The sequence below is a fragment of the Haliotis cracherodii genome, unplaced genomic scaffold (assembly GCF_022045235.1).
Source record: "Haliotis cracherodii isolate W230 unplaced genomic scaffold, xgHalCrac1.p SCAF_6, whole genome shotgun sequence".
In the NCBI taxonomy this organism is placed as follows: Eukaryota; Metazoa; Mollusca; class Gastropoda; order Lepetellida; family Haliotidae; genus Haliotis; species Haliotis cracherodii.
Window position 1 is genome coordinate 10,618,904 of NW_027266319.1, and position 141,674 is coordinate 10,760,577.

General features: G+C 40.8%; 4 protein-coding genes across 4 annotated transcripts; 3 read left to right on the forward strand and 1 right to left on the reverse strand.

The window, feature by feature from the left end:
- The first annotated feature begins 29,279 nt into the window (after positions 1–29,279).
- LOC139446230 (homeobox protein vent1-like) lies at positions 29,280–31,698 on the forward strand. The gene is made up of 3 exons (XM_071227582.1): positions 29,280–29,682; positions 30,717–31,048; positions 31,423–31,698. Exons 1-3 carry the CDS (start codon positions 29,280–29,282, stop codon positions 31,696–31,698), a joined length of 1,011 nt encoding a protein of 336 aa, XP_071083683.1.
- A 14,311-nt stretch (positions 31,699–46,009) lies between these two features.
- LOC139445114 (uncharacterized) lies at positions 46,010–107,094 on the forward strand. Its single transcript, XM_071226209.1, has 24 exons — positions 46,010–46,091; positions 49,092–49,566; positions 51,540–51,593; positions 55,727–55,970; positions 64,231–64,376; positions 66,639–66,656; positions 72,857–73,009; positions 76,107–76,293; positions 77,045–77,247; positions 78,188–78,328; positions 79,197–79,386; positions 81,966–82,078; positions 83,486–83,647; positions 84,593–84,805; positions 85,607–85,737; positions 87,580–87,740; positions 89,481–89,623; positions 90,228–90,409; positions 92,270–92,387; positions 94,356–94,531; positions 96,294–96,452; positions 99,009–99,224; positions 99,826–100,427; positions 101,135–107,094. Exons 2-24 carry the CDS (start codon positions 49,146–49,148, stop codon positions 101,391–101,393), a joined length of 4,392 nt encoding a protein of 1,463 aa, XP_071082310.1. The 5' UTR covers positions 46,010–46,091; positions 49,092–49,145; the 3' UTR covers positions 101,394–107,094.
- Positions 107,095–122,942: 15,848 nt separating this feature from the next.
- On the reverse strand, positions 122,943–130,006 carry LOC139445640 (chymotrypsinogen A-like). Its single transcript, XM_071226822.1, has 6 exons — positions 129,539–130,006; positions 127,432–127,618; positions 126,066–126,162; positions 124,960–125,149; positions 123,831–123,964; positions 122,943–123,540 (listed from the first exon to the last, which is right to left on the reverse strand). The coding sequence occupies exons 1-6, from the start codon at positions 129,891–129,893 to the stop codon at positions 123,373–123,375; spliced, it is 1,131 nt and encodes a 376-aa protein (XP_071082923.1). The 5' UTR covers positions 129,894–130,006; the 3' UTR covers positions 122,943–123,372.
- Positions 130,007–133,025: 3,019 nt separating this feature from the next.
- On the forward strand, positions 133,026–133,916 carry LOC139445555 (uncharacterized). The gene has a single exon (XM_071226701.1). It carries the CDS (start codon positions 133,026–133,028, stop codon positions 133,914–133,916), a length of 891 nt encoding a protein of 296 aa, XP_071082802.1.
- Positions 133,917–141,674: the final 7,758 nt, after the last annotated feature.

Here is a 141,674-nt window from a genome sequence, read left to right on the forward strand (position 1 = left end):
AATTGCGTAGACCGATGCTCATGAGGTCAACCACTGGATTGTCTGGTTCAAACTCGATTATTCACATACCGCTTATTTCTGAATGCAGCGTTGAGCAAATAAAAACAGATCTTGATAGAATCTCTTGTTGTATTGATTCTTGAGCTGCGATGTATGCGCCAATAGGAATAACATCCAGATTGAGGCGTGTAACAATCTGCAGTCAGTATATATTGCTGGAAAACCAAGGTGTGTGTGTCTTGATCTGTTACTGGTTGTCAGTGCTTGTCACAGAGAGAGACAGAGCCTGACATTGAGTTACACTTGTGATACACAACGTGGGGACATCATGCATCTCTTAAAGTTCCTTCTCGAGCTGCTTCTATTCCATCTTAATCTTCTGAAGTAAGTATTTAAGTTTTCAATTATTGTTGTATATATTGATATTTTTCGTTAGTATTTTCATTCAGATATGATTTTTACACTTTGTTTAGGCCTAAAACCAGTGCTGTGGATATATTTTTGTTGTCTGGATAGCAGTTGTATATCTGTGGTTAGTTGAAGACGTTATTCATTGTGAAACAGTTTAAAGTTGACAAATTACTTGATTGGCTTTGTTTGTACTGAGATGTTTTCATACACTGGACAACTTTAAGATACAAAATCAATAATTTCCAAAACACTCAGAACAACGTTAAAACCTAAAGGAGTATTGTTTATACACTTAGTTGTTTTGACAGTGATGATCCGGGTTAGAATAGGTCTTCAGCAACTCATGCTTGCCATAACTATGCTTGCTGTAACAGGCGACTATGCTTGTCGTAAGAGGCGACTATGCTTGTCGTAAGAGGCGAATAACGGGATTGGGTGGTCAGGCTCGCTGACTTGGTTGATCATCGTATGTCAATTGCGTGGTTCGATGCTCATGATGTCGATCACTGGATTGTCTGGTCCAGACTCGATTATCTACAGATCGCCGCTTTATAGCTGGAATATTGCTGAACGCGGCGTTAAACAAACAAGCAACATAGTTCTTTTACGGGTTGTTTCATATGTCGAACGAACATAATTCATAATGGTTAACACAAAAATATTTTTCAATATACATTTCCTTTAAACATTATATTCCTTCCATACAAAAAGAATATGATACTCGTCCTTAATATGAGACTTGCGTAAGGGACATAGTCGTAAATGTTTAGGAATGGATTTATGTCAGCCAGAATAAATAGCAATATCAGTTAAGCCAAGAAAGCAGAAAGACATTTTATTGTTGCTCGTTGACATTTCAAATATTTTTTGCATCATACTATGAACTATCAAAGAATATAGAGCTCCAATTTTGATAAAACATATTTACGAGTTTTTGGCGAAAAATATTAATGAATAATTTTATTTTCATTCCATACTCCTTGATTTAACCACGCATTATACAGGGGATAGCGACACAAAAATCAAAACTAATGACTCTAACATGTAGGAGGTGGAAGAGGTTCTACTCCTCCAGTTGGCGATTATTATACTTCCACGAAACATTTCGGAACTCTCTGAACATAATAAGTCTCAATTTCAACAACCTCAAATATGTTGGAGTGTCCAGTTGCGGTTTCAACAGTTGCATTTAGCACGGTTGTCATAACTGCTTATATCAAAACTGTTTTGGCCAATCATCGCTATTGTCAGGATATTACGGTCCGATCACCTCTGTCCCTGAGATATCGGTATAGCATGTAAAGGTATTAGAAAACCAATTTGCATTCTCGCAATTGCGTGGATCGATGCTCATTATAGTATTCACGGGATTGTCTGGTCCAGACTCTATTATTTACAGACCGCCGTCATATAGCTGGAATATTGCTGAGTGTGGCTTTAAACAACAAACCAGCCAACCAATCATTCACCTTCGAAATCGTCAAAGCTGGTAAGAAGCATATCCCGGCTTTGTGACAACTCTATCTATCATGTAATATTGATGTTGATATTTTAAGGGTACATAGTTTGATTTAACGCCTGGTTCACTTTGCTAAAAGATACAAAGCAAATCTATTTCTCTTTTAGACATTATGAGGCTGTTGAGCTGCTGGGATTTAGGCGCCTAGAGAGGTATGACGACGTCGTCATTCTCCCCAACGTCCCCCTTTTGGAGACGCCGACGGCACACAAAAGTGTATCAGCGTGCGGCAAGGCGTGCGCTTCTTACCCCGACTGTTCACTGTTCTCCTACAACAGAATCACTTCCGAGTGCAAATTATTCCCTTTGGCAGTCTATCCTGCCGATACATTCAGGTTAACGGCTACAACGCCGGGGCTGCGATATTACGCCTATCATCAAGGCATGTTTAAAAATACTTAACTCTTTCTCTGGCTTGTTCCGCAGGTGTTGTCTTTAAACCTGCTTGGTGTATAAAAACATCATCTTAATTAACAATTGACAAATAAAATTACATTATGTCTTTATTTAAGTCGCATTAATAGTACTTGCCGGGGTTGATTTGATATGAAGACATGCAAGTATTCATATCACGAGGAGTTACTTTGGTGGCCCTGATAGTGTAGCCGCCATAAAATTTACGAGTCCCGTGATGGGATTCGAACCACGGACCTTCTGATCAGAGGTCGGTCGCCTTTTCCACATGACCAAAGAGGTTAACCCCGTCAGCAAGCTGACAAGGTGAGGAAGTCATCTGTGGGATGACTCCACGTCCTGCTACAATAGGACATCGCTTTATCGACTTCAATTACAGCAGCGGTAGAAACTAACATTTTTAGTCCACTAGTCCTCATAATTTCTAATGCTGTACAGCCGCGAGAAAGCGCAAACGCGAGACGAGAAATCTATGGCAGAAGACGAGAAAGGATAACACGAGACGAGAAAGCCATAGTACGAAACCAAAAAGCGTTAACTGGAAACGAAAAAGCGGTATGCTTCAAAATGATGAGGCTGTATGGATAATTTGTTTTATTACTACATGTAATTCATGTACTGTAATTTCTCTCATGCGTTTCGGCTCACCACAATTCCATGCTGTAAGAGGCGACTGAAGGGATCGGGTGGTCATGGTCGCTGACTTTGTTGATGTATGTCAACGTATCCCAATTGTATAGATCAATGCTTATGATTTCAATTACTGAATTGTCTGGACCAGACTAAATTATTCACAGACCGCCGTTATATCGATTGGATATTGCTGGGTGCTGCGTTAAACAACAACAACATCAACAACAAAAACAACAACAACAACACTGTTTGGCTTTACCACAGCTTCGAGTTATGACTACGATTCAACTTTCAGATTGGTGCCCAGTGACGAATGGCTTCATATTGGACAGGGAGACAGACCTATGTTTCTACGCTTCAGAAGTGAAGACGAGCTGGGCCGATTCTATTACTGCATGCCCAAACATGGGGGTGGGAGCACGACTTAAGATCATTAAAGATGTCGATAAACAAGAAAAGCTCACAAGCAGCCTTGCAAGCGATGGCAGTAAGTTGACACGGCTATAAGTTATGATGACATCCGTATACCGTGGAATGAATGGTAGTCATGACTACAGCGTCGCTCTGGCGTCTCATCCGAAGACCTCGTTTTGATTCTTTACATGAAATACGATGTTTTAAGCTCTTTCTTTGTGCACGTCAATACGAGATGACATGAATATTGCTACAAGCGGCTTATATCCATATTCAACCACACGAATATCTCGCTTTGGTGTTTTGCATGAAGAACCTGATGAGTAAGCTTTTGTAAGCTACCACTGGCTATCCCCAAACTTCATAACTTAACATACTACAGCTACTCTAACATCTTATTGCGGTGATATTTAAGAAAATGACATTGTTCATAATTGTCGAACAGAAAAATATATTTCATTAAACCGTAGTCACATTTAGTTAAATGCATCCGTTAGACGCGCCAGGATCCGATGGTCAATGGGTCGAATCCCAGGTTTCGCAAGCATCATAAACGTTCTGGCACCACCATACTCGTGCTCGTGTTTTTCGCCTAAAAAGAAAATATCGACAACTTGGGTTTCCTTCAGCTACATGGAGCTTAGTAAGGATAAGATTTATGGATGAACAACTTACACTTACAATAAGGAGCGACGTTTCGGTGTAGGTTTAACAACGTTTTCAAGCAAGTGATCGGGTTTTAACCTACACCAAAACGTCGCTCCTAATTGTAATTAAGAAGTTGTTCATCCATGTATCTTTTCCTTCCTTAGTACTCCAATATCTGTGTAATGTGAACAACATCGAAATCTTGCTAAGGAAACACGGAATTTTCTTACATGTATCATGACCCTGGCCCCATTCTTATCTTGTATGTCCCCTGCCGGAAGGGCGGGTGTTGGATCTGGCCAGTCGTCCTGATCCAGTTGTAGATGTCGTTGATGTTCATCGCCAGTGTCAACGTTCCTGTGTGGGTCACGAGGGTTTCGATTGTGCTCTCTCTGTCTATTCTCCTCCTCAGCCACCTCAACAAGTTTATTTCCTTTATAATAATACCTGGTATTTGGATTCCCGGCTCTCAGTCTAAACAATTCCTGTCTCCGTGTGTTGGTCACATCGTTGGCTATACCAACTCGTTTCTCTCTGAGGACCTCCCTCATTTTCCCAGACTGCCATTTGTCCTCCCAGTTACACATTTTAGCAATAACTGGCCTGGGCCCCGTTCCACAAAGCGATCGTGGCGCTAAGACTGCCTTATGTCTGTTTTAAAGTATGGGGGTTACAACCGTCTTAGCGCTACAATCGCTTTGTGGAACGGGGCACTGGTCTTATTATGACTCTTAGTAGAGATACAGTGTGTTCTTTCAATGTCTCTTGCAACTAGTGGTGGTAGACTTTTATAACCCAACCGACGCTAATCAGTAGACGCCATGACAGGTGCACCTAATCACCAATCAAGACGCCTGTTAAATTCTTTAATCATGTCAACTCCTTATTGATCACATGTTTTGATAACATGGCAATCAATTAACACGATTACAAAATATCAATGGATAGCGTGCTTATGTCTGCTGTCTGATTATGCACTCAAGAAATATTATGAACGGTTGTAACGACAGCTATGTACACATTGTGTCATATCCTATCAAATACCTATTATACGAGCTTGTCGAGGGATCTTTGCCAACTAGTAGGTGGTTGATAATAGGAAATAGGAAATGAACTATTCTCGAGAACAATCTTCAAGGTGACATTATTCATTCGACTCTGACATTAAGCCACGATGAGTCTCGACCCTATAAAACATGGGATGGGAAGGTTTCATGATCACATTCAGTTTCACACCTGTTTTCGATTCCACAGCCTTTATTACACATACACGGAAGTTTAACATACGTCATGCCTGGGTTTGTGTTGAACTGTTTCAAGATGATTCTGAAGATAATTATAAAAATCATCTTCTACTTTCTCCGATCAGCATTCAAGAAAGATGGTGAAGCTACGAAAATGTCATGGCCAGGAACCCCAGTTCGACAAAGAACATCGTCCCCAGTGGAAGAGCATCACAGAAAGGATGAAGGTTTCATAGATGACATCTCGTCCGTTCACTCCGAGATCTCGAACGTCACAGACGTCCAAGATGGCGTCAGTGGCACATTTGCCGAATACGACATTCCCGGGCAAGAACGAGATTTGGATCAAAAGCAGATCCTGGAAAATCTGTGGGAGGAAAATCGTCGTTTACACCTGCAAGTGATGAAGAAAAGCAAAATTGATTTTGACGTAATGGCATCTAGTGTATTTAGGTCCACGGATGTGCTGCTGAATACAAGAACGAGTGATGATGATGAACTCACTGCTGCAGACACAGATGCCGTTTCACAAGAACCATTAGTTGAAAATGTCAGTGGTGGGGCCACATTATTGCAATCAGCGGATGAATTGCTCCTTACACAGTCGAGGATGGGGTTCAAGAGAATAGCTGATGTCTGCACTGCAAGTGACAGAAATAGCGATGATGTCGTTTCACAAGAACCATCGGTTGAACATGTCAATGCCGGGTCAACATTATTGCAGTCATCAGATGCATTGCTCCTTACACAGACGAGAAGTCGAAGTTTGCCCAGTAGTGTTGATGATGTCTCTACAGCTAAAGACACAGATGTCAGAGTTGATGAAGACGTCGTGTACAACTTAGCAAAATGGCGACCAGTGAGAGTCTTACAGCATATGCTCACCACGAGGACAAGGAACATATTTGTCAGTGTGCCTGGCGTCTCCGCTGCCACAGACACGGATCAGAGAGAGGATGAAAACGTCAAACAGATATCTGTTACCGAGGCTAGATCTCTTCCAGCGGATAGAAGAAAGGACGAGGACATCCAACAGATCACTGAAACCCAAACTAGAGATCACATGAGAGTTGGCAGCAAGACACAAACAGAGAGCAAGAACATCAGAGACCTGATGCGAACAATAAGACATCAACAGAATGAAAATGCTCACCTGAAAATGTACATCAACACCTTTATGAGTAAAGCACTACATCAAAGGGTTTCCTTGCTTAGTAGATGATTTACTCTTGTACTTTATACGTTTGTAAATAAAGCTAGTGTCTATATGAAATGCTGTCTACTTATAATTTGTTGTGCACATGAACCTTTTTATTATCATTATTATATAGGTAATTGTAATTTAAGAAATGTGTTTACCTTACGCATGTGCAAATCAAACACCTTCAATAGATTTGGGGGCACGGGTGGCCCAGTCGTCGAAGGCGCCGCGATTCGCTGTGCAGAGTTGCGTCCCTTGGGCAAGCCAGAAATCTATGATTGTGGATTCGAATCCCGGTTCGCCCCGATTATGTTTTTAGCACATAATCAGCACCAATTTGTCAGCACCACACCCGGGCTCGTGGGTTTCACCGAAGTGGTAAACGTTTGAGACCTGCATCACTTCGGGCTCTCCTCCCACATTAAGCTGACACGCCCTGATATAACTAGAATACTGTTAAAATCGGCGTTAAACCCAACTCACTCAATAGATTGAAATACTCTGGACAAGTATTTAGTACATTTCGGATCTATTTTTTTTTTCAGTTGTACCCTTTCGCCTCAGGCTTGATTGCAGTGAGTCAATGTAACCCTCACATGTAGTTTCCTTCAACATAAACGTCTTTGCTCAGCAGTAAATCAGTATCCCTTTTCTTTATCTTGTTCATTTCGCTTAACATCAGATACATAGGGAATCTCCCCCGAGACTTGTCGAAGTGGTTTAATCTTTGATCGACAAATGCTTTTATACCAAAATACACAGGGTTGAGATTCTATTTAGCATACAACACTATTCTTCCTACCCTTTTAGTTTGAATACATTGATAACTGGTCTATCATAACTCCTATACTTTAACATAGACTTAAGTACGGTCGCTTTCTGAAACGAGCCCGAGTGTCTTGCGTGTAAAAGGTACAGCTAAACTAGCTGAGGGATGAGTCATTTGATTGTGACGTCATGATCTAAATAAGCATTGTGATGCAATATCCTTGTAGAGATATCTCCTGGGATAGTTCACCCAATACAAGTAATATCTCCTTTGGGGGCCTGAATATGGCTTAGATATTGCCGATGTGACGTAAAGCATAAACTCACTCACTCACTTCTTTGGAGGCCAGTTTTGGATGATAAAAGTATATCATGGTTACAATGTAGGGCATACACTTCCCATAATTGTTTAAACTAATAAAATTGAATGGGTTTTCTTGTATTATCAAGGGCCCTCTCTATGTATATGAACTAGTTTAAATATAGAAAACAAACATAGTTTATATGAAAAGCCGGTTTGACGCAACATGTGAAATCAATAGAAGCGTTCTTAAAATATCCTGTACAACCACGCTGTTCGACAAGTAGTTTGTATGATATTTACTTATGCTGTAAACATATTTTAAACAGACTTCTTGCATGAAAGAAATAATATTGTGTTTGAACATTTCCTATTAAACCAAGCATTCTTAAAAGAAGAAGCAATAAATCAGTTATTTCTAGAAAACAGATGGGGCACATCCGATTACCCGGTGTATTTATCTCAAACACACAGGAAACCAACCAACCAAACACCCTGATGAAGATATTAGCTCTCAATCGCCACCTCCCCTTTTCAGAAGGATGCTATTTGTTTGGTATTTGATATGTAAATCAAAACTTACGAAGTGCAGAAATTGTGAAAACTAGATCCTACCAGTTCTTTAGTTTCTCTTATTACCGAGTGTCTCTGCAGAGATGAAAATATTTTAACAAAGGCAAATTATTTTACGAAAGACAAAGCTGCTGATAGTCGTGATACGAAATGTTGCCGTGGACGCACAGGAGAAAGATGATCCCAATACGACTTGTCAATTACGCCATGAGTTTACGAGGCAGCCTGAAATTGACAGACGTTCGTGCAGCACGTGCAATGACGACAAACACGCCAGTTGTTGTTTGTGTTATCATGGAGACCAGTGACCAGCAGTCTCTCCTGCGAAGTCTGAAGTAAAGACACACAGATGGTTTTTTATTCACGTTTCACCACAGGATATACATAACAAAAGTCACAAGCAATATACTGTAAACAGATGTACAGTTATACTATGACAAGATTAGGATACCATTTATCACACACATTCTAAATACCTTCTCAGCTCTTGGCCTAAGACCTCCGTGGTCTAGTGGTAGAGCGTCCGCCCGAAGAGCGGAAGGTCCGGGGTTCGATCCCCGGCTGCGTCATACCAAAAGACGTTAACAGACGGTATTTGTTGTTAACCTGTCTGGCACTCGGCATTAAGGGACAAAACACAAGGACTGGTCGGCTCGAAGTCAGTAAACTGTGTCTGAGTGGGGGATTCATGTTAAACAGCGGCATGGTATCTCGGTGAACTAGCACTATAAATCGACATCACTCCGGACTAGTTCAAGCAGCCACACACACGTGCATGCACGTCGCTTTATGAGTGCAATAATCTTGGACGCGACTTTAAACCACATTTCACCTTACCTCACCTTTGTCGTTCAGCGAACATACTATATTGGCGTAATTAGGTGCTGGGATTTATTTGGTTACACGTTTATATCAGTGCACAATTTTACATCAAGGTGACACGCCTTGATATAACTGGAGTGCTGTTCAAGTGCGGCGTTAAACTCAATTCACTCACTCAGCTGATGTATGTTGGACCACTTTAAGTTTATACAGTTGAAGTTGTAATACAAATCACCCAAAGGCTGTAATGTACAGAAATGTTCATGCCCCTTATTATCTAACATATCTTTAAAACGGTCCTTCTCAACCGGAGAGTAATGATGTGGAGGCCTAACTTTTAATATTGAATGTACAATTGTTTTCGTATGGCTTGGACACGTGAAGATCCGGGGTAGAATAGGCCTTCAGCAACCCATGCTTGCGTAAAAGGTGACTATGCTTGTCGTTAGGGGCAACTGACGGGGTAGAGTGGTCAGGCTCGCTTACTTGGTTGATGCGGCATCATATTCCAATTGCGTGGATCGATGCTCATGATATCAATCACTGGATTGTCGGGCCTAGACTCGATCATTTACAGATCGCCGTCATAAAGCTGGACTATTGCTGAGTGCGGCGTTACACAACAAACAAACAAATCGTATGGCTGGATTTCTGGTCCAGGGCCGGCCTGGGATTTTGAATTGAGATTAGATATTTTACAGTAATAGCTACAAAGCCAGATATTTTTATCGAGATAGTTTACTTGTAAATTGCATATAAAACTGAGGATCTAAAAACATTATACCTCTCAGCTTATTTTATAATATGACTGATTGTCAATGGACAATATCATACACAGTGACTTTTATTGTTTCACGTTAAATGTACAAATATGTACACATTTACACGTCTTCTAAGTACTTTTAGTATAAACAAGGGATATGATTAATTGATTTTCCAAATTTGACGCAATAGTGATATAAATTATGTCTGATGCAATTCCCTATTTGGACTTGTATCATACATGTATGTTCCCGTGTTGTTTTTATCAGGTGATCAATTGACTTGCCTTTGTATGTGTTTGTGACGGGTGTCACCGGTGGGGCAGGATGTGCTCACGTTCTCACGAACACCTGGTCTCATCACTATTTGATAGTAATTCATCAATAAATACTCATTGTATATTACAATGAGACTCGTACAATCCACTCTGCTTTTGATAGAGATTTCTTATGAATATGGAAAGAGTTTTGTTGCTTTTATTCTAAACATTTCATTGACATAAAACGTTCTACCCATCAATACATATGCAGACAGCGGACAAATGTGTACCCTTTTAAACATTTGAATAAGTAACTCGTATATAAAGGAAATAGAACAGTTAATATTTAACACAATTACGTGAACTATTGCTGTAATGAAATAGCGTATACCAGTCATCTATAAGAGGTTGTAAATGATAACACGTAATATGTAAAACTTATTCTCAACTGTGAGAAGGCCTCGCATCTGAAGATGTAGTGCTATTCATCGCCGTATTCATAAGTCCTTTCTTCTCTTCATATATTATTCTTACGTGTCTCAACCGAATAGTTATGAATTATAATCCTAAACTTTCATATTGGATGCCAGATCATTGAATATGTAAACCATATATTCTGTGTGGTTTTCAGCCAACCCAACCGACGCCAATCAGTAGACGCCATGACAGGTGCACCTAATCACCAATCAAGACGCCTGTTAAATTCTTTAATCATGTCAACTCCTTATTGAACACATGTTTTGATAAAATGGCAATCAATTAACACGATTACAAAATATCAATGGCTAGCGTGCTTATGTCTGCTGTCTGATTATGCACTCAAGAAATATTATGAACTGTTGTAATGACAGCTATGTACACATTGTGTCATATCCTATCAAATACCCATTACACGAGCTTGTCGAGGGATGTTTGCCAACTAGTAGGTGGTTGATAATAGGAAATAGGAAAGGAACTATTCTCGAGAACAATCTTCAAGGTGACATCAATCATTCGACTCTGACATTAAGCCACGATGAGTATCGACCCTATAAAACATGGGATGGGAAGGTTTCATGATCACATTCAGTTTCACACCTGTATACGATTCCACAGCCTTTTTACACATACACGGAAGTTTAACATACGTCATGCCTGGGTTTGTGTTGAACTGTTTCAAGATGATTCTGAAGATAATTATAAAAATCATCTTCTACTTTCTCCGATCAGCATTCAAGAAAGATGGTGAAGCTACGAAAATGTCATGGCCAGGAACCCCAGTTCGACAAAGAACATCGTCCCCAGTGGAAGAGCATCACAGAAAGGATGAAGGTTTCATTGATGACATCTCGTCCGTTCACTCCGAGATCTCGAACGTCACAGACGTCCAAGATGGCGACAGTGGCACATTTGCCGAATACGACATTCCCGAACAAGAACGAGATTTGGATCAAAAGCAGATCCTGGAAAATCTGTGGGAGGAAAATCGTCGTTTACACATGCAAGTGATGAAGAAAAGCAAAATTGATTTTGACATAATGGCATCTAGTGTATTTAGGTCCACGGATGTGCTTTTGAAAACAAGAACGAGTGATGATGATGAAGTCACTGCTGCATACACAGATGCCGTTTCACAAGGGCCATTAGTTGAAAATGTCAGTGCTGGGGCCACATTATTGCAATCAGGGGATGTATTGCACCTTACACAGACGAGAAGGGGGTTCAAGAGAATAGCTGATGTCTACACTGCAAGAGACAGAAATAGCGATGATGTCGTTTCACAAGGACCATCGGTTGAACATGTCAATGCTGGGTCCACATTATTGCAATCAGCGGATGCATTGCTCCTTACACAGACGAGAAGCCGAGGTTTGCCCAGTAGTATTGATGATGTCTCTACAGCTAAAGACACAGATCTCAGAGTTTATGAAGACGTCGTGTCCAAGACAGCAAAATGGCGACCAGTGAGTGTCTTACAACATATGCTCACCACGAGGACAAGGAACATATTTGTCAGTGTGCCTGGCGTCTCCGCTGCCACATTCACGGTTCAGAGAGAGGATGAAAACGTCAAACAGATATCTGTGACTGAGGCTAGATCTCTTCCAGCGGATGGAAGAAAGGACGAAGACATCCAACAGATCACTGAAACCCAGACTAGAGATCACATGAGAGTTGGCAGCAAGACACAAGCAGAGAGCAAGAACATCACAGACCTGATGCGAACAATAAGACATCAACAGAATGAAAATGCTCACCTGAAAATGTACATCAACACCTTTATGAGTAAAGCACTACATCAAAGGGTTTCCTTGCTTAGTAGATGATTTACTCTTGTACTTTATACGTTTGTAAATAAAGCCAGTGTCTACATGAAATGCTGTCTACTTATAATATGTTATGTAGATGAAGCTTTTTTTTATTATCATTATTATATAGGTAAGTGTAATTTAAGAAATGCGTTTACCTTACGCATGTGCAAATCAAACACCCTCAATAGATTTGGGGGCACGGGTGGCTCAGTCGTCTAAGGTGCCGCGATTCGCTGTGCAGAGTTGCGTCCCTTGGGCAAGCCAGAAATCTATGATTGTGGGTTCGAATCCCGGTTCGCCCCGATTATGTTTCTAGCACATAATCAGCACCAATTTGTCAGCACCACACCCGTGCTCGTGGGTTTCACCGAAGTGGTAAACGTCTGAGACCTGCATCAGTTTGGGCTTTCCTCCCACATTAAGCTGATTCGCCGTGATATAACTGGAGTACTGTTAAAATCGGCCTTAAACCAAACTCACTCACTCAATAGATTTAAATATTAAATGAAGAGTCTGGACAAGTATTTAGTACATTTCGGATCTAGATTTTTTTCAATTGAATCCTTTCGCCTCAGGCTTGATTGCAGTGACATAATCAAGGAGGAAATGCAACATGGAGTCATTTGACTTTCAGTGCGGTTAATTATGTCGTCCTCAACAAAATCGAATCTGGTGCCTGTACGAGCATTAAAATCTCCGCCACACAAAATATTTGGGTTATTCTTTACAAACAGTGCTATGCGGAAAGTCGTTTTTGATCAAGGAAGAGCAAATCCTTATATTAGATTCTATTAAAAACTTCATGACTTGTTAAAAACTAGCAGATTCACGGTTACATGAATTATTTAATATAATCTGCAAATAGATTTATTATATATACACATCTAGCTTGGCATGAACAATTCATTTGTTACATCTAACCTTCATTGATGTATTTATTGTTATATGCCCTATGTGTAATGGAGCCGTATTAACATAAGCGGTTCGCTTGTTTACCAATCCATTTTCACACGTTTGTGAAAATAAATATGTTAAAACCAAAATATAAAAATATTTGGGAGATTAGATAGTATGTCTATAAGTCTATCTTGAAATATTGTTATTCCATTTTTGCAAAACAAGCCAAGTTTGTTATACCAGATTGACCCTTCTGGATGGACATACAAACACGAATATAATAAGTCACAATCAAGACGAAATAGAGTTTTGTCAAATAAAATAAAAACAGAGTTTTCTGTTATTTTGTACCATTTTTATATATTTGGAGAACTGACTTTTTATCAATACTAATATCCCACCAAAATGTCTTCCACTGTTTGATATTTAATCCGCATCCTTAGTAATAACTTTATAATCTGTGAAAACATATTGTAAGTCAAAACTGTTAGTCCATGTTTCAGTTATTCCAACCATGTCGAAATACTTTATGTAGTTCAAGAAGCCAGTTTCTGTTAACTTTTTTAAAATACCGGAAATGTTCCAAAATATAAAAAATCACAAACAAGTCATCAGATTTATCAGAAGTGTCTGTTTCTATGGCACCACAAAGAGTCATATAATCTCGGGTGCTGTCTCTATCATGGCCCTGGCCCCATTCTTATCTTGTATGTCCCCTGCCGAACGGGCGGGAGTTGGATCTGGCCAGTCGTCCTGATCCAGTTGTAGATGTCGTTGATGTTCATCGCCAGTGTCAACGTTCCTGTGTGGGTTACGAGAGTTTCGGTTGTGCCCTCTCTGTCTATTCTCCTCCTTAGCCACCTCAACAAGTGTTTTTCCTTTATAATAATACCTGGTATTTGGATTCCCGGCTCTCAGTCTAAACAATTCATGTCTCCTTACAAGTGTGTTGGTCACATCGTTGGCTATACCAACTCCTTTCTCTCTGAGGACCTCCCTCATTTTCCCAGATTGCCATTTGTCCTCCCAGTTACACATATTCGCAATAACTGGCCTGGGCCCCGTTCCACAAAGCGATCGTAGCGGTAAGACTGCCATAGGTCTGTTTTAAAGTATGGGGGTTACGATCGTCTTAGCGCTACGCTCGTCTTATCGCTACGATCGCTTTGTGGAACGGGGCACTGGTCTTATTAGGACTCTTAGTAGAGATACGGTGTGTTCTTTCAATGTCTCTTGCAACTATTGGTTGTAGAATTTTATGTCGTCTGGCACTGTTCAGGACTTCGAGTACCTTATCCTTGCTTTCAGTGTAATTTTCGTTTGGTTTCTCCGGAAAACCTTATAATGCAATGTTGCTTCGCCTACTTCTCCTTCATATATAATATATATAAACCATATATTCTGTGTGGTTTTCAGCCAACCCAACCGACGCCAATCAGTAGACGCCATGACAGGTGCACCTAATCACCAATCAAGACGCCTGTTAAATTCTTTAATCATGTCAACTCCTTATTGAACACATGTTTTGATAACATGGCAATCAATTGACACGATTACAAAATATCAATGGCTGGTGGGCTTATGTCTGCTGTCTGATTATGCACTCAAGAAATATTATGAACTGTTGTAACGACAGTTATGTACACATTGTGTCATATCCTATCAAATACCCATTACACGAGCTTGTCGAGGGATGTTTGCCAACTAGTAGGTGGTTGATAATAGGAAATAGGAAATGAACTATTCTCGAGAACAATGTTCAATGTGACATTATTCATTCGACTCTGACATTAAGCCACGATGAGTATCGACCCTATAAAACACGGGATGGGAAGGTTTCATGATCACATTCAGTTTCACACCTGTTTTCGATTCCAAAGCCGTTATTACACATACACGGAAGTTTAACATACGTCATGCCTGGGTTTGTGTTGAACTGTTTCAAGATGATTCTGAAGATAATTGTAAAAATCATCTTCCACTTTCTCCGATCAGCATTCAAGAAAGATGGTGAAGCTACGAAAATGTCATGGCCAGGAACCCCAGTTCGACAAAGAACATCGTCCCCAGTGGAAGAGCATCACAGAAAGGATGAAGGTTTCATAGATGACATCTCGTCCGTTCACTCCGAGATCTCGAACGTCACAGACGTCCAAGATGGCGACAGTGGCACATTTGCCGAATACGACATTCCCGAACAAGAACGAGATTTGGATCAAAAGCAGATCCTGGAAAATCTGTGGGAGGAAAATCGTCGTTTACACCTGCAAGTGATGAAGAAAAGCAAAATTGATTTTGACATAATGGCATCTAGTGTATTTAGGTCCACGGATGTGCTGCTGGAAACAAGAACGAGTGTTGATGATGAACTCACTGCTGCAGACCCAGATGCCGTTTCACAAGGACCATTAGTTGAAAATGTCAATGCTGGGGCCACATCATTGCAATCAGCGGATGCATTGCTCCTTACACAGTCGAGGATGGGGTTCAAGAGAATAGCTGATGTGTGCACTGCAAGTGGCAGAAATAGCGATGATATCGTTTCACAAGGACCATTAGTTGAAAATGTCAGTGCTGGGTCCACGTTATTGCAATCAGCGGATGAATTGCTCCTTACACAGTCGAGAAGGGGGTTCAAGAGAATAGCTGATGTCTGTACTGCAATAGACACAAATAGCGATGATATCGTTTCACAAGGACCATCGGTTAAACATGTCAATGCCGGGTCCACATTATTGCAATCAGCGGATGTATTGTTCCTCACACAGACGAGAAGTCAAGGTTTGCTCAGTAGTGTTGATGATGTCTCTACAGCTAAAGACACAGATGTCAGAGTTGATGAAGACGTCGTGTACAACTTAGCAAAATGGCGACCAGTGAGTGTCTTACAGCAAATGCTCTCCACGAGGACAAGGAACATGTTCGTCAGTGTGCCTGGCGTCTCCGCTGCCACAGACACGGATCAGAGAGAGGGTGAAAACGTCAAACAGATATCTGTAACCGAGGCTAGATCTCTTCCAGCGGATGGAAGAAAGGACGAGGACATCCAACAGATCACTGAAACCCAGACTAGAGATCACATGAGAGTTGGCAGCAAGACACAAGCAGAGAGCAAGAACATCAGAGGCCTGATGCGAACAATAAGACATCAACAGAATGAAAATGCTCACCTGAAAATGTACATCAACACCTTTATGAGTAAAGCACTACATCAAAGGGTTTCCTTGCTTAGTAGATGATTTACTCTTCTACTTTAAGCGTTTGTAAATAAAACTAGTGTCTATATGTGAAATGCTGTCTACTTTTATATTTCTTGTGCACATGAAGCTTTTTAATTATCATTATTATATAGGTAATTGTTATTTAAGAAATGTGTTTACGTCACGCATGTGCAAATCAAGCACCTTCAATAGATTTGGTGGCACGGGTGGCCCAGTCGTCGAAGGCGCCGCGATTCGCTGTGCAGAGTTGCGTCCCTTGGGCAAGCCAGAAATCTATGATTGTGGATTCGAATCCCGGTTCGCCCCGATTATGTTTCTAGCACATAATCAGCACCAATTTGTCAACACCATACCCGGGCTCGTGGGTTTCACCGAAGTGGTAAACGTCTGAGACCTGCATCATTTCGGGCTTTCCTCCCACATTAAGCTGACACGCCGTGATATAACTGGAATACTGTTAAAATCGGCGTTAAACCCAACTCACTCACTCAATAATTTAGATACTCAATAAGGAGTCTGGACAAGTATTTAATACATTTCGGATCTATTTTTTTTACAATTGTACCCTTTCGCCTCAGGCTTGACTGCAGTGAGTCAATGTAACCCTCACATGTAGTCCATTCAACATAAACGTCTTTGCTCAGCAGTAAATCAGTATCCCTGTTCTTTATCTTGCTCATTTCGCTTAACATCGGATACATAGGGAATCTCCCCCGAGACTTGCCGAAGTGGTTTAATCTTTTATCGACAAATGCTTTTTATACCAAAATACACAGGGTTGAGATTCTATTTCTCATACAACACTTTTCTTCCTACCCTTTTAGTTTGCATACATTGATAACTGGTCTAACATAACTCCTATACTTTAACATAGACTTAAGTGCGGTCGCTTTCTGAAACGAGCCCGAGTGTCTTGCGTGTAAAAGGTACAGCTAAACTAGCAGAGGGATGAGTGACGTCATTTGATTGTGACGTCATGATCTAAAAAGCATTGTGATGCAATTACATTGTAGAGATATTTCCTGGGATAGTTCACCAAATACATAGAGGATATTTCATGTGTTGAGTGAAATATCATGTTTCTCTCACTGCCACTCGTGAAAATATCTCCTTCCCCCCGTCACGAGATGAGAGAAACATGATATTTCACTCGACACATGAAATATCCTATTCATTATATACTTTTGGTGTAGTTGTCTGCAGAAAGATAAAATTATTTCATTACAAATGTAAAACCTTCAAGCGTAAATTCTCCCTACATAACACACATGGACGGTTTTCCACCCCCTGTAAGTACGACTAAAAATGTAGTTCCGTCTTCGCTAAATCTTAAAAAATATAAACAAAAGTAACCAAAAATATTTGATGTCACTAAAATTCTTTAGTATACATTTGGATATGATTATATACAAAATCAACTTCATCAAAATATAAATTTCAAATCAATGAGACGGTTGTTCGAAGCGAAAGAATACACGCAATTCAAGTAACAAAATGAAGAAAAATTCACAGTTTAATACAAATCATTTTCAACAAAATAACAAACGGTAAGAATCGGTATTAACTACATAAATGACCATCTGTCATTATATGACTTGTCAACGTTAAACTGCCGTAAATCAACAGTTTGTGTACGAGCTGTCTCGTGTAGGCCAACATAGTTCCATCAACGTGTTATGTTCACTGCGATGAAAATATCAGGTGTTATGTTCACTACACTGAAAATATCACTTTTCTCAACTCCAGAAAACTCAGTCTTTCACACTGAAGTTTATAATAAAAACGATATCTGCTTTGAGGGCCTCGTCACGATATGGCTTAAATATTAACGATGTGACGTAAAGCATAAACTCACTCACGCCTTTGAAGGCCAGTTTTAGATGATAAATGTATATCATCAATACAATGTGGGGCATACACATCCCATAATTGTTTAAAATAATGAAATTAAATGTTTCTTGTATCACCAAGAACCATCTCTATGTATATGAACTTGTTTTAATATAGAAAACAAACATAGTTTATATGAAAAGCCGGTTTGACGCGGCATGTGAAATCAATAGAAGCGTTCGTAAAATATCCCGTACAACCACGCTGTTCGACAAGTAATTTGTATGATATTTACTTATGCTGTAAACATATTTTAAACCGACTTCTTGCATGAAAGAAATCATATTGTGTTTGAACATTTCCTATTAAACCAAGCATTCTAAAAAAAGAAGAAATAAATCAGATATTTCTAGAAAACAGATGGGGCACATCCGATTACCCGGTGTATTTATCTCAAACAAACCTGATGAAGATAGTAAACACTGAAGCCACACAAAAAATGTTTAGCTCTCAGTCGCCACCTCCCATTTTCTGAAGGATGCTATTTTGTTTGCCATTTGTTATGTAAATCAAAACTTACGAAGTGCAGAAAATGTGAAAACTAGATCCTACCAGTTCTTTAAGTTCTCTTATTACCGACTCTTATTATTTCGTCTCTGCAGAGATAAAAATATTTTAACAAATTATTTTACGAAAGACACTTTACGAAAAGCTACTAATAGTCGTGATAAGATATGCTGCCGTGGATTCACAGGAGAAAGATGATCACAATACGTCAATTTCGCCATGAGTTTACGAGACAACCTGATATTGACAGGGGTCGACGTTCGTGCTGCACGTGCAATGGAGAGAAACACGTTACCATGGTGACCAGTGATCAGCAGTCTCTCTTGCGAAGTCTGAAGTAAGACACGCAGATGTTTTTTATTCACGTTTCACCCCAGGATATATATTACCAAAGCCACAAGCAATATACTATAAACAGATGTACAGAGCCCCTCACGGAGAGTTATATTGAGACAAGATTAGGATATCATTTAACACTCACATTCTAAATCCCTTCTTACTTCTTGGACTTAGGCCGTCTCCGTGGTAGAGTGTCCGCCCGAAGACCGGACGCGTCATACCAAAAGATGTAAAAAGACGGTACTTGCTGTTACCCTGTCTGAGAGACTGGTCGGCTCGAAGTCAGTATTCGTGTTAAACTGCGGCATCGTATCTCAGTAGGCTAGTACTATAACTTGGCATCAGTCCGGACTGGTGCAAGCGCGCGCACACACACACACACACACACACACACACACACACACACACACACGCAGGACTGGTGCAATCGCGCGTGCACACACACACACACGCACGCACGCACGCATGCAGGCAGGCAGGTAGGCACGCACGCGCGCACGCGCATACACACACACACACACACACACACACACGTGCATGCACATCACTATATAAGTACAATAATCCACCTTACCTCACCTTTGTCTTTCGGCGAACACAATATATTGGCGTAATTTGGTTACACGTTAACATCAGTGCATAATTTTACATCAAGCTGACACGAATTGATATAACTGGGGTGTTGTTCAAATGCGGCGTTCAACTCAATTCACCCAGCTGATGTATGTTGGACCACTTTAAGCGTATACAGTTGAAGTTGTAATACAAATCACCCAAAGGCTGTAATGTACAGAAATGTACACTTAAATGCCCCTTATTATCTAACATAGCGTTAAAACGGTACTTATCAACCGGAGAGTAATGATGTGTAGTCCTAACAATTAATATTGAATGTACAACAGTTACTGTTTTCGTATGGCTTGGACCCGTGAAGATCAGGGGTAGAATAGGTCTTCAGCAACCCATGCTTGCCGTAAAAGGTGACTATGCTTGTCGTAAGAGGCAACTAACGGGATCGGGTGGTCAGGCTCGCTGTCTTCATTGATGCATGCCATCGTATCCCATTTGCTTGGATCGATGATCATGATTTCAATCACTGGATTGTCTGGTCCAGACTCGATTATTTTACAGACCGCCGTCATATAGCTGGAATATTGCTGAGTGCGGCGTTAAACAACAAACAAACAAAACAAACAAACTTTACACAGGATGGCGACCTTTGTGCCTCCCGTGTGTGATCATAGAATTTTCCAGGTCGTCGTTTGAGGCGTATGCGTAATCTACAAATGAAATATTTTTGAGGGAACTATGAAATCAGAGCCGTTTAACAACCTGTCAAGGTTAAGGCCTTAGGTGAAGTAAAATGAAACGTTTCTAATGACCTTACATGTCGGTCACCTCATAAAGTAAACAGTTTAGCGTCTTTAATGCGCATATTATTTTTAGAAATGACATAACCCCTGCAGTTTAATGAAAAATTCTAATAACCCGATTGTTATGACGGATCGAATAGTATTAGCGACTTGTTAATAATCACGTGTAACTTGCCCTATGTAAATGACACGTCAACACGAGCTTTATTAATACACATGAGTTCAGATCAGTATGCGTTGATACACAGGGGTCACATTGCCTGCATATTCCCGGGGGGGAATGTAAACTATATCTGTATATGGTGGCTAGTTCTTTGATATATGAGGTTCATTTGGGTTATTGCTGTTTTTAAGTTTGATATTTTGTAAGACAGATTCACGTTCATAATTATCTCCGAAAGCAAAAGACAGAATAGGTATTTAGCTTTTTTTTCTGAATCGGGGACTATCGTGTACAATGAGGTGACTACTACATTGACATATTGTTGATTTCAACTAGGGTTAGAAATGGACATGTGTTTACATATTTTTTTATTCTAATTTCTGTAAATTTCGTACAATAGATGTTGCACTGGTTTTGCTGCAATTGGTAATAAAAACATTGTATTCATCAAGAGTTTGGGATACTAATAATATCCTATGGCAAACTAAAGTAAATAATTTAGTAGGTTTGTTTGTTTATTTGTTGTTTAACGCCGCACTGAGCAATATTCCAGCTTATATGACGGTGGTCTGTAAATAATCGAGTCTTGACCAGACAATCCACTGATTGAGCATCGATCCATGCAATTGGGATACGATGGCATGCATCAACCAAGTCAGCGAGCCTGACCACCCGATCCCGTTAGTCGCATCTTACGACAAGCATAGTCGCCTGTTACGGCAAGCATAGGTGTTGAAGACCTATTCTACCCCGGATCTCCACGGCTTTGGTATATATAGAAACCTTGACACATTAGACTGAAGGAAACAGAATAAAAAAAATATAATATGTTTTTGAAAGTAAAGTGAAATGGTGCAGTGAAATAAATTCGAATAACTCATGTTAGTTCACCTATCAGTTTTTTTGTAGTTGTTCATATAATGTAATCATACTTATCTAATAAATTGTTATAACGATTGAATGCTAGTTGAAGCCAGGGATTTACCGGAGGCCCTATGTATACTTGCACGCATGTGTTGAGAGTGTGCCGATACGAACTTTAAATAGTGGGTGTCACGAAGAAGAAGAAGAAGAAGAAGAAGAAGAAGAAGAAGGAGAAGACTTTTTTTTTATTAACTTGTCACTAGATGCATAAAATCGGTAACATTGCAAATATGGCACGAATTAAAAGTACATCCACCGGCCAGCATTGTTCCTACGAGACACGAATATACGTATTACAGATGAGATAAGATAAGATTACATCAATAGTTAAATAGTTAAAATGTCACGCATGCAGGTGACGATCGTAATGTTTTACAGGTAGTTTACCTTTGCACGCGGGTTACTTGCGCAATATACACACCTTCCAGTCACGTGGTATAGCTGTAAGAGTCACCGTCAAACGAGAACCGCTACTGTTTATTGGTGCCGCTACGTACATTCCTTTATGAAGTAGGAATATTGATAAAGTTATGAAGTAAACTATTTCCAACGGGGCTACTAGTAGACCTAGATATAGGAACAATTTCAACACTCGGGAAAAGAGGTCAAACTATTCATTCACACACGATTGGGAGATCGCATAAATATCATCCAGTTATCCAGTTATCCAGAAAATTATTCTTATAAGTCAAAGGCTGCAGTGTCTAAAGCCAGTGTAGCTACTGGTATCTACAAAATTACATTGTTCACAATAAAGAAGGAGGGCGGTGATTTCGTTGAAGGGCAGAGGCTTGGTTTTTTAACCCCACTAAAGTACGTCAGGAATCGACCCGTCAAGATCCGGGGTGGAATAGGTCTTCAGAGAGACGACGAACGGGATCGGGTGGTCAGGCTCGTTGACTTGGTTGATACATGTCATCGTATCCCACTTGCGTGGATCGATGCTCATGATGTCAATCACTGGATTGTCTGGTCCAGACTCGATTAGGTACAGACCGCCGTCATATAGATGGAATATTGCTGGTTGCGGCGTTAAACATTTTTTACGAAACTTTCACATGTACAAATTGCAGACATATCCGACACAGGTATGAAGTAAAGAACACACTACCTGCACTTAACAGGGTATATCTAATGTTAAAATATGACCTTGATTATCAGTGTATAATAAACAAACATTGAGGCAGTGTATGAAAAATTAAAAGAAATTCTGCATTTAGACCATTTAGGAGATAATCCTACTGTGTCTTTAAAATTGATGTAGGCCAAATGTAGATAGGATCCTATTGTACTTTGGTACCGAGCCCTTAAGGTCAAGGTTTCAAATGTATGAATAGGAGGCTTCTCCATTCTACCATGGCGACATGAGAGCTTTGAAAACGATGCCCTCTTGAAACGGCTACGTACACAATTACAAGCAAATCGGGTAGGTTCTTCCTCATCGATTATTGATTATTCTCGTCCTTTATAATGACTTAAGTAAAGATCTGTTAGATGTTGAATTTTCATGGATCCCCGCTCATGTTGGATTACTTGGAAATGAGAAAGCTGATAAATTGGCAAAAGCTGCACTAGAATTTGATGAATCTGAACAGGATGAAACAATTTTACCTTCTCCTGCAGAGTTAGGCACCATCAGTATGATCCATGCTAAAACAAAATGGCAGCAGAGATGGGCATCATCTCTTTGGCATCGATCCTTTTATCACTAAATTACACATATCTGGACATAATCGGAGAGAAGAGGTTCTCTTAACCAGACTTAGTCTTGGGCATTGTGGTCTTGGTGCTTATCTAAATGTTATTAATAAAGACATTTCTGCACATTGTACAGTGTGTAATCAGCTTGATAATGTAGCTCATTTTTTATTGCATTGCCAAAAGTATGTTAATCAGCGTAAGGCAATGGTGGAGGCACTAACAGTTCTCAATATTGACTTCTCATTGTCTGAGTATTTCATGTTCTAGGAATATTGTTCACCATGATGTTCAGAATGTCATTCTCGCTTATATTAAAGCGTGTGGCAGTTTTGATACTTTATAAAATATCAAGGTACTTAGCAAACCTTTATTATGGGCAAGGTGTAAATGGGCCTAGTTGCCCGAACACCTATAAAACATTTTACTAATCATATAGGGCAAATAGGGCAAATCTTAGAACGTGACCAAAAGGGGTCACGGGCAGTGACAAACATAAAAATATATTACGAAAGTTTTAGATTAATGACATATTCTTTAAAATAATGGTTACAAAATACGCCCTTTTTTCAAAATGAATTGATGAAATAACCCTTCATAGATGTATATTTAATGTCATCGCAACCTGTTGCTTATTTACACTGATTGGACTTGACCAAGTAATGTCATGAAAATCAACATGACATCATCCATTGTTGGTGACTTGTTATAGGAATAGTGATAAAACACTGAACTAATGTATTTTTTTGAGATTACTAAACATTTTGAAGTTGTACTTATGGACCAGTTGGTTTAAAGTATTTTCCGAGTAACGGTATTTGTTTGTTTTGTTGTTTAACGCCGCACTCAGCGGTAATGCATTTGTTAAAGTCATTTGTTCCTGATACTGAAAATGAATAGTTTTTCCTCAGGTTTTATATAACAAATAAAACTGCCCGCTTGATATGCTGGGTGTTCCAGGAAATAATCTGTTACAAAGTCAAAACAACTGTTCGGCTCCAGCCTTCAGAGAAGAATTGTGTGTGTTTTGAAGCACTGACCGAACTATGCAAACGACCAGACGAGTTGATGACGTTGCAATGGAAATGAAAAATTGGATCCAGACTATGAAGAATGGTCATTTTCTGAAGAATATGAAGATAATGTGAGGCATTTATCATTTCAATTGCAGTGCCATCAACTGTTCTTGACATCTGCAGCGGTCATCAACTCATTCGTCAACTGCATAGTTCGGTCAATGCTAGTCTGTCTTACAGACCCTGATACATTTATATCAACTACAGCTCATGCAAGTCTATAATGTTTGGCAAGTCTAGATTACTGCAGTATCAGGAATGAAGAGAATCACTGGGCTCCCTTTTTATTAGATTTTTATTAAGATAACTGAACAACTGTTTTTTTCTGTACGATATGTTCATTTCAGAGACTATATGTTAGTCTAGGTCAATGCTTCAAAACGATTTAGAGATTTTGTCTGATATGATACTGCGATGTTGTTGTCCTGGATGTAAATAATAACGTAGCTGTAGTTACGAAAGATAATCCAGTTAAAAAACACTTACAGAACAATACAATGTACTTATCTTTAATGTCAATTATATAATTATGCTATTTCTTAAGTCACTTTCAATAGATTGTAATTTGTATGTGTGTCATGTTTGGGAGAGGCATTCAGATAAGCAAAATTTGCTTGTTTGCGAATCCCGCCACTTTATGGAAATACAGAAAACTACGGTTATAACGAACTCGAAGGGGCCACAAATTTTAGTTTGTAATAACCGTAGTTCATTAAGCATATACACAACATTTATACAACAAATGGTCTGGACTAAACCATAAGTTCGTTATAAGCGTGTTAGTTATAAACGAAGTTTACTGTTAGTATGTTTATATCATATGTATACATGTATATATTTATGAAAGGAAAGGCATATTTTCATGCAAACGTAATGTTGTTTTCTCCAGCGAACGTTTTTTTAATTTGTTTAATAAAACCAACCTAAAATATTTTGAGCATTTTCGGGAACGGGTTGATTTCACATTAATCAATTAATACAATTAATACATTGTGAATTGGGATTGGGATGAAGCGATCAATAAATTGAATAGGTACATCGACGGTTGTTCCTATATACCTGTTATTGTAGTTGCGCAATGTTCCTTTTGATAGTTATTGTACAAACACAAACATTCTGAAATTTCATTTTAATAATATTCGTTAATTAAATTGTGTCGAGCATATCTGTGAAACGGGACTTCTGATATCCGTTTTTCAACAGGGTGTCAGTCGCTTTGCCAGGTGTTAGTGGTTAAAAATACTGGTTATCGTTTGAGGAAAAGCACGTAAATAAATTATTTGATAGAAATGGCTCTCAATCAATATTGCACGTGTGTTTGTGTGTTGGGGGTGCAATCTTCATTATGCTAACAGGCGACACCCACAATCAAAACATCTGATCAGATTAGAAATATACTGCCCTATTTTGTAAAGGAACCAGTGCATGGGCGTCAAAGGATTAACTGGTGATAACATTTAACTGCCATGTCATCTACTGACACTGGTGATTGGTAGCAATGGCTGGGACAACACCGATGGATGAGGTAGCTGGTAGCAGAAAAAGCAGTTTAAACTTTGCATTGCTGCGTCAGGGTGAATAATAAACTAAAATTCATTATGAAAGAGATCAGGGAACATATAAATTTCAATAAGTATACATATATATCTCTATAATTTATCTGAACCAAGTTCAAGCTAACACATACTTTTTTAACAGCAGCTTTCTGAAGGTAATAATTTTACAAACCAAAATATGATATTTCTTTTTATGCTTCTTTTCAGCATTATCAATAAAGAATTATCTGATGATATAGTCTCATCATTTTTTTTAAAGTTCCTTTTCGTGAACACCTGTCGTCATCACATTCTGATATTAACTGATGTAGAAATATTTATGCAACGACACGTGGGCATGTTGGCGTCATCACTGATTTTCAGTGATCCATTCATATTCTTTCACCGCTATTTTGCCTTTTACGCTCAATGGAATCTGTTTCGTCGGATAATCGAGACTCTGGCATTTAGCATCTGCAGCAGAAACTGCAAAGTGTGGATTCTGTTCTTCTGAGAGCCTCCCAATACAATATGTTGTGAAGATCTGTGTAAAACAGAGTGAACAATAGCCTACAACTCACGATCATTCAGGAGGTAAATCTGAGTTTACTGTGTATTTATGTAACGTTACTTTTTCATCCGATGATCCTTTGAAGAATCTTACTAGCCATGGCCTTGCAGACCAGCATTATGATTAATTTCAACAGAGTGGTAAACGTCTAAGGCCTGCATCGCTTCGGGTTTTCCTCCCACATTAAGCTGACACGCTGTGATATAACTGAAATACTGTTTAAAGCGGCGTTTAACCCAAACTCACTCATTCACCATGCGTTCTACTACGTTCTATCTGCGTCCCGATGAAAGCCGTAATTTAATATGTGTAAAATAAATTACGAATGCAAAAGAATAACCTGACTAGATAAAAGATAAAAAGAATGGCGTGAAGATAAAAATTGCTGTGAAAAATATATACATGGATCTCTGAAAATCGTTGATGACACCAGGTGCTCGCGAAAAATGTAAGCAAATGTACATACACATCTGTGATTTTTTATGACATTACTGAACAAACACGAGTTAAGATATATACACTTTTATTTACAAAATAATCACGGTAATCACTTCTCAAGCAAAGAAGGTTCTCGAGACATAATTGTGTCCATAAAATCGCTAATGTACATCTTCAGACGAGCATTTTCATACTGTTGGCGTTTTATAATTTGTATCATGTCTCTGATGTTCCTGCTCTCCGCTTGCTTCATGCTGCCAACACCTCTGTGACCTCCAGTCTGGGTTTCAGAGGTCTGCTGAAAGTCCTCATCCGCTCTCTCGTCTTTTGGGTCACCTCTAGCCTCGATCTGAGAGATCTGTTGGACGTTCTCATTTTCTGCTTGACCCTGGTCTTTGGCAGCGGAGAGATCAGACACACTCATAAACATACTTCTTGTCGTCGTGGTGAACATGTGCGGTAAGGCATCTACTGATCGCCATTTTGATAAATTAGAAACGTCTTCATTAACTCTGACATCTGTGTCACTAACTGTTGAAACATCGTCAACACTCAGGAACATACGACTTCTCCTCGTCATCTTACGAGGCAGTATGTCCCTCGACGGCCAGTTTGGAGCACCAAACGCAACGTCCGATGTCATTCGTTCAAAAGCGGTTTGGTTATTCTTCATCACCTCCATTTGTAGACGCTGGTTCTCACCCGTCAGTCTTTCAATAATGATTCTCTGTTCCTCTAAGTCCAAATCTCGCTCTTCGACGGGAACGTCGTATTCAGCGAATGTTCCCCATGCGCCGTCTTGGACGTCTGTGCCGTTCGTGATATCAGAGTGAACGGACGAGACTTCATCACTAAAATTGATGCCTCTTCCTGGATGATCTTCAACTGGGGACGATGTTCTTTGTCGATCCGGAGATCCTAATCGTTTTTTTGATGCCTTTTTATCAACTTTCCTGCATTCTGGTCTAATAAAGTATAAAATAATTTTTAAAATTATAATGAAAACCATTTTTACACTGTTAGACACAACTCCGGCCATACTGTTTTAAAGTTCGTATATCAGACTTGGAAATAAAAGTTTTGAAAAGCTGATATTTCGATATGTGAGGCAACTGCAGACCAACTTCATGTTTTATATCCGTTAATGAATGAATTTTCTAAAGAGATGACACGATGAAGTTAACCGTGTCATATAAATTCGCTATCTACCAAAACTCACTGTACATCATTAAATAACCAGCTGATCGGCTTAAACCTTTTGGCTTGTCTTCTGATACCCCAAAGTAAAGAATAGAAAAGGACGCGTATATTGTCATCACAACCGTTAGCAGTATTTATTTTAATGGCATGTTTGGTTTATCAAGGATTTCTCTTAACGATCTCGCTTATCCTGTACAGTCAACAAAAACAGAACAGAAATCACCAGCGTCCAATTTGATGGATACGGCTTAATCTCAATCAGCTCTGGTGCGGAGATAATCTAATCGGGATTCGCGTGTTACACCTGTAATAAAAACATCTACATGTGTGTAATCAGCTGAAATAAACGTTCGGGAAAGGGTTAAGGGATTAACAAGCATCTAAATCTGTTGATTACATGAAACTGTCATGGCGTCTGCTGATTGAGTGTGTTCACAAGGGTGATTGGTGGCAATAGTTGAGTCTACTCTGGACGGTGTCATCTGCTAACCGCTGATTGGTTGAGCGTTGTCGTCTGCCATATATACTCCTACGTCTGACTGAAAAGTCAGTATTCAACTTGTATTTCGACATTTACATCAACTATCAACCTTCGCTCGAGGAACCCGAGACTTAGAGACTGAGTGTAAGTGGATCTGTTTCTTGGTAAATTAATTAGGAATGATACGTTAAAAAATTGCCCCTGAAGATATGCTTTAAGAATAACACATACTTCTCAGTAACGAATTAATTGAAGTTGTATGGAAGAGTGGGGAACTGCCTATAACATTCAGTGTATTAAAATCGAAGTTGGTTGAAGTAAGTTATATATCAATGACGACAATTCTGAATATTTGAAAATTGTCTTAGTTATAAAAATAAATCTGAATAATGGCGTGTAAATTCATTCAGTAATGAAGACAGTATTAGGTTGTGGATTTCAACTTTTTAATTTATTTGTGTAGAACATTTTGGCATATTTCAAAAGTCGCTAAGTGTGTTCTGTATTCAGTTGATACCACAGCTAAATTCTGTTTTCATATTACTGTTTGCATATGTAATTTCACGTTTCCTTCACTCTGACACGTCTTGAACAACCCAGCATCGTGTAAATCACCTGTTCATTGTCTGCAGAAAAAGGCGCAATTCGACCATATCATGACTTAACTCAAGTTAAATTTCATTTGTAGGTTGCTCCACCGTCAGAAATGTATGGGGACAGTCTGATAACCGAAATCACACCAAAACGGACTTCTGCTGTTGTCCAGCCCATGCCACGGCGCCTTGTCCCCATGAACCCACGACCTCCCACAGCAGACGACAGCGGGGGCTCAGACTCCACCCTCCCCTCCCCCGAGTCGTCCCCCGAGCAATGTCCCAAAGCAGGTCACCTGCAAACGTCACCTACCCGCATTGACCTACCACCCCGACGGAACACGGCCTTCAGTGTTAATGATCTCCTGGGCAGAACCGGGCCAACGAAACCGGAAGTCTACCCCTCCACTCCAGTGTTCCCTGGACCCGCCTGTATGCCCCGGATGCACCCCTACCCGACATACCCGGCTGCTCACGTGTTTCCAAATAGGATTTCCCATGCGAGAAAAAATCAAGGTAAGAATTTATTCGATTGAATTGGACCTACATATATTCATTCCACTCGCTCGACAGTCCCAAGTAAGTCAGCGAGTATGGTACTGCCGCAATATCCCAGTAATATCATAGCGTGGGTAACCAGAAATGGGCTTCACATATTGTACTTATGTGGGGAATCGAACCCGGTCCTTCGGCGTGACGAATGAACATTTTAATCTTTAGGTTACCCCACCACCCTTTGTCCCAAGTAAATAAGGATAATTTCTATGTTTTAAAAATAATTTTAAAGCATTTGTTGACGCACGAAGTAAAAATCCAACGCTTTGTTAGATGAAGGAAAATAATATATATTCATGAAAAGGTTACATATTGTATACACTAAGTACACATTGCCAATCTTCTAAGAGCATCCAATTCTTACGATGGAAGAGAAAATCCTGGAGATGGTTCTGATGTCGATTCAATAATTATATGTATTTGTACATATACCTATTTATATTTACACAATTTAAATCTTAATGTCAAAATGTTTTCTGTTTTGTAAGGTAAGGTGAAATTTGGTTTAACGTCACGTTCTAGAATAATGCACTTACATATAGCGACGTGCACGCACATGTGTGTCGCAGTTTAACATGAATACCCCACTCAGCCCCTGCCGTGCGCCAGACAGGGTATCAACAAGTACCTTTTAACGTCTTTTGGTATTACGCGGCCGGGGATCGAATCCTTGATGTTTTCTTTGTTTTAAAAATAATCACAAGGCATTTGTTGACGCACGATGTAAATATCCAAAGCTTTGTTGGATGCATGAAAATAATATATATTCATGAAAAGGTTGCATATTGTGCACATTGTCACTCTACTAAGAACATCCAGTTCCAAAGTATTTCCCCTGAAACAATTCTACTCGTCACTGTGTAGATAGCTGATGCGTTGTATCTGCTAACCAATGATGGAAAGAGTGTAGTAATATAGCAGTTAGCGGCTGTATTTATTTTTAATCATTTCAGTGCTTATGAATCATAGATAATACATGGTGATTTCACTTCCAGACACATCCACGTTGTGTGAGAAGGAAGCAGCGTTCCCCCGGGACGACCCACCAAAGAGGATCCCGTCTCCAACACGACCAAGACGTAGCCTCACGTCCTCCCCGGAGTCTCCCATTTCCGACAGTTCCATCTCAGACCCGAACAGTTCCACGGATCGCGACTGCAGTCCCCACCCATACAAGACCATCACGGACAAGAAGAGCAACCGCACCAATTACACACCCATGCAGGTCCGGCAGCTGGAGAAGATCTTCCTGGAGACTCCGTATCCGGAACATGAGGTCTATGAACAGTTATCAAAGGATCTATCCATCCCGGAACCTAGACTCAAGGTAAGAATCTTCCCAGGCCTTCTATTGGGAGCATCCATATGTTTATACAGAATAGTCCTTTTGTATTGGATTAGAATCGTGCCGTAGCTTTTACATTACAGTTTTGTTACATTTCACCCTTGCATACGAATTTTGGCACACATACTGTATAGATGTTTAAATTTAAAATATATACATGTTCGAAAAACAATTGTATCTACACTGCCTATATTAAACGCTGTTCGTAGTATAATGAAGTGTTCGAGATCTTGTCACCTACCTTCCAGCATGGACATTGTCTTGTCTAGTATTTTGTATATATGTAAAACTTTCATATACAATGAATTAATGTTTATTTCAGACAAGGTATCAATTCAATTGTGTATTTCTTCCAGGTCTGGTTCCAAAACAAACGCGCTCGATGCAAGCGTCGGGCAGAGGACAAGATACCCTACCCTACACCCTACCCCTTCCCCGTGATGCCGATGGCTTTCCCGTACGGAATGATGACGGGGGCATTGGGATCCCCGCCTGAATCTACCCCTCAGTCCATACCCAAGTCGATGTTTCCCTACGCCGCGTCCCCCTCCCCGCTGATGATGTACCCCGGGGCCGGGTACCCAAGTCACCTCTACCCATACCTCCACCCTCAGATGTACGTTCAGCAGTGAACGGGGTCAAATGTCATCTTAAAGTGCTTACATCATTGACACTGAAAAATAGTCTTGTGAATAGTGATGTTGTCAATATACTAGAGAATTATGTTCACATGAATGTGCCAAGACACACTTGTAGTGTCAGCCAATACGGTCTGAACCGCCATTGGAAGAGGGAATCTTACGATGGAAGAGGAAATCCTGGAGATGACTCTGATGTCGAGTCAATAATTGTATGTATTTGTACATATACCTATTTATGTTTACACAATTAAAATCTCAATGTCAAAATGTTTTCTGTTTTGTACAGTCAGGTGATATTGGGTTTGACGTCGCGTCAAAGATTATTCCACTTATACAGAGTCGTGCATGCATGTGTGTGTGTGGCTGCTTGCCCTAGTCCGGACTGATGCCGATTTATAGTGCTAGCACACTGAGATATACCATGTCGCAGTTTAACATGGATACCCTACTCAGACACAGTATAGCCGACCAGCCCGTGTTTGTGTCCCTTAATGCCAAGTGACAGACAGGACAGCGACGTGCACGCACATGTGTGTCGCAGTTTAACATGAATACCCCACTCAGCCCTAAATGCTGAGCGCCAGGTAGGGTAACAACAAGTACCATCTTTTAACGTCTTGGGGTATGACGCGGCCGGGGATCGAACCCCGGACCTTCCGTTGTACAGGTGGACGCTCTACCACTATGAAGGCGATCTGAATGTACTGGCCGTGTGTATCCTTCAGATCTATTATTAATGCATATGGCTAAATAATTCTTAAATTATATTTGGACGGAATATGTCGCCATATTATCGCCTTTTCTGACGGGTTAACTGCAGCGGCAGAAGGTAAAGTTTTCTGTCCGTTTAAGGGCTAGGAACTGGACAGACATCAGAAGGAGCGTCACACGACTCTATTTCACACCAATATTTGGTGCTGACAAACCTAGAAACATAATTGGGGCGAACCGGGATTCGAACCCATAATCATAGGTTACTGGCGTGTCCAAAGGGACGCAACTCTGCACTGCGAATCGCGGCGCCTAGACGAGTGGGCCACCCGTGTCCCCTTAATAGGTCGCCTGTCTTAGCTGTTCGTCTTTGGGAGTCATGTGTGTGAGAAGGGTATACATATCTATTGCGAGTTTGGTATATTGATTGATATAATTTCAATTTTATCTTTAGCTGCTCTGTTTATATACGTTCGAGAAGCTGTACATCTCTTAGAAGTAGTTAGTTTGGTCTTCGCTATTGCGTCTCTTGGCTTTAACACCGGAGTCGTGAATTGTTTATGTACCTACATGCACTGCGTCTCATTCCTTGAGTGAATATTACTTTAAGGAGGACTTAATGTGCCCGTGTTTGTTCATCTACACTGACATGTCCTGTCAGACACCTAGACAATGTCTCTGTGTAATTAGATAAACCATTAACTGGTTGATGTAAGAAATAAACGACGGGTGGGAGTTGTTTATCGTGCAATAAAACACGCAGGAAGAATAAAGCATGAGAGGTGCAACCCCGAGTGGTTTATTCTCCTTGCAGTGTTTTATAGTACGGAAAACAACGACCACGAGTCGTTTATTTCTATATAGTTTTTAATTTGAAGTTTACACGATATACGGCTTTTCCATTGGACGAAAGGTCGGTCACATGACCGCGAAATTGACGTTCATTTAAGAAGCTCGGGGGTTCACACAGTTTAACCAGCGCTTTTAAATCGTTCACACTTCAATGACGTGACATAAGTTTGTAAAGAGGTGAATTTCGAGTCGAACGGGAGCATGAGGATGAAATATATTACTTACTGCTGTTGAAAATGACGTTTATGGAGCAGTTACGGAAAACACCCCGACGCGTGAACCCTCTCATGGCACTATTCCATACAAGGGGACACGGGTGACCCAGTCGTCGAAGGCACCGCGATTCGCTGTGCAGAGTTGCGTCCCTTGGGCACGCCAGAAACCTATGATTGTGGGTTTGAATCCCGGTTCGCCCCAATTATGTTTCTAGGTTTGTCAGCACCATACCCGTGCTCGTGGTTTTAGCGAAGTGGTAAACGTCTGAGACTTGCATCACTTCTGGCTTTCCTCCCACATTAAGCTGACACGCCGTGATATAACTGGAATACTGTTTAAAGCGGCGTCAAACCCAACTTACTCACTCACACGTTCCATACAAGAAGCAGAATCTCTGCACTTGTACACAGGATGCGTTATTCAAAATTAGCATATCATTTATTGTTTCAACAAAATCGCGATGTTGTGTGACGGAATTTCTGGTCCGTCACTTAAACGTCTGGTTTCGCATGTCATGAGTACTACTAAACAGAGCTAGTTAAAAACATAAATCGACAAAACCCTTTCCATGACCAATAGAAATCTCTGCATAAAGCAGAATCGATTGTACGATTCCGACTACATCACGAGCATGTGTTTATGAACCACTATCAGATAGTAATGAAACCGGGTGTTCGCGAAAAGGTGAGCGTATCCTGCCCCACCGGCGGTACCCGCCACAAACACATGCAAAGGCATGTCAATTGTCTTCCCTGAAAAAAACCACGGAAACATATGGTACAAATCAAAATAAGGACTTCCATCGGACATCATTTTTGTCACTGATGCGTCAGATTTGGAAATATCCTTCACATCTCTCAACTTATGAGCAAGAGTTGTATGAATCTTTGAAATCTCGGTAGAAAGAGCATCTCGATTGTATCTCAAAAGTTGCGAAATGTAAACAGTAAAGGCTGGAGCTGCTGGAATATTGTTCGACATGAAGGGAATGTTGACTATCGGAAAGTTGAAGATTTGGTGCCCATGGGGATGCCTACTTCTTGCCAAAAAGTCTTACCCCAAAATTTTACGTAGGTGTTATCAATGAGGAAGTCCAGCGTTTCACATACTGTTTTCTCAGTTAACTTCAGTTGACATTTGCCTTCATTTTTCACAATTGATCCCGAACCTCTGACTATGGATACGTAACTTTCTTACACACCTGTGGGTGAGAAACCCATTTGAGATAATTGGTATCAAACATATGTGTGAGATCAAATTCCAGGCTAGTGATTGGCTACTCCATGGTGATGACCTGAGGTCAGATTATGACGGACTACTTTCCAGATTATAGTCATTGATAAGTTGCTTGTGCTTCAGTCGAATGTCTACTTACATCTGTGTTGAACGTAATAGCTTTAGAGTGTAAATAGATGTATCCCGGGTTTTCGGACGCTAATCACAAGAACCGTAAAACATCTCATTCAAAGACAACTCGTTGTAAGATAAATGGTATCTGACAGGCACTCGTGTAGTAATCTCTATGTATCTGTGTTCATCACGATTTGCGACAAAAGCCACAGTTTGCCATGTGGGATAGTGGTGTATAAAGGTGAAAAATGAAACGTTTTCACAGAATGGAACATGGCTCATTTCTGAGATTGCAAAAAGTCAAGCAATTCCTTTGACGTTTTGAGAATCCACATTGTATTAATTCCGCTTGTCTCAAATACTTTCTGTGAACATAAAGAAAGTCCTTCCTTGATTGTATTAAGGATTATGGTTAGTCTTTGAGACGGGGATTTGGTGGTACATTTGCTGGACCCAGCAATATACCTCTCTTTGTCCTTTGGAATCCAGTACAAAAGAGGAATGGACATATCTTCGGGTTTTAGAGTCAAGTCAAAAGTTGACAGAACTGATTTATGGTTTTGGCAGACATCTTCCACAGTTGACCTACTGGCCTTATATGTTGCGTTATTTAATATGTCATTTATAACAATAACACTTACTTTTTATGCAATTTGTGTGTGTGTGTGTGTGTGTGGGGGGGGGGGGGGGGGGGGGGGGGGGGGGTGTGCTATCAGATCGTGAACAGCTGTTGTCATCAGCAATTCCCCAGTTAGTGATTCAGATAGTTTTTGCCCCTACTATGCCCATCGAGCGCAATGGAATTTGTTTCGTCGGATAATTGAGACTGGTTACTGGCTGTCCTGTACGTTTTATATTATCATGTCAATCGTATGCAGAACGCTACTCCCACAATGCCCTTTACTTGTCTGCGTTTCATATATACTTGAGTTTACAATTTATTTCCACGATCAATTCCTCGCCACTGACACATTTGATCATATACAACCGACTGCATTACCAGTGAAAACGAGAAAAAATGTATCTAAAAGTGATAGAATACACTCCGGTCAAACTGTCAAACAATGATGTTTAACTGTCATACATGATTGTATTTCAAAAAGATCGGATGACACAAGCTGGTATCAAGATGAGTGATTTGTGTTCTACCCCAAGGAAACTTCTCAAATTAATTTTTCCATCAATAAATTTGCATTCTACATCATATGAAATCGGATACAAATTTTTCCCAAACAAAATTTCTTTTAACCATTCTCTAATGTATAATGTCTTTTTACGAAATTGTGTATGAGCCTGATTTAATATGTGCTGCACAGAGCTGTGCAAGTAAGAGAAAATGCTATGTTTTACCAGTATACTGGTGACTCGTGAACAAGCCGAACGGCATTTACAGAAAGGGGCGACTGACGAATGCCTCGTGGGAAAATAGCAGATGACTACTTTGTTTGTTTGTTTGTTTGTTTGTTTTTAAGCCGCACTCAGTGATATTCCAGCTATACTCAGCAATATTCCAGCTGTATGGCGGCGGTCTGTTAATAATCGAGTCTAGACAAGACAATCCAGTATCACGATCACTTACGCAATTGGGGTACGATGACATGCATCAACCAAGTCAGTGAGCCTGACCACCCGATCCCGTTAGCCGCCTCTTAGACAAGCATCAGTCGCCTTTTGCGACCAGCATGATTTGCTGAAAACCTATTCTAACCCGGATCTTCATTGGTGAGGATCTCCACGGATCAGCTAAATACTGATTTGCTTAGTACATGCATCATCTAATCCAGTGATTGCTCTTCTCAGCAACGTCCAACGCCCCGCACAATAACCGTAGGTTGTTCTGAACCGGAATACCCTCGGGATTAAACGTCGTTTAACAATACGATTTCCGAAAGTAGAAAGTAGAAGTCTTGAAAGAAAGCTTGCGGACGTTTACCATGTTGGTGTAACCCATCAGTACGAGTTTGGGGTTGACCAGCTAAGAATCAGAATTAGGGAGCACCCAGGGTTTAAGTCCACAACAGCGCGGCTTAGCGCGACTAAGGGAGATAACTCTTAAAAGATCATGCATCAGTGTCCCTACCAGTGCAACCATTTTGTATAAAATTGAGCATTTTGTGATAAAAGCATGAAACTTGGCACAGTTGCAGGTAATGACATTCCAAATATTTTAAGATATGGGGCAACCCCAAAATGTCAGTTATGGCCGCCATGGATGAGATAAACATGCTGTGTTTTCAATGAAGAGGTGAGGTGAGGTGAAATTGGGTTTAACGTCGCGTCCAAGATTATTATCTGTGTGTGTGTGGCTGCTTGTACTAGTCCGGACTGATGCCGATTTATAGTGCTAGCTCACTGAGATACCATGCCGCAGTTTAACATGAATACCCCACTCAGACACAGTATACTGACTCCGAGCCGACCAGTCCTTGTTCTAGCCCCTTAATGCCGAGCGCCAGACAGGGTAACAACAAGTACCATCTTTTAACGTCTTTTGGTATGACGCGGCCGGGGATCGAACCCCGGACCTTCCGCTCTCAGGGCGGACGCTCTACCACTAGACCACGGAGGCGGTCTTCAATGAAGAGTTAGGTGACCTGTAAATTTAACCGCGCTAAATTTAACTTTTGAAACCGAACGCGCATTTACCCAACACTACATCTGTAAAGTAAATAACTGTATTTTAGTTGACTATTTGTTTTGATTTAGGTGGTAATAAGTGTGAAAGATGCATTTCTTTCTTCTTATGCATACCTTTAAGACATACATCATTAAAGCCATTTGACTATACCAATATTATTTACTCATATGGTAAATAATATAAAAACAAACAACTGCATTTATTTAAATATGCTTGTACATGGATAATGGTTTGGTTGTCTAGGAACAATTAAATGTGATCCAATTCGCGAAGTTGAATGTGACACAACACAGTCACACCATGCTCTGCACCTCCTCTCCGACTTATACCTACGCCTCAGAAGCTCTTGGCTTAACTTATAAGCTTGTGCTAGTGTAGACAACTAAGGATTATAGCCATTTGCTACTGATATTACCCATCCTCTCTCAGTTGGTGTGGAAAGGTCTGTTACGGCCTCCAGACTTTGTCTCCAACAGTGTCCAGACTGAAATGAAGGTCGTTTGAGCTGGTACAAAACAGCTGACGTAGGAGAAATGGAATCAATTCCTCTACCCTTCTTAGTGAATAATTATTTGCGTGCCTCCTAGCCTCTTGTGCGGATTCTGGCCACGGTTGCACATTAACACCACTCAACGCTGAATGACTGGCATCATGTTTTTTCACATCGTTTTCTGTTGGTTGAGGCGATTGTGATCACATTTAATTGTCCCTAGCCAACCAAACCATTAGCCATTTACAGCATATTTCAATAAATACACATTTTGTTCTTTAAATATTCTGTTGCAGTCATTGTTTTCACCATATGAGTATACAATATTGGTATACTTAATTGGCCTTAATGAAGTATGTCTAAAAGATGTGTCTTAGAAGAATGAAATGCAGATTTCTTTTCATTTTTTCACATTTTAGACTACATAAATCATGATAAGAAAAATAGTCTATTATGATAATTTTATTAACTTTACAGATGTAGTGTTGGGTGAGAACATTCCAAAATGTTCATTTTTCATAATATATACTGAACAACAAAAGTTCCTGTGACACTGAATAAGATTTAATGCAAAGCTATGTTTTTTACCGAATCTGAAACAATTTCGGTTTGCAACAGAAACAAGACTCCTGTAAGTGTTCAAATGGTTTAATCTGCCATACTGACTTCAGAAAATGCGTGATTTCATAAAAAAACAAAACATGAACATGCCAAAATGTCAATTTACAAATCAATAGCGTGTGTCCACCTCTGGTTACGATACAAGCAACAAAACTTGAATGGACCAGGCGTCGCACAAAGTCCTGTGGGATATCTGTCGATATCTGCTGGAGCATGTTTCGAAGTTCCTGGAGTGTCTGTGGAAAACGTGGTTGACGTCGAAGGCGTCGATCCATCTCATCCCACATGTGCTCGATTGGTGAGAAATCAGGGGAGCGAGCCGGCCAGGGGATGACATTTACGATGTTTTGTTGAAGAGAATCCTGAACAAGTCGAGCAATATGAAGCCGGGCGTTGTCATGTTGAAAGGTAATGCCTGGACCGTGACACAAAAACGGTAGAACAACAGGGCCGATGATCTCGTCGCGGTAGCGCTGTCCATTGAGATTTCCCTCTACCACTATCAAACGGGTCCTCTGTCTTGCTGTAATCACACCCCATACCATAACGCTGCCGCCCCCGAACCGTCTTCTTTCATGACACAATGATTGACGTAACGTTCACCTCAACGCCAGCATACTCGAATCCGTCCGGATCCATCGCTGTGGCTGAGGTGAAAACGAGACTCGTTAGTGAATAGAACTTGTCCCCACTGCATGGCCGTCCAGCGTAGACGCTGTCTGCATCACTGTGGACGTGCTTGACGGTGGTTTCCTGTCAAAATGGGATGTCAGGCGGGTCTTCTGGCGACAATCCCTGCACATCTGAAGCGACGACGTACGGTTTGTGAAGATATTCGTCGAAGGCCAGGGATGCTTCTTGCAGTCACTGTTGCTGGCTGGAATCGATTTCGTAGGTGTGTTGTTCGAATCCAGTTGTCTTGTCGATTATTGGTTACGCGTGGCCTGCCACTCCGAGGATGGTCCCTGACTGCATTCGTCTGTTGCCAACGTTGCCATAAACACCATATGGTGATTCTGTGGACGTTAAATTGTCTTGCAACATCACGTGGACTCGATCCTGCTTCAAGCATACCAATAGCTGACGCTCATTTTCGGACTGGCGTGGCATTTCGTAATGTTGAATACTTGCTTAATTTTGTTGTTTTTCTGAGTGGTTGTTGCATATGGAATCCCGTTAACGCACGCGTTTTTATACCCATTCTTGGGTAGTGAAATGCATGGGGCTTGCATAAAAGTCAACTTTTGCATGGAATGCATGCTTTTCTGTAGCAGTTACGTTTTTGTGACTTGATTCCATACATGTACTACAATATTGAAAACCAAACTTTACTTGTTTGAAAAATACACTAAAATATTGGTGTCACGGGAACTTTTGCTGTGGAGTATATTTGACCCTATATATGTCACAAAAGGGATGGTAGGGTGCTTGTATATATGAGAACACAAATACCATAAGGTAAACCATGAGATGTTTAACACAATCATACCCCTATAATGGTATGGCGCGTTGTCCGTTGTCCGTCCGTTAACTTTCGATTTCTTATCAATCCGATGTCGCTGAAAGGATGTACCTGCGAAACTTTCTTTCGGAGGATTTGTTCATAGTATTCAAATTCGATACATTTAATTTAATATCACAGATACACATATGAAATTTTGAAGCTCGATAGTCACATGTTGTTGTGGTACAAAGGCATTGAAAACGCTTCATTGTCATGCATGTCACATAAGGCCACAAGGTGGCGCTGAACTTAGTATATCGTGTGACCGCCCCGGGCAGCAATCACGGCTCTGCATCTCCTTGGCACTGACTGGATAAGCGTACGAATTCTGTCCTGCGGAATTCTGCGCCGTTCTGCTTGTAACGCGTTGGCCAGTTGTGGGAGTGTGTGCGGCGTGTTCTGACGTTGACGTACACGTCGATCGAGTTAATCATAGAAGTGTTCGATTGGGTTGAGATCTGGAGAACTCGACGGCCAGGGCAATCGTTGATGTTGGCATTATGAAGGTAGTCTACCGTGACACGAGCTGTGGAGCGTTGTCCTGTTGAAACAGCTCCCTATGGCGGTCAATGATTGGAAGAAGGTGAGGTTGAAGAATTTGATTCATGTAGCGATTTGCTGTCAAACTTCCCTGAACCACAACCAAGTCAGATCACGTGGTGTAGTATATGGCCCCTCACACCATGACACTACCGCCACCGAAATTGTCGAATTCACATACACAATGTGGGGCAAAACGCACATTTCGACGACAATTTACACGTTGTCTTCCATCTCGGCGGTGAAGAAGAAATCGTGATTCATCGCTAAGCTAAACCACACTCGTCTCCAGGTATTTTTTAGTGTAATCGGGTTCAATAAACCTGACCACTATACCTGTGTGTTTCTTTTTTTGAAGAGTGTCAGGTAACAGCTTCTAAATGCCACTTAAAGGTAGTTTCAACTCGAACGCAACAGTATAATCACGTGAAAAATAATTAGAAACCCCTCAAATTGCGTCTAGTGAATAGGATGACCAAACAATTTTTAATTACGAAAGTGTCTTTTGGGCAAAGAATAGTTTTCGTTATATTCTCATTTCTAAAAATGCCAATGCATTTATATGATGTTCCCCGCGAGGGTCGAGTCATGTTCATCACAGGACTAATTGTACACAGATCCTTTAGGCACAAAAATACTCATTATTATAATACATTCCTTGGGTGTGGAACAGAAAAGGTATGACAGAAGTCATCAAGTTATAGCCGTGGGCTAGTGGTAGAGAGGAAGGTCCGGGGTTCGATTGATTTCCAGCCGCGTCATGCAAAAAGAAGTTAAAAGATGGTACTTGTTGTTACCCTGTCTGGTGCTCGGCGTTAAGGAACTAAAACAAGGAGAGGTGCAATAATCTTGGACGCGACGTTCAACCCAATTTCACCTTACCTCATCTCTCGTTGCCGCGCTTAAAATAATAACCAAGAAAGGGACAACAAATAAACAAAGCGCGACATCGCAGCAATGCGGCAATGTCCCCTCTACGATTCAATATTAATTCGCTATGCAGAGTTGCGTCCCTTGGGCACGCCAGAACCCACCTATGATTGAAGGTTCAAATCCTGGTTCGTCTCGATCATGTTTCTAGGTTTGTCAGCAACATACCCGTGCTCTTCATTTTCTCAAAGTAGTAAATGTCTGAGACCTGCATCACTTCGGGCGTTAAGGTCAACTGTGTCACTCACGAAATATCCGATACCATATGGGCGTGTCATCACACACTCAGTTGCGAGAGAAGGCAGGGAAAGAAGAAGGCATCCAACAAGTAAGAAATTAGTCAAATTACCAACACAACCAGAGAAGAACGTACACGAAAAGCGGATTTAGTTATACTCGTTTACATTAGGGTAAAACGTGCACGGGACATGCATGAGAGGCCATCACGAGCGAGATTCTACACGTGGAACAGAAGCCATTAGGGAAAGTTTGTTTGTATGTTGTTTAATGCCGCACTCAGCAATAGTCCAGCTATATGACGACGGTCTGTCAAAAAATAGAGTCTGGTTCAGACAATCCAGTGATTGGCATCATGAGCATCGACTACATCAAGGATGATCTCCTAAATGGACTAAATGCAGACATTTCTTTTCAGTTTTCATTGCCTCAATGTTTGTTTACTATACTCTGATAATCAAAGTCATATTTTAACATTAGATATACCCTGTTAAGGGCAGGTAAAGTGTTCTTTACTTCATACCTGGGTCGGGTATGTCTGCGATTTGTACATGTGAAAGTTTCGTAAAATAATATTTTGGTGAGTCTTGACGTTTGTTGGTTTGATTGTTTGTTTGTTGTTTAACGCCGCACTCAGTTATATTCCAGCTATATGATGGCGGTCTGTAAATAATCGAGTCTGGACTAGACAATCAAGTGATTGATATCAGGAACATCGATCCACGCAATAGGGATACGATGACATGCATCAAGCAAGTCAGCGAGCCTAACCAGCCGATCCCGATAGTCGCCTCTTATACGACAAGCATCGTCGCCTTTAACGGCAAGCATGGGTTGCTGAAGAGGAAGAGGAAGAATATACACGAGACTATATGTTAAAATTTAACGAAGAGCCTACACACGGAACAGAATATTAGGAAGAAGAGGCTGTACTCAACAGGAGATGACATCGATTGAGAGGAAGAGCCCTACAGAATAAGACAAAACCACGAGTGTGTATGTGCGTATATGCATGCGCGTGCGTGCGTGCGTGCGTTCGTGTCTCCTGTTGTTGCGTGTGCATTATCAGGTACTGTATAACATGTAGTTGGGAGGACATGTGAATCGCACATAAAATATACCATATTGTACATAGAATTTGCTACAACATTTATTTACTTAATTATTTGTTGTTTAACGCCGCACTCAATATTCAAGCTACATGACAGTGATCCAGTGATTGACATCATGAGCATCGATCTACTAAATTGGGATATGATGACATGCATGAACCAAGTCAGCGAGCCTGACCACCCGATCCCGTTATAGCCCTTCACAACAAGCATAGTCGCCTTTTACCACAAGCATGGGTTGCTGAAGACCTCTTCTACTCGGGATCTTCATGGGTACCGGTGTTCCTACAAGAGGCCCGGCTCATGCACAAGGAATCGGGAATTAACCGAAGCTGATGTGAGCAAATTTACAGGAAATAACCATTCAGGTGTTAACTTGTTACTGATTATTATCATGATTGTTATATTACTGCTTCCCATCAATGTGTGACCGATGCCAGTGGCGTGCATGAAAGACTTCACGGCGCATAACGCTACTGACCATGCAATGAATTGATTAATTAAGAGACAGTGTGTGCAAGCGGCCTTATCCCTATTTACAAACCACTTCATTGTTTATTGATAGCTAGTGATTAGCAAACACACTATCCGTATCGGTAGAGACAATCGCTTATGTGAGAGCGTACACTCCTTCAATAATTCATACCCACATCACGCAAGGAAGATCGGATGTCTTCACCTTGCATGCATAGTGTTACAACATCTGATAGTCTTCGCGTAAGTCTTGAATTTAAACACAAAGAGAATAAATAATATTAAAATATCAATTTTATTTAAAACAAGCGTATAGTTGACAAAGTCATCTATATCCCCCGCCCATTTTAACACGTTATGGTCCCAAACCAGGTAACAGACCCAACATTTCTCTTAGTCCATGTCAAAATAGCTGCAATATATTCTAAAATAAACATTTGTAAAACTCCTTAATATTAAAGGGCACTAGTTCAGTATGCGCATTATATATAGACATGCCATGTTTGGCAAGGAAATATTTAACAGTTTATTTGTTATACTCCTTAAGTAAACCAATCCTATATTAATACTTAAATCCAACTTGTTGTAATGGAAACGTAAAAAATAAAAAATTATAAAACTCCTAAATAGCAAAAGGCACCAGTTCAGTATGTGTCTGGTAAACATGCAAAGTTTTGTAAGAAATTATTTAACGGTTTTTGAGTTACGCTCCGGAAACGAACAGCACCCTTATAGAACCTTCGTCCAACTTGTTGCAATGGAAACGCAAAAATTAAAAATTTATAAATCTCCTAAATAGCAAAAGGCACCAGTTCAGTATGTGTCTGGTAAACATGCAAAGTTTTGTAAGAAATTATTTAATGGTTTTTGAGTTACGCTCCAGAAACGAACAGCACCCTTATAGAACCTTCGTCAAACTTGTTGCCATGGAAACGTAAAAAATGAAAATTTATAAAACTCCTAAATAGCAAAAGGCACACGTTCAGTATGTGTCTGATAGACATGCAAAGTTTCGTAGAGAAATATGTAACGGTTTCTGAGTTATGCTCCGGAAACGATTTCGGGACGCACACACGCACACACAGAGACGCACGCACACACGCACACACACACGGACGGAACCCATTTCTATATCCCCCGCAAATTTCGTTGGGGCTGGGGATAATAACTATTTCATTATATATATACGCCTCATCCCCTGGAATTAATAACGAATGCTGCATGGACATAAGCTTTATTTTAAACTGGGGGGAGAGAGATACCATATTTTGCTCTTGTTTTAAATATTAATCTTATTGTTATTTTCTCATTGTAATTAAACATGGCTAAAGCTAATTCGACTAGTAAGTCCATCCGGATAGCGCTATTTTAAAACTGTTCTGAACAGAAAAGTTACTTGCGTATCCTTTATGTAGGGTCTATCTGCAGAGTAAGCTTGGACAAATTTGATTTGACAAATAAATGCGTTTTCACTGCCGCCTGGAGTATATTAAAACAAATAGTTTATTTCTTGCTACTGTCTATTATCATTTTTTTATTATCATCATCATCAGACCGCCGTCGTGGTCTGGTGGTTGAGAGGATGGTCAGGGGTTCGATCCTCGGCCGCGTCATACCAAAAGACGTAAAATGATGGTTCTTGTTGTTACCCTGTCTGGCGCTGGGCATTAATTAGGGGCTAAAAAGGGCCCTGAGCTGATGATGAGCCTACCCAGCCTGACTGTGTCAGGATCACCCAAACCCCCTTTGCTGTATTTTTTTATTTTAACCTGTAAACAACAACAATGATAATAACTACTGTTTTAAACTTTGTCCTCAATATCCATCAATAATAGCTTGGCCTTATTCCGTGTTTAGCCAATATATGGACCAGCGTCGACTAGAAGTGTTCGATCGGCGCTGATCGTTTATTTGAGTAGATCTAGACACTCTGATTCTAACTTACTTACTTACTTACTAACTTATATTGGAGATTTAACGTGCGCTTTCCGACTGCAAGCGTATGTCGCACACGGTGGTTCTTCTTAGCCTAGATATTTCTTAATATATATAAATTCTTCTTCATTAATTTATTAGTTTAACACATAGTTACGTTAAGCAAACATCCTGTACGCATGACCTTCACCAACAAATCGAAATTAGCGTCAGTATAATCATTGTTTGGAGCCCGTTGTCTTACAGTAGATCCATACTTTATCAAACAATTTACAGCAACACGGGAATCCATATCTAAGCATACACCACGCAATTATACATCAGCAATAGCTCCACCAATAGCTTGCAAATGTTATTCTTCCACAACAATAACATTGTCGCGAGACCCTTTATCTTAGATGTTAATGATTTGTGACTAGAATGTCAAACAACAACATTAGCAGCATGCTAGATCTCGCACTACTTGCACCTGTTGTAGCAACGGGACCAATCACTTCCGCGGTATCGCTCCGCTGCTTGACTCTGGCTAACGGTATCTTAATTTCATTTTATTGTCGCCGAAGAAGGTATCTACAACATTCCACATACCACATATGACTTTAAATAACACTTTATGTCTTGTTACAGGGTACAAAAAATATTGGCTAAAGAAATAGTTGAGAACTTAATTACGTGGCCCTAGGTTTCGGCTTATGATTTGTGAACGCAAGGTGTCATGGAAGTTTAGTGTCCCAAGAGAGAAACCAGGGAGGACGATCGAGACGTCATTATATTGTAAGTGTTTAATGTATGATTACAGCGTATTATAACAATGTAAAACTTAATGTCACTGATTATTCTGCAACCTCGAAACGATTTGAAACTGAAACTAGTGCTGTAACTTTTCTTCAAGTGTAGCAAAAAGGCCTAGCTGGTATGGTCTGTTTGTTAGTCTATTCACGGACCTATATAGATATACAAGTCCGTGGTCTATTGAATTTAAATAGATTTTTAGACACATCCGTATTATAAATATATGTGTGTGTGTGTGTGTTATCTGCAGACAACTTGCTTAATTTCTGTTATGACAATACATGCTTGTTGTTTCTCTTACTAGTATATATTTGTGAAGGCAGTAGCCTATTGAGAAAAGGTTCTGCTTGATAATAATTCATCCTAATCAATTGCTAAATGTTTTGAATTCAGTTCTCCTGGATGTTAGCCGGATCATTCATTATCAAACATACAAACTCCACAAAGAATCGGTACTTAAATCATTTTAAGTATATGTATCTAATACATTAATTTTCTTTGCATCAGTCCAGGGGCATTTTCCCAGTTTCTTCTTGAAGTATTTTATTATTTATGCATCAGGGATGCCATGTTGTGTTGAAGGAAGACATTCATGAAATACAAACAAACACTGTTATGTCTACTTATGGTTGTCTTGAAGTTAAAGCTTGGTTCTGTGTATTCCTTCTTTAATGATTATTTTCGGTTGTTACGAACATCGGATAACTCAAAATATTTTCATTTATTATTCAATGCTTGAAAGTACTTCCTGAAATGCAAAATGACAGTCGGCAAGGGAATTTCATTTGCTATTCATATTTAACATGTGATATGCCAGATATAGAAATATATCATTTTTTCAAGTGTGTCACAGGGCTCTCAAAAAAATTCAGGTATGCCCTTTGGAATTTAATTGTACAAATTAAAAGAATGCATTTGATCCCTCATTGAACCATGGTGGAATATTGAATGTCACTTCACATGAGTAGAATATATGCAGTTGTAATTTGGACAATTTACCCCATTCATTGCAATTGATAATCCCATTTTTCATTTCCAAACAACCAGGGGGCACGGGTGGCCCAGTCGTCTAAGGCGCCGTGATTCGCTGTGCAGAGTTGTGTCCCTTGGGCACGCCAGAAACCTATGATTGTGGGTTCAAATCCCGTTGCGCCCCGATTATGTTTCTAGGTTTGTCAGCACCATACCTGTGCTCGAGGGTTTCACCGAAGTGGTAAACGTCTGAGACCTGCATCACTTCGGGCTTTCCTCCCACATTAAGCTGACACGCCGCGATATAACTGGAATACTGTTAAAAGCGGCGCTAAACCCAACTCATTCACTCACTCCAAACAACCAAGTTTATTTTGTGAATCACACCATACGTTAAGCAAGTTCAAATGTTTTCCATGTGTTTAGCACACTTATTAAAATGGTTTTATATAATATACATTGTCAGGGGGTATTGTTAAAAAAATATGATTTCTAAGGGTGCCCTTGAGGCACCTGGAGCCTAATTTAACCTTGACATTACCATTACAATTGATTACAATTTTAACCGTGCCATCGAACTGAAGTACAAAGACTTTCGAACCTGGTACCCCAATGTGTCTAATCATGCATACAGACCTGTGTTTAGAGAGCTGGTGCAGGCTAGCCTGATGCATGCATTTCCAGTGCCTGCTTATCACTGAAGGAGCAGAGCATGGATTTCAAGTTTATATATATATTAATTCTTTGCATATCCTGATAAGGACATAAACAATAAAATCTCTTCGAATTTGCAACCAACATTTACAGCTTGATTGTAGATAGAATATCAGCATGAAATATAATTTTTACAAACGTATTGAACACTCTGAACAATTTCGGTTAGCCATAATAGCTAAAAAATCATCTATGGGAAAGAATTAAGATATAAGCCATTGACTTGGTTAAATGTTTTAAAAGCTTTCCTGACACCGGATTACAAATTTTGACAAGAGGAAGCATCTTTTTATCAAGAGGATTTGGTGGCTTAGAATCAGTTGAAGAACCATTGTTTTTTGGACTGTCACTCCTAGTGTACAGTTACCATGGTTACAGAAGGCCACTGTCATGCTCATAATCACAGTGGAATATAAGGTGTCACAAAATACACTGTCACGGTACATCAGTACCTCATTAGATTTTTTCATGGACTTTTTATTACTGTGTTCATCATGTTTAGATCCCTAATAACTTCCCCGTGTTGCCATGTCCACATAACTTATGCTTACTATTTGATGTCTAAAGGTCTGGGGCCACGTTTAGCCCAGTCGTCTAAGGCGCCGTGATTCACTGTGAAGAGTTGCGTCCCTTGGGCATGCCAGAAACCTATGATTGTGGGTTCGAATCCCGATTCGCCCCAATTATGTTTCTAGGTTTGTCAGCACCAAGGGTTTCACCAAAGTGGTAAACGTCCGAGACCTGCATCACTTGGGGCTTTCCTCTCACATTAAGCTGACATGCCATGATATAACTGGAATACTGTTAAAAGCGGCGTTTAACCCAAATCACTCACTCTAAAGGTCTAATGGTGTATGCACCACTTTCACTAGTAGATGAAGGTGTAATTACTTTTTTATTTACAGAATCTTTTCCAAGCATCCCCATTTAAATATAAATGTCTAACAATTGACAACATCGGGTTTGCGCCATTTTCACTATGTAGGCATCCAATCAGAAAGCCTGTTTCATGTGACAGTCAATGATTGAATACTTACTTTTGTATTGTAACAAACATTTTGTTAAAGTTGTGATAATGTTTTATATACTGTGAAGTTTTTCTTCTGGTGCAGTTGTACACACGATGTAAAGCTTATCTGGACTTAACAATTTAACAATTTGAAAAGATCAAGCAAAAAGATTTTGGGGCCTAATCAGTTATGAATAATTGTTACATTTGATAATTTCAATTTTTTTGGTAACATATTGATCATGTCAGTTTTAAATCATCATTTATCATGTATTCCCTTTGATTAGGCAACCCTGGCATGAAGTAACTGCTGATTGTTTGACGGTCAGTTCCAACTAACCATGGAGACAGGGGAGAAGACCAGTCCAGACGCAAACAGCAGGGAGGATGAAGACAAACAGCCTGACCAGTCAGCTGGACGACCACTGACCACTCCACCACGCAAGGAGAGTACAGAGTCAGACAGTGACACCAAAGAAAAAGATGAACTTGTTAAAAACGAAACTGTTGGCATGGAGCCAAAGGTTACTTATAGTAACATGACTTCTAACAGTCTTTTGGACCCCGAGTCTTTTGATGATTTCATATATCAGCCAGTGCCAGGAACTGGCCGCACTAAAACTCCCGACTCTAGTCGGCCTAAAAGCAGCAGTAGTGGAGAGATTGTGTTTGAGGCAAAGAGAAGACGGAGGAAAGTTGCATCGGGACCGAACGCTCATACAGTGACATTTACTGTTAATGTTGCCATGGCGATACCAACAGGTCAGTGCCTCGTAAAGAAACTTGTCATTCACAATTTTGAATATGTTACATTTCAGGGTATGGGTACTTGTGATAATTGTATATATATTTCAACCCAGGAAAAAGATTAGTGTTCCTCAACACTTGTCAGAATAATGATAGCATATACAATATGGGCACATTTTTTATAATAGGACATTTTTTAGCCTCCTGAAGGATGCCGAGGGCAGGTTGCCTTGGTCAATCAGCGAACCTTAGTTCCTTCTACAAAAACATAAATCATGTCACTTTCGAAACAGAAAACGAACTGTGCTGTTTTATTTTTACTTCAAATGTTGTATTTTTGTAGATATTTAATTAGATCCGGGCTAGAATAGGTCTTCAGCAACCCATGCTTGCCGTAAATGGCACTTTGCTTGTCGTAAGAGTCGACTAACAGGATCGGGTGGTCAAGCACGCTGACTTGGTTGATGCGAATCATCGTATCTCAATTGCGTGGATCGATGTCGTGATATCAATCACTGGATTGTCTGGTCTAGACTTGATTATTTACAGATCGCGTCATATAGCTGGAATATTTCTGAGTGACGTGTTAAATAACAAACAAAACAAACAAAGATATTTCATTAGTAGCCTGTACAGTGATTAAGGTTAGAAGTTAGCTCAGTGTAGCAGGGTTATGACATTCGGATATTGTGGTAGTATTGTAGCACTGCTGCAAACAGTATTCAGATACTGTTACAGTAGTTTTGTGGTACTATTTCTGTGATAGAGGTAATACCTCATCCCTCCCTTTTCTGTCATCTTCAAAATATTTTGTTTTTCCTATTTACTGGTTGTCCAACTTGATTCAGTGTCAAACATGAGAGTGTTTGCCATTTTGCCTCACTCCCAGTTAGACATGTAATGTCTGTGTATTCAATGTGTTTATTTCTAATGTCACAGACTAAAATTGTTACTGATGAATTGACCATATATTCATATCATCCAATCACACAATTTGAAGTGAAGTAGTAATTATGGTAATGGCTTTGTGTCAGTCATTTATTAATAAGGGCCGGTTGGGTAGCCTACTGGTTAAAGCATTCGCCCGTCACGCTGAAGACCTTGGTTTGATTCCCGACATGGGTACAATGTGTGAAGCCCATTTCTGGTGTCCCTCGCCGTGATATTGCTGGAATATTGCTAAAAGCGGCATAAAACCATACTCACTCATTTATTAATAAAAAGGGGTTTTGCATACCGTATGCATGTATGACAGGGTTTTGCCCCATTGTATTTGAAAATGTGGGCCTTTTTTTCAAACTTAAAGGCTAAAAGCACAAGGCACCATCCTAGAATTATCCCTGTGTATGATATATAAAGATCTACACAAAACTGTCTTATGTAATTTGCTCCTTGAAAGCTGCTTTCATTTAATCTAAATTTAAATGTATTCTAAACAATAGAATATAATAGTAAATTAATAATAAAATGCTACAAGCTTTCGTTGGATGGGGTACAGGGATTTGTTTTTTTATCTCCTCCGAGGCTGATATTCAACCAAAATGTCCATTAAAAAACCCAAACTGGAAGTATACATTTACCAATAATTCGTTGTTATAGAATTAATTTGTATTTCACTGATAACAGGAACAATAAAGTAGAAGAGGTTTTAATACTTAGCTTTTCATTATCATGATTATTGCAATGAATGCAGTATTAAAGTTCAATGTTAAAATACCTTTGAATTTAAGAAAATACATTTTGAAGAAACATATAAATTCCAGTAGCCTGCCAGTTAGTTTGGAATCCTGGCTTACTATGCAACATGTTTACAATGAAGTCATAACCTTTATCTTGTTCATGTTCGAGTAAATAAACTTTCAAAGAAACCAAATCATGATCTGTCAGTGAAAAACAACAGATCACAAAGTGTCATCGTTGTTCAACGTGGGGGATTTCATTGTCAGGGAGGGACTGTTTCTTTAATTGCTATCTCCTGTAATATGCAGTAAAAGACAAGTCTGGACGATCTCATCGACAGGGGACGCCTGTCCAACCTCGGGGTAACCAGACAATATTTAAGTATTTAAGTCGCTGCACCCCACTCTCTGCAGTTTGCCATTCTATCTCATTTATACCACTTCTTCTTTCAATTACACTGCAAACATCCTCACGCAAAGCTTGCATGTTGATATCTGTCAATTCCGCCTAAAGGGACTTCGCTTTTCAGAGCCGTTTTCCTTCCGTTAAGCTGGGGGAATTCCTTGCATGACTGCCGGCCGTTGCCAGCTATTTCCATTCAGCTTGTCCGTGGGTGATTTCTCGGTGGTTGATGTTAACGCTTGAATTACAGTCCCCTGAAATTATCGTTTACACTTGATACTGATAAAATCAAGGGCTTAATTTTGATTGATGGCAATCACACTTGCTTGTATTGTGTGTTAGGAGATCTATATGTGATAAAGTTGCAGACTTGAGTCAAATCATGAGGGTCTATTGTGAAGTGGGTTTTGGAATATTGATTAAAAGTTGTTGTAATATGAGTATTTTTTTATGTGTCAGTCATGCAAGCATCAAAGATATGTTATATGATATATTTGCTGTTATGAATAGGCATTTAAAGGGTTTTATGTCAATTCTGACAGACAGAACACACTGGGTATTGTTGATTCTAATGACCGGTGAAGTAATGAATATTTTCCCCTCGAAAAAAAAAAGCTTTTTTTTTCTGTTTAGGTAACTGTGGTAATGGGGTAATAGGTTAAAACATAAGAAATCATTATTTAGAATGATCATATTAATATGGTTAAGAAAATATTGTTCCGAAAATATATATTCCATATCAAGTTTTAACAATGTTGAACATATTAAACAAAAACAAAATAATTCTTCTGATTTCAATCTGGCTTTAGTTTAATCATTTAGCCACTTTGCACTAGTTTGGGGTTGTTCTGCGATGCACAAATATAGAGCAGAAACTGTAATTCCAAGTTTTCTGTGATATAGTTTAGATATACATTTTGTATTTTAGTACTTGCATTCACATCTGCTGTCTTCAAAGCTTCCTTGCTATGCACAGTGCATGGCACATTCTTTACTATTATTTCTTATGTACAGAAAGTAGTACTATAAAGCTTTATCTAAATTGAATAGTGTTAAACATGTTAAAAAAAGAACAATTTTACAATTAGAAAATAATACTCTATTTCCAATGCTTAATCTCCATAATATATAAACAAGTGATTACATTACAAAATTGGTGTGAGTGGCCTATATTTTTATATAAAAAACATGTTACAAGGAGCTGAATTTTTTAAATTCATATGTTTATATATTCTACTTTTTGCAGGAAATGTGTAATAACCAAGAATATAACTTCAAGCATGTATTTAGTAATATCACTTTGCAAGTGAATTTTATGAATATTAAATTTTTACCACTCATGTCGTTACAACAATTATTTTAGGATCTTGTCTGATTTGAAAGCGACAGAAAGTAAAACAGAAATTCCATTGAAAATATTGACAGCATATTTTGGTCTTAAGTAAATTTGGCACCGAAATCATGCCTTCATGCTTAAGGACATGTTGTCATAGCGAGGATGCCAAGTGTCACCTCTACTCTTTACAACAGATTGAATTTATGAATAATTAAACACTCTCTGTCAGTTTATATGTAGCTTTTTCCTCTCTCATTTCCTGCAACACCCCCGCTATTCTGCCTGATAATGGGCCTCTCTCTCACTGTAGTGTGTTGATGGCTGACAAACGCAGGTGATGTTGTAGTGTTTGTATTGTTAATGTCTATTCTGTTGGAAGGAATCTTTTTTTGTTGACGATAAAGAAAGGTAAGTGGAAATGTTTTATTTTTTTCTATTTAAAGTTGATAAGTTTATGCTTCAAGCCTATTTCAACACAGATAACTGTTGAATAATCTTCAAGACTATTCATTTGTCAACCTTATTTTAAGACACTATTGATGTTACTTGATTTTGGTGACAGGTAATTCTTGTAATAAGCTTTCCTTCCTCAGAAGGCATGTTGTTATATATCCCAAGTACTTTCTTTGGATTTTGTTTCATTAAATACCTTAATTGATTACACTGATGACAGTATTTTGTGATGCAACTTTTATGCCAAATTACTGGCCTATTTTTTTAAAACTTTTTTTTCAGACAAACCTTAAATTAACCATTAAAACATTTGGTTTTTTCTTCTGTCTCTGCCTTTTGGCTTAGTGAGTTAGAGAGTCTGTAAAACAAGAAAAAAATGATCTTACCTTTCTATATTTATAAAAATGATTATGATTATAATAAGACCATTTACGATGGGCCAAATTCCATTCAAGTGAATGACCATGGCGCCACAGTATTGTTAATAATTTGTTACCCCGATTTTTGATACATGCACATGCTGCAATTTTGCAGGAATTTTGTATTAACTATTTCTCACTGCGAATAGCTGTAAAGCTGCTGATATCGAAGTGACGAACAGCTATATCTATTAATTCCTTCATTCTTTTATGTTTTGAAAATATAATGATATTTAACTGGAAGGTGAATGAATATGAAATCCATTTCCATTACATTTCATTGGTGACTTTATATGTAACACTGACCTCCTCGCGACTATGCTTGTCGTAAAAGGCGACTAACGGGATCGGGTGGTCAGGCTTGCTGACTTGGTTGATGCATGTCATCGATCCCAATTACATGGATCGATGCTCATGATGACAGTCACTGAAATATCTGGTCCAGACTTGATTATTTACAGACCGCTGTCATATAGCTGGAATATTGCTGAGTGCAGTGTTAAACAAACAAACAAACAAATCATCAGTCCCATATAGTTTTATGTCAATCTGTTGATGTCCTTCAAAAGTACAGAAATAGCCTTGAAAAATCAAAGAATACAACATGTGTCAATACTTGATTGTTCTGCTATTATATATCTCCATTCTGTTTGAGAAATCCACTGGACCCAGTTGCTACCATAGCTGTTTAATATGGCACAAACATTGCAAGTCAACTTCTGGTTGTAACGCTACTTGTTTTAATCAAGAAAGAACCATGTGGTTTGATTGGACAGCTATTTTTAGCATTGTGTCTTTTGAACTGAATTCAAACCATGGCTATTAGGGATGTGCGGTTTTATTGGTATACCGGTATATTGCAATACAAATTCATCACGATACATATCGCGATTTTTCCCTCATTATTTGAACACCACCTGATAAAAATATGTATTTTACAATCGGAAATCATCGGGAAAGAACGTTGCTGACAACTTGGAACTAGAGTTACTTCCCTTGATTGTTTATCCAACATGGCGGACACCTATGACATCGTGCCGAACAAAAAGGGAAAATCTTTTGACATTGAGTGTAATTTTTTTCACAATGTTTGATGAGAGACAATGACTGATGGAATTTGTCATGATGTATAATTCTTATCAAATTTATGTTAATGTTAATGTTTCATTGTTTTTCAAACTGTTTCAGAGAGTTAAGTTTATTCAAATTTGATTGAAAAAGGTTGGAGACTGTGACTGACATGTATATGCCATGATGTATAGTCTGATCTTATTAAATCAAAACAAAGACAAAACAAATGCTTCATACTCTTTATTTGATTGTAGATAAAAATAATAGTACAATTTATTAAATTGGTTCATAATTTTGACCAAATTGTTAACATTGCAGCTTTCATATTAATATTTGTCAAAGGGATATGAAAAAAAGCTTTTCTCTTGGTAGAAATGATTTCCCAATATATTGCAATAATATTGCAATATGTTTTTGAAAGATTGCAATATATCGCAATCACACTTTCTGGTCCATTTCCCAACCCTAATGGCTATGGTCCCAATCCTGGTTAGATAACACCTGTGAAGATCCGGGGTGGAAGAGGTCTTCAGATCCCCATTCTTGCCATAAGATGCATCTATGCTTGTCATAAGAGTTGACTAACGAGATCGGGTGGTGAGGCTCGCTGACTCGGTTGATACATGTTATCGTATCCCAATTGTGTAGAAGGATATAGCTGGGATTTTGCTGAGTGTGGCATTAAACAACAAATAAACAACAATGGTTGCCAGTGGGTCCGAGGTATGTGATAACAGAATGGAGAATATTATAATACACTGGATAATCGAGGATGAGCAAGCTTGCAGTTACACAGTCTAATTGTGACTTGCAGTGGATGATGATTGTCAGCCTGACGTCAAGGAGATGCTGAAGAGGAAGAAGCGAGTGTTTGAGGCGCCACGGGCCCAGAACTACTACCACATAGAATACTACCTGCTTCCAGGTGAAGAGGAACTCACCAAAACCGATATCGTCACGTACGGCATGGCAGCCAAGATCTACATGGAGAGACATGACCCCAGGGTCATCAAGACGTGGCAGGATGGAGACGTCACGTGGGTGGCCTGGGCCAACACGTAAGTAGTCTCTCACAGCTCTGTTTGTTATTTAACACCGCACACTCCTTATTATTATGCCTCAAAGTGAGATTGACCAATCAGAGAGCAGAACTACTGACCCCACATGAGCCCGTATACCGTCAGTAAAAATCCAAGATGGTTGATACTGACCTAATATGAGATCGTATACCACCGTCAGTAACAGCCATCTTGGATTTTTCAACACCCACCTCAAATATTTTTCACATGAAATTCTGGTACAGAAATTTGGTATTCGACACTTTTGTTTTTTAATATCATTAATTTTGATGTGCAAGGACGTTCATGTTTTTTGGATCACCTTCGTGACTTTAACAAGATTATATAAAGTTAAAATTATCACCAAAGTTTGAAGAGTAGTCTCCCTTTGACCCTTTGACCCTTTGACCCTTAACGGCTTGTAAGTGTTAAGTTTTGAGTTTTGACATGACGTGCGACAAAGATACCTAATAGTGTAAATTTTTCAGCATAATAAATTTGTTATGGTGTCTTTAGTTGCCGTATACAGTGTCATAACAGGTTAGCAGAAAACTATTGGGCGCTAACCTAATATGACACCGTATACATCAACTAAAGACACCATTCATATAGCCACCTCTTACAAGCATAGGATGCTGGGGACCAATTTTAACCCAGAATCCCTGTCAGTCCACTTAAAGCTAAATGTTGTTCGTTCTAAACATTTTGTTGAATCAGTCTTTCCTTTTTCTAAACATTTTGTTTACCTAAGTAATTAAACTTATTCCTCATTTTTAAGATATCATTTACTAAAGTAATTCCTTAATCAAAAGATAGTTTATTCAAATAACTTCTTATCATAATCATGATTATAATGTTCTTTGCTCAACATCCTCAAATATATATATGTTCTTTTTCACAACATTATTTACCCAAAATATATTGTTTACTCAAATAAGTCTTTATTTTAGATATGTTGTTTACTCAACATGACCTATGACCCGTGAAGATCCGAGGTAGAATAGGCCTTCAGCAACCCATGCTTGCCGTTAAAGGCGACTACCGGGATCGGGTGGTCAGGCTCGCTGACTTGGTTGAAGCATGTCATCAATCCCAATTGCGTGGATCGATGTTCATGATGTCAATCACTGGATCGTCTGTCCCAGACTCGATAATTTACAGACCGACATCATATAGCTGGAATATTGCTGAGTGCGGCGTTAAACAACAACCAAACCAAACCAAACCAAAACTTAAATAATTTCTTATTCTAAACATGATAAATATGTTGTTGACGCAGGCTAAAAAAAATAATAGTCTTGGTTCTCAGACCACCACCCACATCATCATAAAGTCTGCTGCACTTTTTGTTTTTATTTCCATTTTCAAAAAAATATAAAAATCTGAATACTTAAACACAATGCACACAAAAAATGGAAAATGGAAACCAAAACGAAACGTGCAACTTTATGATGATGTGGGCAGTGCCTGAGAACCAAGGCTATTATTTTTTTTATTTTTAGCCTCAAATAAATCCTTATTTCCTCAAAGTGGCATTAGGCGACTAACGGGATTGGGTTGTCAGCCTCACTGACTTGGTTGATGCATGTCATGCATGGATCTATGCTCATGATATCAATCACTGAATTGTCTGGTCCAGACTCGATTATTTACAACCACTGTCATATTGCTGGAGTGCGACATTAATCAACAAACAAACAAAGTGGCATATGCCCCTATGCACTAACTCTAGCATATTGCTTGATCATCCTTATGTTCTGGGAACCACCAGCTGTTGTTACAGACAAATACAGTAGATAGAACATTTATTTACCACTAATATAATCTATCTATATGTGAAATAATCTTTCATATTTTCTTCAGAACATATATACACATTTAAGATATTGTTTTCTCAAAGTATTCCTCCTTCTAAACCTCGATACTCAAGTCTGATATAAAATGTGTGACATCCCAAGAATGAACAAATAAAAATTATGACGAGGAAAATTTACCTAATTACATGTGTCTCAAGAAAAATATGACCAATCCCACCTGCCCCAAACCCCCTGTGATAAATGACCAGTCCCTTCCTGCTGCAATAAATCACTTTCCAATATGGGCAATCATTCACTGTGTTAACAGTTTTGAAGAAAAAATAATTTATAGTATTTAACTTTCTAAAATATTTTTGACCAAATATGGATAAAAATTGGTTTTTGATAAGAAAACAACATGATATCTATATTCACAAATCAGTAAAAACAAGTTGCACAGTGATTATAAAAAAACATACCATCAAAACATACTCCCAACTCAGATGCTCCACAACCAACTCAAAGCTCTTGATACTACTGTCGTACCCATTCAAAAGAGTTTGTCGCTAGATGTGCTTCTGCAGGCAAACCTATTTAACAGAATATATAAATAGCACAAAAGAGCCCAAAATAAAACTTGCAATAACTGTTTACCAAGTAGCCTTTGTGTCATTTTTTTCGGGTGCATTGGGGTAGCCTATTGGTTAAAGCGTTGGCTCGTCACACTGAAGACCTGAGTTCGATTCCCATGGGTACAATGTGTGAAACCCATTTCTGGTGTCCCTCGCCGTGATATTGCTGGAATATTGCTACAAGCGGCGTAAAACCTCACTCACTCACTCACTCACTCACTCACTCACTCACTCACTCACTCACTCACTCACTCACCCACACCCACACTCACCTCACATCACCTCACTCACTCACTCACTCACTCACTCACTCACTCACTCACTCACCTACCTCACCTCACCTCACCTCACCTCACCTCACCTCACCTCACCTCACCTCACCTCACCTCACCTCACCTCACCTCACCTCACGCACCACGTCACACTGCACTGTTTTGTCCCTGTCTCATTTTAATACAAATGTTTCATACCAGTGAATGTAATCATGGTAATGTACCCTCAAATATAACAACACTCATTTAGTGTTCTTGTGTAGTATGAATGGAATTAATGTGCGTTTTAGTAGCTGAAAGTACTTTGAGTTTGATGTTCCACAGTGCATGGGTAATTGAGCAACTCTACACGCTGCAGTGACTGCCTGGCATGTGGTATGACAAAGATAATGGAGTTAATACCATGAACCTACTTTCAGAACTTGCACCTTTTAACTTCCTACTATGACTCAATTTAATTGCTCAGTGGAAATCCCAAGGATTAATTCCTGGGGTCTGTTGGTATCTGGTATCTTTTTCCAGTTGTTTATAGTGGCTGGGGGTAGTCGAGTGGTTAAAGCGTTCGCTTGTCACGCTGCAGTCTGGGTTCAAATGCCCACATGGGTACAATTTGTGAACCCGTTTTTGGTGTCCCAGATATTATATTGCTGCAATGTTGCTAACGGTGGCATAAATCTTTATTCTAGAGATCTCTCACTAACTTTATATTGCCCTCTATAAAGTGACCCAACATATAAGGCGACTCCCTCTGTACAAGCCTTAAAAAATCGATGCTTATTTATATACCCTGTCTATCAAGCAAATCCGAATGAAGCACGTCACCAGCACATACATAATTGCTACATTTGCAATAAAAATGTGATTGTCTTCCACAGAAAAAAATTACATCATATCCCTTCAGTGATTTCAGGGAATCAAACAGGGGATTCAGGGAAACAAACAGGGGATTCAGGGAAACAAGTAGGTCGTTCAGGGAAACAAACGGGATTCAGGGAAACAAACTGGATCCGGGGAAACAAATAGGAGATTCAGGGAAACAAATAGGGGATTCAAGGAAACAAACAGGGGATTCAGGGAAACAAACAGGGGATTCAAGGAAGCAAACAGGGGATTCACGGAATCAAATTGGGGATTCAAGGAAGCAAACAGGGGATTCAGGGAAACAAGTAGGTCATTCAGGGAAACAAATGGGATTCAGGGAAACAAATAGGGGATTCGGGGAAACAAACCGGATTCAGGAAAACAAATAGGGGATTCAGGGAAATAAATGGGATTCGGGGAAACAAATAGGGGATTCAGGGAAAAAAACAGGGGGTCCAGGGAAACAAACATGGGATTCAGGTACAATTCTCTCTTGATTACCCATGATGATAATTTTAGGTGTGATTCAAAGTGAGAAAACCCTTCCTCATGCAGGGCCTGATAATGAAGACCGAATCCTATCATGCTCACCATCATATGGTGGTAGGTCCGAATCCAATTTACGTGATGATTCACCTAGGCAATCTCAAGACAGTATACTTTGCTAGCTATGCCACTTAGTGTGGGTTTGAAATGGGCTTATCTTGAGTCCACCAGTACCAAATGTCCAAGAGAGTTTGTGGCATGTGTGCATCAATCATCTGTTAGCTGTGCTTGAAACAACTGAAAGGGTAAACAGATCAAGCACTACTATCATAACAAGTTTTATTTGGGGGAAAAACACTTTCTTATTAAAGTACAGATTGAAGAACGTTTCTTGGTCCCACCCGGGATTTGAACCCACACTGCCAGAGTGAGGCACCTAATCACAATCACACGAAGTCAGTGATCTAACCAGCTTCCACAAAAAGAATCTGTGCCAGAATCTGATGATTATGAGTTTGAATCCCACATTTGATGTTCCAAGGTTTGTCAGCACCCATGCTTATGCGTCTCTCCAATGTGGTGCCGTCATATAGCTGGAATATTGCTGAGTGCGGCGTTAAACAACCAACCAACCAACCAACCAAATGTCATTGCTTCACTTGGTGCTTCACTTCCACAGTAGTGTGAGTGTGAGTGAGTTGGGTTTAACGCCGCTTTTAACATTATTCCTGTTATATCACAGCGTGTCAGCTTAATGTGGGAGGAAAGTCCGAAGTGATGCAGGTCTCAGACGTTTACTACTTCGGTGAAACCCACGAGCACGGGTATGGTGCTAACAAACAACTCTGCACAGCGAATCGCGGCGCCTTAGACGACTGGGCCACCCGTGCCCCCTCACTTCCACAGTAAGCCGACACACTGTGATATACCGTATTTGACGTAATAAGCGCCCAGGACGCTCTCAAAATTAGAAATAGGGGGCTCTTATTAGAATATAATTTTGGTGGAAAAAACAGAGTTGAAAGATAATTTTTGTGGTTAATGCTGACAGCCTGAAATGTTTATATACGACATATATATTTTTCCAGAATTTAATTGCCCATAATTCAGGATGCATATAACACATGAATGCGTATTATATGCGAATATATAAATCTTTTGTACATTGATCAATCGGAAGGGGTGCTGATTATATTAAGAAATATTGCCAAATACAGTAACTGGAATACTGTTCAAAGCTTTTGTAAAAGAAAACAAGGTGGCTTTTAGACTACTGATAGACTCGCATGTTCTTTGCTATCTTGTTGTTAATCATGATTTCCTGATGAGTGATCACAATTGAGCTATCTTCCTCTCAAGAAATCTGTAACTGGAAACAGTCATGTCTGGTAACCTTATTTATTACTTGCCCGTGAAGAGATCACCCGTTTAATAAACATACAGCTTTATTACACATTGTGTAATACCAAAACACGTGCTTATGTACTCTCGGAACCCGTTTCACGAACAAATATTGAAAGCTCTCAACATCTCTTGGCGTATTCAATGACATTGTGTGTGGAGATGATAGATCCCTGAGGGGAGCTTAAGCACACTCGATGACCCCAGCAACCTTGTTGCTAGGCTGACGTCACATGGCATTGTTTCGCCGATGGATCTTGCAACAAAATTCCACAAATTACGTCATCGGGTATTGTGACGTGATTGTAAACTTTGAGGTGCAAGGCCCCGTTCCACAAGGCGATCGTACGGTAGCGCAACGACAGTCGTTAGTCTAAGTTAAATTATGTGAGTTGTGATAGCCTTAGCACTACGATAATTTTGTGGGACGAACGCCTGAAATCTAAAGGTGGACCATTGTATGATATTAAATTCATATGTTTCAACTTTTGACGTGTTTGAAGTATTATTCTGTTAAACTCAATTGCATTATGCCATGGATCATGTAGGTGTCAGCCTATTTACACTCAACAGTATAATTCTAAAAACATTATAAATGACAAGTAATAAATAAAATACTGAACTCGCTCTCGTGTAAAACCAATTTTATGAAACTCGTGAATAGTTGTGGTATCTGACTCGCTTTCGCTCGTCACATACCAGAACTATTCACTCGTTTCATAAAATTGGTATTACATGGGAGCTCGTTTAGTATTCTATATATCTCAAACTTGACAGTTATAATGACATTGTGACTATGCTTGTTTTCTGCCACTAATTCCACAATGCATTCCTAAACTTAACCATCCAATTTTCAAGACTTTATCAACCTTTGATAGGTCAATTGGATTACAACTAGTCAGTGTCCTAGGAAATGAATCGATCTGAAAGCCTGTTAGCTATTCCTGTATGTAAATAGTATAAAAGTGAAATGTGTTAAATAAGTGCCCCTTCCTCCATTCGAAATTGGTTAGAAAAGAATCCACTTGTTTGGACAATGTCCTTTGACCCAACCTAGGTCGCATGAATACTAATTATATATGCAGAATCCCAAACATAATCCAACATATCACAAACAAAATGGTGATAGCACGATAATATAGAGTTGCCTGCCCTTGGGCCGCCAATGACAGGTACTTTGTTTAACGAACTTGGTAAAGAAAATCAGCAGTGATCAATCCTAACTGATGTGTCATAATTGGCGTTAAACTCAACTCACTCACTCACCCTATGTGAGGCTTCGAACTTATCAATCAAACCTTGTATTTCCTGGTAAAAAGTGTGATGACATCTGAAACTCCAATGACAGCTTAACTGCACCTGATTATAATGAAGTAGTCATTTGAAGATGTTTTCCACGATATTTGATTCCAAATGAGATGAAATATGAAAAATATGAAAAATATGAAAATAGGACTTTTTAGACAGATGTACAGTACTATATTAAAACCGATCTATAAATGTTTGATGACACAAGGACAAAAAAAACATGAACCTGCTTAGAAAACAGTTTTAGTCAACTAAAATAATCAAAATGAAAGCCCCATTGCCACCACCAGGGAGGTGCCGGTACATGCACTGGGACTGAACAGAACTGAAACGGAATGAAGTGATTCCCAATACAACAAAATAAGTGTCTATGAAAAGTCTGATGTGAAGATTATTAATCCATGTGGAGTGGGAAAAAATAAAAAAATATATGGATATCAATTTCCTTTCTGAATCAGCCATGTCTCAGCCTGTGTGGGGCCTATCTGTCATCACGGAACATGACTACGTTAGTCTCTGTAACCGAGATGTTTGATACAAGTAAACATTTCATCCAATTTATGACTCTATTGCAGTCACTTGGGGAGTTCTGACAATAATCAATACTAATGTACACCATCAGATGAAAGCAAAATTGGACTATGTTCAACTTTTATCTGATTGCATTTTTTCGGGATCCATTGTAGGATCTTTTTCTACACTGACCTTCATTTACCTTTGACATTATTGGATGGTGGTCGTAAGGCTTATCTAACTGGGATTTTCTTTAACAGTTTTGTGGTAAATTCTCAGATAATGGAATTTTAGGTACAGTTTTCTTTTGGAAAATGCTGACAGTTAAACAGTGCAGAAGTCCGCCCTGTCTAGATGCAAACTAGATGTAATTAGACCGTAGGAGTAACATAATTAGCCACAGTCGCTGAAATTGAGATGAGGAAAGCTATTGGAGCTTTATATTAGATTTAAGTTGTTAATAACCTACATGGTTGGGAGAGACAGTAGCTGTTGGCTTTAATCACCGTCCGTCTTAATGGAATCTATAAATACCATCAAATTTATTGCAAAAATTAAATTACTATGGGTGAAATTATACAAGCTGTGATAAGGGATTTGTTTTCTCCCAAACCGACGTCCATTCTACATTGTCTGATTTTGCTGAGCTGATCCATTGTCCCATGGGACGGACTTCCTTAAAAGCCGAGACTTTGGAAGTGACTTTCTGCCTATCCTATTGCAGTAGCGATGGCTATTCCCTTCTTCTGACTGATATTGTGTCATATCAGAGAGCCAGGCTTCACACAACAACTATGAATACCGACAGCTATTGATTTTGCGGGTGTAATTGCTATGATAAACATTCATTTCTCCTGGCCTTTCGTGCCTCCGTGAGCAATTATTTTCAATTATTTCATCACAGTGTATGACTCTCCCCATCGATCATGCTAGTTGTTTGTAAACGAGCCTTAAGAACAATGAGGTAAAATTACCATGTTTACTTCCACAGACACATTGTGACAGTGACAACGGATGTGCTTCTCAAGATGTTTAACCACAAGCTTGAACTCCGTGTTTGGGACACAAAGGATAAAGTCTCCACCAGAGCCAGATTTGATCGGCCGAAGGCTTTCCGACTCCCACAAGCAAAAGCAGGTAGGTGATTAAACAGTTCCTCTGTTTGCTCTCGCAGTTAGTTGGAAAGAGAGACAGGCATGAATTCTTTCCTGAAATGATTTCTATAATGTTCCTTGAAAGTGTTTCCGAATCTGCTGCAGCTTTTAAGGGGCGAACAAGGCTGGCTGTTTCCCCACACAGTTTGAGCGCATAGAAACATAAGGGTTTGATTTTCAAGTTTACCAGCTAATCCATGTCCAAAACATATAACTGGGTATTGGTAAATCATTTAGCAGATGAAAGACTGAGGCAGTGGGGACCCCAGTAAGTAAACAGCAGATTGTTCCTGCATTTGCATAATTTGAAATTCACGCTTGTCTGTTAGATCAAGACCACTAAATTTTGCTGAGGGCAAATGAAAATCCAAAGATGGTGGTCCTCACTGACTTGTAGCATTTGAGGGCTATAATTCTTTTTCTACAAACTGATTGGAAATCTAAATGTTTTTGTCTCATTCAAGAGGACTAGCTTCAAACTCTGAGGACTAGTGAAATCAGGTTTTCGCTAGTGTTCTGAGTAGTACAACAAAATAGGATGAATAACTCAGTAAATATTTTATTATTTCTTGCAACTTTGGTCTTCATCCCCTGAAACTGTTCAAGTGTTTATTCAGTTCTTCTGACAACCTGGGCCGGTTGGGTAGCCTAGTGGTTAAAGCATTCGCTTGTCACCCCGAAGACCCGGGTTCGATTCTCGACATGGGTACAGTGTGTGAAGCCCAACACATGGTGTCCCCCACTGCAATATTGCTGGAATATTGCTAAAAGCGGCGTAAAACCACACTCACTCACTCACTTACAATATGTTGTGAAGATCTGTGTAAAGTAGAGTTAAAAATAGCCTTCAAATAACCATCATTCAGAAGGTAAAACTTAGTTTTCTGTGTATTTAGAATGAGTGAGTTTGGTTTAACGCCTCTTTTAACAGTATTCCAGTTATATCGTGGCGTGTCAGCTTAATGTGGGAGGAAAGCCCTAAGTGATGCAGGTCTCAGACGTTGGCCTGCCAGAAACCTATGATTGTGGGTTTGAATCCCGGTTCGCCCCGATTATGTTTCTAGGTTTGTCAGCACTATACCCGTGCTCGTTGGTTTCACCGAAGTGGTAAACGTCTGAGACCTGCATCACTTCGGGCTTTCCTCCCACATTAAGCTGACACGCCGCGATATAACTGGAATATTATTAAAAGCGGCGCTAAACCCAACTCACTCACTCACTCACTCACTACTGCTCCACAAAAATTTATGGATATCCCATTACAGGTCACGTCAGAACAACCTTTCATCCGACCAATCAGAGCATTAATTATGGGATCGCGAAAGTGAAAGTCTGAGAAAACATTAACACAGGGCATTCTAAAAGACAGCTAGGGCCTGTACGACTCCACCTACTAGATATTAGGAATATCACAATATGACTATTACCTAATACAATACGTATCGCAAAACATTAATTTTAATTTTTATGTAGGTAGGACAACAAAGTCATTCCATTGCTGTTTTAAATGTACCATGTGGGAAACAATACAGGATTAAAATAGGAATCCAAACAAATAAGTGTGTATCGCATATCGAATCATGGGCGGATACAGAGGGGGGTGCGCACCCCCCTTTTTATTTCGAAAAAAAATCTTTATTTCTGTATAAATTACCACCAAAGACAATAAATAGATCTTAATTGTGCATTCCCCCTTTGAAAAAAAAATGTATCTGCCCATGCGAATTGTCTGAGAATATTATGTCCATGCATCGATACATTGGCAAAATCATCACATCCATACTCGACATGGAAATGACAGGCTTAGTAAGACATTTGAAACGGAAGAGCCTTTCCATATCCTGTGGTAAGTACTGCCATATATTCTCGGCCATCTATTGGACATTCAAGAATGTTCTTTTGTTCAGTTTCTCAAACTGTCTTTCAAAGTGTAATCTGAAAGCTGTACCGTAAAGCTCAAGAGTGGATAATGTTGAATTCCTGTTCGTCATTTCATTGGTCGGTCAAACTTCGCAAAAGGTTGTACTGACATGACCTGTAATTGGCTATCCTCAGATCTTTGTTTAGCGGCAGTGAGCAAAAAGATATGATTTCAATGAGACTGAAGAAGGTCTTTCTACAGGGAGCGATGAGAGCCATGTGTCTCTGATATTGAAATGGCTGTCATGCTCAGATATACTTTTTGTGCTGTTTTGTCACTCTTTTCCACTTTGTGTATTTTTGGGATGTGCTTTTCATTCTGAAGGCAAACAACCACCCTGTGGTAAGTGATGGAGCTGAAGTAGTAGAAGTGGAGCATGGTAGAAATAGACTTGACACAAATAGACTTTTTCTAATGTACTTTTATAGCATGATATCTTCTTGTCTGCAGTTTAAATGACTGTGTAGGTAGACTCATAAACTTTTAATTCAGTGGGACGGACAGGAGTAGTTGAAAATAACATAGTATTGATAGTGATAGGCATAGTAGTGAGACTCGTGAAGATCCAGGGAAGAATATGTCTTCAGCAACCCATTCTTGCTGTAAAAGACAACTGTGCTTGTCATAAGAGGCGACTAGCGGATTGGGTGGTCAGGCTCACTGACTTGGTTGATGCATGTCATTGAATCCCAATTGCGTACATCGGTGATCATGATGTCAATCACTTGATTGTCTGATCCAGACTCGATTATTTACAGACCGCCGTCATATAGCTGGAATATTGCTAAGTGCAGCGTTAAACAAGATAGCATTGTGGATTTAACTGCTGGCCTATTGGCCTGTGGCCAGTTAAAATTATGAAGGGCTTGCTGAAACGTCAAGTACTGAAGTAGAATGGCCTGCCCGGCTGGTCAAAGTTTCACCCCTTTTCCGTGTATGTTCAATTTTTTTAATTGGACACTGCTTGATAAAAATGTTTTAGTGGAGATGAGGTCGTGTGAATGGTTAACTGAAAGAAAGATATATGTCGATCATCTTGATTGTATGACTACTGACTGCCATTTAGTAAAGTTTGTCTCATAAGTCACCACGCAATGAGGCAAATGGAAGCCAAGATTTAACACAGACCTCCCAGGCCAGGAAAAGGCGTTATAATGAGGAGTTATAAAAATTTCTGATCCATGCTAGGTGGTTTACACAAACTCAGGTTGTGGCCGGTTGTAGGCCGGTTGTAGGCCAGTGGTAGGCCAGTTAGTTTGGAAAAGGGCCAGGAAATTTTTAAAAGGAGTAAGCCCTGTTGTTAAATCGACACTGTGATAGTGAAAGGCATATGACATGTATGACCCTGACTGTCTGAAGATAACAGACTTAGAACGGAAATGAAATCCCAAGATGACCTATTCAAAGGGACCCCATATTTAGTTTGTTGTAACCGTAGTTCTTTAGGAGCATATATATACAGCATATATAAAGCTAATGGCCGGGACCAAAAACAGATTGTTATATCTGGCAGTTATTTTTAAGCATGTTCGTTATAAACACAGTTTACTGTACTTTACTTTTGATAGTCGTAGCACTAAAATCACTTTGTGTAAGTGGGCCCTGCTTGATATAGCATCATTCTTTACCTACAATAGCAATAACACTAAGATCACTTTGTGTAAGTGGGCCCTGCTTGATATAGCATCATTCTTTACCTACAATAACCACAACACTAAGATCACTTTGTGTAAGTGGGCCCTGCTTGATATAGCATCATTCTTTACCTACAATAACCACAACACTAAGATCACTTTGTGTAAGTGGGCCCTGGCTGATATAGCATCATTCTTTACCTACGATAGCCATTACACTAAAATCACTTTGTGTAAGTGGGCCCTGGCTGGTATAGCGTGTGTTCATACCCTGACATCTGATGCTGTGTGGAGATGTTACAGACTGCGGTGTCAAACTCCCTCCCCACATTGCTCCCATGCATTGTACCTAGTAAATATGTCTGAGCCCACTCTTCCATGATGATCTCATGTCAGACAAACAAAAAAACACCTTGTGTGATTTCCCAGAAGGGCATTAACATTACCCAATATGGCAATTTGCAGACAGAACATAGATTTATTTGGACCTTTTTTAATAAACTGGCCACAGGAAATTACGACAAAAAATCAGGGTTGGAATAAAATCTAAAAGAATGTTCAAAAAGTGCCAAGGTTTATATGAAGAATCCTGTTTATATCCTGGAATATTGATTCCGACTTCATGACCAAGCCTTGCCTCCAGTTTGTAGGACGACTGTTACTTGCCCCCCAATCTATGATATTTATCTAAATCACTTGCTTCTTGGAGAACACTTTATTATTGGCCATGGGAGAGTGTACAACGAGACAAGCCCTACAGGCTATGAGGGGCATCGCTTGACGGCAGGCTCGGAAGATGAACGGCGGCGTAGAATCAATTTGTGCAACAAGTTTGGATTTTGATTTGTTGAAGTGAAGGATATTGGGATGGGTGGGAAATTGTTGTGTTAGACATTTTGTAGTTTGGATTGATTTGATTTGGGGCGGAAATGTTCTGCTTCGTGTGAGGTAAGTTTTATTTTGAGATGTAGATGCTTACTTTGTCTTTGTATTTTCTTATTAATATGTAGATATGTAGAAATGGACACTAAATATTCTTTGACGTGTGTTAAAGTCTGCTCTTGTTTCCAGTCTTTTATTAGTGGTAGTCATACAGGTCTTAAAGGGTGGCCCAAGACATGCTAATTAATAATAATTCAGCTTAAATAACAAGAGCATATGTTGCAGTTGTAAATTAGATAACAAAGATTTTAATAACAGAATGTACTATTCATTGCCACTGTTTACTCATGGGACCCGATCTGGGGTAGAATAGGTCTTCAGCAACCCATGCTTGTCATAAAAGGTGACTATGCTTGTTGTAAGAGGAGACTAACGGGATCGGGTGGTCAGGCTCACTGACTTGGTTGATGCATGTCATCGTATCCCAATTGCATAGATCGATGCTCATGATGTCAATCACTGGGTTTTCTGGTCCAGATTTGATTATTTACAGACCGCCGTCCTATAGCTGGAATATTGCTGAGAGCGGCACAAAACAACAAACAGTCAAATCTTACTCATTTTTTACCTTTGTTGCAGTAAATAATTCATTCCTCGTGTAATGTTTTTGTTTAACCCCTGCAGCTAATACTACTCATGCACACGTATTGTGATGGTCATGCAGCTCATATACTGCAGCTCATGCATGTTTTATGCAGCTCATGTTTACAATCCATGCATGTAGTTTATACAACCCCTCCTATAGTTTATACATCTTGTATTCTTTTAACCAATGGACACAGCTCATGCAACTCAAACTACTCATTCACCTCACTCACCTATGAAGATCCCGGGTAGAATAGGTCTTCAGCAACCCATGCTTGTCATGAAAGGTGACTATGCTTGTCGTAAGAGGCGACTAACGGGATCGGGTGGTCAGGCTCACTGACTTGGTTGATGCATGTCATCGTATCCCAATTGCATAGATCGATGCTCATGATGTCAATCACTGGGTTTTCTGGTCCAGATTTGATTATTTACAGACCCCCATTGTATAGCTTGAATATTGCTGTGTGCAGCATTAAACAACAAACAAACAAAACAAGTTACAGTCCTTGCATACAGATTGTGCAGCTCATTCAAGCTATGTGCACACTATACAGTTACAACCCATTAAACAAAGCACATACAGTTCATACAGCACATACAGTTCATACAGCACATACAGTTCATACAGCACATACAGTTCATACAGCACATACAGCACATACAGTTCATACAGCACATACAGTTCATACAGCACATACAGATCATACAGCACATACAGATCATACAGCACATACAGTTCATACAGCAAATACAGCACATACAGATCATACAGCACATACAGTTCATACAGCACATACAGTTCATACAGATCATACAGCACATACAGTTCATACAGATCATACAGTTCATACAGCTCATACAGATCATAACAGAATCAGCTCATACAAATCACCTAGCTCATACTTCTATGATTCATACACCTTACATAGCAACCATACCACTCATACATACAGCCAGGGTTAGAAATTAAATAATATTTTCACTCATCTGCATAAACAATGGCAAATGATTTGTTTCAGAGTTGCCATATTCCAGTTTAGTTAGAGTGGTAATACACAAGGCAGTGTCACTAGTCCCTGACAGCTCATTGTGCTCTTACAGCTCTAGGATTCATACCACCCATGTAGCAGCCATACCACCAATACAGCAACCATACACCACCAATACAGCAGCCATACCACCCATAAAGCAGCCATACCACCCATACAGCAGCCATTCCACCAATACAGCAGCCATACCACCCATAAAGCAGCCATACCACCAATACAGCAGCCATTCCACCAATACAGCAGCCATACCACCCATACAGCAGCCATACCACCCATACAGCAGCCATACCACCCATACAGCAGCCATTCCACCCATACAGCAGCCATACCACCCATACAGCAGCCATACCACCCATACAGCAGCCATTCCAACCATACATTATGGTCATTGTGCTCCTACAGCTCTAGGATTCATACCATCCATACAGCAGCCATACCACCAATACATTATGGTCATTGTGCTCCTACAGCTCTGGGATTCATACCATCCATACAGCAGCCATACCACCAATACAGCAGCCATACCACCCATACAGCAGCCATACCACCCATACAGCAGCCATACCACCCATACAGCAGCCATACCACCCATACAGCAGCCATTCCAACCATACATTATGGTCATTGTGCTCTTACAGCTCTAGGATTCATACCACCCATACAGCAACCATACCACCAATACATACAGGTCATTGTGCTCCTACAGCTCTGGGATTCATACCATCCATACAGCAGCCATACCACCAATACATACAGGTCATTGTGCTCCTACAGCTCTAGGATTCATACCATCCATACAGCAGCCATACCACCAATACATACAGGTCATTGTGCTCCTACAGCTCTGGGATTCATACCATCCATACAGCAGCCATACCACCAATACATACAGGTCATTGTGCTCCTACAGCTCTAGGATTCATACCATCCATACAGCAGCCATACCACCAATACATACAGGTCATTGTGCTCCTACAGCTCTGGGATTCATACCATCCATACAGCAGCCATACCACCAATACAGCAGCCATACCACCCATACAGCAGCCATACCACCCATACAGCAGCCATACCACCCATACAGCAGCCATACCACCCATACAGTATGGTCGTTGTGCTCCTACAGCTCTAGGATTCATACCATCCATACAGCAGCCATACCACCCATACATACAGCTCATTGTGATCCTACAGCTCTAGGATTCATACCACCCATACAGCAAACATACCACCCATACATACAGCTCATTGTGCTCTTACAACTCTAGGATTCATACAATCCATACAGCAACCATACCACCAATACAACAACCATACCACCAATACATACAGCTCATTGTTCTCCTACAGCTCTTGGATTCATACCATCCATACAGCAACCATACCACCAATACAGCAACCATACCACCCATACATACAGCTCATTGTGCTTCTACAGCTCTAGGATTCATACCACTAATACAGCAGCCATACCACCAATACATACAGCTCATTGTGCTCCTACAGCTCTAGGATTCATACCACCCATACAGCAACCATACCACCCAGACATACAGGTCATTGTGCTCCTACAGCTCTAGGATTCATACCATCCATACAGCAACCATACCACCAATACAACAACCATACCACCAATACATACAGCTCATTGTGCTCCTACAACTCTAGGATTCATACCACCCATACAGCAACCATACCACCAAAACATACAGCTCATTGTGCTTCTACAGCTCTAGGATTCATACCACCAATACAGCAGCCATACCACCAATACATACAGCTCATTGTGCTCCTACAGCTCTAGGATTCATACCACCCATACAGCAAACATATTACCCATACATACAGCTCATTGTGCTCCTACAGCTCTAGGATTCGTACCACCCATACAGAACCATACCACCCATACATACAGCTCATTGTTCTCCTACAGCTCTAGGATTCTTACCACCAATACATCAGCCATACCACCAATACCACAACCATACTACCAATACAGCAACCATACCACCCATACATACAGCTCATTGTGCTCCTACAGCTCTAGGATTCATACCATCCATACAGAACCATACCACCAATACATACAGCTCATTGTTCTCCCACAGCTCTAGGATTCGTACCACCCATACAGAACCATACCACCCATACATACAGCTCATTGTTCTCCTACAGCTCTAGGATTCTTACCACCAATACATCAGCCATACCACCAATACCACAACCATACTACCAATACAGCAACCATACCACCCATACATACAGGTCATCATGATGTACAGTTGCTCTAATTCAGAAACTACATGTGTGTGTTGTTGTCTACCTACAGGCGAGGACCTTGATGAGATCGGTGGGGTGAAGGCTAGCGTGTTGAAGCAGAGTGGCAGTTTCGCAAGCTTGCAGCCCAAAAAAGGGGGTACAGTCCGTCCACTGCCGGTCACCATCACCTTCCCCAAGTCAGACGGAGGAGCCAAGAGGAAAGGTAACCTCCCATTAGTCAGACACCCATTAGCTTGACAGCTTAAAACAACACAATTTATTGTTGAGTGAACCGCAAATTGGTTCATGCACACGAAGTCGACTTTTGGATAATGTCAGGATCTATGCAGCAGAAGAAGAGGTCGTCATGCTGTGCATTTTCTTGTGAAATTTTCTTGTGAAATTTTGTGGTTTATGCTGACAGCCTGAAACGTTTATATACGAGAGATACATTTTCCAGAATTTAATTACCCATAATTAAGGGTGCATATAACACACGCGTATCATACACGAATGAATAAGTGTTGTGTACATTGATTAATCGGAAGGGGTGCTAATTGTTCACTAGCCAATATATTAGCAAATATCTTCGTGGGCACTTATTAGAGAGGGGCGCTTATTACGTCGAATACGGTTTATAAACAATTAATCATACTAACTCAAAATCCAGTTTTGATTTGTAAAACAGAAAGACAAAAATTTTAGAGAAAGTGGAAAAATGACTGAATTATGCAATTAATTACATATAATTACACGACTGTGCAAATAAGTTTAAAAAATACATACCTTATAAGGTTATGGGCGATGAGTGAGGGCGTCGGACACCCTTGTCACTGTCATTTGAAGTTTGTGCAGTTGACATACAATAATTTTTCATTTGAATGCCTTGTCTCATTTTCTCTTGTTCACTCTTGTTCACTCTGTTCACTCTTGTTCACTCTGCGCCACCAACGCTAAGATGTCTGCCTTCATGGGACATGGGGAGAAGTTTCTGATCAAATTGTGCATTTGCCATGTTGCTTATGTCTGCTATATCTGCTTCAATTCACTTATATACCATACTTGTAAGTGAGTTCCATTAGATGATCAGTGAGATGGTACTATGGAGTTGTACTGGATGATTGGCTACACTTATTGCTGATATGACAGGTGATTGTATACTTATTAATCAGTCTATTGTTTGTATTTTAATGACTAATTAGATTTATATCTAAAATGGATAGAATTATCATTAAACCACCCGCATGTTATCCGAAGTGAGCGGGCCACTGTAACTTGATAATGCCCTCATATTGCTTGACGACGGACCATTATCATGGCAGTTCGACAGTTAATGGAAGACCTCAGGCTTCTTCAAATGATAATGCCCTGAAAAATAGCGTTACCCATATTTGAGTCTAAATGAAAGTGAAAGTTATATGTAATAATATTGCCTATTAATCAAACGTTAAAGTTACAAGCTATAAAATTACATATCGATGTAGATAGTTCAAACATATATTAAATTAACTAAATTAGTAAAAAAATTCTCACAGATTTTTTTATATTAGTTAATGAAACTTATTAACTAGAGCAAAATTTTAAAGTAGAATAGTACAGGGGGTATTTTAATATTTGGTAGGATAAACTTTTGAATCATCTGTGACACAACATTAAACATCAAAGCCCTCGCAGGTCGACCTCCTGTGCAGGTTGGGAATTCCAAAGGTCGACTTCCTGCGCAGACACCAGCAAATGAACTGTTTGTTTGTTTGTTTAACGCTTCGCTCAGCAATATTCCAGACATGTGACAGTAGTCTGTAAATAATCGAGTCTGGACCAGACAATCCAGTGATTGGACATCATGAGCATCGTTCCATGCAATTGGGATACGATGACATGCATCAACCAAGTCAGCAAGCCTGACCACCCGATCCCATTAGTCACCTCTTATGATGTACATAGTCGCCTTTTTCAGCAAGCATGGGTTATTGAAGACCTATACTACCCCGGATCTGCACGGGTCAGCAAATCAACTGACTGTTACCTCGGGACGATAATGTGATAATCCAAGACTGTGTTGAAGATTAAACTTATTCATTTGGATCACACCAATGGCCTGTTCTGTGAAGGAATCTATTACCGTGTTGCGTTATGTATATTTATAACAAGACATTAATACATACAGCTGTCATACCAGTAGCCCTCTCTGAATAGATCGATCATTAAGACTGTTCCAATACAGCTGTGGATCATGTGGATATTGTCTGGTGTATATGAATTTACAACCAGGCCCTTAATGAGACTTACAACTATCTATTTAATAGGGGTGTCACGATAAATCGAAATATCGATATATTGCTATTGGTAAGCACTTAGTCAATAAATCGATTGTTAAATCAGTTTCAGATCAATAGTATCGATTTTAGTTAGGAATATCGATAGTTTTGATTGTATTTACCATATCAATAAAATACATGCAATGCTGGTCAAATTTGTTTTTCTTTTGATCATGAGTGGTAGTAATTTACACAGACATGGTAATGTGGAAGTTTCTTAAATTGTTAGGCTAAAGACAAAACAAATCCGTCATATCTCAAACTTTACTTTTTATTTGTTTTTATGGTTATCACATTCAAAGGAAACATCAGTTCCAAGGTTTAATTCAACTCCATTCAAAATCCATCTAAAATGATACACTGAAAACTATCGATATTTATCGCAATACTTGCTTGCAATAACAATAGTTATCGCAATAGTTTCTTTCAATATCAATAGTTATCGCAATAGTGATTATCACACCAATAGTCATCCCTGCTATTTAAGTACCACAGAAAATTCATACAAGGCACTGTATTTTATAAAGTTGATACTTGTGTTAATTTTATTTCCTATGCGAGTATTGGTTTTGTTACCGGTAAGATGTGGCAGATGTCATTGAAAATATTTCAAACAAAACTATTTGTTCATGTTGCAGTTGTATTATGTTTTGTTTTTTTAATTGGAATGTTTGATTGTGATTATCACTTCAATAAGACTTTTTTTTCATGAAAGATAACACACACACTAATTTGCCTCTGTCTCAAAAGGGTGCTCAGACAGTATGAACTCTGTTAAAAGATATCTTTCATTCCAAAATGATCATTGACAAATGGGACCGAGTTTGTTTGAGCGATCCTCAATGACCCGTACTTGAGAGAAGCTTGAGACAGAACTGCTAGTTTGACCCAAAAAGCTGAGGTCATCATCTAAAACCAACGTCACTTGCAACAATGATCCACAAGAGACACTGCCATTTTAATTAAATTTTACTAATGAAAAAGTCTCTGCTTTCTTTGTAGGCCGCTTCAGAGGTTGGGACGAGGATGACTTTGATGATGACAAGCTGTCCGACACAGGTCAACGTGACCATGACAACAAAGGGGAATCCCCGAGATGCCTGCCTCAGCCTGAAGAGGCTGCCCCCAACCCCAGCCCAAACACCCTTATAGCCGTAGCTAACCGCGACCACGGAGGACAGGACGTCAGGTACTGACACATTCAATTATCGCAGAGCATCCAGAACAAATTTGATTTAATTAGCAAAGACGTTCCCGAAAGAAAAAGAACATTTGCATTTTTTTATATTAGAATGTTAATTTGAATTTGGTTAATTGAATAAATATCATTTGATCAGATTTTGTTTTATGACTCATAGATTTTATTTTAGGGGTTCTGGTGATTTATCAAATTGATTTGAAATGTCAGTTTCCTGTGAGCCAAAGATATTCCCAGAAGAGAAATAAACGTTTGCATTTTATTGTGTGTTAAGGTTTATTTAATTTAATAAATATTATTTGATTAGATTTTGTTTTAGGATGCGTAAAGATTGACTTTTTTGGTGCAGTAAAATTGATATGGAGGTTTGAAATATATTGATTTAAAATAGCTTCGATGTAAGGACCCCTTAGGGTGTCCTCATCCCAAGCAACGGATGCTGGTCGTAAGAGGTGACTTAATGGATTGGGTGATCAGACTTAGTGACCGGGTTGATGGTGTGTCATCATACCCCGATGGTGTGGATCATTGCAGGTCCAGATTTGATTATTTACAGGCCGCCATCATGGAGCTGAAATATTGCTGAGTGTGGTGTTGAACAAACAATATGTGAGGCTTCATTGCCCAGACTGCATTTGTATAGCCACGTGGTGATTTAGTTGTAGTGCACAATCACTGAATCTTGAAGAGCATCATACACCTATGTCAGCTTCCCATGCAGAGAGAATCTATCCGCTTGCAGGACATTCAGTCGGCTTGGCAAGCTGGCAGGAGCTGAGAGTCCCACCCAGGCCCCGAACCAGGAGTCCCATAACAGTCGGCACAGTGCGGAGAAGCTTCCTACTGAGAAGTCCAGGAGTCCGACCCATTCCTCCAAGTCCAAGAAGAACCAAGGACAACACAGCGCACAGAGAGGTTCTGGAGAGATGGACGGCAAGTCTACAGGTATAATATGTGTCATATTCAATGTTTTTGTGACCTAGTTGATAATCTCAGAGGTGACATCTCCATGTTACTCTATCTCTGTCTTTGAAAAAGTAAGTAATTGTGAATATGAGATAAAATGAATACTGATATTTTTAGCCTCTCTTCTGGTGATGTCAGTTACCTATGTAACTTTGTGCCTTTGCTTCATGCAGAGAGTAGTCCTGAGAAACATGTAAGAGAGAGACAGCAGTGTGTTTGCATTACAGTATTTCCTCTATTAGACGCCGGGACTCTAATAGAAGCTGGGTCAATTGTTCAGTGCAAAAAAATTGAAGCCGAGCCTCCAATAGACACCGGGTCGATCAATTGGTACAATTCCAATCTACGGATATCTACGAACACAAAATATTTCCATTTTGTGACGATTCGGGATATTCGTGGTCATATTTAATTTGGGGGTATTAATAGAAGCCGGGCCTCTAATAGACGCCGGGCCTGTAATTGACGCCAGGTCAAAGGCTTGTCCGAAATAATTAGAAGCCTGGGCATCTAATAGAGGAAATACGGTACTTGTGCTAATTGTCATTGCAACATTTGTGTTATTGTTTTCATGTTAATTGACTTCCAGGTAAAGGATCACTTTTTGAGCTCTTGCAACTTTGCATATTGGTTGTCGAAAATCGACTATACAGGAAGCCTGGTCTAAATATTGGTGTCATTTATAAAAAGTAAAATATTTCCTTAAGTTGCTGAGCACATTTTTATATAAAGTGAGCATGTTTTTATGCCACTTTTAGCAATAATCCAGCATGGTCAGAAACTCCAGAAATTGGCTTCACAACTTGTACCTTTGTGGGGAATCGAACCCGGGCCTTCGGTGTCACTACCCATCTATAGTCTATATTTTTGTAGCATGTTATTAGGCTCTAAGAACACTTTCAACTGCTTGTGCAACCAGGGAGCGGCCTACAACACCGGGATCGGGAGAGCACCGTGAAGAGACGCAAGAAAAACGAAGCTGCAGCTGCAGAAGCTGCGGAGAACATCAAGAAGTTCGGCATCTGTGTCGTCCCAATCAGGATGTCCCTGCTGTTTGCAGGTGCGTGTTGAATCCCATTGTCCCTAGAATGTTGAGACAGTCAAGTGTGTGGGTAACAGACGGACAAGTCCACTAACAACATGATACGCAGTATGAGCAGAGCTCATTCAGCATGAGCCATACATCATGAAAACAATAATCATGTCAACATTGTATAGTCTAGAAGTTAATTTAAGGTACTGACGTTTACTACAATATCTGTAAAAGTATCGGACCTACTCCAGTCAAAGTTGGTATGAGATTATTAAACAGTCATACATAACTGTATATTACATTTAAAGAAAAATGAAAGATGCTTGCGCTGAGACATCATGAAATCTAATGCTAACACCATATTCGTGCCTGCGTGATTCCCGTGCAACCTTTCGAGTTGAGTTGATTGGTTCAACTGTGTCATATGGCCCCGTGACGCAGGGGTAGCATTATGCAGATGGCTGTTACAATGAATGCTCGTTCCACCCGTGATGAACAGGTCTGGTTGTTGATGAAATATAGTGATAGCTAAATAGATTTTTTATTCATACACCGATTGTCTTTAAATGTAATATCCAGTTAAGTATGACTGTTTAATAATCTCATACCAACTTTGACTGGAGTAGGTCCAATCAGCGTTAGAAATTGGCACTAGTCCTGTAGTCCTTACCAAACTAGCCAATGGAAAAGGTATCCTAGTGACTAGTAGAGATTGGCCAATTTTAAGGGTTTTGCTATATGCTATCATTATAAGGACTAGTAGACAAAAACTGTTAGTTTCTAACCCTGACAATAGTTTTTCAGATATTGTAGTAAACGTCGGTACCTTAAATTAACTTCCAGACAATAATCTTAAATGTCCTGCCTATCGTATGTCTCGCTGTGCTGTTTGCAGGCATGACGAGTTTGACTGGGCGGCTGCAGAAAGCTGTATCTGGCATAGAGGATGTGTTCATCTCGGTGGCACTGGACAGTGCACTGATGACTGACAAGCAGAAGGCAGACCTCAACCCCATGATCATCCAGATCCAGTCTGCGACAAACCTTCCAGAAACACCCATGTCCTACCAGGAACTGCAGACAAGGTGGGTGGCAGCTAGCTCAGATAGGCTTTCTGGAACGCTATCTTTCTTTCGTTCTTGGTTGTTTAATGCCCCACACAGCAATATTCCAGCTATGTGATGGTAATCTGTAAATGAACAAATCTGGACCACACAATCTAGTGATTGACATCTTCAATCTTTGCAATTGGGATGCAATGACATGCATCAACCAAGTCAGCAAGGCTGACTACCTGATCCTGTTAGTCGCCTCTTACAACTAGCATAGTCGCCTTTTACGGCAAGCTTAGTCGCCTCTTACAAGAAGCAGAGGCTGCTGAAGATCAATTCATCTTCACAGGGGCCAGGTTGTTATCACATTCATCATTCACCGGGTGATGGGGCAAGGAGTAGCCCTGAAACATCATTACACATAGTCAGGCTGTTTTTGTCCGCAACAAGTTTCCTGTCATGTTATTTTGATATGGCACAATGGATAACATTTCTGCTGCAAAGAGTTCCACAACTGCTAATGGCAATGTAGCAGCCATAAAATTTCCAAGTCTCGTGATGGTATTCGAAACCACGGACCTTCTGATCAATGGTCGGACGCCTTGTCCACAAGACCAAAGAGGTAACCCCGTCAGGAAGCTGACAAGGTAAGGATGTCATCTGTGGGAAGACTCCACGCCCTGCTACATATTCCCCCGTCAACAGAAGGCATGTCCCAGGCCGCATAGTAGGGTACTGAGGCTTACTTTGCTGAAATTTAATATGAACGTGCTCAGCCCCACTTTGAGCGCCAATGTAGCGGCCATAAAATTTCCGAGTCTCATGATGGGATTCGAACCACGGACCTTCTGATCAGAGGTCGGACGCCTTGTCCACATGACCAAAGAGGTAACCCCGTCAGCAAGCTGACAAGGATGTCATCTGTGGGATGATTACACGCCCTGCTACACCAACATATTAAAATATATACAAATTATTAGCCAAGTATCATGAATATATGTTGGGAATACAAATTGAATTATTGAATTTTAGGATAACCTCTCCTAATGATTGATTGAACAATTACCTGTTTAGTATATTGCTACTCTTGATGAACATATATTTGTTGAAATTGTCTTTGAAATTTTCATTCTGGTAGGATTTGAGAAAGAAGTAGTTAAAAATGAATATCTTCATTGACTGTGATGTGTTCATCAGCAGATTCCTGGCCAAATCACAGTGCTGGATTTTAGAATGTCATGGTAGAATAAGAATAAGACTTTCTCAAATGTTTTGTTTGTATGTCATAAAAGTAATGTTTGCCAAATAAGTGTCTCACTGTATCCTGCAATACACCATGTAATAAATTCATGTTATTTTACCTTTGAAAGTTTTAAACACTAACCATTTATCAGCACATGGGTTCGGGGTTCAATCCCTGGTCATGTCATACCAAAATATGTTAAAAGATGGTACTTGTTGTTACCCTGCCTGGCGCTCCCCATTAAGCGGCTAAAAGAAGGACTGGTCAGCTCGGAGTCAGTATACTGTGTGTGAGTGGGGTATTCATGTTAAACTGCAGCATGGTGTCTCAGTGAGCTAGCACTATAAATCGGCATCAGTCCGGACTAGTACAAGCAGCCACACACACACATACGTACATGCACGTCGCTATATAAGTGCAATAACCTTGGACGCAATGTTAAACACCATTTCACCTCACCTCACCTTCACTTTGAATACAATGATATAGTATGGGGTATTAGCAGTTTGATTAAACAATAGCAATTTCTTTGCACATGCTTGACATGTATTCTAACCACCCTGAAATCAATAGCAGGAAATGCCAAATATGGCATTTTGAGTTGTGATAGGTCACGTCAACCATCAAACATTGTAAAGATTTGAAGTGTTATTACGCAGGCTAGCATGTCAATCTTTGAACATAAACAAGAAATATTCTTTAAACATCACTTTTCGCATGCCTTTCATCTTAATCTTTTTTGGCTAGGTTGCCAAGAACAAAGACCTGGGCAGATGGCAACTGTCATGTCTTCAAGATGAACATGTGTAATGAGGTCCAGATGTGACACAGATCCCTTAGTTTAACCATTATGATGAACATGCAACATTTATACAAATAAAACTGACGATTCCAGCTCTTCTCTGACTTAACCATAATTCTCTATAATTTTGTATAATGACCTGCAGTTGCTTCAGTTTTACTTGTTTAAAGGGGCAGTCGGGTAGCCTAGTGGTTAAAGCGTTCGCTCATCACGCCGAAGACCTGGGTTCAATTCCCGACATGGGTACAATGTGTGAAGCCCATTTCTGGTGTCCCCTGCCATGATATTGCTGGAATATTGCTAAAAGCGGCGTAAAACCATACTCACTCACTCACTCACTTGTTTAAATTTTGCTTGTTCAGAATGGCCAGCTAATTCCTGTCTCAAATTCAACTGTGACATCATCAGTGTCATGTAGATCTTTTTGAAGTTACGAGAAGGTGATGAATATTAAACTGTAATAAAGAAGTTATTACTTGATAGGATAAAAAGGTTAACTAAGGTGTGCTGTGAAATATGAAACCCAGAAGTTCATGCAAGTGTTGAAGCAAATATTTCTGTTTTCAGATGCAAGCCAGTGTACTGTAAATACCAGTTCTTCAAACAGCCCGTTCACGTCACCTTGGGTAAAGAACATGCTCGCAACATCTACTGGGACGACATCAGCGTAGCCCTGCTAGGTATGGAAACATTATAATGTCGTATGTCATCCATGCAAAGTAATTGGCATCGAAGTAAATCCGATGACACAGGTGGCTTTTCAATAGTACCATTGACATCTCCCCTTAGCGTGTCTTGTCATGTGTTCCAATGTTGAAATTACCAATTTTAAAGATTTAATCCAGTTTTGTTCTTTTCAGATTGTGTTTATATTAAAATCTTCTCTGATTATGGTGAATATGCAGAATAGCTGATACCCTAGGCAGTGTTCTTAACTATGTTGTGTTTATATGTCACGGGGCCCTTGTCATAATGCTGGTTGTAGAAAAAAGCGTGAAATGTTCATAGAAAATAAGAAACCTATGGCCAGAAACCACCAGGACTTAGGACCCCTTAGTGATCTCAATGCTACGAGACCCGTGAAGATTCCGGGGTAGAATAGGTCTTCAGCAACCCATGCTTGCCGTAAAAGGCGACTATGCTTGTCGTAAAAGGCAACTAATGGGATCGGGTGCTCAGGCTCGCTGACTTGGTTGATGCATGTCATCGATCCCAATTGCGTGGATCGATGCTCATGATATTGATCACTGGATTGTCTGGTCCAGACTCGATTATTTACAGACTGCCGTCATATAGCTGGAATATTGCTGAGTGCGGCGTTAAGCAACAAACCAACAACAAAAAAACCACAAAAAAAAAACCAACCATTCAACTCAGTGCTACGAGTGTGCAGCCAGCTGTGCATTTGTGAACCCATTCAACAGGTGAACAGCATAAGGTCACCCCCAAATAAAACTTGCAATAATTGGTATGTCAGTAGCTGATACATGGATGTCCCAAGTCCAGCTAAATAAGAATAAGTAGATGTTTCTCATGTCTTTTTTCAAACTGATAAGGGGGGACTTTTGAACAATTTTCATGAGAACAAAAACAAACGAGGAAGGTCAGCATCTTATATATTTATTCTCAAGTCAAGTTGAACAATCATGTATACATCAACTTTTTAAACATTTTGAGCTTTGGTAATGATTAAACCCCAAAGCGGCCATAAAATGTCCGAGTCCTGTGATGGGATTCGAACCTCGGACCTTCTGATCTGAGGTCGGACGCCTTGTCCACATGACCAAAGAGGTTAACCCCGAGAGCAAGCTGACAAGGTAAGGATGTCATCTGTGGGATGACTCCACGCCCTGCAACACATATGACAGAAAAATATCTGATGGGGAAAATGAGATATTTTGTTTTGTTTTTAGGATCGTCATAAAATTGTGCAGGTTTTTAAAGAAATCCTGATTCCCCAGAATAAAAAATTGTGCAGGTTTTTTTTTTGTCCTTAATGTACTAGTTGGGATACTTTTGAATATCCAGCCTTGAAACACTACAATAGAAATGATGAGATCAGTAAAGACATACTTAAACACATTCAGGCACCATGGAGCAGTCCGAGCTAAGGGAGTACCTGAACGGTCCGGCGCTGGAGATCGAGGTGCATGATCGGGACCGGAAGGAGGAGAATGTCAAGTTGAAGCCAACATTGTTCGGGGATGACCTTGAAGATGAAAAGATCAGCAGTGTTGGCACAGTTACCAGTAAGTTACCGATGTTCTAGAGATCTTTTCCAGAGATTAGGTTTCCATGGTTACCATTAGTTTTTTAGTCAGGTATTGCCCTTTGCTTGTCATCAGTACAGTCTCGACATCAAGTTACGAGGGGCGTTCAATAAGTTTTACAACATTTTTTTTTTCAATATAATCTCCATTCACCTCAATACACTTATTCCATTTGTCCTTCAAGCTTTTAATACCACTTCTATAGAAATCTGCAGATTGGCCCCCTAACCACGCCTCTGTGGCAGCCTTTATGTCCTCGTCATCCTGGAAGCGTCTTCCACGTAGGGCAGCTTTCATTTGCCAGAACAGGAAATAGTCACTGGGGGCTAAGTCTGAGCTGTAGGGTGGATGATTTAACTGTACCGAAAAGACTTAGGGACTATTTCCTTCACGTTTCATGTGAGGAATCTAGATCTGATTAGGTCTCAAGTGTCGTATGTAGCTCACACAAGGCAACTAAGCTTTAGATCAGGTATGTATGTCATTATATTTTTTTTCTTTGACCTTTCCTCATGCAATGAAACAGGGGTTTATCTGGTTCAAATAGGCTTCCACGATATTGGTTTCATATCGCTGACTGTGGCATGCAACATCACTCACTACTCTGTTTATTCTGTTCCACCTTCGGGGGCACGGGTGACCCAGTCGTCTTAAACGCAGCGATTCGCTGTGCAGAGTTGTGTCACTTGGCACGCCAGAAACCTATGATTGTTGGTTCGAATTGTGAGCCCCTATGTTTCTAGGTTTGAAGATCGATACCCGTGCTCGTGGGTTTCACCGAATTGGTAAACGTCTGAGACCTGCATCACTTCGGGCTTTCCTCCCACATTAAGCTGACACGCCGCGATATAATTGGAATACTGTTAACATCGGCGTTAAACCCAACTCACTCACTCACTCACTCACTCGGTTCCACCTTCACAGGTCGCAGAACACTGCACAACCCATTCCAGGGCCGCAACAAGCCCTGGGATCCATCTGGCTTGGCCCAGGTGGACCTGTCCGAACTCCTGCTGGGACATCGCTACCTGCACCTCAAGCTGCCCATCCAGAACGCAGCCATTCCGGACATGCTAGGCAGTGAGACGAGGCCAGACGGGCGGGTCATCGGCATCGCTGGAGCTGTGGACGGGCCAGGTAGACATCTTGTACCTCTGGCTCATATGCAGACTTGGTTGGCTTGCTGAGAAGTTATAAACTTTTATCAAAAGACACGATGGTTCAAAACTGTATATCATCCAAAGTCAACCTTGCAACTTTTTCAGTAAACAGTATTAACCAGCAACTTGAGTGAAAAATAGACAGTAGCAGAGTAGGGGGCACGGGTGGCCCAGTCATCTAAGGCACCGCGATTCGCTGTGCAGAGTTGCGTCCCTTGGGCACGCCAGAAACCTATCATTGTGGATTCGAATAATGGTTCTTCCCGATTATGTTTCTAGGTTTGCCTTGCTCGTGGGTTTCACTGAAGTGGTAAATGCCTGAAACCTGCATCTCTTCGGGATTTCCTCCCACATGAAGCTGACACGCCGCGTTATAACTGGAATACTGTTAAAAGCGGCGTTAAACCCAACTCACTCACTGACTCAGTAGCAGAGTAATGTAATTTGACTGTGATGTCATGGTAACCCATGGCCTCAGAATTATCTGCAAAGCATAGCGACATCTACAAGGAAATCTGGCTTGATCTAACCCAAGCAATATCTCCTGTGAAAACCAGTTTTGTATGATCAATATAAGTATCCCTCTACTGGTTTATGCCTGGAACGAATATTCATTTAATCCTTACAGTACCTTGTGTTTGGTTCAAAATAAAGAACAATAATGCACTCTATTTTGGTCTGGCAGATTCATGTTTACCCAACCAAAGGGAGACTACTCTTGTGATTTTTGTGTTTTACATCTGGCCATGCTAATCATGATTATTTTCTTACCTATCAGTTGACCGCCCACTCTCCGCTGGTCACTACCAGAATGCCAGCGCCACTTTGAAAGTGAAAATTGAACTTGCCTTTCCTCTCACAACACCATCTCGTGTCTCTGCCAAAGAACCCTTACTCAGCACTAATGAGGTGGGTAGCTGAGTTTCAATTCAGTTTCTATTTTTTCAAATAAAAAAGTTATGGATTTGAACATTATTTGGGGACTGATCATATATTAAAGGAAGGGGTTTCATCAATTTCCCTGGGTAAAGCTATGCCTCCAGTAGTTTGGGTTTCCAGGGAACACCTGCCCCCCTTTCAAGTAACACTCAATCTCATTAAAATCAGATCTCAGATCTCGCTATCACTAAACAAAGATCTGAGGACATCACATTACAGGTCACGTCAGAACAACCTTTCATCCAACCAATCAGATCGTCGCTTACCAGATCATGAAAGTGACGGACGGAATGTGTTTTCTAATCATGCAACATCAAAAAATATAACAGAGAGTATTCCAAACAACAGTTACAGGTTTTATGATTATATCCATACAATCTAGGCCATCTATAAACCATTCCAGAATGTTCTTTTTATCAGTTTTAATTTTTTTAATCGAGAATGTCAAAATATGTTTTGAAGCGTAGTCGCCAGTTTGAAACTTGTGTTGTAAAGCCCTAGAAAGCTGCCTTCTGATTGGCTAATGTCGATTTCTTGTCAGTCATTTCATTGGTCGGTCAAAGTTTGTGAAAGGTTGTTCTGACGTGACCCGTGGGATGTCCTCAGATCTTTGTTTAGCGGAAGCGAAAACTAAGCTCTGATTTTAATGAGATTGAGCAACTCTACAATGGATCATTTTTATATCATCATGGGTATTCCGGGTTAGAATTGGTCCCCAGCATCCTATGCTGGTCACAAGAGATGGATCAGGTGGTCAGACTCAGATGACTTGGTTGGTAACTTGTCAACATACCCTGACAGTATCAGTGCTCATTGTATCAATCATTGGATTGTCTGGTCCAGACTCAGTTGTTTACAGTCCATTGTCATATGGCTGAAATGTTGCTGAGTGGCATCAAACAACAAATACACACACACACAGTTGTTACATCATTCATTAAAATCAGTCTCAATACAACCAATTGCTTTTCCTAGGGAAAGACTGCCCCTACTTTCAAGCAACACCATTAAACTTCAGTGTTTTTGTCATTCACCAGTGTTCCTGTTTATCGGTAATTACCAGTAGAGAAATTAGGCTAGGACCAGTATTTCATGTGACTGCCAGTCCCTGTGGACCGGCAAATAAAGTTCCTTATAAATCTTTGTTGTTGAACAAAACATTGACCATAGTCAATAAATAATATTTTTCGAACAAAGTCAGCTAGCCTGTTATCATCAGCGTTTCCCGTTGTCTATTAATAGTGTATTATTTTAAGGAAATAATATGTCACCTTGTTTCAAGGTTAAATATCTATTTGTAGTGACTTAGCCTTGAACCAAAGTGAAATACCAATATTCAGGAAAAAAGAGAAAATTGAACTTCAAGTGAATGATGTCTAGTATTTAAATAAGTTAATTCAGAAATTATGTCAATGAATTTGTCAGCAATTTTCATATAATTTTTATTTGTTCAAAGTTGGGACTGACAATATTTGGGTGGGACTGGCAGTTTTTACTGTTGTCAGTCCGCAGGGACTGGCAGTTTCAAAAGCCAGCAGGAACACTGTTCATTAAAATCGTAGTCATGTTAATGTAGGCAAAGAATGGCCTCCCACACAGGATAGCTCACACCGATACAAATTGTGATACCAGTTTGCTCTATCCCTATTAATAATTTTTCTGTATTATTTATTTTGTTGACACCAAGCCTCTCTGGTCCATGTTTCTTTCGATTTCGGCAAGTTTGGAAAGTGAAAACCTTCTGTTTCGAAACTGACAAGATTTGCACAAAAATAGAAAGTTTTGAGAACAAATGAGCTTATATTGTTTCAGTGTCCATTTGGCCGCATTGTTTTCCTGTTCGACTACAAGAATGTGCTGATGCTGCACAAGCTCCAGAGCCTCATCACCAGCATCAACGCCCATGCCCTGGAGCTGGACGACATGCCGCAACACGTCATCAACGCCGCCCTCTCCACCTACAAGCTCTCAGCGTCAGTAAACATACTCTCTACATCATGTCAAGAAGATATAGCAGGACCAGCCCACTTGCACAGATTGATCATAGAGCTATGCTGTCTGTCTGTGTTAGACCAGCCCTCTTGCACAGATTGATCATAGAGCTATACTGTCTGTCTGTGTTAGAGCAGCCCACTTGCACAGATTGATCATAGAGCTATGCTGTCTGTCTGTGTTAGAGCAGCCCACTTGCACAGATTGATCATAGAGCTATACTGTCTGTCTGTGTTAGACCAGCCCACTTGCACAGATTGATCATAGAGCTATACTGTCTGTCTGTGTTAGACCAGCCCACTTGCTCAGATTGATCATAGAGCTATACTGTCTGTCTGTGTTAGAGCAGCCCATTTGCACAGATTGATCATAGAGCTATACTGTCTGTCTGTGTTAGACCAGCCCACTTGCACAGATTGATCATAGAGCTATACTGTCTGTCTGTGTTAGACCAGCCCATTTGCACAGATTGATCATAGAGCTATACTGTCTGTCTGTGTTAGAGCAGCCCACTTGCACAGATTGATCATAGAGCTATACTGTCTGTCTGTGTTAGACCAGCCCACTTGCACAGATTGATCATAGAGCTATACTGTCTGTCTGTGTTAGAGCAGCCCACTTGCACAGATTGATCATAGAGCTGTACTGTCTGTCTGTGTTAGACCAGCCCACTTGCACAGATTGATTATAGAGCTATGCTGTCTGTCTGTGTTAGACCAGCCCACTTGCACAGATTGATCATAGAGCTATACTGTCTGTCTGTGTTAGACCAGCCCTCTTGCACAGATTGATCATAGAGCTATACTGTCTGTCTGTGTTAGAGCAGCCCACTTGCACAGATTGATCATAGAGCTATACTGTCTGTCGGTGTTAGACCAGCCCATTTGCACAGATTGATCATAGAGCTATACTGTCTGTCTGTGTTAGAGCAGCCCACTTGCACAGATTGATCATAGAGCTATGCTGTCTGTCTATGTTAGACCAGCCCTCTGGCACAGATTGATCATAGAGCTATACTGTCTGTCTGTGTTAGACCAGCCCTCTTGCACAGATTGATCATAGAGCTATACTGTCTGTCTATGTTAGACCAGCCCACTTGCACAGATTGATTATAGAGCTATACTGTCTGTCTATGTTAGACCAGCCCACTTGCACAGATTGATCTTAGAGCTATGCTGTCTGTCTGTGTTAGACCAGCCCACTTGCACAGATTGATCTTAGAGCTATACTGTCTGTATGTGTTAGACCAGCCCACTTGCACAGATTGATCATAGAGCTGTACTGTCTGTCTGTACTGTGCTCTATGCTCTATGCTGTATGCTCTATGAACACTGTGTGTATGTGGGCCTTATTGAATGATAGGTGCACACTTATTTTTCTTAAATAATCCAGATTTTAAAAACATTTTTTCAGTTCTTTGTTCCTGCTGCATCAGTGAACAAATACACACTGTTTTTTATTCAGGTAATTTTTCACCTCTCATCAGGAAAATATAAAAAGAAATGTGAGCAGGTCATCTCAATTATAAATAAGATTGCTTCTGGCAAGTGTGTTATAGTCATATTGTCAACACCAACAAGAAAAATGTACTGTGCACCTGTATGTAGTATTTTTTTCGAGGTGATATTGGTTTTGGTAGTTTTTGAGATTTAGACCTCATATACCACAAGTGATATGTCAGTCAATACTGAATTTCTCAGGCTATGGTTTTGTGTTGACAGAGAACAGCAGCAGAGCCGTGAGCTGGACATCATTACCGGCTTCCAGGTGCTGGACGGGAACATGCATCTGTTTGTGATGGAGGGACTCCGGGACAAGGCCGTGCATGTACTGTGGGAGGCCCTGCCCCAGCCACACGACTCAGGTCAGTACTGTGGGAGGCCCTGCCCCAGTGACACGACTCAGGTCTGTACTGTGGGAGGCCCTGCCCCAGCCACACGACTCAGGTCAGTACTGTGGGAGGCCCTGCCCCAGTGACACGACTCAGGTCTGTACGGTGGGAGGCCCTGCCTCAACCACACCACTCAGGTCAGTACTGTGGGAGGCGCTGCCCCAGTGACACGACTCAGGTCTGTACTGTGGGAGGCCCTGCCCCAGCCACACGACTCAGGTCAGTACTGTGGGAGGCCCTGCCCCAGCCACACGACTCAGGTCAGTACTGTGGGAGGCCCTGCCTCAACCACACCATTCAGGTCAGTACTGTGGGGGGCCCTGCCTCAACCACACCATTCAGGTCAGTACTGTGGGAGGCCCTGCCTCAACCACACCAGTCAGGTCAGTACTGTGACATGCCCTGCTCCAGCCACACAACTCTGTCAGATATTATGACATGATGGCATACCTCTTAAACAGACAATAATATCATACACACTCACTTACTCATTGTACACTATATTTAACTCAGCAAACCCTTTTCTTAATTCTTTTCTGAAACGTTTCCGTTCATTCCTGTTGTGTTTTCGTCACAGATGTGACAGTGCTGTTCAACTCGGACATGTTGTTCAGCAGCCGCCTGTACGGCCCCCTGGACGTCGACATGTGTCGTGTGAAGCTCCATGAGCCGCTCTCCATCATCACCCAGCAGTCCTTGCTGTATGTCAGGGACATGGTCCCTAAACCATGCTTCCAGGCCCTGGTCAAACTAGAGCAGGTCAGTGTTAGAGGTGGAACTGTTCACTGTTAGTTACCTTGGGCAAACTAGAGGTCAGTGGTACAGGTGGAACTGTTCACTGTTGGTTACCTTGGTCAAACTAGAGGTCAGTGGTAGAGGTGGAACTGTTCGCAGTTTGTTGCCTTGGGCAAACTAGAGGTCAGTGGTAGAGGTGCAACTGTTCACAGTTTGTTGCCTTGGGCAAACTAGAGGTCAGTGGTAGAGGTGCAACTGTTCACAGTTTGTTGCCTTGGGCAAACTAGAGGTCAGTGGTAGAGGTGGAACTGTTCACTATTGGTTACCTTGGTCAAACTAGAGGTCAGTGGTAGAGGTGGAACTGTTCGCAGTTTGTTGCCTTGGGCAAACTATAGCAGTCAGTGTTAGAGGTGCAACTGTTCACTGTTGGTTACCTTGGGCAAACTAGAGGTCAGTGTTAGAGGTGCCACTGTTCACTGTTGGTTACCTAGGGCAAACTAGAGGTCAGTACCTTGGTCAACTAGAGCAGGTCAGTGGTAGTGGTGGAACTGTTCACCATTGATTGTCTTGGTAAAACTAGAGCAGTCAGTGGTAGAGGTGGAACTGTTCACCATTGATTGTCTTGGGCAAACTAGAAGTCAGTGGTAGTGGTGGAACTGTTCACTGTTAGTTACCTTGGGCAAACTAGAGCAGTCAGTGTTAGAGGTGGAACTGTTCAAGATTGGTTACCTTGGGCAAACTAGAGCAGGTCAGTACCTTGGTCAAACTAGAGCAGGTTAGTGTTAGAGGTGCAACTGTTCACTGTTGGTTACCTTGGGCAAACTAGAGGTCAGTACCTTGGTCAAACTAGAGCAGGTCAGTGTTAGAGGTGGAACTGTTCACTGTTAGTTACCTTGGGCAAACTAGAGCAGTCAGTGTTAGAGGTGGAACTGTTCAAGATTGGTTACCTTGGGCAAACTAGAGGTCAGTGGTAGAGGTGGAACTGTTCACTGTTAGTTACCTTGGTCAAACTAGAGCAGTCAGTGTTAGAGGTGGAACTGTTCACTGTTGGTTGCCTTGGTCAAACTAGAGGTCAGTGGTAGAGGCGCAACTGTTCACTGTTGGTTACCTTAGTCAAACTAGAGCAGGTCAGTACCTTGGTCAAACTAGAGCAGTCAGTGTTAGAGGTGGAACTGTTCAAGATTGGTTACCTTGGGCAAACTAGAGGTCAGTGGTAGAGGTGGAACTGTTCACTGTTGGTTACCTTGGGCAAACTATAGCAGTCAGTACCTTGGTCAAACTAGAGCAGGTCAGTAGTAGAGGTGGAACTTCACCATTGATTGTCTTGGTCAAACTAGAGCAGTCAGTGTTAGAGGTGGAACTGTTCACCATTGATTGTCTTGGTCAAACTAGAGCAGTCAGTGTTAGAGGTGGAACTGTTCACTATTGGTTACCTTGGGCAAACTAGAGGTCAGTGGTAGAGGTGGAACTGTTCACCATTGATTATCTTGGTCAAACTTCAGCAGTCAGTGTTAGAGGTGGAACTGTTCACAGTTCATTGCCTTGGGCAAACTAGAGGTCAGTGGTAGAGGTGCAACTGTTCACAGTTCATTGCCTTGGGCAAACTAGAGCAGGTCAGTGGTAGAGGTGGAACTGATCACCATTGGTAACATCAGTCAAACTGGTGTAATAGAGGTACTATTCCTAGAATTATACACAAAGATAAGAATTGTTTGGTAACTTCTTATTTTCTCACTTGAGAAAACCTTTGAAATGTTTATTAGTAAAACTTATCAAGTTACTTTGGAAAATATCAGGTCACTTATGTGACATTCCGTCCTGACTTACATGTCACTTCTGGTGTAATTGTTAGAATATGCTTGTAACATTATGTGTCTCTCACAGCTGTGCAGACTGAAGAAGTTCCGCGATGCCATCAGAAACAGCTTGTTCCCCACGGCCGACATGGTCATCTCCATGAGCAGGGAGTTTGGTGTGCCATTCACGTCCGAGGACCTCCAAGGTAAACACCAACAGTAAACCTGTCCTGTGTGTAGGGTGTGTGTGTGTATGGCACTCTGCAATGTTCCAGCTGTATGACAATGTCCTGTAATCAAGCCTGGACCACACAATCCAGTGAACAATATTGTGAGTGAAGGGTCATCCAGCATTATTAAAATGGAGACTTCCAAATTATGCCTACAACAGGGGAGAGGGGGGGGTGGGGCCTTTATCCTACCTCCGTATCTGCCTATGTGATGAATGGTCCATGACATCAAGGTGTATGTCATGCATACAACCAAGTCACCAAGCCTGACCACCTGATCCACCAGTGACCTATTCCAAGAACATAGCTGAGAACCTATACCAACACAGAATCTGAACGGGGTCATTCTGTAGAGAGATGTCGTAATAACTCCAGTATGTCGCTGATTAAAATCAGTTCTTAGTTCTCGTTATCGCAAAACAAAGATCTGAGGACATCCCATTTTTAGTTCTCGTTATCGCAAAACAAAGATCTGAGGACATCCCATTTACGGGTCACGTCAGAACGACCTTTTATCCAACCAATCAAAGCGTCGCTTACGAAATCATGAAAGTGACAATCAGAATGTGTTTTATAATCATGCAACCTAGAAAACCTTAACACGGGGTATCCCGAACGACAGTTATGGCTCGTAAGACTGATTCCGTCAAAATTATTGTCTGTCTCTCGCTTCCGTGGGTCAAACATTTGAACGGAGGAGGCATTGCACAGTACATGGGAAGTACTGTCATACAATCTCAACCATATATTAGACATTCCGGAATGTTCGTTTGTTCAGATTTCAAAATTTTAATCGAGAACTGTGCCAATATATTTTTCAAGCGTATTCTGAAATGGAAGTCGCCAGGTTGAAACGAGTGCTGTAAAGCTCGAGAAAGCTGCTTTCTAATTGGCTGATGTCGATTTCTTGTTTAGTCATTTCAGTGATCAGTCAAAGTTCGGGAAAGGTCGTTCTGACGTGACCTGTAATGGGATGTCCTCAGATCTTTGTTTAGCGGCAGCGAGAACTTACAGTGCCGTAGCGCCCCCTGTCCCCCCCTGGATTTTTTATAGAAAACATTTTTCCTTGTGAAAGTTGACTTGAATAAGAAGTGCATAATCTTATTTGCTCCCCCCCCCACAAAGTTAACTACGGCCTTGACTTAGATCTGAACTTAATGAGGTTGATGTAAAAGTTACTTTTCATCACCCCAGTTTGAGAAACAGGAGGATATAGTGATCACCATGTTTGTCCGACGACTTGCACCAGACTAGGGGGATATGTCATCTCCAGATGACTTGTTGGAAATTATTTTAGAATTTGGGAGAACAACCTGATGCTCTGTATTGCCGAGATCCTATCATTTAGTTGAGATGTTTCATAAGGAAGGACATGAGTATTCAGCATATGCACTTCATTCATTCATTATCATTCAGGCCTTCATTGGGAGTAGATCTGTAGAGGAGCCTTGTGGTCAGAGTGTTTTCTCGTCACACCGAAGACCTAGGTTTGATTCCCACATGTTATGACATGTGAAGCCCATCCACATTTCCTGCCATGATATTCATGGGCTTTTACAAGACAAGATGTAAAATTTTGTTTGTTTGTTTGTAGTTTAACGCAGCACTCGGGAATATTCCAGCTATATGCCGGCAGTCTGTAAATAATCGAGTCTTGACCAGACAATCCAGTGATTGATATCATGAGCATTAGTCTACGCAGTTGGGATAAGAGAACATGCATCAACCAAGTCAGCGAGCCTGACTACTTGATTTGGTTAGTTGCCTCTAACGACAAGCATAGTCGCCTCTTATGGCAAGCATGGATTGCTGTAGATGTATTCTCTACCTGGATCTTTACAAGTCAAAAACTCTTTCTTCATGGCCTAAGGGGATGGGGTGGTCAGGTCCGGTGACTTGGATGATGCATGTCTTCATGGATGGATGGGACTATTTGTGTTACAGAGCTGCAGCCAGTGGTTGAGAAGGAGGCTGTGATCATGGAGGAGAGGCCGTCTGCACCCCGCCCCTTCACCAGCCGGGAGTGGGCCCCCATCGACAACTACAACCTGGAGTATGTGGCAGGTATCGCTGACAGGGATGGCCGGAGACAGCACCACAACTACCTCAAGGAAAACATGGTCAGTAGCCATACCAGTTACTCAGGTTATTGTGGCTTCTACCATGAATTTGGAAATTACTCGATTCTGATTGGTGAGTCAAAGGAGGTTAAATCACAATAAACCCCTCTGATTGAAACAGCCAATTTGGCAGCCGCAGCACCGCATAAGCTAATATTCATAGAATTCTGTTCCAAATTCAATTTAGTGCAGTTAAATCTACGGGTAACCTAGCTCTGCAATGAAAACACAGCATGTTTATCTCCTAATTGAGCTATATGGGGATGTGTAACACATGTTATTTATTTTCAGATTCTTGGAATAATCTTTCGAATGTAAAAAACTTAAATCGTGATGCTGGGCAGTAATTGCAGGATTCAGACCAATGTTTGAAACCTGTATTCGAATCTGTTTTGAGATTGTTTGTTTTGTTAATATGTCGTATGCAACTTATTCCCAAAATACAGTAAACTATGGTTAAAACGAACTCAAAGGGACCACTATTTTTAGTTTGTAATCGTAGTTCGTTATAAGCATGTTCGTTATAAACGTAGTTAACTGTATTTCTAGTTACTGGACATATATGGCTTTACAAGTGTAGATTTAGTCTGCATATACTATTTGATAAACTGATAGTGGTTCAGTTTTTTAGGTACATATCTTTTTTCAGCAACAACCCTTCTCGTCAGTCTTGTTCCATACACTTCACTCAGTGAAGAGCACAAGAGACACTTCATAAAGATTATAAATATTACTTTGTGACATCATGACTTTAAACTGCATGTGCCCAGACAAATTGTATTCAGTTTAATGTTTTGATTTTTATCATTGTAGTTGACACGTAGATGTTGGTTCAGTTCCATTTGTAATTTAAAAGCATGCTCATTCTGGAATGGATTGGTTTGTTGATTGGTTTGTTGTTTAACGTCGCACTCAGCAATATTCCAGCTATATGAAGGCGGTCTGTAAATAATCGTCTGGACCAGACAATCCAGTGATTAATATCATGAGCATCGATCCACGCAATTGGGATCGATGACATGCATCAACCAAGTCAGCGAGCCTGACCACCCGATCCCATTAGTCGCCTTTTACGACAAGCATAGTCGCCTTTTACGGCAAGCATGGGTTGCTGAAGACCTATTCTACCCCGAATCTTCACGGAAACAAGAATGTAGGAAATAAAGAAATGAACACAATGTAAAAAATACTCTGTTACTATAGTTTTTCAGATTTTCTGCGGTCAGCACAGACAGCATGTTTAATACCATACAATGATAAAAATCATTACATTAAATTGAAAACAGTTTGTTTGGGTAAGTCTTAGACAGATGTTTTCTGTGGTCCTGACTATCACAAATACCGTATTCGACGTAATAAGCGCCCAGGGCGCTCTAAAAATTAGAAATAGGGGGCTCTTATTAGAATAGTATTTTGGTGAAAAAAAACAGAGTTGAAAGATAAATTTTGTGGTTTATGCTGACAGCCTGAAATGTTAATATACGACAGATATATTTTTCCAGAATTTAATTGCCCATAATTAAGGGTGCATATAACACACGAGTGCGTAGTATACGCAAATAAATATGTCTTGTGTACATTGATCAATCGACAGGGGTGCTAATTGGGATTGTTCACTAGCCAATATATTAGCAAATGTCGCCATGGGCGCTTATTAGAGCGGGGCGCTTATTACGTCGAATACGGTACATCGAATTCTTCCCATGAGGCTGATTTGTTTTACTATTTGACTTTTGGCTGATGTGCCTGTTGCTCCCCATAGGACGATGTGCAGGAGCAGAGCATCAAGAACAAGCTGGAGCGTGACCGGAACAGGCCTCAGACCATCAAGGCCGACGTCACCACGGCCCACAACTACAGCTCTCAGACTCTCAACTCCACAGAGCTCGGTCGGGAGAAGCTACGCAAGAGTCTGGCCTCGGTGAGTCCTTCGTTGGAGAAGGAGTGCAGTGTGTGGGTGTAGGTGGGTGGGTGGGTGCATGCGTGTGTAGTAGGAGTGTTGGAGTCGTGGGAGTTTGCAGCGGGGGTTGAGGTGTGTGTTAGGGTGTAGTTGGTTTTATAATATTGTATAATGTAACAAATGTTATATTTGGGATAACACTTTCTTAGTAATGTACACATTCTCGTAAAATATGGCCCCCACGGTTTTTCCCGACCCCCAGGGCATGCTCTATCTACCAAAACCGAGGGAAAGTGTTTTTCTGTACTTATAAACCGAAAAAAGAAACATAAAACAACATTTATCACCATTTTTATGTTTCCAACATACTTTCCATGAACCTTAGGAAACGCGCGTTAAATATCTGTTGCTGGCGTACGGATCTTGAAAAGGACATTCTAAAAACCCGTGAGGCTTATCAATACCTCTGTAGCCTCGTTGTACACTCACTGGGCTACAGATATGAAGGTTGCGAGTTCGATCCTTGGGAATATAAAGAAAACATTTGTCATTTGATTTTACATTTCATTACATGTTAGAATCTGAACGGAAGTTATATTAATAAAATACCCAGGACATTATATAAAATCCCTGGGATTTATATAAAAATCCCAGGGACATTACAACGTCCCTGTTTATGAGATTTAACCCTACTGGAAAGTAAAACCTCACAATAGGATTTAATGCCTATAGAAAGAAGTCTCTTACTTAATAGCGATCCCAATGCAAATGGTTTATAATGTATGATAAATGCGCCTCTCACGGTTTAATCTCCCTGCAGTATTTTATTGTATGATAAATACGCCCCTCATGGTTTATTCTCCCTGCAGAGTTTTATTGTATGATAAATGCGCCTCTCACGGTTTATTCTCCCTGCAGTGTTTTATTGTATGATAAATGCGCCTCTGACGGTTTATTCTCCCTGCAGAGTTTTATTGTATGATAAATACGCCCCTCATGGTTTATTCTCCCTGCAGAGTTTTATTGTATGATAAATGCGCCTCTCACGGTTTAATCTCCCTGCAGTGTTTTATTGTATGATAAATACGCCCCTCATGGTTTATTCTCCCTGCAGAGTTTTATTGTATGATAAATGCGCCTCTCACGGTTTATTCTCCCTGCAGTGTTTTATTGTATGATAAATGCGCCTCTCACGGTTTTTTCTCCCTGCAGAGTTTTATTGTATGATAAATGCGCCTCTCACGGTTTATTCTCACTGCAGTCTTTTATTGTACGATAAATGTGCCCTCATTGTATATACTCCCTGCAGTGTTTTATTGTATGATAAATGCACCCCTCATGGTTTATTCTCCCTGCAGTGTTTTATTGTATGATAAATGCGCCTCTCATGGTTTATTCTCACTGCAGTCTTTTATTGTACGATAAATGTGCCCTCATTGTATATACTCCCTGCAGTGTTTTATTGTATGATAAATGCACCCCTCATGGTTTATTCTCCCTGCAGTGTTTTATTGTATGATAAATGTGCCTCTCACGGTTTATTCTCACTGCAGTGTTTTATTGTACGATAAATGCGCCCCTCATGGTTTACTCTCCCTGCAGTGTTTTATTGTATGATAAATGTACCCCTCATGGTTTACCCTCCCTGCAGTGTTTTATTGTATGATAAATGTACCCCTCATGGTATATTCTCCCTGCAGTGTTTTATTGTATGATAAATGCGCCTCTCACGGTTTATTCTCACTGCAGTCTTTTATTGTACGATAAATGTGCCCTCATGGTTTATTCTCCCTGCAGTGTTTTATTGTACGATAAATGCGCCCCTCATGGTTTACTCTCCCTGCAGTGTTATATTGTATGATAAATGTACCCCTCATGGTTTACCATCCCTGCAGTGTTTTATTGTATGATAAATGTACCCCTCATGGTTTACCATCCCTGCAGTGTTTTATTGTATGATAAATGTACCCCTCATGGTATATTCTCCCTGCAGGGTTTTATTGTATGATAAATGCGCCTCTCACGGTTTATTCTCACTGCAGTGTTTTATTGTACGATAAATGTGCCCTCATGGTATATTCTCCCTGCAGTGTTTTATTGTATGATAAATACGCCCCTCATAGTTTATTTTTCCTGCAGTGTTTTATTGTACGATAAATGCGCCCCTCATGGTTTACTCTCCCTGCAGTGTTTTATTGTATGATAAATGGACCCCTCATGGTTTATTCTCTCTGCAGTGTTTTATTGTATGATAAATGTGCCTCTCACGGTTTATTCTCACTGCAGTGTTTTATTGTACGATAAATCTGCCCTCACGGTTTTTTCTCCCTGCAGTGTTTTATTGTATGATAAATACGCCCCTCAGAGTTTATTTTCCCTGCAGTGTTTTATTGTATGATAAATGCGCCCCTCATGGTTTACTTTCCCTGCAGGGTACGATAAACAACTCCCACTCGTCATATATTTCTTAAATAAGTTCAATAACCACGAACCAGACCTTAAACCCATTTCACCTCCCGAACTCACCTCCACCTTGTATATGGAAACAAAACTGATGTCCTGATGCTTGCCCTCCAGAACCCGGACACCAGACACACCTACTGCCAGGACTACCATCACTCCATGACTGTCGTCCCCGTCAACCCCGAGGCTCTCCAGAAGGAGGCTGAAGATAAGGCCAAGGCTCAGTGGAGGACCGAGTCCGGCTTCGTGTACCCAGGGATGAAGAGCATGCAGGATAGCAACATCCACCCTAAACGCCCTGACGAGGCTCGGGCTCAGGAACTCCATGGGGTAACGATGATGTATTCTTTGGTAGTATATTTCCTCATCAGAATTATGTTATCTTATAGGTGTAGACGGGTTTTCAAGAGACTAGGCACCTTAAAACTGGCTTACTTTCTGTCCCAAACTGTGTTGTATCGCAATACAAACTGAATATACCATCACTTAGCCCATGCCAATTTCCGCATTATTTCCACTAATACCAAAGAGTTTACATACAATTTTCATGGTCCAATCTATAGGTAACATAGATCTACATTGAAAACACTTTTTATGTCCTTAATGATTAAATGCTGATGTATTATGTGACATTCCGTTACATTTCTGTATTAAACAAGGATATGTAAGCCATGAGAAAATGGTCATTTAGTTTAATTCAATCGTACAAATATGTATTAATCTGATGTTCTTATTTGATGCTGTGAAAGCTCCAAAACTGCTGACATGGCATAAAGCAATACGTTAACAAGCAATCAATCAATCCATGAAGAAAAAAAGAAGCCTCTACCACTGTACTTTCAGTTTTCTGTTATATTTTTACAGGATACACTCATCATTCATCAAATGTTTCAAATATTTTGGACTGACCTTAATTTGTTTATTTTTACAGCCCTGGCGAGAGAATCTGCTTCATGTCAACATCCTACAACCTCCGTTATCTCGAGATAACTATCCATGGGACTACAGGCGAGTCGACCTTGAACTCTACCGCCGTCCACCACCACGTTTTGGTAACGAGCCAGTCACCATTCACCTTGCCGGAGAGAAGCTTCGTCAGGAGAAACTGGCAGTGAAGAACCAGGATCTTTCTTCATGGAGATCCAAGATCGTAGTGGATGACATACGTCACCACGCACATAGATGCCTGCCAGAGACAGAGATGAAAGGTCTTGGGTTCTACTCCAGTAACCAGGTGGACAGACTACGAGGTCTTCTCAAAGATTCCCCAGCCAAGTTTACTCTGAGGCGTCCTGGCCTCGCCTTGAATGAGATCCCACCTCTCAGCGTTGTGTTGAACCCGAGCGTAGACACAGATGCACGGGCAGCAGGGCTCCCCATCTACCCAGCAGTCAGAGGGGAAGGGATGGAAAGTACCAGGGGATTCAAACCCGGACCGTTTGAGGGAAGACGATGGCAGCTTGAGAAGAATAAGATTCCTGTGTTTGACTATGAGCATCAGAGGATTGCCAGACTCAAGGGCCAGGATTTCAAGTGAGTAACATGTTGGGTACTATTGATAATGAATTTTATTTTTATGTGGAAAGATTGTTAACAGCTTTGAAAAGATTTGTTTCCTTAAAGCCACCATTGCCCAGGATGATGATTCGGAAGCAGAATAGGAACAAGACGATACTGACTGGTAGTCACATATATAGCAAGGCTGTTTTGTGCCATCGTACTTCAATAGCATATATCATTTTATGGGACCAACACTTGATTTTCCCCTGGCCACTGCATTAAGCCCTATAAACCCTTTCCACACTTCATCAACATGACGTCTGCCTATTGTCCAATGCAACAATCATGTTGATTGGTTGGCTGCAATAATTTCAACTATGGGTAGTTACATTTCTCATCTGGTATAGACTGAGTAGTAATATGGTAATTTGGATGAACTCTCCCTTGTTCAGGGGTTCAAGGGCCCAGTAGTTGAAGGTGTAACAATTTGCATTGTAGAGTTGTGTCCCTTAGCGGTGCCAGTATATGCTGGTGATATTTGTGAATCCCAGACTCTCCCAATGATCCATTGTATATCTCTTCATACCGTTATGTGTGTGTTCCAGAAAAATGATAAATGTCTTGTCCTGTTGGCTGGCACATTAAGTTGGCATGCAGTGTAAATACTGTTAAATGCAATTCAAAGGGTTTAACACAATGTCCTAAGTTTAAGTCAAAAGCTATATCTTGTTTCTTTGCAGTGTCTACCACACAAACAGGAACAATCTGTGGAAGAGGGGAATCAATCCTCTCTCAGAAGATGACAGAGACAACCATCTCTTCCGCATTCCAGACGACCCAGGTGTCTGGGGGCAAGTAGACAACACAGGATTGGACCTTCAAAGGTCATACACTCAGCCAATCATCAGCCACACTGCAGGGATGACCTTGAGCTCCCAGTCACCTGATCTCATCCACCATACAAAGGTCAAGAAACAAATGGAAGTCATTGCCAGTTGAGGATTTTAAACTCAGTTAGCGATATATATCTATATATATTTTATATGTGTTTTTAGATTTTGACTGCTGCAAATGAGGTTTTTGTACTTATGAAGTGCTTTAAATTTTACTCCAAAGATTTCCTGTAATTGTTCAATGTAGTATTAGTTTTTTTGCTCAATTTCTGTACATTTGTATGAACGTTGAAGTATTTACTGCGACAAGTGTACTTAAAAGCTGTTTTGATAAATCTTGAAGTTGAGTGTGATCTTGTGCAATGTGCAGAGCATTTCTGTGATTTTCTTTGTGTGATATTTGATCAATCTGTTCTGATCTTATATGTGATACCTGATGAAAGTAAATAGAAAATGCAATATTCTATTTCTTCCTGGCCTGCTGCTATCTTTTTGGCCAATAATTTTAGTTTCATTAAACCATTTAGCAAAATCCAACTATGTCAGATCTTATCAAAGTAATTTTATTGTTCACTGAAATTCAAGAACAATTTATTGTTAGCTTAAGAAGTCATTTCTGATCAGAACCCACTTGCACAACGCGATCTTAGCACTAAGATGATCGTAACTCCCATACTTTAACATAGGCTTACGATAGTCTTAGCGCTAAGATCGCTTTGTGCAAGTGGGCCCTGAAAATCATATGTTTTTAACTTCAAATTCACTTAATGTTACCTAACTAAACAAATGAGTTATCTTTGAATCATGGACAATTTTGTTATAACTAATCTTAACATAATCATTGTATTTAACAATTTGTTTTCTTTAACACTGTTTAAGCAGCACATAATGTTTGTTGTTTGAAGTCATGTATATACTGCTGGACTGTCCTAATATGCAGAGTGATATTTATTGTGATCTCAAAGAGTATATTTTTTGGATTGTGTACATTGTGTATATAACTACCCTGAGATGGGGTCTCCACCCTTGATACCAAATCTGTGGTACCATACTGCTGAAGTGTATAGTATTGTGTCATGTAGACTGTGTTGTAAATACCAATACTTATACCACTCAGTCTTTGCTAAGGATATGTCGGCTACAACCAACTTTACTTTGATAATCTGGGTGTTGGGGTAGCCGAGTGGTTAAAGCGTTTGCTTGTCACGTCGAAGGCCCGGTTTGAATCCCCACAAAGTACGATGTGTGAAGCCCTTTTGTGGTGCCTCTGTCGTAATGTGGCTGGAATATTGCTAAAAGCGGCATGAAACCACACTCACTCACTCACTCACTCACTCACTCACTCACTCACTCACTCACTCAGTGATAAACACCTATACAATGAGCAAGTTAAAATTATAATATTGCATCAACAGAGATTCAACCATGAACTGACAACAGTGAATTAGTCAGGAATGTGACAGACTTCATTTTAATATTGAGATGGCTCCAATGTTTTTTCTAATCAAGGGAGCCCCTCATTCTCTCACATTCAACATTAGGGTCATGAAACGGACACCTTGCGATATTGTTCACTGGTTGGAGAATGGGTTACAAACACATACCTGATAAGAGATTATGTTCCCGCCATGACACCCTTCCTCAAGCAATTTAGTGCATTTTATTAGTAATATTACATCCATATCCTTATCAATGTTTGAGTGGTATGTCATATGTACTCTATATAGTTAGTTTGTGTGTATAGAGTCTTAAACGACCGTGTGTATCTGTATGTTAGAACCTTGCTGTTACCACACCCTTACAGCCCCAACCCCACTGTGTATGTTTTAAATAATGCATGAGTAACTTGACTTTTGTTGCATATAATGGACAAGCTGGCGTCGCTGACTAACATCATTATTTGTAACAGATGTTCAGTAAAGTGTGCGTTAACTGACAACAAAACACTGCATAATCAGATAAACAATACAGCCTGAAAATGCAAATAAGTCAATAAATAACAGGGAATAAATACAACACAAATGTAATGCCTGGACATTTTATGCAGCACATTTGTAATAAATGCGAATCTTTAATTTCTTGCTTTAATTTGCATGCTGCATTTGTACCGGCCCGTATATTCGTACTGCACATGCATATGATCGTTGAAGCCACTACAGCCATAATGCACATGCTATGAATTAATGCAGAGCTTACAATTTGTATTACAGAAAGTAGGTCAGTATACTGTCAGTTTATTACAGATAATCTACAGTTACAGTTAATACAATGGCTGTATTTTTCTACAGTTACAGTTAATACAATAGTCTCTAACACAGGATAACGTGTAGGATAAAGCGCGTCCGAGGGCTTTTATGATAGTTAAACCCTTTTCCATGGGATAAAACCAATCAGTTTTGTTCCAAAGATAAGGGTTTTAAATGTCATTAAACCCCCAGACTAAGTGTTTTATCTAACTTATAAATCAAAAAAAGAAAATTAAAACAACATTTATTACCATTTTTATGTTTCAAACATAAACCTTAGGAAACAGGCTTAAATATTTGTTGTTGGCGTATGGTACTTGAAAAAACGTTCTTAAAACCATTTATCAGCGCCTCTGCAGACTTGTGGTACACTGACTGGTGTCCACATACGAAGGTGGCGTATTCAATCCTCAGGAATATGTAGAAAAATATTCCCTTGGAAAACATTCATACGTTACAATCTAAACGGAAGTTATATTAATAAAATCCCTGAGATATTGTTTATAATCCCGGGGATATTATATGAAATCCAGAGGATATTATAATATCCCTCTTTATGAGATAAACCCACTGGAGAACAAAAGGATGACACCACTGGAGTTTTATAAGTCCGGGGTTGTATGATGGTGCCGACAGCGGCCTGCATGAGATCAGGATGTTCCTCCAATCTTTGTATATTTGATCTGTCTCACTATTGTATGTACACAGCGTAACTAACAACACCTGAGGCCCTGTTGTGATACAAACAATATAACTGTTCTATACAGTAAATGAAGTAATATTTTGTGTATAGCTTATATTCTGACAGTGGGAAAGACATGGGACTTAATTCACTGACACTCACATTCTATTTGTTTTTTTTCTCATTTCTGTAGTTTCTTACAGGTTCATTTCATGATCGGGGGCACGGGTGGCCCAGTCGTCCAAGGCGCCACGATTTGCTGTGCAGAGTTGCGTCCCTTGTGCACGCCAGAAACCTATGATCGTGGGTTCGAATCCCAGTTCGCCCCAATTATGTTTCTAGGTTTGTCAGCACCATACCAGTGCTCTTGGGTTTCGCCGAAGTGGTAAACGTCTGAGACATGCATCACTTCTGGCTTTCCTCCCACATTAAGCTGACACGCCGTGATATGACTGGAATACTGTTAAAAGCGGCGTTAAACACAACTCACTCACTCACTCATTTCATGATCATGTTTAATATCAACCTATTTATGCTTGAGTGTAATACATTATTGTGAGCTTGATAGCGGTTGCTGATAAGACAAAATAAATGGTATGTCCACATGTACCTATTGAATTTTAACATTGACTTAGATCAGGACCCCATTCCTCACAGCGATTACGAGTGCTGTAAGTGTGTGTTAAAGTGTCGGAGTTTAGATCGTCTTAACGCTACAATCGCTTCGCGGAACATGACCCATGACAGCGAGTTGAAACTTAAATACAGTGGGGTACCGAAACTCATTTCAGAAAATTCCTTATGACGATTCATGTTAGAAAATCTACCAAATTTTAGTAATCGTGACTTGTCCAATAGAGACCTCCTTGCCGTTTATGAAGTTTGGTTTGGAGTTTTGGACTGGTGCTAGCAAGTATTTCTGGTGACTTTTGGCCTTGAGTTTAATGACTTACTGTAAAACAGGAAATTAATGCGAGCAGAATATTAATGCGAAAAATGCGAGTGATGGAAGGTCGCATTAATTTTATGCGCATTAATTTTTCAAATAACAAAGTCGCCTACACAAAGTGAAGTTGAGTAGTGGTCAGTTCACATCCTGTCAAGCAGCCCACATTGGCGCCAGCCACGAATTATCCCATCAGTGTCCTTTACAAGCTTGTCAAAAGCAGACACAAGCCAACGCGAATGAATGGGTTTCATGACACTAATCTGCAGGTCAACAGGAGTGTGAGGATTGTCACCTGATCGAAGATTTGATACACTGATCTGTTTTCTACTTCTTTTCATCAAAGGGCCGAACGTATATACTAGTACCAACAGACTGTCAACTAAAACAACACTAACACAATGATAGCTGCAAGGAAACCATTCTCACGCTTGGCCATCAAACATGCGGGCAATTAGCTTAAATAATATTAAAATAAGGAAGGAATCTCACACTGAAAAAACATGGACAGGGGATTTAATCTGTACAGTTTTTTTATTTATCTCTGTCTACCCACAGTTCCTGCTCAAAACGTCATTTGAAACAAACAAACAAAATGTAAGGCTTTTATTTACGTTGGTTACATTAATTAAAATAACACAGAACATAAATCCAGCGCATAAATTTTAAGGAAAGGGTATGGGAACTGGCATTATTTTCATGTCGCATTAAATTCCTGTTTTACAGTACTAACCAGGTCACCGTTCCACAGAACAATCCTATCACTAAAGTGACCGTAACTCCCATATGTCAACGTGGGCTTGCGATGATCGTAGCTCTAAGATCGCTGTGTGGAACAGAGCCCTTTAGTATTTGTCGGACATGATTTGTTTTGATCACAACAGTGGGTAACTGGTCAGTATTGATGCTGATATGCTCAGTTTGAATATGCCAGGTTTAAATAACTGTGATAGAAAGTTATTTGTCTAGCAGGAGAATGAACATTTACAGATGACCGTTAACCTTTTAGTTTGAGGATTATCAGCTCAAAGAATGAAAGATGTTAGTTATTTTGTGACTAAAACTTAGCATGCAAAGTCAGTGTTGGAATATAAACCCCCTTTGTTACCATTGGTTCTTACAAATGTAAGATGTTTCCAGCTCAGTTATTCATGCTGAGTTCTTACCTTGATGTGAATGCTTGATGTGAAACTTGGAATGTGAAGTCTTGATGTGAAACTGTGTTGCCCTAAATAGATATGTACCCTGTGAAGTCATCTGTATTGACAACTGGGTAATGGATCATAGGTACGGAGTTATGTCCCTTTCATTAAATATTTATGCTTACATGAAAGATTCTAGCCGTCTGACTGGCCAGTCCCCTTTTTGTGAAGACAATCTCTGTAGGTTATCGGCCTGTCATCGTAATGTTTGATGTGACCTCAATTGTTTGTCACATGTCACTTCAGGCTGTTTGCACTTGGAGTTACCAAAGTTTGATAACGGTCACAGTAATATTTTATTGACAAGCTATTTGTTTGGGTACATAATAATAGGGCATTCATGCATGAAAATTTATCTAGTATTTTTTGTGTGTTTTGGGATGGATGCCTTGAATACTGAAATAAACTCAGTCTTTCTGTCTGAAATCCCCGTGTGTAGAGAGGTTGTTCTTCATACTGGCAATGTGACTAAACAAAGATACTACTGATTATCCTATGTTGGTGTTTAATCATGTTAATGTAAACTATCAAGGTGTCTAATTAGGGGCTATTGTTATTGTTTTCAAAGTTTGGATATAGTTTTGTCGGTTATATTATATGAAATAACAAAATATCTCCATTAACCCCCTTGTGTTTCTGGAAATACTGTTTGAAGGTTTGTGTATGGAAGTCTGTGTTTATACTGTACCTCTGTCATTAAACACCACTGACTTCCGGAGGGAAGAATGTATGTTGTACACTGTTCTTGATGATACTGATTGTATAAACATATATATCCACACTGTGTACTGTAAGTTCTTATTATTTCTGCTCTTTGTACAAGTGTCTGGGACTGTGGAGGTCACCAGTGTTGTGTATCCCATGCTGGTCTGGGACTGTGGAGGTCCCCAGGGTTGTGTATCCCATGCTGGTCTGGGACTGTGGAGGTCCTGAGTGTTGTGTATCCCATGTTGGTCTGGGACTGTGGAAGTCCTGAGTGTTGTGTATCCCATGTTGGTCTGGGACTGTGGAGGTCACCAGTGTTGTGTATCCCATGTCAATCTGGGACTGTGGAGGTCACCAGTGTTGTGTATCCCATGTCGGTCTGGGACTGTGGAGGTCACCATTGTTGTGTATCCCATGTTGGTCTGGGACTGTGGAGGTCCCCAGTATGGTGTATCCCATGTTGGTCTGGGACTCTAGAGGTCACCAGTGTTGTGTATCCCATGTCAGTCTGGGACTGTGGAGGTCCCCAGTATGGTGTATCCCATGTCGGTCTGGGACTCTAGAGGTCCCCAGTGTTGTATATCCCATGTTGGTCTGGGACTGTGGAGGTCACCAGTGTTGTGTATCCCATGCTGGTCTGGGACTGTGGAGGTCCCCAGTATGGTGTATCCCATGTTGGTCTGGGACTGTGGAGGTCACCAGTGTTGTGTATCCCATGCTGGTCTGGGACTGTGGAGGTCCCCAGTGTTGTGTATCCCATGTTGGTCTGGGACTCTAGAGGTCCCCATTGTTGTGTATCCCATGTTGGTCTGGGACTGTGGAGGTCCCCATTGTTGTGTATCCCATGTCAGTCTGGGACTGTGGAGGCCCTCAGTGTTGTGTATCCCATGGTGGCATGGGACTGTGGAGGTCCCCAGTATTGTGTATCCCATGTTGGTCTGGGACTGTGGAGGTCCTCAGTATTGTGTATCCCATGTTGGTCTGGGGCTGTGGAGGTCCCCAGTATTGTTGGTCTGGGACTGTGGAGGTCCCCAGTATGGCGTATCCCATGTCGGTCTGGGACTTAGAGGTCAGATGTTGGTCTCTGAGTGCAGAGGTCCTCTGTCATCATGCCTTGACAGGAAGGAACCTTGCTGATTGTGTGCCACCCTGCAAAATGTCATGGATCATTGTTGATTGTGTCCCCCCATGCCCTGACTGTATGGATTGCGTCCCTTGGGCACGCCAGAAATCTATGAATCGACTCTTACGGTTATCGATTTATTATGAATATGGAAAAGGTTTTGTCGCTTCTATTTCTCATAGGCTCATCGTCGAAGCGTTTATTGCACTCTGGCTTCCTTCAAAGGTCAAGGTCATCAGCATGATCAGGACTCGGTTGTATCAAACATCCATTAATTAATGACTACTACCGAAATAATTCATTAAATTTTCAGTGTATCATTAGTTCCTTAGCGTTCTAACCCCACGTTTGCAGCCGGTTGACTGTTGAACAGTCATCCCATTAACCATGAGTTGATAACATCACAACGTCATTAACACTTTGAATCTAATGCCATATTAGTTAATAAAGGTTTAATGACACGTCAATGTACATGTAGCTGCAACGGGCTCCAGAAGTGAAACTGTCAATCATCGTTAGTAACGTTGAGAAATATGAAAAAACAACAACGTTGAGGTATCCTGCAATCCATGCTTGTCTGCCCGCGTTGATTCTGGGCACGGAAATAGGTGCCCCTGCAATCCATGCTTGTCTGCCCGCGTTGATTCTGGGCACGGAAATAGGTGCCCCTGCAATCCATGCTTGTCTGCCCGCGTTGATTCTGGGCACGGAAATAGGTGCCCCTGCAATCCATGCTTGTCTGCCAGCGTTGATTCTGGGCACGGAAATAGGTGCCCCTGCAATCCATGCTTGTCTGCCAGCGTTGATTGTGGGCACGGAAATAGGTGCCCCTGTAATCCATGCTTGTCTGCCAGCGTTGATTCTGGGCACGGAAATAGGCGCCCCTGTAGTCCATGCGTGTCTGTCCGCATTGATTCTATATAAGGAAATAGGTGCCCCTGTAATCCTCTGGGCCGCGTCCCAAACAAACCCTCTCATCCAAAACTTAATTAACCAAAACATTAGCCCGAGAAACCAAGCTCTAGCTCGCAAACACCCCTTACTCACCCCAATATCCCAAAGAATAACTAACTACCTCAATGAACACCAAACTCAAAATCTTAAACAAAACTGCAAAAAATCAAATATCTTCACCCCTAAGCTCAAAATACCCAAAATAGACACAACGCTAGCAAACCAAATAAATAAACAAACCGACCCAAACATAGCTAAAACCACCAACACTCGCATACATACACGAAAATTGTCAAAATTGGTGTCACATATACAGTGACGGATCTTCAGACCCGATCTCCAACCACACAGGCTTCGGAGTCCATACCACACAACCAGTTATATCCACACAATCTTACCGACTCCCTAACAACCAATCTATATTCACGGCCGAACTTATGGGCATGGCCTCAGCCCTGCATAACCAACAATCTAAAAACAACAATAAAATCCTAATTCTCACCGACTCCCTTATTGGACTACGAGCCCTCCAAAACGAAAATACAAAAAAACGACCTAAATTAATAAACCAAATACTCAAAAGCTCCAACGACCTAACAAAAGCAGGCAAACAAATAACCTTCTTGTGGATCCCCGCCCACGTAGGAATTTACGGCAACGAAAGCGCCGATAAAGCAGCTAAATTATCTCTCAAAAATACCAGAAATAAGCCTAAACCTACCCATCTCAAAATCAGAAATTAAAAGTGTTAACAAACAAAAAATAACCAAAAAATGGCATAATCAATATCAAAACACAAATAGCCAAATCAAAAAAGTGCTCAGAAAACCACTAGCCAAACCTAAAATTCTACACCCCTCAAAAAAAATTGACAGATCAATTACAAAACTCCAAACAGGACACACTAACCTAAATAACCACCTAAAAAAACTTAAAAGGCACACCACAGGCAACTGCCCCCACTGCAAACAACCCGAAACCACAGAACACGCACTCATCCACTGCACCCACTACAAAACACACAGAACCACACTACAAACCACCCTCAATCTAAATAAGGTTCCTACTCTAGATGAAATACTAAACCCTCAAAATAAACTAGAAAACTTCAAGGCCCTAGGCGTATTCCTAATCAAAACAGACCTAATTAAGCGCATCTAAAAACTAATTAATCTACAAATCCAAAATCCAATAAACATACAAACACCCACCTCACCCGGCTCCCTTAGTTCCCTCCTCCACCCACCTCGGCATTTATTCCAAATTTAAAAATTCCAAAAAATCAATATAATTAAGTAACCCCTAAAAGCCCCTTCTTGGGTTGCACACATCACTTTCACCCTTTTCGGAATGGTCTGGCCAGGCCCGTGTGCGAAATTCGCTACAGTCGGAAAGCGCACGTTAAATCTTCTATATCAGTCAGTCAGTCCTGTAATCCATGCTTGGACACACCTTCCACATCATGACACACTGACAAGTGGGGACACACCTTCCACGTCATGACACACTGACAAGTGGGGACACACTCTACATCATTACACACAGACAAGTGGGGACACACTCTACATCATTACACACTGACAAGTGGGGACACACTCCACATCATTACACACAGACAAGTGAGGACACACTCTACATCATTACACACAGACAAGTGGGGACACACTCCACATCATTACACACTGACAAGTGGGGACACACTCCACATCATTACACACAGACAAGTGGGGACACACTCCACATCATGACACACTGACAAGTGGGGACACACCTTCCACGTCATGACACACTGACAAGTGGGGACACACTCTACATCATTACACACAGACAAGTGGGGACACACTCTACATCATTACACACAGACAAGTGGGGACACACTCCACATCATTACACACAGACAAGTGGGGACACACTCCACATCATGACACACAGACAAGTGGGGACACACTCTACAACATTACACACTGACAAGTGGGGACACACTCCACATCATTACACACAGACAAGTGAGGACACACTCTACATCATTACACACTGACAAGTGGGGACACACTCTACAACATTACACACTGACAAGTGGGGACACACTCCACATCATTACACACTGACAAGTGGGGACACACTCCACATCATTACACACTGACAAGTGGGGACACACTCCACATCATGACACACAGACAAGTGGGGACACACTCCACATCATTACACACTGACAAGTGGGGACACACTCCACATCATTACACACTGACAAGTGGGGACACACTCCACATCATTACACACAGACAAGTGGGGACACACTCCACATCATGACACACAGACAAGTGGGGACACACTCTACAACATTACACACTGACAAGTGGGGACACACTCCACATCATTACACACTGACAAGTGGGGACACACTCCACATCATGACACACAGACAAGTGGGGACACACTCCACATCATTACACACAGACAAGTGAGGACACACTCCACATCATTACACACTGACAAGTGGGGACACACTCTACAACATTACACACTGACAAGTGAGGACACACTCCACATCATTACACACTGACAAGTGGGGACACACTCTACAACATTACACACTGACAAGTGAGGACACACTCCACATCATTACACACTGACAAGTGGGGACACACTCCACATCATTACACACAGACAAGTGGGGACACACTCTACAACATTACACACTGACAAGTGAGGACACACTCCACATCATTACACACTGACAAGTGGGGACACAATCTACATCATTACACACTGACAAGTGGGGACACACTCTACATCATTACACACAGACAAGTGGGGACACACTCTACATCATGGCACACTGACAAGTGGGGACACAATCTACATCATTACACACTGACAAGTGGGGACACACTCCACATCATTACACATAGACAAGTGGGGACACACTCCACATCATTACACACTGACAAGTGGGGACACACTCCACATCATGACACACAGACAAGTGGGGACACACTCCACATCATTACACACAGACAAGTGGGGACACAATCTACATCATGACACACTGACAAGTGGGGACACACGCTACATCATTACACACTGACAAGTGGGGACACACTCTACATCATTACACACTGACAAGTGGGGACACACTCTACATCATTACACACTGACAAGTGGGGACACACTCCACATCATGACACACAGACAAGTGGGGACACACTCTACATCATGGCACACAGACAAGTGGGGACACACTCCGCATCATTACACACAGACAAGTGGGGACACACTCTACATCATGGCACACAGACAAGTGGGGACACACTCCACATCATGACACACAGACAAGTGGGGACACACTCTACATCATGACACACAGACAAGTGGGGACACCCTCTACATCATTACACACTGACAAGTGGGGACACACTCTACATCATTACACACTGACAAGTGGGGACACCCTCTACATCATTACACACTGACAAGTGGGGACACATTCTACATCATGACACACAGACAAGTGGGGACACACTCTACATCATGACACACAGACAAGTGGGGACACCCTCTACATCATTACACACTGACAAGTGGGGACACACTCTACATCATGGCACACAGACAAGTGGGGACACACTCTACATCATTACACACAGACAAGTGGGGACACACTCCACATCATGACACACTGACAAGTGGGGACACACTCCACATCATTACACACTGACAAGTGGGGACACAATCTACATCATTACACACTGACAAGTGGGGACACACTCCACATCATAACACACTGACAAGTGGGGACACACTCTACATCATGGCACACAGACAAGTGGGGACCAACTCCACATCATGACACACAGACAAGTGGGGACACACTCTACATCATAACACACAGACAAGTGGGGACCAACTCCACATCATGACACACAGACAAGTGGGGACACACTCTACATCATTACACACAGACAAGTGGGGACACACTCTACATCATGACACACAGACAAGTGGGGACACACTCTACATCATTACACACAGACAAGTGGGGACCAACTCCACATCATGACACACAGACAAGTGGGGCCACACTCTACATCATTACACACAGACAAGTGGGGACACACTCTACATCATGACACACAGACAAGTGGGGACACACTCCACATCATGACACACTGACAAGTGGGGATCAACTCCACATCATGACACACAGACAAGTGGGGACCAACTCCACATCATGACACACAGACAAGTGGGGACACACTCTACATCATGACACACAGACAAGTGGGGACACCCTCTACATCATTACACACTGACAAGTGGGGACACACTCTACATCATTACACACTGACAAGTGGGGACACCCTCTACATCATTACACACTGACAAGTGGGGACACATTCTACATCATGACACACAGACAAGTGGGGACACACTCTACATCATGACACACAGACAAGTGGGGACACCCTCTACATCATTACACACTGACAAGTGGGGACACACTCTACATCATGGCACACAGACAAGTGGGGACACACTCTACATCATTACACACAGACAAGTGGGGACACACTCCACATCATGACACACTGACAAGTGGGGACACACTCCACATCATTACACACTGACAAGTGGGGACACAATCTACATCATTACACACTGACAAGTGGGGACACACTCCACATCATAACACACTGACAAGTGGGGACACACTCTACATCATGGCACACAGACAAGTGGGGACCAACTCCACATCATGACACACAGACAAGTGGGGACACACTCTACATCATAACACACAGACAAGTGGGGACCAACTCCACATCATGACACACAGACAAGTGGGGACACACTCTACATCATTACACACAGACAAGTGGGGACACACTCTACATCATGACACACAGACAAGTGGGGACACACTCTACATCATTACACACAGACAAGTGGGGACCAACTCCACATCATGACACACAGACAAGTGGGGCCACACTCTACATCATTACACACAGACAAGTGGGGACACACTCTACATCATGACACACAGACAAGTGGGGACACACTCCACATCATGACACACTGACAAGTGGGGATCAACTCCACATCATGACACACAGACAAGTGGGGACCAACTCCACATCATGACACACAGACAAGTGGGGACACACTCCACATCATTACACACTGACAAGTGGGGACACCCTCTACATCATTACACACTGACAAGTGGGGACACACTCCACATCATTACACACTGACAAGTGGGGACACACTCCACATCATGACACACTGACAAGTGGGGACACACTCTACATCATGACACACTGACAAGTGGGGACACACTCCACATCATGACACACTGACAAGTGGGGCCTTTCCTAGAGGGCAACATGAGAAATAACTTGGCAACAGGTTCTAGTAAACATGAAAGATGCCGTATTTAATCAAGAATCGCGTTAGTTTCCTTGGGTTTAAACGGTATACTTGTTAAAACTTTTAAGTCTAAAATCTTAATTTTGCTCTGTGAAAAAACCCTAACGTTATCCCTAGTAAATCTCCATGTAAATAAACCTTTGTTAGGCAACAGTGTACAGAGAGCTGTTAAACCTCAGTCGGGATCGCCCTGGAGGCATTTGAAGCCCTGCTCAGATTAAACATGGTAGCAACCACGGCATGCATTTCATTAGTGATTACCTTTCAGGTACTCTGGCAATGTGTTTGAATGGTCTTTTTCTGTTAATTAAGACCGCGGGAGTGTTTGGATGCTACAACTGACATAAGAGGATTCGCTGGAACACTTTCTAATTTAAATTCTGAATAATTTAACGGCTCAAGTTTGAGGTTGAGGTTTTTGTTTTCGTCATCAAGGAATGTGACGAGTGACGTATCCGCTTGGAGACATTTAATTATTTTTTGCAGAACGTTGTTGTCTTGCAAACTATCCTTATTGTTGTGGGGAAGATAAGATAGTACTTAATTGTTCCGAGGGACGTCTGTGTTTTTCATATTAGATTCTCAGCAGCATAGAAATGATAAAACGCCTTTTAAATTTGCAGGATATGAAATAGTAAGTGAAGGCGGTGTCAATTTTTCAACCTGAAATATTTGTTTCAAATATGGATAAACAACATGGATTTCAACGTGCATATTTCGGTCGACCGCAGGATTTGCAAAGCATGTGTACCGTCAAATCTGTTTATATTTTTATTCAAGGAGATCAAGTGATTTGATGTATTTCGCGAGGTAAGACCCGTTTTATTACAATATAGATCTTGATTATCGATCTGATCATCTTAACTGGGCTCCGCCATTTTATTAATAGCAAATGCAGGTGATATAAGAAGTGGAATCTGATTGGTCAGTAGGAGGGACATAGAAGGGACTTAACTCGTAATAGGCACAGGTGGCTCTACGATCGAGTCACGAAAGTTCGGCAAGGGTGGAAACTGGATTTGAACGTTAAACGCCCTTGCCTCGGGAAGACAGGAGAAACAGCCAGCCATGTCAGTACAGCAATGTTATACTGCCTCATAAGGTATGTTACAACACGTGCAATATGTGGGCGGACATTGTCCTTGGTGCACGACGTGACGTTCCGTCCCCGCGTGTGAACAAAGGGTAGTACACGACCACGAACGGTGTCGTCCCAGTAGCGAACGCCATTCAAACTGCCATTTACAATGATAAGTTGTGTTCTCACATGAGTTGTGAAGCCACTCCATGCAAACCATTACACTTCCACCCCAAAACTGACGACGCTGAGTTACTCAAGCGACGCTTAAACGTACACCTGGACGCCTGTATGCTCATCGAACACCAGAGCTGTCCAGATGAAACATGGTTGGTTGGTTTGTTGTTTTACGCCGCACTCAGCAATATTCCAGTTATATGACAGCGGTCTGTAAATAATCGAGTCTGGACCAGACAATCCAGTGATTGATATCATGAGCATCGATCCACGCAATTGGGATCGATACATGCTTCAACCAAGTCTGCGAGCTTGACCTCCCGATCCCGTTAGTCGCCTTTTACGACAAGCATAGTCGCCTTTTACGGCAAGCATGGGTTCCTGAAGACCTATTCTACCCCGCCTGGCGGCGAAATGAAAGTTGGCTGTATCGCTTGACGTCGAGCCGGATGTTGTGCTCCCTCATCCGGTTGTGTTTTGCCAACTAATGTGTCCCAACCAAGGAATTGATCGAGCTGTTAATGTGGCAGTTCGGTGTCGATTCCGTAGATGCACCAACCGAATATGGTTGTCTTGTTGACGTAGCGTCACAGGGGGACGACCGGCCCGTGGCAAGTCATGGGTGTTGCTTTGCTGTAGATAATGTCTCCAAAGAGATGACATAGTGTTTCGATGAACATTACAATGTCTGGCAAACTGTTTGCAGCATACCCACTGGGCGTTGACGTTGATTTCCAGCTAGCCGTGTTATTGCGTAAGCATTATTTACGGTTAAACAAAAGTGTGGACATGGGAGCTAAACAATCACTGTGTGCTGTTCACATTCAAATCCACGTGTGTGAGTATCATGCTCCCAACAAACACGCAAACATCCAAATTGTGCGCCTTGCGTGAACATGCACGTGCAAATTGTGAATCACGACCTTAAAGTCGAGATAGCTTCATGAATATAACAAATGGAATAACACTTTCTTAGTAAAGTACAGATTCTAGTACTTTTGGGGGTTGAGTCCCATCCGGGATTAGAACCCACACTGCCAAAGTGAGGCACTTTATCACCAGCACACAAAGTCAGCGATCTAACCCACTCTGTCACCGAGGCTTCAACAAAAATGAGTGAGTGAGTGAGTGAGTTGGGTTTAACGCCGCTTTTAACAGTATTCCAGCTATATCACGGCGTATTAGCTTAATGTTGGAGGAAAACCCGAAGTGATGCAGGTCTCAGACGTTTACCACTTCGGTGAAACCCACGAGCAGGGTATGGTGCTGACAAACCTAGAAACATAATCGAGGCGAGCCGGGATTCGAACCCACAATCATAGGTTTCTGGTGTACCTAAGGGACGCAACTCTGCACAGCGAATCGCGGCGCCTTAGACGACTGGGCCACCCGTGCCCCCTCAACAAAAATGAAAGTCCGACACCTGGTAGTCTAGATCACGTACTTAGTGTACCCCTCTGACAAGCGTAAATTGGCAAGGCCCTCATGGCCGAAAGCTATGAATACACAATGCCCCTTTAGAAAGTGGTTAAATTGTAGTTAATGAATCAGTTGATTTTAGAAACATATTCTCATTTAGTGCTAAGAACAATACGCTGGAAAATGGCTGGTTTTTCAGGAAAATTAACAAATCACACTGGAGTGAAGACTGGTAAAACCCTATTATATGCTTATTTCCTTGCGATGTTGGCCTTTCAGAACTGTCATTCCACCAAGACTTAGTTTTTACGGATGATTTTCGAATGGTCATTTCCGCTATTATAATTATTTGTGTTCTACCATTTTCATTAGGCATGTCAATGTCATCCTTTACAAGATCAGATGTTAGGTGTTCAAAATAGCAAGGTCTCCTTAATCCAAAGGTTTGTTCATTGTAATCTGTTTTTACTTCTTTCTAACATTCCTTTACGGGCAATAACCTCAAACAAGAACGCTAGAAACACGAGAAAGTTGTGCCAATGTAAAGGTTGTTGGTTGGTTGCTTTGTTGTTTAACGCCACACTCAGCAATACTCCAGTTAGATGACGGCGGTCTGTAAATAATCGAGTCTGGACCAGACAATCCAGTGATTAATATCATGAGCATCGATCCACGCAATTGGGATCGATGACATGTATCAACCAAGTCAACGAGCCTGACCACCCGATCCCGTTAGTCGCCTTTTACGACAAGCACAGTCGCCTTTTACGGCAAGCACGGGTTCATGAAGACCTATTCTACCGCGGATCTTCACGGGTCGCCAAGTACTGATACACCAACATCTGTTTGGCTCCGATTCATATGTCCAGTCTGCTTCCCCAGGTGTATTCAGCCATCCTGCTGCTTGTCTACATGCTATAGAATGCCTCGGTCTCGGTTCCAAGATGAAGACCTTCAATACATTGAGCAACGATCCACGCATTTGGGATCGATGACATGCGTCAACCAAGTAATCGAGCCTGACCACCCGATCCCGTTAGTCGCCTTTTACAACAAGTATAGTCGCCTTTTACGGCAAGCATGGGTTGCTGAAGACCTATTCTAACCTGAATCTTCACGGTCGCCAAAGTAAAGGATTGGACTGGCTAGTAACAGCGGGGTCTGTCTTAAATTGCTTTGACTCTGACGCTTGTGATTGACGGGCAGGGTTAAACCGAACGATAAAGGTAACAAGAACAGGTCGGGATTTAAATGTTGTTTTAGTTGTTCGTAATGAATTGGAGTTTGACACCAATTGGTCTGTTTACACTGTCATTTGTGATGTATTGTGTGACCATTCTGCATTCATTTGTGTTTTTAACTTATTGAGTAACTTGTGGTTCGCAAAACTCGCAATAATAAAACGGTCGCAAAAAATTCCCTGTTTTCAGTAGTTGGAATCGTACAAATGACTCTAATTTTAAAGGAGATTTCTTACGATCATGGAAGGAGTTTTGGAACATCTGATAAAGCCGCACCTGATAATAGAATTGGGGGGGGGGGTGTGAAAATGTGACGTCATTTTTTCATTTTATTCATCAGTCGTTGTGCATGTTTGACCTTTCTGAACTGCTTAACTATCACATCTGTGTCAACATTGTATATACCTCCCTTAGATTAACTCTTTATGAACGCACTCTTAGTGATTTTCCCCCTGGTAGATGCTACAGTTAAAGGTTAAGTTTGTCAGCCGATCCCTACCATATTTCCTTTTTCCAACTCTCTCATGTGCTCCACATCGCCAAAGATTTTCTGAATATCTCTAAAACAATTGAACTCAAGTTTGTCAAACGTTATCGCGGATCAACAGAAGTAAATAGGACAACAAATTTGATTGGTGGGGCAAACGCAATGCCATTCATCGTTTTTTTTCGCTTCAGCTTCTGATGAGGAGTCCTCAAATGACGTGGATTGAACATCATCATCCGTCCCCATCAGCGTCACTTTCCATTCCCAAATTATGTATGAACAAGACAAGTTGTGATGAAACTCACTCGTGGACACCATGCGCGAAATACACAAACATGGCAACTATATGACACAAGTATTCCTACAACCACCTGTCTTATTGATGAGTGAGTGAGTGTGGTTTTACGCCGCTTTTAGCAATATTCCAGCAATATAACGGCGGGGGACACCAGAAATGGGCTTCACCCATTGTACCCATGTCGGGAATCGAACGCTTTAATCACTAGGCTACCCGACCGCCCCTCTAATTGATGATGGTGAGGTGAAGTGGGGTTTATCGTCGCGTCCAAGATAATTGCACTTATATAGCGACGTGCATGTACGTGTGTGTGTTTGTGTGGCTGCTTGTACTAGTCCCGACTGATGCCGATTTATAGTGCTAGCTCACTGAGATACCATGCCGCAGTTTAACATGAATACCCCACTCAGATACTGACTCCGAGCCCACCAGTCCTTGTTTTAGCCCCTTAATGCCGAGCGCCAGACAGGGTAACAACAAGTACCATCTTTTAACGTCTTTTTGGCTCTCCGGGCGGACGCTCTACCACTAAACCACGGAGGCGGTCCTTATTGATGATACCAGTATAAACCAAACATATTGCTATAAATATATCAAATACAGAACATGATACAGAACCCTAAGGGACACGGGTGGCCCAGTCGTCTAAGGCGCCGCAATTTACTCTGCAGAGTTGCGTCCCTTGGGCACGCCAGAAACCTATGATTTTGGGTTCGAATCCCGGTTCGCCCCGATAATGTTTCTAGGTTTGTCAGCACCATGGGTTTCAACAAAGTGTAAAAAGTCCGAAACCTGCATTACTTTCAAATTAGTATCTTGCAATTTCAAGAAAAAAACAATGGCCCTAAAAGGCTTCGACTCTGTGCAAAGAAATGACACAACGTTTCGGTATTCATGGACATGTAACCGAATTAGTGCGTGGAGAGGAACACACTTCCGAGACATTGGTTACGGGATGAGAACGTCTAATTCCATTCATATCGGCTATACAGTCACTTCATCGAGTTAAATGCTGAGTACAGATCGCTGGGAAGACAGACTAGTTTGATGTGACAGTAGGGGTAAAACAAGGCTGCTGCTTGTCACCGACATTGTTATAAATGTATATACGATCTTGCTGACCAAATTGGTGAACTACAGTGCGGAGGCGTCATCGACAACATCTACGTCTCGTTACTATTATATGCTGACGATGCTGTTTCACTAGCGCCAGATTAAACCAAGTTTCAACAGCTAAACCCGTGAAGATCTGGGGTAGAATAGGTCTTCATTAACCCATGTTTGCCGTAAAAGGCGACTATGCTTGTTGTAAGAGGCGACTAACAGGATCGGGTGATCAGGCTCGCCGACTTGGTTGATGCATGTCATCGTGTCTCAATTGCGTGGATCGATGCACATGGTGTAAATCACAGGATTGTCTGGTCCAGACTCGATTATTTACAGACCTCCGTAATATAGCTGAGATATTGCCGAGTACGGCGTTAAACAACAAACAAAGCTCCTAGATTGCCTTTATACTTGGACAATGAAATGGAAACTCACTGTCACTGAAATAGTGATCAAATCGGCGTCCAACACAACACACACATGCACGCTCTAATATTTCAAAAGCCTGTTTTTGAAGTAAGTATGTGATGGAACAGTTCAGACCGTCTCAACATCGCCTTTCTATGTGGCACAACTCGCCCCGGCAGCAACTCTCTGTCAGATAGACGGTCTCAGCATCAAGGTGACAGCCACAAGTCTCAGCACCAGGCAGTAGAGACGAAAAAGGACAATTCAAGTCCAGTAGATTGAACCATTTATTAAAACACCGAGTTTGCACAAAATGATTACTATTGCGATGTTACGATTAATCGCAATTTTGACACATTTGTATCCGTGCCACGATAAAAGATAACTATCTTTTAATTATTACGACACAAGATTTTTGCATTTTTGTCAATGAAAATTGTCTCTTTGGTGATTTTCTGTTCGTTTCAATGTAGATCAGGCTGGGTATCAATTATCTACATTTAGAAATATGTGATGCTATAGTTTTAAGGCACAGTCACTATAAAACCGATCTGAGAAAATGGACTTATTTATTAAATCAATGCTATTACTAATTTCTGTATGGCTATACATGTATATTGTACATATACCTTTATGCATACCGTATCGTTGTACACGTGTATAGTCAATCCCCGTTTACTGTGGTTATACAATCTCATTGCCTAATGTAAACCACAAAGTTCAAAGATGAAAATAGTGGAATGGCACTGTAGCTCACCTGGGTATTTTGTCAACAGTTTAAAATGTCAACAAACTTTGCTGTCAACATCGTTATTCTAATATACTACTCAAAAGAAGCTAAAGAACACCCGATTCTTTCATATTACTATTGATTACAAGATTATTACAATATTGACTATAGCAATAAGAAAGAATCGGGTGTTCTTTAACTTCTTTTGAGAAGCACATACCTTTAACCACGCTACATAGTACACGTGTACCAAACTCTACTTCATTGACCTGTCGGCCATATTGAAAATCGGATCCATATTTCCGGAACACGTTTTGGTGACATCATTGGTGAGAAGATGCGTCTCAATTTCAGCTTCATAGACGTAGTGGTTTCGAAGAGGAAAATATTCACAGACGACGGACAAACGGGCCATGACATAACCCGGTTTTCCCTTCGGGCAGGTGAGCGAATATCACGTGTATTGTACGGTTCAACTTTTAAGGACATATCGACCTCTGTGTAGGAATAGGCTTCTACGTACAACATCTTCCATATCACAGCGTGAATAAAACAAATAACAAGATACAGATATATAGATACACACATACATATATACAGGGACAATTACAGGCGTGTATATGCTGTACACGTCAGTGTATAAAAACGTGAAACCATGTTCTACGAAAGTAATTGCATGCATCAACAACAATAATTTGATTCGCGCGACGGATTCGACATTACACGTACCTCATTTTCCAATGATGATCAATATTTTATTCTATTTGTTTAAAATTTTATTTTAGTCAATTATGTTTGTTTTTGGGCTTCATTTTCGTTCCGATAATTATACCATATTTCATGGCATGTTCTTTGTCTGGAAAAAAATATGTGAAAAATAAATTAGAATGTTCGACTCCATTCACAGAAAAAATATTTGTGTTTTGAAGAAATTGCTGAAAAAATATCCTGTATTTACCAAAGTCCCGCGGTTAGTGCTAGACTATTTGCATACGAAACTGCCCCCTTGGCGGAAGAGCATTTAAGCCTGTTCTTCTTCTTTTTTCATGTTTAGAAGTAATAGGTTATTAATATATTAAGTTGTTCGAATGTCGACGAACAAATTATTCAATAATTGCGGGCTAATGAGACTTATCGACAACTGAGACAACGACAAGTGCCTACTAACAAAAATGTCTTTTTCTCATGCAACGTATACTGAAAGCACATCCGAAGTGGAACCTTCACATTAACATTTGTTTGTTGGAGTATTTTTCTCAATCCGGTTGCGTTAAGACATATTATATCAACTGAAGACGGAACTAACACAGATGATAAGAAGGAAGTGCAACTAACAAATATCTGTATTTTGCGTTTCTTTAGGGCGTATATAGAAGTGAAACTGTACCAAAGAAATATTTTTTTCGGGAAGAGACGGAAAATGTATATTTTTGATTTATTCAAACATGCTTAATATGCGACAAGGCTATCAAATATTCACAACACTATGGTGTAAAATATAACTGAAATATGCTTGTGAATACTTTGATTATGAGGGCTATGCATTGTTTCGTTTCCAATCCAAACAATTCAAATGTGGCTGGTTGTACTGTGGGTTCTACAGCTTCTGAAATGTGTGTCACTTTGAGGTAGGGCCATTTCCCATGACAACGGGTCGCCTTTCTGTCAAGTCCTAGGACATCTCAGGCATAGCTGCGCATATTCCATGGGTCTATCATGCCGGAAATGGCAACACCTTGTAGTGTTCGTCTCTGAAAGTCAGACAGTCAGGCGTGCTGCCGTCGCCGTGATGCGCCCAAGATGGCGGAAAGTCAAAAGTCGTCTGCGTCTGGTAAAACAAGCCACGTGATCAAGGGTTTGCCTTCATGGTGTCAGTGATCCACTTCATGTAGTTGGATACCCTGGTGAAGATGTTAGGGTAGCCGTACTCAGTGCAGGATTCCTCACCCCACGACGTGATCCCGACCAGGTAGTAGCGCCCGTTCTTTGAGCACATCATAGGTCCTCCAGAGTCACCCTGAAATACCACAGTGAAGGTCCATGAAGTAAACCCGACAGCAACAACTGTATGTGCACCGTAGAAGACATGTATACGTCATTACCTAGGAACGAGAATTACACTGAGCTAATACGAAACATTATGTGTGTGAGTGAGTGAGTGTGTGGGGTGGGGTATTTCTTTGTTATAAAAAATAAAACTCAACATATGTATCTGCTACCCTTATTAACATTACAACAGACCAAAAGAATTAGGTTTGCCCATTTTGTTTCATTAATTATTCTACTACAGTCTGCAGACTAACTCACTCTGCACGCTCCCTTGTCACCCATGCCCACGCAGATGTGGTTGTTGTTGACGTAGCCGCGCCACAGTTTGGCGCAGTAGGTGTTGTTCACCAATCCTATGCGAACTTCTTGCAACACGTCGCTGTATCTCGCCTCTGGAAAAAATGTACCCCCATTTAACAACTGAAAAACATCATGAAGATTAGAAAAAGGCTGTGACGTATGGGTTTGAATGACTTACAACATCAGGTGTGAATGCAACCAGTTACATGAATTTATTGCTTTTTTAGTGACAGATTGGAGATGGGGGACAAATATGATCCAAACTGAAACGAATATGGTACCCGAGCCCAAAATCAACGCATCTTGGTACAAGCTCCTTCTTAGGGCGTGACACCTTCGTTACACTCTCGGTAACATCGCTGCCACCAGTGTAGGCGCGGACATTACAAGATTCTTGAAATTTGCCCTCTAACCCCAAATGTAGTAACGTTTATACTTTTGTTAATGTCTTTGGTAACGCCAATACAGTTATTTTTAAAAAAGGTTTACGACTGACCATATTTCCCAGATGAACTTTTTGTTTGTTCGAGATTGCACACGAACAGAAAAAAATCACTCAAATACGCCCTTACATACTCACTATGCCAATTCCATGATTGTTAAAATGAAATAGAAATTCAAATTGACAAACAAAGACAATAATTTAGTTAGCGTAGTATTCGGTGTCACGGCAGTCATCGATTGTTTGTAAGCATAACGGTCCGTCGGTTGCGAGTTCAACTCCAAGCATGATTGTAACCACATATTACAGTGGGGAGTTTTGATTGGTGGCAGCGATAGTATAGCGAGCTCCGCGAACGGGCTATCGCGGTGAGGAGCTTGATCTTGGTAAGGCTAAGGGGCGTAACTCTGTACAGACAAATTACAACGTTAGATCACCCACGCCCAGTTATGGGGGATATGCTTGTACCATCTATTCAGTAATCACAAAAAATAATATTAAGTTTAAGGGAACCTCCACTCTACCCTACACCCGGATACTAGCATATTAATTAGTAACAGACCGTGGATCAAAATCAAGTTTTATTTCAAGCATCTATGATATAGATAGACTGTAGCGTATACTGATTGTGATGTTGAAACTCACTTGACGTCATCCCCCAGCCAGTCACCCAACAACCCGACTCTCTTGAGTAGGCGCTCTCGTCTGCTAATACTTCGTAGGGCTTGGGCAGACACACTTCCCGGATGAAGCCACTGCGCAGGTCCACGGGGTCAGCCAGCTTGATCAGAGCGATGTCGTTTGGGTAACTCCCCATGTTCTGGTACTTTGGGTGCTGTCAACAGCGAAACGACAATTACAGTTTAGAGGGCTATAAGAGTGAGTGAGTGAGTTGGGTTTGACGCCGCTTCCAGTTATATCGCGGCGTGTCAGCTTAATGTTGGAGGAAAGTCCGAAGTGATGCATGTCTCAGACGTTTACCACTTCGGTGAAACCCACGAGCACGGGTATGGTGCTGACAAACCTAGAAACATAATCGGGGCGAACCGGGATTCGAATCCACAATCATAAGTTTCTGGCGTGCCCAAGGGACCAACTCTGCACTGCGAATCGCATCGCGTTAGACGACTGGGCCGCCCGTGCCCCCGAGGGCTATAAGACACGTGCTGGTATGTATGGAACATTTGGACATATGGACAGGTAGACTCAATGTTGGCTTCAAAATGTTTCTGTCTACAAACAGAAGAAGCTACTCAAAGTCACTGTACATGATCTTGAGATCTTTGTAGGTGCGTCAATATGTAAGACACATTTTATGCCGCTTTTAACATGGAAATATTCCAGCCCCAGAATGTCTCTGGCTCTTGCTCATGTGAATACGAGTACATTGTTGAAACCAGAAGCACTGACCAAGGATCATAATCAGGGCGAATATGGATATCGAATCCAGAATCATTGGATCCTAGTACACCCAAGGGACACAACTCTGAACATGATCGTAATCAGGGCGAATCTGGATATCGAATCCACCTACGGCACATTCACACCGAACCGTGGAGACTTAGACAGTTTGGTGCCCTGGGCCTCTGTGAATACTGTGGTCAGCGGTATGGGAAAAACATCAACAAACGTTCAGGGAGTTTAATACTAAGCTTCTCCTGAACAATGGATGATAAGAGATATTCCAGCTAAATAGTGTTTAGTTGCACAAGATTGACTCAAGGTCGGATTGAGGGGAGTCATTAACTTACCATGTGTATGGACTGAACGCCGATCTTGACCTGGTACCGACTCGGCTTGCGCAGATTGTGGGCGCCAATGACGACCTTTATCATCCCGCTGAAACGTCTGTGGTCACGGAATACTGAGATTATACATGGCCCTACTCAGTAATCTAATATAGTGTATTTGTAATAGGATATGTATTTCCCCACACCCCACATGTCATATCCCATTGAAGCGAGAGATAGACGATGATTTTCGGACTACACCATATTAACCTTTTCGAGGTTGCATGATTAGAAAACTTTCTAAATGTCACTTTCCAGATCTGGTACAGGACGCTCTGATTAGTCGGATGAAAGGTCGTTCTGGCCCGTAATGGAATGTCTTCAGATCCTTGTTTAGCTGTAGCGAACACTATGATCTGATTTTAATATGAGTGCGTTAAACCTCATTCACTCACAATTAGAAGAAGTTGTACGTTTTCTTGTTTCCTCGCCAACGTCTAGAATGCCAATCAAACAGTAAGTGACACTCGAAAATGTCTAGACAGAATTATGCTTTAGACCTATAGAAGCCTACAGAACCTCATGAATATCTCGTTTAATGATTGCACCTTCCCCAGTCAAGGGAGTTAACTGACTATAAATGTCCAGTTTCCACCCTTAGCGAACTAGGCTGAAATTTCCAGGCACGACCGTAGCGCCGACAAGTGGCTATTACGAGTTATGTCCCTTCTATATCCCTCTTATTGACAAATCAGATTCTACCTCTCATATCACTTTCATTTGCTTCAAAACACGATCTGATCTATAATTAAGATCTATACTGTAATAAAACAGGTCTTACCCCGCGAAGTTCATCAAATCATTTGAGCACCTTGATTAAAAACTTGAAAAGATTTCCAAAATATCTGTCGACGTCTAGCTTGTGGTACACATGCGTGCACATCCTGCAGTCGACCGACATCTGCACGTTTGAATCCATGTTCTTTACGAACCGGATGTCTAATTCGTTACGCGAATTTGATTTGACTATGTTTAGACTCGTTGGTCCAACCAAAATGTAACGCCGTAATTCCGGCCTAGTTCGGCAAGACTGGAACCTGGACTTTTAGAGTCTGTTAACGCCCTTGCTTCGGGAAGATGAGTGGGTGGGACTTGTTTTACGCCTGGACCAGGCGTTGTCTTGGTGCGGTGACATAGAATCAACATGGTCACACATTGTGACCACCCGTAAAATCCTCATTTTAATCGGCTATTACGATAAGTATGTGTCAGAGAATATCTACCCGTAATCCCACCCGGGCTGTTGATAAGACATAACGGGAAACAGTCATATATAGGGATCATGATAGAGAATTTCCAATGCGACTGAAAGGCTGATTCCACTGACCTGATGACGCAGTGAGAGGCTGTAGCCACCCAACGGCTGTTGATGAGGACGCCCCCACAGAAGTGAGACGAGCTACCGGAAGTCCTGCTGCGGGACTGGAGCGACACCTGCCACGACCACTCACCGTCGTGTGCTTCACTTCCGCCCATGATGTTGGGGGAGCTCTTGATGCCGCACGATTGGTACACTGAAACATTGCCAGGGAGTACACTGAAACATCGCCATGAGGTACACAACAAATCGCCATGGAGCACACTGAAACATTGCCATGAGGTACACTGAAACATGCATTGAGTACACTGAAACGTTGCCATGGAGAACACTGAAACGTTGCCATTGAGTACACTGAAACATTGCCATGAGGTACACTGAAACATTGCCATGCATGGAGTACACTGAAACGTTGCCATGGAGTACACTGAAACATTGCCATGAGGTACACTGAAACGTTGCCATGGAGTACACTGAAACATTGCCATGAGGTACACTGAAACATTGCTATGAGGTTCACATTCATACACTGGAGCACGTTCTACGAATGGCTTTATTTTACCATATCTTAGATATACTCATATAAGTTAGAACATTTTCAGGTACACGAAGATTGCCTGAGGTGCGCTCAATTACGTTGCAGAGACGCGTGCCTTAGACGTGCCAGACGGCGTTACTTTCCAAAAAATATCAAGTTGACACGCTGTGATACATTTCATTCGTCGACCCGTGAAGATCCGAGGTAGAATAGGTCTTCAGTAATCCATGTTTGCCATAAAAGGCGACTATGCTTGTCGTAAGAGACGACTAATGGGATCGGGTGGTCTGGCTCGATGATTTGGTTGATGCATGTTATCGTATCCCAATTGCCTGGATCGATGGTCATGATATCAATCACTGGATTGTCTGGTCCAGACTCCATTATTATTTTACAGACCGCCGTCATATAGTTAGAAAAATTGCTGAGTGCGGCGTTAAACAACAAACAAACTAAACAAACAAACATACATTCAATTCTCTTTGATTCGCGCAATAAACTATCCCGCAATCAGTATCCATTTTGAAAACAACCCATCGCTTTGAACAAACAGTTAAGGGCAAAAAATAACGTCTCGCCGACCTATGGCAATTGGTTTCACCCATGGACAACAGTGTCGAAGCCAGACCTGGGTCTCTCTATAGACTCTGTGACGAGATGCACAACAACCGACACATATCACACATCACCTCTAACTGAAATCATTCACCCCCGAATTCCCCCCCAATTCAGGTGTTTAGACAAGGAGACCTGGGATGCTTTCAGTTAACATAGTGTCACGGGGCAAATAGCTGGCTTTCATAGCGTCAGTATGTCGTACCGTCACTTGGTTCGACACGTAAAGTCACTGTCAACCCCCACACCCACGCCCCACCCCCACACCCCTTACAACGTGTGGTTCTTATGACAAATATGTGTAGTGATCGTGAGACGCACATCCGGACATTGCCAAGGAGCGCTATAAGGCAGACAAACAAGATACTTGCTTGTGGGTTCGAATCCTGTATTCAAAGAGACAATGCATGACTTTAAAAGTCAGTATTAACCTACATACTTCCCAACAAGTATTAAATGTACATGAATAAGCTTTATGTATGGACAATGCTGGTTCTAATCCTTAATTTTCCGTTTATATCCTGTGTCTCGTAGGTTTCACCAAACGTCTTCTGAGTTGCCTTTGGTTTCGACCGTCTCCATGGTCGAGTGGAAAGTGTGTCTACCCGGACAACTGAAGGTCGGTGGTTCGATCCCCGGTCGCGTAATATACTAAAGACGTTAAAAGATGGTACTTGTTGTTACCCTGCCTGACGCTCGACATTAAGGGGCTAAAACAAGGACTGGTCGGCTCGAAGTCAGTTTTACGTGTTTAAAGGGTATCCATTTTACACTGCTCCTGGTATCTCAGTGGGCTAGCACTATTAAACTGGTATTAGTCCGGAACAGCGCACGCAGGCACGCTATATAAGTATAATAATCTTGAACGCGACGTTAACCCCATTTCACCTCACCTACGTTGGGTTTTACATTTCAAAGCGAGGTTAAACCACACACTCACTCACTCACTTTGGATACACTTACCTGGAACTGGTCGCTTTGTGGTTCGGACGTATTTAGGTCGTTGTGTCCGAACCGGGTAGCGGTTGGTGTAGGAGGAGGGGCAGTCATTGCTGACGTCGTTCGGGTGGACACATGTGCGCGTGATACCGGAGAAGACCCTACCAGTAGGACAACGCATATTCCGCCATTTGACGCCATTAACACAGAAGTAATAGCGAGAACAATCCAATGGATAATCTTTTGAGCGGTAGTTACGCTGTCTGCAGTCATAGTTACACAACTTAGTTCTCCAACATCCTTCAACACTGCTGATAAAACTAACGGCAAAAAGTGCTAGTGCAGTAAGACAAAAATACAAATCAATTCTTGGAGTCATCTTTTCGGAACTGCTGTAAAAAAAATCCCAGAAGTAAATGTTTCAATTTCAGCTGTAATCCTCGTGAAAGGTAGAGTCGAAAAAATGCTATCGTTGATGAGACGCCTTGTGTATGTTCCGTGGGACTAAATACAATCGGGTATTAATTCGGGGTTTAAATACTCCTTAGATTCCGTCAATACCCGACTACGTGCATCGTTAATTGACCGTACATCATATACGTAGTCAGATCACGTGTAGTCATCACTACGTATCGGATACTGTGCACGTTTGTCTCGTGCACTAACCCGAACCTTTACCCCATCAAAGGTAGATTTTTGCAGACATCTTCTTTAAATCAAATTACAGGTTGTGTTTTGATAACAAGACATGAAGCGCGTTTGAAATAAGAAACATGATAAAAGCCAGGTGAAACACTTTGTTTGAATGTATTCATGAAATTAAGACGAGATGGCGAATTTGTTAACTTTCAAGAGAAGAGATTACATGCAGTTATTGACATATTACATTCGAAAGCTGATTATTCATAATGGCGTTCGTCTTGTTCTCGGCTGTGTTTCGCGTCGCCAAAACGCCTTACCAACCTCAATTAACCTGGAGTATCCAAATCAAACAGCTAAACTGGCGCGAGCTATACGCGATCAAACAACGCTGTGAGAACTGGGCAAGTAAATAATTACAACACACTGATTGTCTCACTCATTGTAGATAAAAAGACCTTTAACCAGCACATCAAAACGACGGAAGCTAATTTGACAATAATCGGTCGTAGTTCGTTATGTAGTTCACCCCGGAGGTTTCAGGGCCGCCGGGATTTTGGTAATAATATTATGTATATCACTGTTTGAATAATTTTAACTCTCAATTATTTTATCATTTCCTTATCAGTTTTGTTGGTTTTATGTTGTATAACATGAAAATAACACAATTCAACAGCACTTCAATTGAGCAATTGAGTTTTTACTCTTGGGTTTCTTTTTTAATTGGGTTATCACATTTTTCAATGGGTAACCAATAATTTTTTACTCATCTATTCACCACTCTAATGGGGTTTTCCAAAAATTAGTGAACATTTTAAGATTTTACAAACATGAAATAATGTTTTAGATGTATATAACTATTCTAAATAGATATAGGCTTAAGGGGGACTTTACGAAAATACGCTGCTTATCTGTAGCTCTGATTCAAGTATTTTACAACTATTTAACTGTGTTACAATGGGGGGTTGTGACAGTCACAGACCATATCCTTTGTCGCAAGCCCCATTCTTCATCACAGACTAAGGGTAGTCGCAGATCAAGTGTTATTGCAAGCCCCATTCTTCATCCCAGACTAAGGGTAGTCGAGATCTATGATTGTCTCAAACCCAAGTCTTTATCAGAGACTCAAGTATATTCCAAAGAAATCTTGATATGATACTCAATTTATGAGTGAGTGCACGTACAGCGTATTATTATAAGCTTATAACTTAATCATAAAATATATCTGGTTTAGCAGCTGTAGCTGAAACAATACCTAATATCCAGACAAAAAACCCAACCCACAGAATATCAAAATGTCGATCCCTCGTGACCTGGGCCCACTTGCACAAAGCGATCTTAGCGCTACGAATAATGTAAGCCTATGTTGGGAGTTACGATCATCTTAGCGCTAAGGTCGCTTTGTGCACGTAGGCCGAGATTATATTTACAAAGGGCGGACAAGAGTTATTTCCCTTCATGATCAGACGCCATTTTGGTAATCTAGTTCCCGGTTCCCCATGCGCCTCGTCAACTTGCGCCAAGCGTATATTGTGATATTAGAGACGGGGCCCAGCTTACGTCGCCAAGAGACGTTCCCTGATCCAGTTTTTCACTGATGTAGTTCATGCTGATGACTGATGTATAATGTTAATCCTCAGTGTTGCATTAATGCCATTAACAGTAGTATTTTGCTGCTACGAGTACACACATAGTGACATTACAAAGCACTATATTCATGTGTATGAATTTGGTAAGAGGTTGCTAAGGATCTTCTTTCGAGTCCTCCATTTTGCTTGAAGAGTCTTGTTGCTATACACTGCGATTTGTTGCCGTCATTTTACGACTGTGTTTGCCTCACCCAAGTGTTTTCTTGTCGCCTGCAGGTTATTTACTTATCTATTTACACTTTGAAACACTTCAATTGTAATATTTAACCGTTCTTTCGACTATTTGAGTCATTTTGAAATGTTTGTCTTTGTCGCGATTGTCGTCATGCAAGTACCCATTATAGTTTTGTTTCCACTGCGATTTGTTTCCCAATATTTTACGACTGTGTTTGCCTCACCCGCGTGCTTCCTTGTTGCCTTGTTATTTACTTATTTATTTACACTTTGAAACACTTTAAATTGTATTATTTAAGCGTTTTGTTTACTAATTTCATCGTAATGAAATGTGTCTTTTGCTGCGAGTGTCGCCAATTAACAAATTCGGTTTTCTATGTCTATCTTCAAAACCATTAGATCTAGATATGTTTAACTTGAAGAGAAAACGCGAAGATGTCTTCTTAACGTCTTCTCGAATACTGAAACTGTTGCCGAAAAAGGCTTATTCTAGCACTGACCATTAAAATTGGAAAAAGAATAAGACCTACTAGGCTACACAGTATCCACATAAATAGGTGGTTTGCCTGTGTGATAGACCGCAGATTTAATGATAAAATGATATACCGGCAATTAATCCTCCAATATTTTAAACTATATGTGTCTCACTGTATTGTAATAGGTAACCGGGTACATGAACGGCTTATGCCAGATTTTGCAAAAAACATCATTACGAACAACATTTTACCCTTCTCTTTAAAGGTTTTCTTGACGAAATCTTGAACCTGTATTGAGATTACAAGGAGTGTTTGCAAGGTAACGCATGACAACAAATTCAACAATTATTATCATTATGTGATACAGTGAGAACCAGAAGATTTTTTATAATGAAAGTATATTTCAAAATGATTGTATTCGTCATGTCCACGGTATTTTATATCCAATCTATTATTTTCTGTTATTACGAATTGGGGAAAGTAAGTGTTGTGACATAACCTCAAACTACTAGTAATTGAACTAAATGATTAAAGCTTGATTACAACAATGTCTGTAATTTGCAGACATCAACCATGATGTACCCAGACGATCCCTGCCTTGGTATCCCCATCGAGAGCTGGGGTGCCTCCTCCCTTCCAGTTATTCCCTCCTCCAGCTCCTCCAGCCTCAATGACCTTGCCCCGAGTCTGTCCAACCAGTTTCTCCCATCCTCATGTTCCAGCAGGACCTCCTGCTCGGAAGTATCATTTGATCTGGACCCCACCCCTAGCAGTTCCGAGCTGAGCCAGCTTTCTGGAAGATCGTATCATGGTAGCCCTGAGGCTAGCTTCCTCTACCCTGACTATCCTAGCTTTGTCTTTGGTTCCTCTCTTTTCAGAGTAACACCTGACTCAAGCTCCACCAGCCTCAGCCCTAGATGCATTGAAAGCTGTTCTGATCTCAGCCTTAGCTACAGCGATGACAAGCTCAGCCAAACTACAAGCTCCACCAGTCTTGTTTCTGTTCATCCGTCAGAGAGCATCATCAGTATCAGTAGCTCAGAGAGTATCATCTCCATCAGCAGCTCAGAGAGTGCCATCTCCATCACCTCACACTCGGTCATTTCTGTTGCCAGCCCATCTTCATGTGATGAGGCATCAGCGCAAGCCTTCACCAACCCATTCCAGCCTTCTCCCTCCCAGCCTGTCAATCTGCAGACCCTGTTCTACCATGACCTGCCCTACTATCAGTGGACCTCCTTCTCCAACCCAGCCAGCCCCTCCATCAGCTTCACTGACCTCCTCCTCCCTGCTACATCTGTCAGCTGTTCTGAGACCCCGCCCACTGAGATCCCATGCCGCAGCTCCAACTATTCTCCTGTGACTAGATCTATGTTTGTCATCAAGGATGAGATAGAGAGAAAGAGGAAGAGAGATGATGGTGGTGATAATGATGGATTGCCTCTAAAGAGGCAGTGTCAGTAAGTGGGTTGACTGGTAAGTTGGTTCAACAGGTATCACTTTAACATTCTGTTGAGCCCATATTCTATACATTGTACATACCCGGCCATTATTATCTTGTCATATCCATGTAAGTCCATACTATTTCCTGCCCAGCATCTATCTTGCCCTATCCTGATTTTATTCACCTCTGCCCTGTTTCAGTATTGGTACTCGCCTACCATAAAAACATGTGTATTTTCAGTTCTAACTCCAACCCCTATTTACCCCCAACACATTACATTTTCTAATAACAATAAACTTGTCAATGATCATTTTACGTTTCAGAAGGGAATACAACGTGTGTAATTCAATTTTGATTATTTAGTTAAAAGTTATGATTTAGAGTTTAGTATAAAGGAATAAATTATTTTAGTGGATAACGACATTTTAAAAACTAAGTTTAAAATGTAATATTGTTAAGCCAAATTGAGAAACATCAACATAAAGAATATATGAATGGCAATAGATAATATAGAAATTGGAACATTTGGATGAATAACTAAACTTGTCATGACACTTGTCTAAGACGCTAGAATATGATGAATGTGTATGAATTATTTTTTTAAAAGCTCATTAAAATAATCAATTATTTTAATGAATAACATGAATGGTAGTTAAGAAATAGTTTAGACATTTAGGTCGTAGTTAAAAGTAATATTTTGATTATTACTTAATTGAGAAATATAAAAGGGATAAACGTTCTATACCATATTGGGTAATAGGACCGATTAGCTGTAGTCATCAGATTTAATTCAGGTTATAGAGAGATGGTTAAAAGTGACGTTTTGATGATTAAACTGCAGCAGAGTAAAGAGTGAGAAGGTTCTCTATAGTAGTGCTAATAAATAGGTGGCTTCGTGATGATGTCACTTAAGAAGAAAAGAATAATAAACATAAAAATAAATCATTATTTGACTTTTCATAATATACAAATAATTTATAAAATAGAGGGTAAGAAGAAACATTTTAATTAAACTTGGCAGATGTAGGGGTTAACACGTCCAAATCCATAGCTAGTGGTACATACTACATCGCAACGAGTGACGGTGAGATGCATAAGTAAACTTGCCAATGCAGGAGGTCAAATCTTTGTAGTCAATATCAAAAATAAGATAACAGAGAGATGATTGCAATACCATTTTTAAAAATAAATAAACATCCGTATTGTAAGGAGAAAATGCCACTTAAAGATTGGTTATCGATGAGTACAATCGTTCTTTTCATAAGTAGGAGGTGCGGTCGGGTAGCCTAGTGGTTAAAGCGTTCGCTCGTAACGCCGAAGACCCGGGTTCGATTTCCGACATGGGTACAATGTGTGAAGCCCATTTCTGGTGTCCCCCGCAGTGATATTGCTGGAATATTGCTAAAAGCAGTGTAAAACCATACTCACTCACTCATAAGCAGGTGGTGTAATAGGCACGTGTTTAAATTACTGAATAATTAACATCCGTAATGTAGGGAGTAAAGACTTTCAGATAGCGGCTGGTAAGGGGTGGCTGTAGGGGAGGAGGAGGCCACAGTATAATACGTTATGTGTACACAACAGCCTAACAGGTTATTGCAGTAAATAAAGTATTCGACGTAATAAGCGCCCCGCTCTAATAAGCGCCCACGGCGATATTTCCTAATGTATGGCAAGTGAACAATCCCAATTGGCACCCCTTCCGATTGATCACTGTACACAAGGCTTATTTTTTCGCGAATAATACCCACTCGTGTGTTATATGCACCCTTAATTATAGGCAATCAAATTCTGGAAAAATAAATCTGTCGTACATAAACATTTCAGGCTGTCAGCATAAACCACGAAATTTATCATTCAACTCTGTTTTTTTTAACCAAAATAATATTCTAATAAGAACCCCCTATTCTAATTTTGAGAGCTCCCTGGGCGCTTATTACGTCGAATACGGTAGGTATAAAATAGCAAAGCTTAATATCTTCTTTTTTTTCCAGTTATGCCATCATTTTTGTATAATTTAGAAACTGATGGTTTAGTGTACCGCTATGAAGTTCACACAAAATAAAACACTTGTTTATTTTGGCCTGGCTGTTTCATCAGATTTATGTATAAAAAATGTTTATAAACTTTGTTATGTGTTTTGTGATATGTAACAGTGGTGATTATTGCCACGACTGTTCATGGAGTGAGATTATTGACGTGTAAGTTGAAAACAGGTGGGGGCACCGGTGTCCCAGTCGCCTAAGGCGCCGAGATTCGCTGTGCAGAGTTGCGTCCCTTGGGCACACCAGAAACATATGATTGTGGGTTCGAATCCCGGTTCGCCCCGATTATGTTTCTAGGTTTGTCAGCACCATACCCGGGCTCGTGGGTTTCACCGAAGTGGTGAACGTCGGAGACCTGCATCACTTCGGGTTTTCCTCTCACATTAAGCTGACACGCCGCGATGTAACTGGATACCTGTTAAAACCGGCGTTAAACCCAACTCACTCACTCACTGAAAACAGGTTTGTGTAATATAACTGGCAAGCAAGGGACTTACCATTTGATATTTTGGGGTTGGGGATTTTATCGAAAAAATATTATTTCCCCGAAAATCAAGCTTCAGACCGTTGAAAAAAAAGAATATTGCCTGCCCCGCCTCGCCCCCGCCCCCGATTATCAAATGCGCGGTACCTATTCCTAATGGTTGGATTTTAGTGGCGAAATTGTTGACTACCAAGGCATAAGCACATGTCTCTCGCTATCTGAAGATTTATGAATCTCAATTCGATATTCTTTCGCTGGGGAGATACAGTACAGGTGCTAAGGACTTGCAATCACTTGGTTGATAAGGGTACTATTATCTGTACCATAAACGTCACATCGAAATAAAAAAGTGAGTTTTCCACGAAATAGTCGCTTTTTCCTGTTTACACCAAGTGTCTGACGGAATCCTGCTGTTACTGAGTAAACATCTTTGAAGTAACTACGCGTCAATATTGAAACTAGTTTTTGATGACGGTCATCTGAAAAAGGGTGGTTTGTTTTTCTTCTTCGGTGAACGTGTTCTGAATTCAAGTGCTGTCGTGTCTTCTTTCAAGCCTTAGACACACGTTACCTGGTACGCGCCGTAACACCCGGTGGACCTAAATGCAACCTTTTTGTATATGTCTTCAAACATATGTAGATACTTCCAAACATTGGCATCAATCATACTGGTAAATTGTTATCTTTTAATTACCTGGAATACATCGTTTTTCTGTATCGATCCAGACTCATCGAGTGATTGTTTTAGGGATGCATGTAGGAATTTTGCAGGAGATAAAAGACTTTAAGGCATTTCATGATATTGTTCTTTGACAGTACATTCTTCTATATCATTACCAAATGTTAGAAAATCTTCACGATATTTCGGGGACGGTGGGGTAGCCTCGTGGTGACGGCGTTCGCTTGGCACACGTCAAACCGAAGAGCCGGGTTCGAATCAACACATAGGTACAATGTGTGAAGCACATTTCTGATGTCCCCCGTCGTGACATTGCCGGAATATAAAACACTACTCACTGACTCGGGATATTTTGAATGGTTGTCTGTCAATGTCCTGGAAAAGAACCGATCTGAATCCCCTATAGTACTTAAAACTAGCAATTAGAAAAGGTGATCTTTGAACGACTTAAATCGAACTTGCTGAGAGTGCTAATTTTCCCAAGTAGCGTGCCCCTTTAGTATTGCCCAGGCGTCGTTCATCGGTGTGTGTGTGTGTGTGTGTGTGTGTGTTGGTCGTTTCAGGATCCGCTAATCTTGGTTCGTATGAATGATTCGCTCCTTCATACTGGCCCATACGTGTAGATTCCACAAAGTGATAAACGCCACCACCTGCACCAATTCAGGCTGCCCTCATGATGTCAATCACTGAATTGTCTGGTACAGACCGCCGTCATATAGCTGGAATATTGCTAAGTGCGGCGTTTAAAAACAAACAAACACAAAATCACATACTAAGTGTTTAAACTGAAATACGAGCAGCCATTAACTTACAAAATATATGTGGACGTGTTGTAATGAACCAATATACTAATATCTCACTACGACGTCGCTTTATCTTACATTGCTTGTCAATGCAGTGCCAAGAGTTTGAGCATGCCCGACATGGTATAATTTAGGCAAGTGGCGCTATATAGAATCAGTTTAACATGGATAGATTTCAGTCTTACAATGTTGTATCTTATTCGTCATAGGCATTAATTACCAAAGTTTGAAATTCATTTCGTGACCATGGAGTCAGTAATTAAAAATATGAATTAAAATTAGGTTTTTTGGTTCGTGGCCAAAGGTTCTTTTTTAGGAACAACAGTGTACAACACCGCCCTCTCAGGTCCACGGGATTGGCGACAATACCATGAGTTGATCTTACATGACTTGCGACGTTTCTTGACTGGCCATTACCAATCTAGAAGCCAAAGTTGTCACAATTTATGGACAACAACTTATTTATTATACTGTAATGGTGACGTTTCGGTATATAGATCCTTGCAGTCAGTCTTGCTTGATTTTCGTAAAAGGATTTGTACTGAAACGTCATTACAGTATAAATAAGAAGTTCTTATCAATAAATTGTATCTACATGCCCCACTTCTAAGAAATGCCCACCAAACAATTAGAAGCAGACGTTTTTATTAGTGTCATGTGTGAAACCAAGATATTATCTATGTTATGGAAATTATAATTAACTGCTAGATTGATGTGCATACTACTGTTTGAGATAGAAGACAGAAAAAGTCGGACAAATATTCTGGGACTGACTATTGGGCTGATGTTTCTCTATACGTTTGATGTTTTAATTAAAGCCACAGCCAGCAATATTCTAGCTGCCAGGACTGCACGTTTTTAAGCCCTGAGTTTAATTACGGATTTTGCCCATGTTAATGAGTAGCATTTCATCCAAATTGAAGACCAGAGCTTAAAAACGAAAAAGGACAAAAACATGCAAGGAAAAATTAATATCCCATGTTTTATGAAACATGAGCGAGCAATGCTTTAACATATGACAAGATTTTCTTTTTTCCAAAATTGAGATGACAGTTGTCAAAAAGGTAACAACATACCAATATCTCTTAAAAAACGTGCAATTCCGGCGGCCTGTACGTAATGAAAACTGGGCCAGGCAACACGTTATCTGGGTACTATGGCACACAGTCAGTCCTCCATGTTAAACAGTCTGACTATCCGATGCCCATTTCAGTTAGGTCTAATGCCAAGCAAGAAATACTGGGAGCCTACGTTATCCAGAATCCCTACATAACTAACTAAACAAACATATATCTACGACTCATTCACCCCATTGCAAGCCCAGTAACTCGTACAAAGCCATTCATCATGACTTTGAGTGTCTTGTCCAACCCCAACATCAAGCACGTTTACCTTCCAAACCAACCTAAATTACAACCTTACAGCGCGACCGGCGGGAACAATTCAGGTGGACGCGAGGCGCTTCCTGTTGTGAGATCGTGAACTGTTTGACCCATGCTGTTGTTATAGTTGTTGGTAATCCTTGTAGGTCAGCAGGTGGACCTTGTCTTCGGCGTGACAGTGACTTCAAACACCCCTTTCTTGTAAAACGCCTTTCACCTGTTTCCGTGAGCGCCTCCTGCGTGTTTACACTAACTTCGTTTACTGCGTATCGCTGGCTTACTGACTCATGACAACGATTCAGACAGGATTGAAAATAAACCGTGTTTCTTCAGTTGCTTGATGAATGGGACGATATATCCTGACCTGATCCTGATGGGGGATTAGTCAAATATGTGCGGCATTGAACTTGGAGAGCCCGGAATGAAGAGAAACAATATTCTCTAGATTGTTGTTGTTGTTGAAGTGTCAGGTAGAAGCTTATTGGTGGGCCCATGCAACATTGTGTATAAGTGCATCATCGATATTGTTTAGGTAATTACATGTGGAAAACTAAACGAGCTCCCGTTATCAATCGCTTGAAACTAAGGCCAGTCTTTTTTTAAATCGTTAGATCCGAAAATTAAAGAAACTAAAAAGCAATGGGTTTTATATATATATATTCCACCGAGCAGAAATAACACACAAAAAATTCTTGGTTTTTTTTATGTATAATTCCATTAAACAGCCAATCCACCCTAGGCAATTGTTTCTTTCCCTGTCCTCGCTTATATTTATCTTAACCTTTTGCGGCAAATCCCCAAACATATTTGAAAGTTATTTTTTTATGTTGTAAATGTTTCCACCTTCGGACCTAAATCTTTAAGGCAAAACTTTGTAAAACAAACAAATGGCTGTCTGATGCTTAGGCTAGACATGAGCCCAAAGGATATATTGCTAAGCTTAGTTTTGCATCACACCTAGAAGATGAAGAGCAAGGAGCATAAAAGCACCTTTCATCTTACACTGTAGACAAATGAGACAATGACTGATGAAAAGTGTTTGAAGTGGACTGATGCCACTTGAACAGTATTTTGTTGTCATCACTGCCTCTCAGCCTAGTGTGAGTGAGTGAGTATGGTTTTATGCCACTTTTAGCAATATTCAAGGAATATCACGGCGGGGGACACCAGAAATGGGCTTCACACAATGTACCAATGTCGGGAATCCAACCCGGGTCTTCAGGGTGACGAGCAAATGCTTTATTATAACCACTAGGCTACCCGACCGCCCCCAGCCTAGTGTGAGAGGAAAGCCTATTATGACGCAGGTAGTAGATGTATATTTACACCTTTGGTGGTTGGTATGGAGCTGCTAATGAACCATCCTTGTATCCCTGCTAGCCCATCCTTGTATCCCTGCTAGCCCATCCTTGTATCTAATGATGCACCTGGTGGCACGTAAAATGTGTTGGCTTTACCACAACCTTCAACACTATTATTGTCAGTTCTATCCTGATGTTCAGTTTCATTAGATGAAAGCAATATTCCAGCTGCATGACTGCAGGTTGTACATAAACAATCAGACAATGTGATTGATACTATCAACATCAATACACTCATGACATACAATCAACCAAGTCAACCAACTTGATGATTAATCCAACCAGAATCCCCATGGAGTTGGACAGGAAAGGCAGTTACTGTATCTGCCCTATTAAGTGGCCTGCTCCAATAACCACCAACATCCAACTTGCTAATCTGTAAAATATCTTTCTAACACCCTTACTAGGCGGTAACGCGAAACAAAATCATCATCCGGTTCGTAAACAACATTGATTTCAATATGCAGATTTTGGTCGACTGCATGATTTGCAAAAGATATGTAGATCAACTGGCCTTGACAGATATTTTCCAAATCATTTCATGGTTTGATGCACTTCGTGAGATCAGACCTGTTTTATTACAATATGTATCTTGATCATCGATCAGATCGTCTTCACTGGGTGCCAACATTCGAGATACGAGAGGTGGAATCTGATTGGTCAATAAGAGGGGCATAGAAGGGACATAACTTGTAATAGCCACTGGTGGCGCTATGTTCGAGCACAGAAATTCCAGTATAGTCAGTTAACTCCCCTGCCTGGGGAAGATGACTAATCCATGTAATTCTGGGATCTGAATCCCCGACTGCAGATCCTGGCATAATCAAGGAACACAACTCTCCACAGTGAAATTGCCTTGAACCATTGGCCCTTAGTCCACATGAAGACATTACTTTACGTTTTGACTACACCGTATCTGGGAGGCAGCAAGAATGCCTACTTACACCAGCAACCAATGAGTTGTCTGGTCCTGGGATCTGTGTCATGAATCAGTCTCAGCAGTTATGGACTTAATTATACACAA

Bases quoted from the DNA above. Each gene is read 5' to 3' on its own strand.
- LOC139446230 (XM_071227582.1), top strand. From the start codon at position 29,280: ATGTATGGGGACAGTCTGATAACCGAAATCACACCAAAACGGACTTCT. The intron at 29,683-30,716 runs GTAAGAATTTAT...TTTCACTTCCAG, and splicing joins CCATGCGAGAAAAAATCAAG to ACACATCCACGTTGTGTGAG. The intron at 31,049-31,422 runs GTAAGAATCTTC...TATTTCTTCCAG, and splicing joins TCCCGGAACCTAGACTCAAG to GTCTGGTTCCAAAACAAACG.
- LOC139445114 (XM_071226209.1), top strand. From the start codon at position 49,146: ATGGAGACAGGGGAGAAGACCAGTCCAGACGCAAACAGCAGGGAGGAT. The intron at 79,387-81,965 runs GTGGGTGGCAGC...TTCTGTTTTCAG, and splicing joins TACCAGGAACTGCAGACAAG to ATGCAAGCCAGTGTACTGTA. The intron at 84,806-85,606 runs GTAGACATCTTG...CTTACCTATCAG, and splicing joins TGGAGCTGTGGACGGGCCAG to TTGACCGCCCACTCTCCGCT.
- LOC139445640 (XM_071226822.1), bottom strand. From the start codon at position 129,893: ATGACTCCAAGAATTGATTTGTATTTTTGTCTTACTGCACTAGCACTT. The intron at 127,619-129,538 runs GTAAGTGTATCC...GCAATGTTTCAG, and splicing joins CACAAAGCGACCAGTTCCAG to TGTACCAATCGTGCGGCATC. The intron at 123,965-124,959 runs GTGAGTTTCAAC...CATTTTTTCCAG, and splicing joins TGGCTGGGGGATGACGTCAA to AGGCGAGATACAGCGACGTG.
- LOC139445555 (XM_071226701.1), top strand. From the start codon at position 133,026: ATGATGTACCCAGACGATCCCTGCCTTGGTATCCCCATCGAGAGCTGG.